The sequence below is a fragment of the Carcharodon carcharias genome, chromosome 7, assembly GCF_017639515.1.
Source record: "Carcharodon carcharias isolate sCarCar2 chromosome 7, sCarCar2.pri, whole genome shotgun sequence".
In the NCBI taxonomy this organism is placed as follows: Eukaryota; Metazoa; Chordata; class Chondrichthyes; order Lamniformes; family Lamnidae; genus Carcharodon; species Carcharodon carcharias.
The window spans coordinates 156908881-157027782 of NC_054473.1; the positions used below are offsets into that span (position 1 = coordinate 156908881).

A 118902-nucleotide genomic window follows, 5' to 3' on the forward strand; every position below is an offset into this window, starting at 1 on the left:
TTAGATCTCCCAGAAGACAGCAGGGTAGCTAGTCAGAACTCCAAGAAGGCAGTGTGAACAAGGCCAGACTGAACAAACCAATTACTGACAGCCTCAGAGGATACCCCAAGGAAAAAGTACTGTGTGGTAAAAATGACTAGACTTCTATAGATTTTAAATCTATAAAAATAGTTGCTGAACAGAAAAGGGAAAGGTTAGCTCTGAGGGTAATTAAGTTAAGATTTGTGGAGCTGTTTTAAAGTACTGTTTACTGTGTAAAGCCATTCTTGTATTTAAGTATAATTGTGTTGTTTTTTACTCTTTTAATAAATGTTTACTTTACTAAAAGATCATCACAAATAGTCGGGTACATCATTTCCTGATTTCAGAACCTCGCCTCACGCTATATAAATTGCGAAAACGGTTTTGGCAGCTGTTTCAATTTTCCCTCTGGGGTTTAAGCAGCCCAGCATTTACCATCCGCCGTGCCATAATAGTAGGATATTGTAAATAGTATTTATTGGAGTCAGAGACTTGGGGAAGATGTATTATAAAGGGTTAATGTTATATATGTAAATGTTTAGCCTGTGTCGTCAGTGACGTAAGATTACATGACAATAGAACATGGAGAGGGAGTTCTGTAGAGCCTCATGCTGAGTCTGTATTGTACATAGTTGGTACATAGGTTCAATAAAAAGTTAGTGTTTACCAACAGCCTTGCCTCCAGCAGTAACTGTGAACTACTCCATCTAAGACCCACAATGACAATAATAGAATTAGCTAGCTCCATATGTATCCAAAATTGCCACTTGCCAAATCTGAAGATTTTTTATCAGGATAATGGAGAAAGGATGATCAGGATGATTTTTAAATAAAGCATAATTACTTATTCCTTCTCTGAGTATTACTTTTATTGCAACAGCCCAGGTCTCAAATATCAATAAGACAGTTGGTTTTTAATTGTTACCAGTCAGCATTTTAAAGGGAATAGTGAGGTTGAAATTATGGTGTACTAAACTATTTCAGTTACACTGCTGCTTGCATTTCTCTGAGCAGAGGGTGCCAGTGTTCTGTGCATGTCTTCTTAAATGTGAGGGCACTAGAGATGTTAAGAGACCTGGTGAACTGTATTATCATTATTGAGCAATCTATGAAAGTGCTCATTCGGTTATTGCAGTTAACTGTGTCCAGTGTAAACATTCTGCTTAATCACTTTTCTATTTTGAAAGTGGGAACATGATAGGGTCAAGCAGGCAAAATTATAATCCTTACTTGTGCGCTAGTAGCAGGTACCATAGCTGAGCACCATGATAGTGTCTATATCTGAGTCAGTCAGCAGATGGAGCTCTTGTATGAAAATGGCTTACTGGCTTTTCAGGTAGAAAATTTCTCTTGGATCTCTATGTTTTTATATTTTAAATATTAAATTCAGATAAAAATCAAAGGGGCTAAGATTTTCAACCCCGCTCCCCACTCTCTAATCAATGTATGATTTCAGCCATCTCAGCCAGACACCTGGAATTCTATCCTTAAACTTCTTATTCCAACATTCACCACTTTCAAAGCCTTCATAAAACCTACCCCTTCAATCATACCTTTGGCCACCACTTCTATTTTCGCTTCTACTCCAGTCTGACCCTAAATGCAAAATACCTGGAGATGCTGGTTTATGTTAAAGGTACTATACGAATGTAAGTTCTTTACTGTCCCCACGTGCTGCTGAAAAAGCAGAGAATTAAATTTAATGAAACATAAAACTCTTGCGATTTCAGGAAATCGAAGTTGATAAACTTGTGAGTAGTCAAATGAACAAAACAAAAATCTGTAAAATGGGCCGCCTTCATGGAAAGGTTAGAGCCAGATGATTCATGGCATTATTTCATTTATATTCATTTATAAAGCTTGTGAAACTTTCACTAGTTAAGTAGATCTCCAATCCTGGCCCCTGTGCTGTAATGGAGTGTGTTGGACTAAGTGCCTCAAAGAGTCAACAGTTGTTATATATTATTGTATTATCTGTAAATATCTATAAATAGCAAGGAATTAATGTGATATGTGTATGTGTTCCAGGGGTCACATGTCACAGCTGCACTAGAGATTGAAGTGATGTGCGTATAGGGAGTTCATTCCGGTTTCCATTTTGATCTGGACAGCATGGGAAAATTAAACATAAAGAGTTTCTGATCTTTACAAACTGAAAGCGTGATTATTAACACCTGGAACCAAAAAACAACAAGAATTCATAGCATGGTGGCAGCAGGGGTCTGTGAGTAACCTTAAAGCACGTTAAATTAATTTAGTGCTGATTTGGAAAATTGACCCACATTAGTGCCAGAAAAAAAACTTAGCGAATTGTGCAAAGACAAGAAATGAAGTGTCGACCAGACAGCAATGAACGCACAGCTACAGCCCACAATGAATTGGGAAGCTTATAATGTCAGACAGCCATTTGCGAAGTTTAATCAAAGGTGCAGAATGATATTTAGTAGTTTTCTAAAAGATACTAGCAATGAAGAGAGGGTCAGCTATATCCTTCTGTGGACAGGGGATATAGAATTAAATTTATATAACAACTGGGAGCTTACTGAAGAGGACAGCAGAGACCCAGACAAAATGTTTGAAAAATTCAGCATCAATCTCCAGCCAAAATCGAATCACTGGATCTACCAATATGAATTTCAAAGCCTCAGACAGGAATTAGGTGAACTGATTGATAACTTTGTAACAAGATTAAAAAATGCAGCTGGAAAATGTAAGTTTAAGGACACAGATGGGAGGCTGATAGATCAACTAATTTGGGGTTCTGCACGCCTTGAAGTGCAGAAAATGCTAATCAGGAAGGATGAGCTCATAATTTTGCAGGGCTGTAGGCACTGCCAGAGCACATGAAGCCACGAGCAGGTAGATGAAGGCAGATTACCCAAATGGCAAGCCTTCAGTTAAGCCAAGCGAAAGACAGCAGTGTTGATGTGGTGCAGCAGCAACAAAAGAAGGTACACCAAACAGAGCAAAGGATGTGCTGGAATAGTGGACAACCACATGAATTCACAGACAGACGGAAATGTCCTGTATATGGATCAATTTGCAGAGCTTGTGGAAAGGCCAATCACTGGGAAAAGATGCGCAGACCAAAAGGAGAAGGCAGTGGATGAGGCATCAGAGCCAAAGCAACGGGGCAAATGGATAGGGAAAGAAACCAAAGCATCCATACCCTGGAAGACGACGATGTGTCTGAGAACACAATAGACTTAGGAAACATACTATTATACGAAATGGCTGGATGCAACAGTTACCAGGGAAAAGAAATTCGCACTACCATTCAGGTCAGGAAGAGGGTGAGAGGAAACTTCTGAAACTAGACACAGAATCTTTGCTGTTGACAATGTTCAACACATCTTTTGGATGGTACAAATTCCTCCGCCTACCTTTTGGCCTTAAAGTGAGCCAGGATGTGTTCCAGCAGAAAGTACAGAGGATGCAAAGGAGCAGTCAGCATAGCAGATGATATCCTGATATGTGCTGTAGATGTTAAAGATCAAGACTACCATCTACTTGAAGCCATGGAACCAGGAAAGCAGCCAAATTCATTGTAAAAGTGACAGAATGCCACTTCTTCGGAATGGTGTGCACACCTGACGGAGTCAGGCTGAGCCCTGAAAGAATCATGGCTAGGTCTGGGATGTAAGCTCCAAGAGATACGAGTTGAGAGGTTTCCTTGGCTCAATCCAATACATGAACTCCTTCGTACCGCATAGAGCATACAGCAAACCTGTGGGAGCTGATGAAAGCAGATGAAGAGTACCAGTGGTCAGAGTCATATAGCAGGAGTTTCAACAAACTTAAGAAAGGTAAAACAAAAACAGAATTACCTGGAAAAACTCAGCAGGTCTGGCAGCATCTGCGGAGAAGAAAAGAGTTGACGTTTCGAGTCCTCATGATCCTTCAACAGAATTAAGAAAGGTAATATGTTATAGTATGACAGAAAGAAATCTGTCACTCTGCAAGTAACGGGCAAAGATTCAGACATTTTAAAAGGTCTTTGTCCAGTTTTATATATTTATATATATTTTATTTATATTTTACATAAATATACAGTGTGAGGTCTGAGTCCCCTCACAGGGGAAAATTCATAGTGGAGAGTGATCATCGTCTACTGTAGCAGATCTCCAAGGAAAATCTGTGTCAAGCACCAACAAGACTGCAGAGGTTACCTTTGAGGCTTCAGAGTTACAATTTCATTCTGAAATACAAGCCAAGAAGAGAAACAGTGCTTGCAGATACCCTATCTCAGTTGTTGCCACAAGAGAAACATGAGATAGAAGATCCAGGTATAAAGAACCATCACCTAGTGAATGTAACACCACCAAAACTGAGTCAAATTAGAGATGAGACCAGCAAAAATGAGGCATTGCAGATGCTCTCTCAGCAAGTGATCCAGGGATGGCCTGATAAGATACAGCAAACACAGCAATATGGCAGTACAGGTCTATCAGAGATGACATCTCAGTGGAAGATGGTGTTCTGCTGGATCCAAAAATAATCAAACCCGAAACAATACAGGAAGGACTTTTCCAGAAGATACATGAAGGCCACATGGGAATGGAGAAGTGTAAGTTCAGAACCAGATCAGCTGGATGTACTGGATAGGCATCTACAAAAGCATTGAAAATATGGTGTCAACATGCAAAGCATGCCAGAAGTACAAAAACACACACCAAAAAGAAGAGAAGATAGCTACTGAAGTACCATTCAGACCATGGCATACTATGGGAGCCAACTTATTCACACACAAGCAAGAATGGTACCTCATAGTCGCAGACTACTGTTCAAGGTTTCCTTTTATCCAGAAGATGAAAGACTTGAGAGCCAAAACAGTCATCTCAGTGGTATGAGTTCTGTTTGCTGAGCAAGGGATTCCTGAAAGATTAACATGTGACAATGGCACCCAGTTCACAGCCAGGGAAGTTAGGGGATTTGCTGAACATTATGGGTTCAACATCATCACCTCAATGGCACATTACCCTTGAGGACGTGACTTTATAGAAAGTCACATCCAGAGGGTCAAAAGAACCCCTGTGAAATGCTGAGAAACAAAGAAAGACCCAAACTTTGCCTTATTGTCACTCCGATTCACACCTCTCAAGGCTGTCATGAAATCACCTGCAGAGTTGTTGAATGGAAGAAAATATAAGACTGCTTTGCCAAGTAAAATACATCCTCCAAATGACCAGGAGGAAATGAGACAACTCACTGAAGCACAGGAAAGCACTTCAACAAACATGCTAAATCCCTGCCTGAGCTGTTGGAAGGACAAAGTGTACATGTACACGATCCGATCATGAAAACATGAAGCCCAGCAAAAGTTGTTGCTGAAGCTGCCACAACAAGGTCATACATAACTGAGACCCAAATTGGTAAGCAAATGAGGAGAAACAACATCCATATTCAGCCTACATCAGAGCTGGAAAAACTGAAAAGATAAGCAACAACATCGGAAACATCACCAGAAAATGAGTCAACATAAGCAACAGCAAGCACGTCTCCTGCAACACCAGGGACAACACACACAACATTGCCTGTGCAGAGTGCGAACACAACACAATACAAATACCAAATCTACAAGTTGGAGGCACTACATCTTATCACCTAAATGATACAGTGATTAATATTTTAGAAAATAATACATGCTATAAAAGACTCTAAGAAGGAGTTCAGTTTATTTCCATAAGTCAATTGATAACTTTTTTAAACAAAAGAATAATGATTGGGACAGCTTCATTGATAGGGGCATTACGTTTTAAAGAAAGAGGGATGTTATATATCATTGTCTTATCTGTAAACATCAATAAATAGCTAGGAACTAATGTGTTATGTGGAAGTTTTCCAGAGGGCCACATTTCACAGCTGTGCTAGAGACCAAAGTGATGTGTACAGTGGAAGTTCAGTTCGGTTTCTCTTTGATCTAGACAGCATGGAAAACTTAAACATAAAGAATTTCTGATCTTTTCAAACTGAAAGTGTGATTATTGACAACACCTGAGAAACAAAAAACAAGAACCAATAGCAATTGCGATGTCATAGAAGGTAGTGACACATACTCATGATCTGAGAGTCTATGAGAAAGCAGCATGAAAAGAAGCTAGTGTAAAGGAGTGTTCTCTAACTGTAAATATGTTACAACAAACGATAAAGCTGAAATGTTTGCTACAGTCTTCAGCCAGAAGTGCCAAGTGGATGATCCATCTCGGCCTCCTCCGCATGTGCCCAAGCATCACAGATGCCAGTCTTCAGCTAATTTGATTCACTCCACGCGATGTCAAGAAATGGCTGAAGGCACTGGATAGTGCAAAGTCTATGGGCCCTGACAATATTCCAGCATTAGTACTGAAGACTTGTGTTCCAGAACTTGCCTAGAGCTAAGCTGTTCCAGAACAGTTACAACTCTGGCATCTGCCCGGCTATGTGGAAAATTGCCCAGGTATGTCTGATACACAAAAAGCAGGACAAATTCAACCCAGCCCCATCAGTATACTCTCGATCATCAGTAAAGTAATGGAAGGGGTCATCAACATTGCTATCAAGCGGCACTTGCTCAGCAATAACCCGCTCACCGATGCCCAGTTTGGGTTCCGCCAGGGCCACTCAGCTCCTGACCTCAGTACAGCCTTTGTTCATACATAAACAAAGGAGCTGAAATCCTGAGGTGAGGTGAGAGTGACTATCCTTGACATTAAAGCTGCTTTGACCAAGTGTGGCATCAAGGAGCCCTAGCAAAACTGGAGTTAATGGGAATCGGAGGTAAAAATCGCTACTGGTTGGAGTCATATGTAGCACAAAGGAAGATGGTTGTGGTTGTTGGAGGTCGGTCATCTCAGCTCCAGGACATCACTGCAGTAGTTACTCAGGGTAGGGTCCTAGGCCCAAACATCTTCAGCTGCTTCATCACTGACCTTTCTTCACTATAAGGTCAGAAGTGGGGATGTTCGCTGATGATTGCACAACATTCAGCACCATTCGCTACTCCTCAGATACTGAAGCAGTCCATGTGCAAATGCACCAAGACTTGGACAATATCCAGGCTTGGGCTGACAAGTGGCAAGTAACATTCACATCACACAATGACCATCTCCAACAAGAGAATCTAACCATTGTCCCTTGACATTCAATGGCATTACCATCACTGAATCCCCCACTATCATATCCTGGGGGCTACCATTGATGAGAAACTGAACTGGACTAGCCTTATAAACACTGTGGCTACAAATGCAGGTCAGAGGCTAGGAATCCTGTGATGAGTAACTCACCTCGTGACTCCCCAAAACCTGTCCACTATCCAGAAGGCACAAGTCAGAAGTGTGATGGAATATTCCCCACTTGCCTGGATAACTTGCAGCTCCCACAACACTCAAGAAGCTTGATACCATCCAGGACAAAGCAACCCACTTGATTGACACCCCATCCACAAACATTCACTCCCTCCAAAACCAATCCACAGTAGCCGCTGTGTATACCATCTACAAGATGTACTGCAGGAATTCACCAAGGATCCTTAGACAGCACCTTCCAAAACCACAACCACTACCATCTAGAAGGACAAGGGCAGCAGATCCATGGGAGCACCATGATCTGGAAGTTCCCCTCCAAGTCACACCATCCTGACTGGGAAATATATCACCGTTCCTTCATTGTCGATGGGTCAAAATCCTGAAACTTCCTAACAGCACTGTGGGTGTACCTACACCACATGGACTGCAGCGGTTCAAGGAGGCAGCTCACCACCACCTTCTCAAGGACAACTAGGGATGGGCAATAAATGCTGGCCTAGCCAGCGATGCCCACACCCTGTATGAATTAAAAAAATAAAGTTAGAGTGTTTGCAGCTGGCAGTCTTTGAGAATGATTGAAACCACTCCAACCCAACAACACAATAATATAGAAGCAAAATACTGCGGATGCTGGAAATCTGAAACAAAAACAGAAAATGCTGAAAAAACTCAGCAGGCCTAACAGCATCTGTGGAGACAGAAACAGAGTTAACGTTTCGAGTCCGTATGATATATCTTCAGCAATTCTTCAGTGGTTTGAAGCATTGCAGCATCTTGTAAAATAGGAGTTTGCAGCATTTTCACCTCCAAGGCCCCTCTTGTGTTATAGAAATTCCAGATCCTCTGTAGCATGTGTTTATTTGTATAAAATGTAGTTGTACAGTTAAGCATATATTTGTTCCTAATTGGATGGGGTTCTTGGAGGTGGCCTCTTAATTGGGCCCCTCCTGTAAAATTACACTGGAAGGCACGCTGCTGCTGCGAATGGGGTTGGCACCCAATAATAGACCTGAGTGCTGGAAATTTTCAATGTCCAAAAGATTCAGCCCAGTTTCCTTTCGAATGTGTCAATTCTTTCATGCTGGGCAAGAAAGGGTTTCTCCCACCTTGTATCGTTAATTCAGCTTATTTATTTCACTGAAATTTGCCAGTGAGGTAATTAGCCAGCCACACATCGTTGAGCATCTGGGCAGATTCAGATTTTTTTTTAATCGACAAAGGAAGTATGTATCACTTCTCTGAAATGAATGGGCAAGTATTCTGCCTCAAGACAGCCATTTCGGTAGAGTTGCAAACTCTGGCTGGACATATTCCTGGAGATGTTGGTGGAAATCACGTCACAGAAAACGAAAGAAGCAATGGAGATATAACTAGCAACTTTTTCGTGTAGCGAGTGGTTAAGATATGGAACACGCTGCCTGAGAGTATGGTGGAGGTAGGATCAATTAGGTCATTCAAGAGGGAATTGGATTATTACCTGGAAAGGAAGCACGTCCAGGGTTATGGCATTAGGCACTTAGGTGCAGTACTCATTTGGAGAGCCGGCGCAGACATGATGGGCTGAATGGTCATCCTCTGTGCTGTAATAGTTCCGTGAATTATTGTCTTGAGTTACTTGTAAAACAAAAAATATTTTATTTCCTCATTCACACAGTGAGCCTAGGCAAGGAAAATGGGAACATTAGAAATGTCAATGGATTCATCAAGTTGTATAGAAAGTCATTGGGCGGAATTTTCCGTACCTGCTGGCGTTGGGCATGCTCGGCGGTGTGAGCAGACAATATAGCGAGAAGACCAGAAATCAGTTTCACAACATCGTGAAACCAGTTTGCAATTGTCCCACTCAGCCCGTCGATGGTGGGCCACGTTTCCTGCATTGGACATCGGGAACCTCATTGTAGTATATCTGCATATCATTATAAGGGTAGCCTGCTGGAATCAGCACCCCCGCACCCCCCAACCACCACCCTGCCCCCCCATCCCCCCCAACCCCACTGGTTTGTCCGCCCATGTCTGTGTGATTGCACACGGATATTTTTCACAACAGCGTATGTAAATTATGCACTTGGCAGGCTGCATTTTGAGGGGAACTCGGAGCTGAGTGCACAGGAATGTTGCACAGCAGTCGTGAGGGTCGCCTGTTGGACCTCAAGGTTGAGGCACGTTGTGGGGGGCAAGGGCTGCCCTGCGGTTGAGGCGTGTTTGAGGGGCTGGGGTCAAGGGCTGCCCCGCGGTTGAAGATGCAGGTTGTAGGGAGTGGGAAGGAAGCAGCCACGCATTAGGGAAACCTTATATAAAGTGACCATTCCTTTGCAGCTGAGACAGTTCAGATGCAGCCACATTGACGTACACGGAGTTGGATCTCTAGCTTATCTGTCCACTCAAGCAATGCAGAGACCTGAAAGTGCCACCAAGTGCTCCAGAGCTTTTCACCCCTCGGGCACAGACTGCAAACTAATGAGCGTTTTAGTGGACTACAGAACAGTTGGATGACTGGGTACGTTGTACAATCTCTTCGCTAGACCTGGCTGTGGAGCAGTCACTGCTGGAGGTGCTCACAGCCCCTTGCAATGTCATCATCCTGGTTTGGACCAGTCTCCCTGCATGGTACAACCTCGCAGGGTAGCCTTGCAGTGCGAGTTAGGAGAATGCCTGCACCTGGGCTGAGAGCACAGCATGTAGTCCAGTGGGGAAAGCTGCCACCAATCAGTCAGGTGGCGTGGGGTGGAGATAGTTGGGGTGTTTGGTAGCCATATAGCGCACCTAACTCTATCCATCCAAGTGGTGGCCAGCACTCTCTGGAATGCATTAAGGGGCCTTCAGACATAACCAAGAGAGGTTCTTAGAACACCCAAAGTAACAAATGTGTCTCTCTCTTTCATCCCACAGAAAGAGTACATCAGGATCATGGAGCCTGGTGAACTAGCTGTATGCCTCGTGGCGTACAGAGAGCGAAGATGACAAAGAGAGGGACTGAGGCACTTTGCTGTGCAGAGGGAGGAGCAGCACCCTCAGGAAGCAGGGGCAGCTGGCGCTCCCGCATATGCCACTGGAGAACCACAGTGAGCCATTGCTGGTCAGCGCCTAGCTAGACCCAAGGTCTATAGATGCTGCCTTTCATTCTTGCAGATGATCAGGAACCAGTATCCCTGAGGTCTGCACATGTCGAGAGAATTGGTTGGTCACATCTGCCAGCTGCTGCAGGATTTGGCACCACGGGGACATGGAGGGCATCCACTGCCTGTGGCCGTGAAAGTGAATGCAGCGCTCAATTTTTACACCAGTGGCTCCTTTTAGGGTTCCTCAGGTGATCTCTGTGGGATATCACAAGCCTCCACCCACAAATGCACCCATGAGGTCACAGACACCATCTCCGTGAGGGCACACAACTTTGTGCACTTCGCCTGGGACCAGGACAGCCAGGATGCAAGAGCAATTGGATATGCCCAGATCTTGATCTTCCCACAGGTGCAGGGTGCCATCGACTACATTCGTGTGTCACTCAGATCTCCATCACAACAAGCAGTCAACTATGTTAACTGAAAGGGCTTCCATTCGCTGAAAGTGCAGCTGGTGTGTGACCACCAAAAATGCATCCTGCAGGTCTGTGCATGGTTTCCAGGGAGTGTCCACCACTCCTACATTCTCAGTTGGTCACAGATCCCTGGCGTCTTCCAGAGTCCACAGAGGCTGCAGGGGTGGCTCCTTGGGGACAAGGCCAACCTACAGAGGATGTGGCTGATGACACCCGTGCAGCGGCCTCAGACTGCAGCAGAGTGAAGGTATAACAAGGCTCATGCTGCACTTTGGTGGAGGGAACCATCGGGATGCTGAAAATTAGGTTTTGGTGCCTGGACCGGTCTGGTGGAGCCCTGAAATATAGTCGGGCCTCACACACCCTCGTCACATTACAAGGGTCTGTACCTTCTCAGTGCTTCTCATTGCTGCCAGAATGTCAAGGGCAGGCGCCACCGAGTTCCATCATTCTCTCCATATGCTCTCTGTGTCTTTAAGGTGGGGCTGGTCCCCCATCTCTTCAGCATTTGTGACCAGTGACTCTGTGCTCCTGAAGGGCTCAGGTGCTGAAGGCGGACAAAGGATTAAATGCTTCTAAAGTTTCATGGCTGCGTCTATACGATATGACTCTGATCACAGAGTGCAAGTGAGCTGCCATAAGCCAGACTGGAGTCAAATATTCATAGATGCAATGCGAGGATCTATGGTGCAGCAGAGTGAAGGTATAACAAGGTGTCGAGCATCGTCATTGCCTGCTGTGCCCATTACAACCTGACTCTGTAATGGGGAGAGTAACTGGCTAAGGAGGAGGTGGAGGAGCTGGAGGCCTACTCCAATGAGGAGGACATCAATGGTGATGAGAGTGAAGAGGTCCTTGTAGGCGCCGACGATGGCGATGAAGCCCTCGCACTGGCCAGATGAGGCAGGAGTGCTTCGGAGGCCCTCATAGCTGCTAGATTTGTGGAGGATGATGATGACATGCAGTGAGGAGACACCATAGATCCTAGCATTGCATCTATGAATATTTAACTCCAGTCTGGCTTATGGCAGCTCACTTGCACTCTGTGATCAGAGTCATATCATATAGACACAGCCATGAAACTTTAGAAGCATTTAATCCTTTGTCCGCCTTCAGCACCTGAGCTCTTCAGGAGCACAGAGTCACAGGTCACAAATGCTGAAGAGATGGGGGACTAGCCCCACCTTAAAGACACAGAGAGCATATGGAGAGAATGATGGAACTCGGTGGCGCCTGCCCTCGACTTTCTGGCAGCAATGAGAAGCACTGAGAAGGTACAGGCCCCTGTAATGTGTCAAGGGTGTGTGAGGCCGGACCATCACTGTGGCCTGAAGGCTACGTGAAGCACAGGAAAGAGGCCCTGGACTAAGACACCTGTCTTTATCTTGCACAGAAAGGTTCCACATCTGAGTGACACGAACATCGCTCATCAGAACAAGCAGCCATAGGCAGGGTGACATTGTTGAGAGTTTATTTACATTAATGAACGTTATGTACAAGTGATTAACACCCATACCCAGGCTGTGTAACTACATCTTCTTAATTTAATTTGGTTTTATTGGTTTTAACTCAAAATTTTTACATCTTCATAATGCCTACGCACACAGGTGGCGACTTTCCGCCTTCAGACCCTGCAGCGATACCTTTATGTCGAGCCTCCTCCAAGATGGTGTGCCCTGACGATGTATTTCTTCCGTCAGGTGCACGGCCTGAACTATGACGTGCAGCTCCTGTTTATAGAGCAGAGGGGCCTCGGTGGCTCCTTGCAGGCGTTGCCCGTCTTTTACCAGGACCTGATCAAAGTCTGGAATATGGTCGCCTCGCGACGCAGCTCTCCCCCATCAGGAGTAGCGGCTATCGTCAGAGAGCCGCTGCTCAGGAATCCGCCCCTCCGTCCCTTTCAGTGGTTGGCGGAGAGGAGGGCTGTGGCCGCAGGGGTGACTAGGATCGGGGACGTGCTGGGTGGCGGAGGACTGGGCTGGATGCTCCCGCAGGAGTTGGCGCGTCGCGCCTCTGTGAGTGTCCAGGTCGCAGCCGATGCCATCCAAGACCTGAGAATGGTTGTGCTCGGACCCGATGTAATTTTAGGTCTTGAGGTGCCCCAGGTGCGCGGTGGTCTTCCGTCTGAGCGATCCCTTGTTCGGACAGAATTCCACATTGGCCCCAAGCCCCGAACCCTCCCTCAGGTGCTGGTGCCCCGCAATATGAGACGCCTCGGGGACATGCCCTCTGTGCCTTTTGGCATGGCAAAGAGGAGCTTTTTGTACGGACTGCTGCTGCACACCTTCCATTTTCTCGCCCTTATCCGCCGCCCGGACACGCCCTGGCGTGCCTTGTTGCCGTTCGGTGGCGGAGGCCCCCGATGGGAGGCCCTCTACGGAGGTATCCTCCCCATTTCTATCGGGGACCTGGGTTGGAGGGTGTTGCATGCAACAGTCCCCTATAATAGGAGAATGCATAGGTTCACGGACTCTCAGGACACATGCCCTTTTTGCGGTCTTGTGGAGTCCGTGGACCATGCATATATAGGGTGTGGCAGGTTGCACTCCCTTTTTAGTTATTTGAAAAACCTTTTATTGATGTTTTGTTTGCACTTCAGCCCCATGCTCCTGATCTATGGGCACCCGGTGCAGAAGGGGGTCGGGAAGGAGGAGGACCTCCTTGTGAACCTGCTCCTGGGCCTGGCCAAGTTGGCTATTAACAGGTCCAGGCAGCGGGCGATCGACGAGGGAGTCCCGCCCGATTGTTTATCCCTCTTCCGCGGCTACGTTCGCGGCCGGATGTCCCTGGAGAAGGAGCACACGGTGTCTGCCGGCACACTCGGGGCCTTCCGTGTTCGGTGGGCACCGCGGGGACTGGGGTGTTTTGTTGACCCCTTTAATCACATTTTGATTTAAAGTTTGTAAGGTTCCTTTAAACTTTGTTCTTGGTTTTACAGCTGACCTGAATTAGGGGCTGTGCCTGATTTATCCCAATTTTGTTGATTTGGTTTAATTGTTTTGATGCTACAAGAGTTACATCTTCTTAATTTAATTTGGTTTTATTGGTTTTAACTCGAAAGAGTTACATCTTCTTAATGCCTATGCACACAGGTGGCGACTCTCTGCCTTCAGACCCTGCAGCGATACCTTTACGTTGAGCCTCCTCCAAGATGGTGTGCCCTGACGACGTATTTCTTCTGTCAGGTGCACGGCCTGAACTATAACGTGCAGCTCCTGTTTATAGAGCAGAGGGGCCTCGATGGCTCCTTGCAGGCATTGCCCGTCTTTTACCAGGACCTGATCAAAGTCTGGAACATGGTCGCCTCGCGACGCAGCTCTCCCCCGTCAGGAGTAGCGGCTATCGTCAGAGAGCAGCTGCTCAGGAATCTGCCCCTCCGTCCTTCACAGTGGTTGGCAGAGAGGAGGGCTGTGGCTGCAGGGGTGACCAGGATCGGGGACGTGCTGGGTGTTGGAGGACTGGGCTGGATGCTCCCACAGGAGTTGGCGCGTCGCGCGTCTGTCAGTGTCCAGGTCGCAGCCGATGCCATCCAAGACCTGAGAACGGTTGTGCTCAGACCTGATGTTATTTTAGGTCTCGAGGTGGCCCAGGTGCGCGGTGGTCTTCCTGCTGAACGTTCCCCTGTTCGGACAGAATTCCACATTGGCCCCAAGCCCCGAACCCTCCCTCGGGTGCTGGTGCCCCGCAATATGAGCCGCCTCGGGGACATGCCCTCTGTGCCTTTTGGCATGGCAAAGAGGAGCTTTTTGTACGGACGCTGCTGCACAACTTCCATTTTCTCGCCCTTGTCCACCGCCCGGACACGCCCTGGCGTGCCTTGTTGCCGTCCGGCGGCGGAGGCCCCTGATGGGAGACTCTCTATGGAGGTGTCCTCCCCCTTTCTATCGGGGACCTGGGTTGGAGGGTGTTGCATGCAGCAGTCCCTTATAACCATTGGATGCATAGGTTTACGGACTCTCAGGACACATGCCCTTTTTGCAGTCTTGTGGAGTCCGTGGACCATGCATATATAGGGTGTGGTCGGTTGCACTCCCTTTTTAGTTACCTGAAAAACCTTTTATTAATGTTTTGTTTGCACTTCAGCCCCACGCTCCTGATCTATGGGCACCCGGTGTGGAAGGGGGTCGGGAAGGAGGAAGTCCTCCTCGTGAACCTGCTCCTGGGCCTGGCCACAGGTCCAGGCAGCGGGTGATCGACGGGGGAGTCCCGCCCGATTGTTTATCCCTCTTCCGCGGCTACGTTAGCGGCCAGATGTCTTTGGAGAGGGGGCACGCGGTGTCTGGGCCTTCCGTGCCTGGTGGGAACTGCAGGGACTGGGGTGATTTATCGACCCCTTTAATCACATTTTGGTTTAAAGTTTGTAAGTTTCCTTTAAACTTTGTTCTTAGTTTTACAGCTGACCTGAATTAGGGGCTGTGCCTGATTTATCCCAATTTTGTTAATTTGGTTTAATTGTTTTGACTCTACAAGAGTTACATCTTCTTAACCTTCCTAATGCTGCCACTACATCTTGGTGCTCCCCGCACATCCAAAATGGAGGTGAAGGCAGCCTGCTGACTGCTACACCCTGTCTGTGATGACCTCGATGGGCGTCCTCTGGAGGGGCGAGACCCGCAGGGCCCTGGCCTGCTTGCAGGGTCCTGCTGTGTGGCCGTGGCACCCTCCTCGGCCTGTGAAGCTGGAGCTGCTGAGGTCACAGGAAGAGGGGATCCGGATGGGCCGGGACACTCCAGGAGTCACCTGAGTGTATGGCCCCGGGGTGTGCGCCTGCTGCTCCTCTTCCCTATGGGTGCCCAAGGGCCCCTGGCTGACTCCATGAGCGGAACGAGTAGCTGGAGTGAGATCTAGCTGCCCTGAACCGCTCTCACGTACACATTGTTGGATTGTTGGAGGCCAACTCTGTCGTCATCGATGAGGTTAAACCCGCGCAGCAGTGCAGGAGCGATGTCCTGGACCAAGGTCTCCTTGGCAGCCGCCATCCTACCAGTGTTGACCTCGGTGCATTAGCATGCTGGCGCTATCACCTCAGCCTGAAGGCAGACGTAGTCCTCCATTGTGCCTTGCAATCTGAGGAGCGTAGCGGACATTCCTTTCCGATGTTCCCAAGCTTGCCTTTGCAGCTGCAGCAACTGAGGCATGACCGAGTCCAGAAACTCGTCATCTGACTCGGACTCAGCAAATTTCTGGCCTCCAGCAGTCCTCCGAGTGCTGGACCTGGGAAATCCCTGCCGCCGCCACTTGCTGTGGATCAGAAAGTGCGATGTGCTCACCAGATTGTGATACCGAGGCTACTCTAAAGCTAGGTCTCACTGAGATCTCTGCACTGGTGGAGGGTGCGGATGAGTGCTGTGATGGGACTTAAGGGAGGGTGCCTTCAGATTCCTCTTCAAAATTTTATTCTGGGCTTGATTAGAGGCCCTGTGTCATGGACTCCATTGGTTGTTTCCCAGATGTGCCTGCGAAAGCAAGGAGAGATAATTAGTGCATGGCAGTGGCCTGTGAAAGAGGACACATCACTCACAGCATGGTTGTCTGATGGATGTTGCACTGCTGAATCCTCACTTGGTAGAGCAGCACCGACCTCCCGGCAGCACAGGACTGGTCCAGATCTTCACCAGCCAGCTGGATGGCTCTGTTTTCAAAGTGCATGAAGACCTTGATTTCAGGCATTCCTCCACCAGTCTGCAAACTCTCCCTCTTACTGTGTGCCGGCTTGTCCTACATGAATAGAGATGGAGAGTGTAAGCAGGATACCTGCCAGGCCAGATGATATGTATTCCTGGCAGGGTGGGTTCTGAATGGTCCCATGGTCAGGATGAGGACAATGAAGGAGTATGTGAGAGTGAATAGTGATGTTCCTTGAACTGGCAGTGAGTGAGGGCCCTGTGGATGTGTGATGGGTTTGTGAGTGTGTGATTTGAGAGTGATGAGAAGAGTGACTTATCCTGGAGGAACAAAGATCATCATTCATCCTCTTATGGCACTGGGTGGCTGTCCTCCTTTGCAGGGCGTGGGCACTGACCACTGCTGCCACGGCTTCCCAAGCCAGATTGGTGACGTTGCTGACCATCCTGCAGTCAGAGCAAGGGTAGAGGACATCACGGTGAGTCTCCATGGCATCCAAAAGGCGCTCAAGGGACACGTCATTAAACCTGAAGGATGCAGTCTTTTTGCCTTTCAGGGTCATGTCTGCCGTGCAGCAGTCCTGGGCTGGAAGCACTGGGAGACATGTGCGTGCATGCATTTTAAATATGGCGCCCAGTGTGATAAAGCGGCAAGGTGATGGCATGGCGGGCTAATGAGAGCCCAACTGCCATCAAAACAGCGCTTTTCCCCACCCACTACCACACTTAGTGCAAATCTGTGACGATTATACCTATTATCATGCAGTCGATCAACAGAATGCAAAACTATGCCTTCCGATGGTAAATCAATATGTTATTGACAGTGTTTTTGATATCAGTATTTTTCTAGTTTCTTAACCTGCTCTCTAAATGTTTCCCTCACGATTTCAATGGTGTATAGCATTGTCAACTCCTCGGTTATCGTGTGACTTTTTTTTGGCTTCTGCAATTTTCTGCACCATCACCACATAGGATGAAACCCAAACTTTTTATTAATGGTAGTTTCAGATTTGATTACTACTCCAGTAGTGATTACTATCCACCAGTTCCTAAGCTTTTTATTCAATAAACGAATGTTGCTTATCCTGACATATTTCTTGCTTGGTAATTAATATTCTCTGTAAATTTGGAAGGTTTCAAAGATTGGACAGTGTTTAAAGGTTAAGGTATATCTCCATTCTTGGTACAAATAAAACCAGAATTCAAGTAGCTGATTTCATATTTCCTTAATGTTAGATGGTTAATGGTGGCTTTGTGTTCACCTCCACCTCCTTGATGTTCTTCAACCCTTATGGGGGTTGAACTTGGTGAAGGATTTTGTATCATTCTCTGTGGGTTGTGTTGTTTAAATTGAAGCTGATGGTCACATTAAAAATTTATTTATACTGGTATTTCCTTATGGCATTTCCTGTTGCCATTTTTCTTGTTCCCCTAAAATAGCTATATTACACCTTGTGTGAAGTAGAATTTATTAAGCCCTAAATTATTCCACTTTTGAAACTGAAGTTACCTCTTATTTCATTATCAAATCCCAACATGGCAGTGAAAGCCAGCAACTTGAATTAACAGCACCAATAATGATGGAAGCAGATGGCACATGAGAGGAATGGAGAAATAACTGGACCCTGAGCAGTTTTACCAACTGAAATTCAGTGCCTTAAATCCTTTAGTGACAGAGACAGCCACAGCTGCCTGCCCCCACTTTTTCCAACTTCCCAAACACTTCACAAATAGCCAACAGCATTGACTCATAGGACACACACACTCAGACGAACCAGGGTGACCAACTCACATGAAATAAGCAACGCTTTGACTAGGGGATCAGGGGTTGGGTGCTGGTCACCATAATGGAGAGGTGGGTGCTGGTGACCATGGGAACAGGGATGGAGGGGTAGCTGGTCATTAGTATGTGTGAGTGTGAGGGTGGGGGGCGGTTCCACATGAGTGAGTGGGGAAGGGGTCTTAAAACCAAGATAGAGAGGGATAAGCCAGATCTAGCCAACTGCAAGTCTCAAACTGATTCCTATTGACTTGGGAGACATGATACAGTTATGATCTTGATAGAGCCCAGTAAATACTTTTTCTTTTTAAAAGAAATCCAAAATACCAGTTATTTACTAAAAGAATGGACCCACAAGACTCCATGTTTAGAACAGAAGAACTTTTACTTTACCAGAGTCAAAGTAATCGTTAAATATCATCTTAGGTAACCTCCTATATTCTAACATACATAATAAGTTAAACATGAATTAACAGGCAAATTACAGTTGATTATAAACTATAAATTACACATTAAATGGCAGATACAATGAAGACAGATATTACAAGTTGGGCCTGGCAGTCTACACAACATATACGTCATCACACTCAGTCACAAAGTCTTTCAAAACTCTGTCTTCCTCACAAGGTGTTTCCACTCTTTTCCTTCCAGGATGTAGTCTTATCTCCAGCCAACAGCAGCGCACAAACAACCCGAGTTCCATGGGCACGGTTTTCACCAAAGTGGCACACATCTACAGAATCTCCTGAACTTGGTCTGGATGGTGTAAATCCACTAATGTTATATTCAAGTAAGAGAAACAGCTGCAGCTTTTGGATCGAGCCTCTGTGATCTTTAGCTTGCCTGTACTGGACCGCTGGACTCATCAACTTCTACTGAGCTCAGGTGGCTCTTTGTCCATTTATATAAGTTCAACCAGTTCCAGTTTGCCCAGAAGTTTTAGTTTCCTGAGAAACTGGGAGTGAGAGTTTTCTTTCTTAGTTTTCCTTTTCATTAAGAGGCTGTCTCAAAAAACACAAGCTTGGCAACCACAGGTTCCATCAAAATACCATCATAGTCTGTTAGTGGCTATGACTTCCTGGTGTTAGGATTAACATTGCGCTCATATTGGAAGATTTCATGGTGACCTTTGATATGTAATTAAAATGTTACACTTACCCACCTGCTGCAATATCCAGACTACAGTTTGCTGTAGACGATGACTTTGAGAATTCTATAGTCAGATTTGTCCACACCTACCTTTCTGACCAAACAGTAATGCACTGTAACTGGAGCACCTCTATACACACAATGGATGTAGACTGAGGAAGGTCTGAATGAATATCATTGCTGTCAGACTCAATTGTTGCATTAGCTTGCCAACTCCATCAAAGGGTCCCTGTTCTACAAACCTTTGGACTGCACTATAAATAGACTATAATGCACTGAGTCTAAACTGAAAGACAGATCTACTTGTAGTGGCATGACATCTCCAATATTACTGAAATACAGTGATTTCTGGATGTTTTGATCGAAAATTTTCATCAATTCTATATTATTAGCACAACACAAAACACTGAAATAATTATAAATATATAGTGTAGGTCAAGTTAATAGTAAGTTACTTTCATTATACCCTTTGGCTTAAATTGTCAACAATGTCCACCTTAATTCCTTAGTACCAATCAGCAGCAGAGTTGTGCTTTACTCTTTCCGCTTACAATTTATAATGGCTCTCCCAGCTCTCAGCTCAGTTCCTGCTGGCACTCTTAGGTCTCCCTTCAGTTTTTGGGGGCACTGTTCTCTTGTACCCACACTCCTCATTTATGGCACCGACTTCCGACCTGCACCCATCTTGTTCATGTCATCTGGCTATCTTTCTTTCCTTCATTAATTATAGCACACTTCCTCTCCATTCCCTCTCAATTAATGGTGGGACTCTCATTTCTTTCCCACTTCAAAGCACTGCCATTAGTTTATGCTCTCTCTACTCTTTCATTTCCCCATCACTCCCAATCCTTTCCTCCTCTCTCTCCTCCCTTCACTGTCATCCATTACTCCCTTTTCATTTCCCATCAGCAACATTCTGAGCAGAAAATAGAAATAAAATGCTGCAGATGCTGGAAATAAGAAATTAAAATGCTGGAAATAGTCAAATGGGTTTTTATAACATTAGAGTTTTAATCCCAGATTTTTTATTGAATTCAAATTTCACCATCTTCCATGGTGGGATATGAACCTAGGTCCCCAGATCATTACCCTAGGTCTCTGGAGTACTAGTCCAGTGACAATACTACTACATCACTGCCTTCCCCATCTTGCTGCTAACTTGAGTGATTCAAGCTGCTGTAGATGAGAATTTCTGTTCTTATGAGAATTCCTGTATGCAGTTACCACGATCGACTCTAGCAGGAATGGCATCAGGGGGATAGGGCCTGACCATGTTGACTTTATTGAGCAGTGACTTGTGGACTAAGGCCTCAAAATCCTGTCAGTGTGAAACTCTGACAGTTGTTTTAAGTGGAATATAAGTGAACAACATTAAACACTGACATTCAGGCCTCTGTCCTCACTTTATATTTCAAAAGAGCCCCTTTATTTGATGTTTATACTGTTTTGAGTACCCATTAATAACCTTCATATCCTATAATGCATGTTTATTTTTTAAAAATATTTACTTTCCTGCTTTTTAAAAAAAATGTTAATAAAAGTTTCCATACTTTACTTGTAATTGCTAATGTTCTGTAGCATCTTGATTGCTAACAGAAACAGGTGCTCAATGAAGTCTCCAATTTTTTGCTTACAACTTTAAGTTACTGAGTATTATTGACCAGAAGTGGCTGGACAGTTTGCACAGTTTTATTTAATCCTGCAGTAAATAGAACTTATATTTACAAAAAATACATATACATACCAAATAAATTTTACATTCCATATTGGACAGCAGGCCCAAACATAAAAGTTTATTTCTTTATTTGCATAATATTATTTTTTAGCATTCTGTTTGACTGAAATCCAGTCATTATACACACAACACACAACCCATTAGCCCAGGGAAGCTGTATTGATAGTCATATTCATTGCTTATACTGAAAACTGTCAGCACTGAACACAAGTTTTATTCTTCATAAATTCCTTTGGTGAGGTGAATTTTTTCACTGCAGTGCAATGTCTTAACCAGAAGCTAACAGCTTTGCCCTATGCATATGCCTGCAGGATTTCTATGACTGTTAGAGTATTGCTTTGAATGGACAGCTGGATGGGGAAACTGCACTCATATGCATGTCTGATGACTTAGTTAGAACTGTTTTACTCCTAGATATGACAGGTCTTCAAATCTAACTTAGCAGCTTTATTGATAATGCAGATCATGCCAGTGCGTTCTATCCTGTGGAGGTGTATCCTTAAAGGTGTGATGTTCTGTTGAGTTTGCTACTGTGCTCTTGGTGGCTCCCCTATAGCTTGCATTGCATCCAGGAGGGTGGCCACAGTAAACCCCAGCAATGTACTTAATCAGGAAGTCTTCGAGCCCTTTAAATGCCTCCCATCATACACTTGTTGTACTGGATCATCTTGGTTAAACATGCAAAAATGCTAATAAGAAACATTATGCCAGAGCAGGATCAATAACACAAATACCAGCTGCGCTAGATCTATACGTTTATACATTCAACAGTACAATAGCAGCTGTACCAAAATTTTCCTAAACAGATTTCATCACAATCAAAGGCACTCTTACAATCTTTATCCAATAATCTGGCCTCTGAAAAGCTCAGCTGCCAGCATCAGGCAACTTCATAAACTGTTAAACATACAGTGTTCCACATTTATTGAAACTGCTTTTTCATGTCTTAATCATTGAAATTTCAATTCAATTCAGTCTGTGGCCTGTTCACTATTTGCTCTTGTTATCTGTCAATAAAAAAGTCAAGTCATGAGAAGGGGGAGCTTTAAAATAGTTCTAGGTTTGCAATAACAACAGCTATGCCTATAATTTGAATGTTTAACTTTCTCCCTAAGTTTGGAGTTCCCATTCTCCATTAGCTGTTTACTTAGATGATTACAGGTGGTGAATATCCTGGCAGAATATTGCAAACATGATAATCATTGCTTTCCATTATGTATGTTGCCTGAATGCGGTAAACACAAGAAAGGCCAAAATGGGGCTCAGCTATGCAGAACGTAAAGTAAAGAAAACAACCAAACCCCAATAGCTGGGGCGCCGTATTACACTGGTACTGTGATTTCTCGAATCAGATGACTTTACAAAAGCACTTGGGAACTTTAGGTTTATGATATCAGTTGAATCTGTCATGTTTTAATTTTGTAACATTCTGTGAGCTAAATAATTTCTATTTATAGCATCACCAGTATTAGTACCCATTCCAAACTACGGTGAAGCTCTGGAATATCAATACAAAAGATCCAGCTAAGTATTGGTAAGATATTCAAGGCAGTTATGACACCTTTTCCATTGTTACTATATCATGTAAGTGCTGCTTTATATAACTCATAACATCAGATACCCCTGATATACGCTTGTCCAAATATATCTGTAGATTTATGAGGCAATTGCTAACATACAAAGACAAAGTGATTTTAGAAGATTCCTTACTACCTTACAATTACAAAGCCCATTAAGTGGAGCGAAAGTGCTACAGCAATATATATATATTTATAATGGGCATTGCAGCCAGTCAGATAACTGCACAAAGGAAAATTAAAATTTTTCTGCTGTTCAATAGGACTGTTAACTCTGGTAACTTAAGTAAGAGGACCAAATATAATATCGCATTTTGAATTCCAACTAACGTTGCTTGATCTCTTTTCAGGTATCATAGGAGTAAAATTCAAAGCTATTTGATTTACAGTATGTTTACAGAGATGCAACACAGCTAGGAATAACAAATCATTTTAGGCTACACTAAAACAAAATGAACTCTTGGTGCTTTTTCTGTTGTGGTGAACCTCATGCAAAATCATGACACAGTACACATAAACGTGACCCCCCAGTGTCTAAGTTAGCAGGTAATGATGATTAAGACAAGGACAGTTATTCGAGAATTACAATAAAACCCACTTAAAGTAAAACCTGTGGTTGAACCCATAGCGTTTAAGAGACATTAGAGTAGTTTTGGATGTGTAACATTGAGAGAATCTTAAAATTTGCACTCAGTGTAGACCATAATAAAGTATCCAATGTATTGGAATTGAAAGATTAGCAGCAGGTGCTTCAGGAGCAAGGAAACATAGAAAACATAGCATAGTGAAGCCCACAGGAGATTGTATAAAGCAAACAAAAGAAAAATAAATATTAATGGAATCATTCAAAATAATGAAAAAATAAATTTAAAATTTTTTGCATTCTAAGCTGACCAAGCCTCTTGCCCCTGTCAAGATGGCTGAGTTTCAAACTCTCAAAATCTGTACATCTCCGCCAATCGCCCTGTCTCAACTTTTAGAGCTGGTTACCAGCAATGGATGAAACTTTCAGGTTTCGCCCACATTTCAAAAGCCAAGCCTCAAAGCCCAAGAACTCATTTGGAGCATCCTCATTTTGCCTTGTTTCTGCAGTAACTGAGAGTCATGCATCAATGCGAAAGCATTTTAACAAGAAAATGTTAATCCTTATGATGTGACCGCCACAAACACCTGACTCTTTTGTGTCCTTAGTCCTCACATTTGTCACGCCTACAGGAGATCAGGTGACATGGGCACTTCTTTGAAGCATTGCATATTGTTCTTTTAGGAACTAACATCAGCACGTGCAGCGTGACTGCCGACAGCTTTGGCTGGCATCATGTGGTGATCATAATACAATTAATTCTTGCTCTTTCTTTCTTCAGGATCTTTTTGAATTTGCATACATAGACTGGGCTTTCCTCATGGGAGTATTATTCAGACGGTCCACACTTTTACGACTTGAATTGATGACGTCGGCAACAAATTTTGCGCACTCAGCACAAACTTCTTTGAAGCTACAGCCGTGTGTGTAAAGGTGAGGAAATTCTTGTTCCACTGACCGGTTACTGAGACTCTTCAGAGATCTGAAACACCAATGGGGCCAAGAAGATCATTTGAAGAGTCAAGTGCCAAACAGTCAGGTAGTCCCTCACTAGCACACTAATTTAAAATACATCATGCTCATACCAAAAGTCTAAAATATATATAAAAGCCAAAGGGGTTTATTTACCAAAATATTGGAGTCCTTTACAACTCATGATAATGTTGCCATACCTAGCTATCAGAATTAAGCTGTATTTTAGTGGCAACTTGAACTTAATCTATTTAATCTTAATTATAAGTTTTTTGAGTTACTTACAGCAGTACAGTGATCTAAGGGTAGAATAGTATCTAGCAACCTATATGTCTAGTATTAATGTCAATGGTACCCCATTCAACTAAAAGAAATAAGTATTGCTAGAGTCCAACAGAAATGACTCTTTTCATAACTTCTTGCAAATTTAGGCTCTTTCCTTTACTTTTTCCTATTCACAAATGTAAGGGCCAGAGAACATCCTAGATCACGAGAAATTATTTTCTCAAGTTTAGCAAATAACTTTTTCCTGCACTTCTAAAAGTAAATCATTCTGAATTAATGCAGTTGTCCACAGGTAGGTCATGATGATGGCATTTGGAAATGGAGATCCAAGTTAAGAAATAACTTTAATACTTCAGAACTCTGCTACACATATCCTATTTTGCACTGTCCGCCATGACTTATATTGACGCCCTGTCCCATGGCCGCAAGTTTAAAATCATTTTTAAATCCTTCCATGATTTTGCCCCATCCACCTTTGCATACTCCCCTAGTCTTATATCCACTCCCCCTTGAACCTACTGTTCCACTGACTCCAGCCTCTTTACCACATAATTGGTAGCAGCATTTTCAATTGCCTGGGTTCTTCCTATTCCTTTCTTAAAACTCTCCGTCTCTCTAAAAAGTTATTCTCCTTTAAAAATACTCCCAGGTTTTTCGTCAGGCCTCTTAAGTTCTTTCCTGGATCAATCTATATTTTCTATATGCCTTCTGGAGAAGTATCCTGGAACATTTTGAAGTTCTAATTGTTTTAGTTTTATTGTTTAGTAGCCTTTCTCCACGTTGCACAATTCAACTATTGGAGAACTCCCAGTTCTAAGACTCTTTCTGTGATAAGGAAACTTTATTAGTGGGCACTGCTGAGCAAGTCTTACAAAACAATTTTACGCAGTTTATCCTATTTCCACTTTTCCCAATGGCAGACTGTTTCACCCAGTGGCCCACTGACAAAACTGCTGGAACATATAATTGCACGCACTTTTCAAAATTGAACCAAAAATAATTAAAATTCTATATACAGCAGTTCCTGTAACATCTTGTATTTTCCAAAAGTTATGCAGATTCTTATAAAGCAATTATTTTCCATTAGCTAACTGTGGTTCAGCATGCCATTAAAATTGCAGCAACTGCATCGTAACCACAGATCCTGTAGCACTGATATGAATGGCATGAAACATACTAACAGTCTGATATTACATGCCACAGTGGCAAGTAAAACCATATACACAAACTGCTTATTCAGTCTTATGCCACTGGTGAACAGCCTCTCCATCCTCTGTGACTCCAAGCTCAATTTCAAATCCCGTATCTAATCCATCATCAAGATTGTCTACTTCTGCTGGCACAACATCATCTGCCTTAGTGCTGGCAACTGTGCTGAATAAATTAAATACATTGTTGCTGCAGTTATATATTTAATACCTCACTAAAATGAAGTTCAATCTAAGGAAAAATTCAACATCCAAGTTTCACAGATAGTCCAGATACTTACTGAGATTGGAAACATCCTTTGGTCTGAGCTGCTTTTGTCTGACTGGTTTCCGGAATAGTTTCAAAACCCACAGTGTAAACCGGTATATGAGCAAGTTTCTTGGAAGGAATCTTGATCTGTAGAAAATATACGTAGTTAATTTTTATAGTTCTGTTATAGGCATGTCACTGTTTCCATTAACCTGCATATACTCAGCATTTATGGCCACGGTGGAAGAAAGGAAAGAAAAATGTTCAGCTGAGATCTTGGTCCTTTGTGCAAGAGTGATTTTATATGAAAATCACAAGTGCAGAATGAAGTTCTGTCTTGTGTAATAAGTAAGGAAGAACAAAGTTGCCTAAACCAATTCAATCTACAACAGCAGCTGCACAAGCACTTTCTGTGTAAGGAGTATATGTGTGGGCAATTATAAGACTTTTCGTATATTAGAACAAGCCAATAAATTGTGCACACATATTGCAAGAGGACTGATACTAATTTAGCTGTCTGATCATAGCAACATGCCCATTAAAAGGCACATCATGTACAAAATTGTTAGTCTGCTGCGCCAATAACCCTGGTGTACTTCACACTGCTATGAATAATTTCAATTTATAAATGCAAATTCTTTTTGTAAGGACATTATAAAAAAAGCCTCTCAAATCTAGAAGTATATTTCAATTCAAATAAGCCTCAGCCAAAAACTGAATAAGACAACCCACTAAATTTTATTCCCTTTTATTTCATCTGCCCAACAAAACCAATGACTCTTCCTTTCTACTATTTGCATTTGCAAACCTTTTATAAATATTGTCCAAAATGTCAAACCTGTACTTTCTAATGGTAATTATTGATTATGAATCAGTCTACCACTCTCAACCAATCAAATGCACTATTTATGAATATCAACATATTGAGGGATGTCAGGAATCTAATTGCCCCCCTGTTATAGCCAGTTGCATAAGGATGTCCTTTAGCTGGAGAGGGAGTTATCCTGGGTAAATAAAGATGCAAATACAAATTAAAATACCATTGCATAAGCACCAGATAATCAGCCAGTCAACTTGAAGAATTTTGTTTATTGCTAGAAGCAGTAGCTCTACAATAGCTGGAATGAATACCATCTTAGATGAGTTAAATCAGGCTTGTCCAACCTTTGGTGGGTCGGGGGCACATCTCACTCTAGGGGCTGATGAGCAAATTTCAAAGGATAAACTTTGACACAACAATAAACATGAATTTCAAAATAAAACTGAGATATGAAAAGAAATACCTTGCTGATAAAAAAAAACAATGAGTAATAATAGGGTGAGTGTGTGTTTGTGTGTGTCCGGCTCACTCCCAGTCTCAGGGTGCTCACTCACTCACTGTGAGAGAGTGTATGAGAGTGCATGTTGGTGTGTCAGTGACGGTGAATAAGAACCCTGATACTGGGAGTGAGACAGACTTATGGACAGACTGTGCCTGCACACTCTCCCCCACACTCTCTCCCTCCCCACACTCTTTCACAGCCCCCCACACCCGCCTCACAGAACCCCACACACCCGCCTCACAGAACCCCACACACCCGCCTCACACAACCCCACACACCCGCCTCACACAATCCCCACACACCCGCCTCACACAATCCCCACACACCCGCCTCACACAATCCCCACACACCCGCCTCACACAATCCCCACACCCGCCTCACACAACACCCCAAACCCGCCTCACACAACCCCACACACCCGCCTCACACAACCCCCCACACTGACTCACACAACCCCCTACACTGACTCACACAACACCCCACACAGCCCCCCACACTGACACACACAACCCCCCACACTGACTCATACAACCCCACCGCACACACTCCATAACAACCCTCTCAACACCCCACCTCACACTCTCTAACACCCCGCCTCACACTCTCTCTCAACACCCCGCCTCACACTCTCTCTCAACACCCCGCCTCACACTCTCTCTCAACACCCCGCCTCACCCTCTCTCTCAACACCCCACCTCACCCTCTCTCTCCAACACCCCGCCTCACCCTCTCTCTCCAACACCCCGCCTCACCCTCTCTCTCCAACACCCCGCCTCACCTTCTCTCTCCAACACCCCGCCTCACACTCTCTCTCAACACCCCGCCTCACACTCTCTCTCAACACCCCGCCTCACCCTCTCTCTCAACACCCCGCCTCACCCTCTCTCTCAACACCCCGCCTCACACTCTCTCTCAACACCCCGCCTCACCCTCTCTCTCAACACCCCGCCTCACCCTCTCTCTCAACACCCCGCCTCACCCTCTCTCTCAACACCCCGCCTCACACTCTCTCTCAACACCCCGCCTCACACTCTCTCTCAACACCCCGCCTCACACTCTCTCTCAACACCCCGCCTCACACTCTATCTCAACACCCCGCCTCACACTCTCTCTCAACACCCCGCCTCACACTCTCTAACACCCCGCCTCACACTCCCTAACACCCTGCCTCACCCTCTCTCTCAACACCCCGCCCTCACCCTCTCTCTCAACACCCCGCCTCACCCTCTCTCTCAACACCCCGCCTCACACTCTCTCTCAACACCCCGCCTCACACTCTCTCTCAACACCCCGCCTCACACTCTCTCTCAACACCCCGCCTCACACTCTCTCTCAACACCCCGCCTCACACTCTCTCTCAACACCCCGCCTCACACTCTCTCTCAACACCCCGCCTCACACTCTCTCTCAACACCCCGCCTCACACTCTATCTCAACACCCCGCCTCACCCTCTCTCTCAACACCCCGCCTCACCCTCTCTCTCAACACCCCGCCTCACCCTCTCTCTCAACACCCCGCCTCACCCTCTCTCTCAACACCCCGCCTCACCCTCTCTCTCAACACCCCGCCTCACACTCTCTCTCAACACCCCGCCTCACACTCTCTCTCAACACCCCGCCTCACCCTCTCTCTCAACACCCCGCCTCACACTCTCTCTAACACCCCGCCTCACACTCTCTCTCAACACCCCGCCACACACTCTCTAACACCCCGCCTCACACTCTCTAACACCCCGCCTCACACTCTCTCTCAACACCCCGCCTCACACTCTCTCTCAACACCCCGCCTCACACTCTCTCTCAACACCCCGCCTCACACTCTCTCTCAACACCCCGCCTCACACTCTCTCTCAACACCCTGCCTCACACTCTCTCTCAACACCCCGCCTCACACTCTCTCTCAACACCCCGCCTCACACTCTCTCTCACACCCCGCCTCACCCTCTCTCTCAACACCCCGCCTCACCCTCTCTCTCAACACCCCGCTTCACCCTCTCTCTCAACACCCCGCCTCACCCTCTCTCTCAACACCCCGCCTCACCCTCTCTCTCAACACCCCGCCTCACCCTCTCTCTCCAACACCCCGCCTCACCCTCTCTCTCCAACACCCCGCCTCACCTTCTCTCTCTAACACCCCGCCTCACAGTCTCTCTCTAACACCCCGCCTCACAGTCTCTCTCAACACCCCGCCTCACAGTCTCTCTCAACACCCCGCCTCACCCTCTCTCTCAACACCCCGCCTCACCCTCTCTCTCCAACACCCCGCCTCACCCTCTCTCTCCAACACCCCGCCTCACCTTCTCTCTCCAACACCCCGCCTCACAGTCTCTCTCTAACACCCCGCCTCACAGTCTCTCTCAACACCCCGCCTCACAGTCTCTCTCAACACCCCGCCTCACACTCTCTCTCAACACCCCGCCTCACACTCTCTCTCAACACCCCGCCTCACACTCTCTCTCAACACCCCGCCTCACACTCTCTCTCAACACCCCGCCTCACACTCTCTCTCAACACCCCGCCTCACACTCTCTCTCAACACCCCGCCTCACACTCTCTCTCAACACCCCGCCTCACACTCTCTCTCAACACCCCGCCTCACCCTCTCTCTCAACACCCCGCCTCACCCTCTCTCTCAACACCCCGCCTCACACTCTCTCTCAACACCCCGCCTCACCCTCTCTCTCAACACCCCGCCTCACCCTCTCTCTCAACACCCCGCCTCACCCTCTCTCTCAACACCCCGCCTCACCCTCTCTCTCAACACCCCGCCTCACCCTCTCTCTCAACACCCCGCCTCACCCTCTCTCTCAACACCCCGCCTCACCCTCTCTCTCAACACCCCGCCTCACCCTCTCTCTCAACACCCCGCCTCACCCTCTCTCTCAACACCCCGCCTCACCCTCTCTCTCAACACCCCGCCTCACACTCTCTCTCACACCCCGCCTCACCCTCTCTCTCAACACCCCGCCTCACACTCTCTCTCAACACCCCGCCTCACACTCTCTCTCAACACCCCGCCTCACCCTCTCTCTCAACACCCCGCCTCACCCTCTCTCTCAACACCCCGCCTCACCCTCTCTCTCAACACCCCGCCTCACACTCTCTCTCAACACCCCGCCTCACACTCTCTCTCAACACCCCGCCTCACACTCTCTCTCAACACCCCGCCTCACACTCTCTCTCAACACCCCGCCTCACACTCTCTCTCAACACCCCGCCTCACACTCTCTCTCAACACCCCGCCTCACACTCTCTCTCAACACCCCGCCTCACACTCTCTCTCAACACCCCGCCTCACACTCTCTCTCAACACCCCGCCTCACACTCTCTCTCAACACCCCGCCTCACACTCTCTCTCAACACCCCGCCTCACACTCTCTCTCAACACCCCGCCTCACACTCTCTCTCAACACCCCGCCTCACACTCTCTCTCAACACCCCGCCTCACACTCTCTCTCAACACCCCGCCTCACACTCTCTCTCAACACCCCGCCTCACACTCTCTCTCAACACCCCGCCTCACACTCTCTCTCAACACCCCGCCTCACCCTCTCTCTCAACACCCCGCCTCACCCTCTCTCTCAACACCCCGCCTCACCCTCTCTCTCAACACCCCGCCTCACACTCTCTCTCAACACCCCGCCTCACCCTCTCTCTCAACACCCCGCCTCACCCTCTCTCTCAACACCCCGCCTCACCCTCTCTCTCAACACCCCGCCTCACCCTCTCTCTCAACACCCCGCCTCACCCTCTCTCTCAACACCCCGCCTCACCCTCTCTCTCAACACCCCGCCTCACCCTCTCTCTCAACACCCCGCCTCACCCTCTCTCTCAACACCCCGCCTCACCCTCTCTCTCAACACCCCGCCTCACACTCTCTCTCAACACCCCGCCTCACACTCTCTCTCAACACCCCGCCTCACACTCTCTCTCAACACCCCGCCTCACACTCTCTAACACCCCGCCTCACACTCTCTCTCAACACCCCGCCTCACCCTCTCTCTCAACACCCCGCCTCACCCTCTCTCTCAACACCCCGCCTCACCCTCTCTCTCAACACCCCACCTCACACTCTCTCTCAACACCCCGCCTCACCCTCTCTCTCAACACCCCACCTCACACTCTCTAACACCCCGCCTCACACTCTCTCTCAACACCCCGCCTCACACTCTCTAACACCCCGCCTCACACTCTCTAACACCCCGCCGCACACTCTCCCTCAACACCCCGCCTCACACTCTCCCTCAACACCCCGCCTCACACTCTCTCTCAACACCCCGCCTCATACTCTCTCTCAACACCCCGCCTCACACTCTCTCTCAACACCCCGCCTCACACTCTCTCTCAACACCCCGCCTCACACTCTCTCTCAACACCCCGCCTCACACTCTCTCTCACACCCCGCCTCACCCTCTCTCTCAACACCCCGCCTCACCCTCTCTCTCAACACCCCGCCTCACCCTCTCTCTCCAACACCCCGCCTCACCTTCTCTCTCCAACACCCCGCCTCACACTCTCTCTCCAACACCCCGCCTCACCCTCTCTCTCCAACACCCCGCCTCACCTTCTCTCTCCAACACCCCGCCTCACACTCTCTCTCAACACCCCGCCTCACCCTCTCTCTCTAACACCCCGCCTCACCCTCTCTCTCTAACACCCCGCCTCACCCTCTCTCTCAACACCCCGCCTCACCCTCTCTCTCAACACCCCGCCTCACCCTCTCTCTCAACACCCCGCCTCACCCTCTCTCTCAACACCCCGCCTCACCCTCTCTCTCAACACCCCGCCTCACCCTCTCTCTCAACACCCCGCCTCACACTCTCTCTCAACACCCCGCCTCACACTCTCTCTCAACACCCCGCCTCACACTCTCTCTCAACACCCCGCCTCACACTCTCTCTCAACACCCCGCCTCACACTCTCTCTCACACCCCGCCTCACCCTCTCTAACACCCCGCCTCACACTCTCTCTCAACACCCCGCCTCACACTCTCTAACACCCCGCCTTACACTCTCTAACACCCCGCCTTACACTCTCTAACACCCCGCCTTACACTCTCTCTCAACACCCCGCCTCACACTCTCTAACACCCTGCCTCACCCTCTCTCTCAACACCCCGCCTCACCCTCTCTCTCAACACCCCGCCTCACACTCTCTCTCAACACCCCGCCTCACACTCTCCAACACCCCGCCTCACACTCTCCAACACCCCGCCTCACACTCTCTCTCAACACCCCGCCTCACACTCTCTCTCAACACCCCGCCTCACACTCTCTCTCAACACCCCGCCTCACCCTCTCTCTCCAACACCCCGCCTCACCCTCTCTCTCCAACACCCCGCCTCACCTTCTCTCTCTAACACCCCGCCTCACAGTCTCTCTCTAACACCCCGCCTCACAGTCTCTCAACACCCCGCCTCACAGTCTCTCTCAACACCCCGCCTCACACTCTCTCTCAACACCCCGCCTCACACTCTCTCTCAACACCCCGCCTCACACTCTCTCTCAACACCCCGCCTCACACTCTCTCTCAACACCCCGCCTCACACTCTCTCTCAACACCCCGCCTCACACTCTCTAACACCCCACCTCACACTCTCTAACACCCCGCCTCACACTCTCTCTCAACACCCCACCTCACACTCTCTCTCAACACCCCACCTCACACTCTCTAACACCCCGCCTCACACTCTCTAACACCCCGCCTCACACTCTCTAACACCCCGCCTCACACTCTCTAACACCCCGCCTCACACTCTCTCTCAACACCCTGCCTCACACTCTCTCTCAACACCCTGCCTCACACTCTCTCTCAACACCCCTCCTCACACTCTCTCTCAACACCCCGCCTCACACTCTCTCTCTAACACCCTGCCTCACACTCTCTCTCAACACCCCGCCTCACACTCTCTCTCAACACCCCGCCTCACCCTCTCTATCTAACACCCCGCCTCACCCTCTCTCTAACACCCCGCCTCACACTCTCTAACACCCCGCCTCACACTCTCTAACACTCCGCCTCACACTCTCTAACACCCCGCCTCACACTCTCTAACACCCCGCCTCACACTCTCTCTCAACACCCCACCTCACACTCTCTCCCAACACCCCGCCTCACACTCTCTCTAACACCCCGCCTCACACTCTCTCTAACACCCCGCCTCACACTCTCTCTAACACCCCGCCTCACACTCTCTCTAACACCCCGCCTCACACTCTCTAACACCCCGCCTCACACTCTCTAACACTCCGCCTCACACTCTCTAACACCCCGCCTCACACTCTCTCTCAACACCCCGCCTCACACTCTCTCTCAACACCCCGCCTCACACACTCTAACACCCCGCCTCACACACTCTAACACCCCGCCTCACACACTCTAACACCCCGCCTCACACTCTCTCTCAACACCCCGCCTCACACTCTCTCCCAACACCCCGCCTCACACTCTCTCCCAACACCCCGCCTCACACTCTCTCTCATACAGTCTCCAGTTACTCATTTTCTCAGATGCCATTCGACACTGCTCCTGCTCTCGCCTGGCCCCCACTCAACCTTGCCTGAGCCCCACTCCAGCTGCCTCACCACCTGGGTCCCGCACTGGATGCCTCAGCCCCGCTCTGGGCCACCTAGGTCCCGCTCCCCAGGACGCCTGAACTTCACTCCGGCTCGTCTGAGCCCCGCTCTGGCGGACACCTAGACCCCACTCCCTTATCCATGCTCTCCGGCACGTCTGCTCCTTTTTCCACACTCCCCAGCACCTCCGCTCCCTTGTCTACGCTCTTCGAAACCTCCGTTCCCTGGGTCATGCTCCCTAGGTCCCGACCTCACCACCTATCAGCAACAAACGCAAGAGAGAATTGGCCTGTGATTGGAGGAGCAACTCCATGTAGAATCTTCCATCCATCTTCCTGTTTTACTCGCATTTTGAAAACTACTCTAGAGGGGCTTTGCAGGCCGTGTTTGGCCCATGGGCCGTACACTGGACAAGTCTGTATTAGATCAACTCATACCTTTGTCCATGTTACTTTGAAATTAATTGTTGATTCTTTATGAAGTTTCAAGGCTGCCTAGGCCTCCACACTCTCATTACTGGCAAAAATCATGAATTGTCACTTACTTCCTAATCAGGTCTATTGTTCAGGAAAATTGAGGTTGCAACACACATGTGCATGAGCAAACATTTACTGCCCCAGGATTCACATAAAGATGATCAGATAACCAAGTGATGACTGAGTCAGGAGACATTCTTCTCCTGTTTTAAGGGTACACTGTTTATTCTATTTTCCCAGTAGTTTTAGGGCTTTTAGTCTCTCTAGATATTGCAGTGTTAACAACCAATCTGCAAAGTGTCACACATTGTTGAGCCAGAAGGATTTCATTGGAAAATATGTGGATTAAGATTTCATGGATCAGATTACTGTGGTAAAGTGTTTATGGAATTCTTTATCAAGTAACTTTTGCAACAGCTCTTACCTTTAAATTGCAAAATCCACAAACTGATCTGAAGAGAAAGAAAGTAGGTGCGTTTTTAAAATCACAGGAAGAGTACAAGAAAGTAAATTATTCTAAACTAACAATATTTATTAATATGGCAAAGGCCTTTGGGCTATTTTTCATGTATTTATTTTAATAACCTTGTCAAATTTGCTGTAAGTCTGGGATCAACATACTCAAGTGCCCAGCGTTGTAACTAAAAGACAACATCTTTACACTGCAGTTGTTTGACATATATTTGGCAAGTTCTAGCATTGGATCTTTAGGCTGTATTTAAAAATAATGTAATCTACAAATATACATTAATTTAATATCTTGACGTATTAGATAAACTGTAATCAAATTTTATAAAAACAATTAGCATTTATTTAACATAAAGAAACTTCTTAATGTGCCAAAGATGGCTAAATCTAGAAAAAAAATAAAGCATGCATCTAGCATTTGAGGTTTGTAATTTTTTTTTAAAGATGTTTTGCAGAAAGCAAAAATCTTTCTGGAATGTAATTGTGCTCTTATTTTGTGTGACCCAGAAAGTCTCCCATAAAATACACTGCTCAGTGTGTTTCCATATATAAAGGAGGGGAATCTGAGTCTCGTCTGTTCCTTTATAGCTTTACAATACTCCATTCTTTCCAGGATAGTCCTGGTCCTGACTGAATTGGTGGATTAACTGGAACAGACAGCATATTCAGGCATTTTGATGTAATTGTTAACTAGCACATTTTCAGTTTAAAAAAATACAGATAAAGGGAAAACTGTTTTTGTTAACCAAGTTACCTTTTACAAAATAAACATGCCAAGGGCCATGAGAACAAGGGGAACTTCACTTTACAACAGCAACACACCTGCAAGGCAAAGAGCAAAGGTAAGATGATAGAACCCCCTAAAACCAAAAGGATGTAACATAAGATTCCATTTTACAAAATACATCTATAAAATGCAATGCATGAAACATTTCAGCATTGTTGACCATCTTCATTTGTGACCCTAAAGCACAAAGCAGATAAACCGGGACTGCAGGAGAACCCAAGGGGGAAAAGAGAAGAAAGAGCTCATAGTGTAAAGTATTCATTTCTTCATGTTTTCATAACCCTAGCTACAAATAAACTCATGCCAAGTAACTACTCTGGAATATTTTAAGAGCTGGGGGCATATTTTCCAGTGTATGTAAAGATGAATTCTATTCAATTGCAGTACTGTCATTATAAATTTACCCAGGAAAATAATTTTATACAAAGATGAAAATATATTCCCAGATGTGTATAGGTAATGTCCTCACTGGATGTGAAGATTGGAAACATCTGCATGGAAAACAATGGCATTTTGCATCTTGTTTGGACATGCAAATCGGGACTATGTTTTAAAAGTTAAACGAGATAAAAACACGGAAATCTAGGATAACCTATTTAAAATTCACATCCAAACGAATAGAATCCTCACTATTTGTAATGGATATACTTTCCGATATTTTCTAACACTCCCACTCTGAGTGGGGGTATTAGTCCAGTTTGCTGGAAATTGCAAAGTAGTTGTTTAGCACAAGATCTTTGTTCACGGGTGGGAAAATGCAAAGGACAAAGGTTCTGAAGTCAGTTTAAGATTCCCCCTCCTCATTTTCAGTAACAATTGCAGTTTCAACCTCAGCAATGAATGTTGCTCCAGTGTACATGTTAGCTGGGTTTCCAACTAGTACCGTACTTCAGCCTGAGGAAATGCTGGCATGGTGCCTTTCTCACTTGTGATTGAGATGTGTATCACTCTTTAATTAAGACAAGACAGAATTGATGTGTGAAGCTAAAAGCCACCGGCCCCTGCTCCTAAATCGCTGGAGATGACATGGTGCTGATTGAATAGTTGGGAGAATGGTTTGACAGAAATGAGAGACCGAGAGAGAGAAAAAAAGCAAGTAGGAATCGAACAATAAACAACATGATTACAGAACTGCGAAAAGTGCACAAGACATGTACCTTTCCCTTTTTCAGGTTGTTGTACAGATCCTTGTTTTGCAGAAACTTTTCCATTTCAGCTTTAACTAAGACTTTCCGAACATTGATAACTTCCTCCACAGTTAGCGTCAGGCTTGCCACTGGGTGACTGAATTCCTCCTGCAAAAGAAAAACATTCCATACTTCCTGCACTGACCTGTCTTGAATTTATAAAGAGGATACACCATGGTTTACAGAACAGAAAGCACTAAGCAATGTCGGGTGCACAAATCCCAAGGCTGAATGGTTTGAGAGCTATTGGGACCATGTCAACCAAAGGTTTTTTTTAAAAATTGAATCTCATGGTGCTTCTGGTTCCCTCATTTTATGGGCTTACACAAATAACCTCTAAAATGAGAAAAATAATAGCTTTATTCTGACAAGACCTGAAATGACGTGGACAGGCATGTGCTCTCAATGCACACTAGCCATACCATGAGGCCGTGATGTAGCATTGGGCCAGCTCAATATGAAGTGATGGGTAGAAAAGCTTAAAAGTAAACAGAAATTTTCAAACAAGTGGGCCTTATAGAAAAATGTAAATAGTTGCACAGCAGAAAATGGTGGTAAAAGACTGACATCATTCTGATGTGCGGCTGCAGGTGGCAAACAGTATCTGAAGAGACCGATGGCAGCCTGTACTGTGTTGAAACAGGAAATGAAAAGAAATATCTACCCTGTAGTAATGGAAAATTGAAACAACTGAAGATCGACATAATTCTACAAATGCACCTCATGATAAATGATTATGGGAATAAAAACGTGTCATTTTCAGAAATAATTCATGGATATTCAGTCTGCTCCTGGGGTATATCAGTATACTGAATCTTGCCTTTTACAAACTGCAACTTATATGAAAATCATATATCTCCATCCTCTGTGACCCTTGTGTTCGCTACCTACTTTTCTCTCTATGTATCAACTTTAAAATCCTCGTATTAATGCACAAATCTCTGCTTTCCACATCCTTCAACCTCATTCAGTCCTATTATTCTGTTCCTATGATTCTGGATTCCTGTGAGTAATCTATTCTTTTCACTAATTTGGCCTGCAGCATCTTCTGTTGCATTGAGCCTACGTTGTGTCTAAGTCCTTTCATCTTACTAGCTCTCTCCTCTCCTTAAAGGCTTTGATCTTTGCTCTTAATTATCACTCTTAATCCTTCTTTCTTAACTTATTTTAATGTTTCATTTTTGCTGTTTAACAGTGGTAAATTTTCTTATATTGAAGCCGCCAGGTACAGCAGGTGATTAGGAAAGCTAATAGAATGTTATTATTTATCGCGAGGGGAATTGATTACAAAAGTAGGGAGGTTATGCTTCAGTTGTACAGGGCACTGGTGAGACCACATCTGGAGTATAGTGTAAAGTACTAGTCTCCTTATTTAAAGAAAGATGTAAATAAGTTAGAAGCAGTTCAGAGAGTGTTTACTAGACTAAAAATGGGAATAGGCAGGTTGTCTCATGAGGAAAGGCTGGACAGGTTAGGCTTGTATTCACTGGAATTCAGAAGAATAAGAGGCGACTTGATTGAAACCTTTAGGATCCTGAGGGTCTTGCCAGGGTGGATGTGGAGAAGATGTTTCCTCTTGTGGGAGAATCTAGAACTAGGGGTCACTGTTTAAAAATAAGGGATCGCTCGTTTAAGACAGAGATGAAGAGAAATCTTTTCTATGAGAGGGTTGGGAGTCTTTGGAAGTCTTTTCCTCAAAAGGCGGTGGAAGGAGAGCCTTTGAGTATTTTTAAGGCAGAGCTAGACAGATTCTTGATTAACAAGGGGATGAAAGGTTATCGGGGGTAGGCAGGAACGTGGGGTTGAGGTTACATTCAGATCAGTCTCGTAATCTATTTGAATGGTGGAGCAGGTTTGAGGGGCTGAGTAGCTTACTCCTGCTACTAATTTGTATGTTGCTATGCACCATATTAAGTGCAAGTTGTTGTTGTAATATATTTTTTGGATATTCAGATCTGCAATAGTGGCCTCAGGTTCAGACTTACAGCAAGTTCCCTTGGCTGCATTGACAGAGCATTTCACGAGTCTTATTGTGCCAGAAGAGTGGTCCTTCACAGAAATGTCCTGCCCAACAGCCACAGTATGGCTTGAGTGGGCATAGCTTAAGATGGCCCATCCCACTAAGTGACAGATGTGGGCAGAACCTATCAACCACCAAAGCGTTGAATATTGGAGTAAGTAGCTGCAGGAGCATTTCATAATCCAGCATAAAGTAGTATAGGACATATCAATCCCAGACCAACCAACAGCCAGCCAGAAATGCCTGGATAAGCTCAGAAAGACACAGATCATACATTGTCATCAAAAGAAAGCACTGGGGTAAAACACACTAGGCATTTATATCGATCACTTATAGGGCAATATGTTGATTTCACTTATTTAATGTTTGTCCAGAGTTTACATCTATCTAATGGTGGTGAATCAGGAGATCAAAAGATTAATTGTAGTTGGAGTAATGCTGAGGATAATATTGGTGTAAGTATATATTGCACATGTTATTAGCTAAATCGATGGATCAAGCCCTTAGTTGAATGTCTTCTCTATGGCAGCCTTGCACACTACTCTTACAGATTGCTAAGGTTTTTCAGCAACATAATTCTCTTGGCTGTTGTTAGTGCACTGATCTAGCCTTGTTTGTGGATGGACCTCCGCTCTACTCAGGCCTTTTCAAATAATAAGGTTATAGAGCACACAGAACCTAAAAACCCTAAACAAGTCTGTACTGCAAATGCCTCCTAAGATGTCCATGCATGGGACACTGCTTCAGGATCCCAATATTTGATTTCAACAGAAATTAAAATCGGGAGAAGTGTATAACGGCAGTGATGAAAGATTGTCCCATTTACACCATCACCAAAAGTTAAAATGAACCCATTACAAATCAAGCCCTGCCATTAATAATCAATCAGTACAGGCAACATATCTCATGCAGTGGACTGTCTGAAAATAGGCACATATTTTGCACCTTTAAAATGTGAAAACTAGTCACAAAGGTTGCCTAATAGTGAGAATAGGTACTCACCAGCCACTGACATTTGGAAAAGGTTGAAACAGTCTCTGGAATACCCTTCGCAGACTGACGGTTGTCTCCCATTACCGAACAAGAACGAGCGCTTTGAGCTGCCTGGAAATTCATAGGCTGCATCTCTGCATTTTCTCCAACTGAAAGTATAAGCAAGTGTTTGTGGGAATTTGGTACAGTGAAAAAGCAAGATCAAAGCCTTATTTTTATCATCAATTTTCTCCTCTCCCTCCTCCTTTGAATGTGTTGATATCTTTGTGGACGGCCTCTGATATCTATTGTACATGGTCATTCTTCACATTTGAACCCAGAGTCAGAAGACAATTCAACCAAAAAGGACTAACAGCCAAGTAAGTAAGGATGGGAATCTTGGTGAATTTTCTCCTTCTTTACCCAGGGTCCCAAGGTTTGGATTAGAAGGTGAAAGCTGAGAATATTCTTAAACTCTTTTGCTCAGCTACTCAAACTATTAACCAGCCAAGCAATCAGAGGAAAGAAAGAAGCCACTGAATCTTACAGATTTTACGACCTACTCAATTGTTACATAATTTTAGGTACCAATATATGGAAACCCCCACAAAACTATGCTGTAGCCTGAGCGCTCAATTTTCTGGGCATTTTTTTTAAAACATAAAGGTTCTCTCATCATTCACAGAAGGTGAATCATTATTCAGGTTGAAAGAGATCCAGCTCCTTAGACTCTACACTTAAAAGTTTCTTCATTGGCTGTAAAATGCTTTGGGGCATGCTGAGGATGTGAAAGGCACAATCTAAATGCAAATTTCTCCTTCTTTATATGTACTTATGATGAAATGGATGAAAATTTGCAGCTGTGCCTTCAGTTGCCAAGGCTGTAAGTTCTGGAGCTCCTTCCTAAACCTCTCCACCTCTCTTTCCTCCTTTAATATGCTCCTTAAAACCTGTTTCTTTGATTGTGTTTTTGGCCACCTGTCCTAATATTTCCTGTGGTTCAGTGTCAAATTTTGTTTGACAAAGCTTCTGTGAAGAGCCTTAGGACATTTTACTCAGTTAGATGTGCTATATACATATGAGTTGTTGTCGCTGCTGAAATTCAAGAAGGACAACCTCTACAGTTAAAAAAAACACACACACACAACCAAAATAGTATACTCACTGTATCAGGAAAGTTTCTTGAAGACATACAATAGCTTATTTTCATGAACATGCAATGAATAATAAAATGTTTAAAGGCAGAATGCGGACAAAGAAAGAAAATGCACCCCAAAAGAATCAGCTCAAGTCCTAGGCATTCCAGTTTTAATTTCTCTATAACAGCGCTGCCCACGAGTATGAAACACTTCATCAATTGCTACTATTACTCTTTGAGGGCTATGCAAGTATTGAAATCAAAACTAGAGTGCTAAAGTCAAAGAATTGTTACATGGCACTGTGAACTTTCAGTTAGGAGCTGAGTGCTTATGTTACCTGAGTGTCTGGTTAAACCTATGACCCCCAACATCCTCTCCCTATTCCATGGCAACTCCTCAGGCAAGTGCAGGATATGTAACATTTGCTTTTTGACCCGCTCCCTTCCAAATTGTATTGGCTGCTTACAATGTGGACTCCTCTACATCGCGGAGACCAGATTGGGTGATAACTTTGAGCATAAACCTCTATTCACTTCATGAGCTTCCAGTCACTTGTCATTTTAATTCCCCACTTAGACCTCTCTGCCTTTGGCCACTGACACTGTTCTAATGAAGCTCAATGAACAGCACCTCGCCTTTCGATTAGACATCTTACAGCCTTCTGAACTCAACATTGAGTTCAACATTTTCATATCACAAACACTGCTCCTATTTCTTTCAGATAGCCATTGCCAGCAATGATTATGCTTTTGTCATATACAGCTCCTCTCAATCCATCAATTGTTTCTTTTATTGTTCCATTAATACTCCATTTTGCCATTTATTCTCTTGTGTCCTTCACCCTATCACAGACCTTCGCTTTTGCTCTTGCCAGTGCACCACTCTCCCTCTCAGTTTGCTTAAAACCTGTTATATCTCTAACTTGTCCAGTTCTGATGAAAGGTTTCTCTCTCCACAGATGCTGCCTGACCAGCTGAAGATTTCCAGAATTTTCTGTTATTATGTCAGATTTCCAGCATCTGTAGTATTTTATTTTTATAATAACTCTTTTTAAGAACAGCCAATTGACAGAATACAGGATCCACAGGCATTAAAATTACATCAATGTAAAAGCTTCGAAAGAAAAGCAGTGCTTCATTTGTTCACAGGTAAAGTATATTTAACAACTCAGACCCCTACTTGCTCTATCTCCTGTCAATAAGTATTGAAGTACTAAAATTTATTCAATACTCTTACACAGCTGTGTGATCATTTAGCACTTTTATCAGAAAGTCATGAGTTTGAGACTCAGACTGGTTATCAGGAATTCCTGAGTCTTGGTTATCAGCCAGGACATTTCACTGAACATTAAACAGTAAATGTTGGGGTGGGGAAGGTCTCAGACTGAATTGCTTTATGAGCAGTCACAGAACACCAGTCATGGAAAGGCCTCAGCACTGACTATAAGCTCTCTCAGCTAAAGGCAACATTGCATAATAATGAGCAGTTTCTCCATGGGAAAAGGAAGAAATCACATTAACTTACCTTTGTGCAGAGGCATAGCTCCAGTTACAGTCTCAGTCTCTGAATACAGTCTCGCATCTGAACTCTTTGATGAGAGAGAAGCCGATTCAGATCGTGACAGAGCTAACTCAGTCTGTAACTGGATGAGATCATGTTCTGAGAATGAGCGATCACGTTTTAAAGGAACTGGGGAGCTCATAACCCTTCGCATCTCTCCACTTGGTGACTCTTCCTCCTTTTAAAAATAAATATTGTAGCTAGAATAACATTTCTGAGTTTGTGCATTACTCAAATCTGCTCAAGAGCTGCTTCTAATTACAAACAACATTACCCCCAATTGGTAGAAAGTTATAATGAAAGTGATTGGTCTAATATGAGAAAAAGTCACACAAGTGTTTATATCCTAGTGTCCCAAATCTTGGTGGATTAAATTGTGATCTCTGACATCAACAGCTTTGCTCTCATGTACATTTGACGTTACAAAAATGATCAGTGACTCTTCAGCTTGCTCACAATCATGGGTAAGATGATACTATCATTTAAAAGGTTAGATACGGAGAAGGCATCTCTAAGGTCAGGCATGTACGATATTATAGGCCTATGGAACTTTTATTTAACACAGCACTTTCATAAGCGGTCAATAAATGAAATTGACTGCCAAGGCTGTGATTATCGCTCAATCATAGTTGTCAAAGTGGCTTACTAGTCCAATACAGAGGGCAGTTAGGAGTTAACTGTGTTGTTTTAGGACTAGAGTCATCGTTAGAGCAGACTAGGTAAATATGTCCATCCCTAAAAGACATTAGTGAATCAGTTGTTTTTTTTTTAATAATCTGGCAGCTTCTTGATTGCTTTGACTACTAGCGTTTTTTTTTCCAGAATTTTTAAGCTGAGTTCAAATTCCCTAAACTGCCATTGTGAGATCTGGATTCACATTCTCTGGCAAAATGACCAGCAACTGGTCTTCCTACAAATCAGGCCAAATGCATGTTGGTCAATTCCTATTAGGAATAATGAAGATTCCCATCATTTCAAGAGCAACCTATCAGTGTATAATATATAATGATTTCTCAGTAATCTGGTGCAAAATAAAAAGTAATAGTAATTGATACTGCTGCAGTACCATAAAGCTGTAAAATTTCATCAACAAACTGGTGTCAATTGCTATTGCAGTCCTCAGTGAAATTTGCTATCTCAGCCTAACCTGAGACAACAACCTAGGACCTTTTGGGATACAGTAATTTGGTGATTATGTTACTCGTCACCTTATTTAAGGAAGGATGTAAACGCATGGGAGGTGGTTCAGAGGAAGTTTACTAGATTGATATCTGGAAAGAGCAGGTTGTCTTATGAGGAAAGGTTGGACAGACTGTGCTTGTTTCCACTGGAGTTTAGAAGAGTGAGGGGTGACTTGACTGAAGTATATAAGATCCTGAACGGTATTGACACGGTGGACGTGGAAAGGATGTTTCCTCTTGTGGGTGAGTCCAGAACTAAAGGGCACTGTTTTAAAATGAGGGGTTGCCCTTTTAGGACAGAGATGAGGAGAATTTTTTCCCCTCAGAGGGTTGTGTGACTTTAGAATTCTCCGCCTCAGAAGGGGGTGGAGGCGGGGTCATTGAATATTTTTAAGGCGGAGGTAAGTAGATTCTTGTTAGGCAAGGGAATCAAAGGTTATCGGGGGTAAGTGGGAATGCAGAATTCAAAACACAAAAGATCAGCCATGATCTTAATGAATGGTGGAGCAGGCTCGAGGGGCCGAATGGCCTACTTCTGCTCCTATTTCGTATGTTTGTAATCCAGGGACATGGACTACTAATCCATGGCACTTTGAGAATTTGAGAATTCAGCTTAAAAATTCTGGAAATTAAAATAAAACAGCTATCACTAAAAGTGACCCCAAAGCTGCCAGATTATTGGAAAACCAAACTGGTTCACTGATGTCTTTTCAGAGTGGACATCCTTACCTGATCTGCTCTATATGTGATTCTAGTTTCACAGCAATGTGAGTAACTAGTAACTGCATTCTGAAATGGGCTAGTCAGCCACTTGGGAAACTATGGATGGTCAATAATGGTAGCCTTGCCAGTGATGTCCATTTCTGAAGAATGAGATGGAAACCTTCCAGGTCTATTTTACTCAGCTACAGAATGCACAATAACTTAACAGCAGATGAATCTTAATGTTCACTGTTCTAGGGGAAGTCAAGTTTTACTCTTGTATTTATGCCATCAGGAATGTACCTTGTTGTAATACAAGCTTTAACTTTCTTCAAAGATCTATCAATCTTCACATTGGTTAGAAATATTTCAGTTCTCATTGTGTTGTAGTAGATTAGGTTATATTCCTACCTCTGAAATGTTCATTTCATCCATTTCAGCCAGTGTTGGGGCTTTAAGTAGTACCCTAGGTCTAGGCCGCTGTGTACTTCCCATAGACTCAGGATTGGAGAGATCTATGCATGAAGTAGACTTGAGTTCATCAGCACAGGCGTGCACAAGACATGGCAGTGATCCAAAGGTTACTTCTGCAAAGGCAATGAATTTATAACACGCAGATAAACAAGCTAGTTAGCTTAAGCTTGCACTAACCATCGCTAAGCGTAGGACTGATCTTCCATCATTTATTTTGCTCTTTGGAGAAAATGTGCATTGACCTAAACAAAATTTAGGATTCTCATTTATATTTACGATGACTGAGCAGGTGAGAGCTACTTAAACTTAATAGTAGGACAATTACATTAAGTAGAGGTGAGCGACTTTTAAATATGAATACGTAGTGGGGATATGTTTGCGACTTGATTGCAGCTGCACATGGACATTTGAGATTTTAAAAAAACAAGCAAATTATAATTTGGACAGAACAAATAAGATCTGACTGTTTGATCAAGTCCCCCAAATTCTGATTTAATTCATAAACCTTACTCATTTCATAATTTGCTTAGTGATAGAAGTAATTGATTTGGCACAAGCTGGGGCTTGATAAAAATTTCAAGCTGATTGTACTTACCCCTGTAGCATTATGTTCCCTGCTATTCTACAAGACTAACAACTTCAATTTATAGTATTGGATATCAGGGTGTCTGACATCATCACTACAAGCACTGGGCCAGCATCATCCTGCTGGCTCCAGGCGAGCACCATCCTGCCCACTCCAGACTAGCACCATTCGGCTCTTGCTATGTTCTTGTCCTCTTTCTCACAGGGAGTTCCTGACCAAGCCACACGCTGTTATGACTTGGGATTTTTTCACTATTCCTGTACTGTCGCTGGGACAAAATCTGGAACTTTCTTCCTAACAGCAAAGTTGGTGTGGACTGCAGTGATTTAAGAAAGCAGCTCACCACAACATCTCAAAGGTAGTTAGGGATGAGCGACAAATGCTGGCCCTGCCAGCGACGCTTACATCCCATGAACACATTTTAAAAAGGCATACGTATAACCGTGAAAAGCTCATCAACAATCTTGCAAACACAAATTGAAGGTAAGTCTTGGAGACAACATCTGAACAGGTGTTCTTCTTGTGACTGTCAGCCAGGAAGAGAGGCCTGACTGCACTGACATTGTGCAGTGTCTCACAGTACCTCACCAATGTTTTCCGGTACAAGTATAACTACACACCCGGTCCTGAGGTTGCCGACACTGGGTTTGAGGAGAAAACATCAGGTGAATCAGCACACAGCTGAGGCGGAGTAAGTAATGGTGATAGAAAAGGAGCAGGAACCTGCTGCCCATACGGCTGCCATCAATCACATCTGCACTTTGAGAAATGCAACAAGGGCAGGGAATTGGGCAGCTATGTCGCGCTAAACTGTAAAGCATAAGAATAGTATTACCCCCGTCACCCCTGGTGAGCTGCCTTCTTGAATCATTGCATCCATAGTACACCCACAGTGCTGTCAGGAAGAAAGTTCCGGGGTTTGACCCAGCGACATTGAAGGAACAGTGATACATTTCCAAGTCAGGATAGTGTGTGGCTTGGACAGGAACTCTGTGTGTCTCAGTGAGTGAGAAAGAGGACAAGAACATAATAAAAGCAGGATGGCACTGGTCCGGGGCCGGCGGGGGCGGCGCTGGCGCTGGTCCGGGGCCAGCGGGGGCGGCGCTGGTCCAGGGCCGGCGCTGGTCCGGGGGCGGTGGGGCCAGTGCTGGTCCAGGGGCGGTGGGGGCGGCGCTGGTCCGGGGCCGGCGCTGGTCCAGGAGCGGTGGGGGCGGCGCTGGTCCGGGGCCGGCGGGGGTGGCGCTGGTCCGGGGCCGACGCTGGTCCAGGGGAGGTGGGGCCGGCGCTGGTCCAGGAGTGGTGGGGGCGGCGCTGGTCCGGGAGCGGCGCTGGTCCGGGGGCGGTGGGGGCGGCGCTGGTCCGGGGGCGGTGGGGGCGGCGCTGGTCCGGGGGCGGTGGGGGCGGCACTGGTCCGGGGGCGGCGCTGGTCCGGGGGCGGTGGGGGCGGCGCTGGTCCGGGGGCGGTGGGGGCGGCGCTGGTCCGGGGGCGGTGGGGGCGGCGCTGGTCCGGGGGCGGTGGGGGCGGCGCTGGTCCGGGGGCGGTGGGGGCGGCGCTGGTCCGGGGGCGGTGGAGGCGGCGCTGGTCTGGGGGCGGCGCTGGTCCGGGGGCGGTGGGGGCGGCGCTGGTCCGGGGGCGGTGGGGGCGGCGCTGGTCCGGGGGTGATGGAGGCGGCGCTGGTCCGGGGGCGGTGCTGGTCCGGGGGTGGTGGGGGCGGCGCTGGTCCTGCATTTGCAGGAAGACATCCTGTTGTCACAGTTTCCATGTTAGGGTAAGTCTCCCACTTCACTTTTCCTTAACTTCCTGATGCTTGCGAGTGGGAAATAACTAAAGTGCTGACTGTTCAACAACATGTGAGCCATTATATAAATACATCTTTGGGAAAGAAAATGGCTAATACTGCTGATGAATCCCAATTAACCTGGAAGGAGGTGAAATTGGAATAGTTGAAGAGGATGTTGGTGATGTAATCTTTATGGCAGGGGTTCTTTCAGCAGAGATGTGGCCTCAGGGCTAAGACAAGTCTTGTAGAGGCTATTCACCTCCATCATTGCTGGGTGGGCTGCCACGGCATAACAGTGGGTGAGGGCACTCCATCTCTGGTGTCATTTAATCTTCTTAGCATGCTTTCTTTGGTAACCTTCCTTGGCATGAAATTCTAGAATAGAGAGGGTTTTGTAAGCAATCTTCATTTTGTGCCTGAGGATAGCAGGAATGAAATCAGAATGTACTTTTTGTACACAAGTACAGTGGAAATGTATAATTCTCTGCCCCAAAAGGCTGCGGATGCTGGGTCTGTTGAAATTTAAGGTTGAGAGTGAAAGATTTTTTTTTGTTAGGTAAGAGTTCTGTGATTCTGATTCTGTGAGTATCATGGAGTATGGTTCAAAGGTGGGTAAGCAACGTTGAGGTACATGTCAGCCATGATCTAACTAAATGGTGAAACAAGTTCAAGAGACCCAATAGTTTACTCCTGTAACCTTTAAAATAACAACTATAACTCACCATTGTCCTTGTTTCGACCAGCTGTCTGCACTGGTCGAAGCTTTCTCTTCGACTTGATCTCTTCCAGAATTCGCTCATGCAGACTGCGTGGCTTCTGAGGCTTTGGTCCAAGATTCCTTTCAGAAACCTGAGAATAATTAGTCAGTGGCTTTAATTGTACCAAGAAGGAACACTGGCTAAAGCACAGTAAGGACAAGAAAATGAAAGTCAAATTTGAGTACTATATAAGATTGTAACCTACGATTCATATGTAATTTTCAGAGTCTTTTTATTCGTTCATGTCCCACAAAATATGTATGTACTGTATCCTGTGTAGTGCCTGTGCACACCCAAATACACATTAAAAGAAACGACAGCACACAGTCTGCATAATCCTACCAAGCATCTACTTATCAGCTGAAGCCTAGCAGGGCAAAAAGCTGAATATCTTGATAAACAGGTGCAGGAAAAAGAAAGCCACCAGAAAACCAAATGTACACAGATACACAGCTAGGCAGATCTAACCTTATTTTTTTGTTTGTACAGATAAGGAATTTGAGGAAACTGCATATATTGGTACAGACTTTATTAGACAAGGCATCTGCAGTTTTGAGTGCCAACGTTAAACTCGAGGAGGGTTTTTGGCTCCATTAAAGAATGGATATTGGATAAGAGGTTTTACTGGTGTTTGTACAGATGTTACACAAAAGTGGAGCATGATTTTAGAATTATATACTGTGCAGCAGAGATAATTAACTGTAGCAAGTGGATAAATAAAAACAGCAATGAAGAAGGATCAGTATTCAGAACCCGCCCAAATACTGATCAATGCTCATGGTGCCTGAAATCCAGCGCCCAACTTGGATAAGGCATTTGAACAAGTCTTTTTAAGTAAGGTAAGTAAATTGCACCTTAGCAGTTGGCAGGTTTTGAACAAGCATAGTTGGATGCTTTCAAGGAGGAGATGTTCCAAAAGATGATTTCTACAAGGTTCTTTAATGGGTAGAGGAGAGAAACAAGTGCTTTAAATTGATTGTGCTTCTTCCCAGAGCAAATTGGCACAGATTTTAGCAGTAAAAATAAATGGTGAGGTTATTAGCTAAGCAGACAGCAACTTTTGGCTTACGCACAAATGTGGAAATCCGCAAGCTGACGTCTGAGTTACACAGTTTCTCCAGAAGCTGTTCCTCCAGAGTCTTCACCATAACAATGTCTCACTGAAAATTGCAAAACTTTGTCACTAGATTCCAACTAAATGTGCCAGAAAAACTACAGCTCTATAAGCAAACTTTTAATGGTGTTACAAGACCTAACCATTGCTAAACTCTCTTGCACAAAAAGTATATATTTTTTTACAAATATGGAATCTCACTCCTTCAGGTTTTAATTATTGTTAGAGATTTTTTAAAAAAAACTTTGTGTCTCTGTCTCTTTTATCCCTCACTGAATCCCATCTTTCCTTCCCTTTTTTTTTTTACAAGATTTGATGTTGAATTCAATATTACTACAAGATTGGCTAGGCCTAGACCAAAGACTGCTTTAGTCTCTGCATGTCTCAGTAAGGATTCTTTCTTCAATTTGATTGGTTCAAGAGACACATTATGGGCAGAATTTTGCCCTTGGTGGGGGTGCTTGGCAGGGGCAGGCGGGGGCGGTCAGGATACCCACTGCTGCCCGCAATCGGCTCTACACTGCGGTTTCACGCGGGCGGGCCAATTAAGGGCCCCGCCCAGCATGGAATGGGGGGGGGGGGGGGGGGGGGGGGGGGGGGGAGGAAAGGAGGAGGAGGGAGAGCCGGGCCTAGCGCGAACTTTGTGCATGCGCATGAAAGAGCGCTTCAATCTCCCTCAGCTCCGTGCCTCAGGGAGATGAAGTGCTGTTTAAAAAAAAAATAAAGAAAATAAAAACGTCATAAAACATGTTCCCTCATGTGACTCTTGTCACCTGAGCTGGGACATGTTTTTAATTCAAAAATAAAATTTTTATTTGATGTTTACTTGTTTTAGGAAACCTCATCCTGCCCATGGATGAGGTTTCCTAAAAAATGTAAAGGCTGCTTGGTGTTTTCACCTGTCCGCCAACCATTAGGTTGGATGGACAGTGTAAATTTGACTTAATAAGCTTCTTAATGGCCTTATTAGGCCTTCTAATTGTCAGCGGGCATGCAGCTGACTCCAGCACGTGCCCGCTGAATGAAATATCGCGAGACTGTGCGATGATGTCGGGATGCTCACCCGATGTCATTGCGCGTCATTTTATGCTCGGGCATGTCAGTGTGCGCCCGCACACCAAGCACAATATTCTGCCCTATGACTTGCCCTATTCACACAAGTTCCAGATGCCCTGGAGAGGGTGCTGTGCTTTTTCTTCTGCCTGACAATAACAAGCATAAGTGAAAACGCCCAGAATAAGTGAGAAAGTCTGTGGACAATTTAAGTGCAATGAACTGACTGCAAAACCCGAGCATTACAAACAGAGAACAAGAAGGTTTATGGGAAACAGTAGTGAGGTCTTAGAACACTGCTATAATGATAATGCATGGTCTACCTGAGCACGCAATTAAGTTTCTCCTAAAATGTAACACATGATACTTTTCTGCAAAATAATTCCTTTAAATGTCAAAGCTTCAAAATATGAAATTCATGGAAATTAAACATCTAAAATGACTGACAAATCTCACCCTAGTCTTAGTCATGGGCAACATTTTCCCCCCGTTTGGGGGGGATGTGCGGGAGTGGGCGAGCAGCCTTCCGATCAGTACCCCCGGTCGGGGGGGGGCGCTGCCATTTTACGTGGGCGGGCCAATCAAGCCCCACCCAGCGTGACACCCACCAGGAAGTGCTGTGCGCTCCCTGTGCAGGAGGTGGGGTGGAGAAGGGGGGAGGGGGGGGGCAGGGATTCCCTCAGCCAGGAGCACACTCTATCACGCATGCGCAGATTTCCCTGAGGCAAGGCTCCGATTGAAAACTTCAAATAAAGGTGATTTAAAAATTTCCCTGCCATGTCTCCTCATGTGACACTGTCACATAAATTGGGACACGTACATAACCTTTATTGAAACATTTCATAATAATTTAAAAACCCTCATGGATGAGGTTTCGTGTTTTTTGCGAAGCCCGCCAGGGCTCCCGGCCTGCCCATCTTAAGGCTGGATGGGCAGGTCCATTAATCATCTTAATTAGTTTTTTTAATGGCCTTAATAGGTCTTTGACAGCTCGGCGGGCGTGCAGAACTGCAAATCTAAATGATGCGGGATGAAGTCAGGATGCACGCCCGACATATCCCCGCGTCATCTGACATGTCAGCTAGCGGGCCCCGTCCCCATTTGCCAACCAGAAGATGCTTCCCCATGTGATCAGCCTGAGCTGCAGATACAAGGGTAAGAAGGGATTTGTCGTGCAGTGCTGGAATCTTAATTGATACCCCATTAAAAATAACTCATTTAAAAATGACATCTATTCAGACGCGGACTAATGACCATGTTTTTCAGTTGTTTCATAAATACCTAGTTCATGGTTCATAGTACTATTTTAAGAGGTCATTTTTAGTTCTGGGAAGATTAAAGTTTAACTGTAAAAAATGGGATAAATACAATTAAAGCAGCTTGAAGACTAATAAAGTTAGAAAGTTGGGACCATGTTGTCCTAAGGGGCTGACAGCTAGCAAGGCAAGATCATGAAACAGCAGGTGGACTTACTTAGCTGTGAAGAAATGCAGTCCAGAGGGTTGTTTCATTTTTGTAGTTAAGCTGCAATTGGTTTAAAAGCATTCAGTGAGCCCTGGAAGGCTGCGTAGTCATGGAGATGGATGGAGCTTGACAAAGTTCTACAGTTTCAGTTTGTCTGTCTGTTTGCTGTGGGAGTGAGTGTTCTGCAGCAGGGGTAAAGCCCACACCGAAAGGTGCTGCTGTTAGCTGGCTCTGTGTAGTTGGGGCTCAGAAATATCAGGAGCTGTTTGATAGCTCTGTGCAGTTAGGGCTCAGAAGAAGCCCTGGAGCCATTGGATGCTGCTGGGGTGATTGGAGCTTAGTGAAATCCAGAGGAAGTGTCAGCTATGAGAGAGCTGAAATTGCGCCAGTAAGTGGAGGCTGAATTGAAGACTCAGAAATCAGTGGAATGGAGTCTTGGGAGGAGAGACTGAAGCCCTGGGAGGTGTGCTGTCATTGAGGTGCCTGAGTTGGAGCAGTTTTGAGCGAATTCAGAGGCTAGACCTTTGAAAATGAAAAGTTTCGAGTCCCTCATGAGGGAGACAAGAGTTTCAATGAGATTGGTTGACTCACACTGTTAACTGATACCTGGGTTGGCTGCTGAGAAAATCGATGGAATCTACCACATTTGCTATTTTTTGTGCAGTGTGGTGTGTTCGACCACAGTTTGCCTGTTAATTCACATGTACCTCATTTTAACTTTGAATGTTAGGCATAAGATAGATATAATAAATGTTTTTATTGCATTGTAAATTGAGTTCTGAAGAAAAGCCATATGGACATGAAAAGCTAAATCTGCTTCTCTCTCCGCAGATGCTACCAGACCTGCTGAGTTTTTCCAGCGTTTTTTGTTTTTATTTCCGATCGCCAGCATCCACAGTATTTTGCTCTTATTATTGTAAATTGTTTTATCTTTTTGACCTTGTATAGTTAAGTTTATTTTTGGTTATTCAAAATCCATTGAATCTTGTGGCTTTATTTCCTTAGTAAGTGTCTTGAATCTCAAACCTTGTCTACTTTAAACAAAAGGTTATTGGTCCCTAACCAGAGCGTACCAAAAACTTGGGGGTCTGGTCAAGGATCATAACAGTGGGGAATGAAAGCTAATACACAGATAACATTTAGATTGGGATGATCAACAATTGACAAAAGAAAACTCTTACCTAAACTTACAATGTCCTAAGAAGGCCTTGCCAATCCCCTGATAACAACATAGGAAGCAGCAAAGTAGAGAAAACAGAAGTCGAAAGCAGGTGGAAACTGAAAGTGATCTGGGAGAGCCAGCTCAGAGGTCCTCACTAACAGCAATCAGAGGGGATGAGAAAAGAAATATGAGGAAGAAACAAAATCTACGGAGAGAAATAAAAAGTACAAATGGAAATGTCTGATGGCAATAGAGCAGTTTGGGACTAAGAGAAGTTCTTACCGGCTTTAAAGGTGGCCGTGATCTTATAAACTCAAGAATGAGTTCATGAGCACTTTTCTTCACACATGGCGGGATGTCACCATCAATCTGCAACAGAAATGCAATTCTCCTTGTGTTAATCAAATACTCGACTTACAAATTAGCTCCAATGCAAAAATAATATAAATAGATACACTGAAACAAATCAGCAATGTTGGCTGTTCTTTAGCAATCTTGTACAGTTGCTCAGTTCTTCTCAGAACTATAAGAACAATAAGATAGTAAGCACCATGCCCCAGCATCCTACCCCTTCAGGACAAGGTTAGAGAAAAGGGGAGTCATTTATTTTAACATTGTATTTGGTTCTCATCATACTCTGAAGTGTGAATCTATACTATTATATTCTAGTATATTATATTATATTCTAGTTGGTGAAAAATAGCTGGAGCCAATCTTTACTCAGTCTAACATTTATTTACATTACAAGCATATATCTCCTAATTCAACTACACCCCAATTTCGGCAAGTTTCTTTTTGTATCTGCTCAAGTGAAATCCCAATTAATACCCTCCACCTGCCAATAATTAAACACCATTGATATACACTTAACAGATATTTTACCTATTTGCCTAAAATAGACTACAGCATACAAAAATGGGGAAAATATTGCATAATTACTATATATCCTCAAAACGGGTGCTTTTCAAATTTGAGACTCAGTGGAGAGAGTAACTCACAGTGTGCATAGAATTCCATATTCTATTACATGAAAACAATATATAAGCCCTCTCCAGGATTTGTTTGCTTTGAGCTGACGTACATTAAAATGGTGAATCTACAGAATTAATGTACAATAATCTTAAGGTAAGAACATATTGTTGAAGGGAGAGCTGAATCACATAGTATCCATTCCCTCTGCACTGTACTCATTATAAAAAACATGCAAACGTAGATAAATATTGTTCAACAAATTAAACTAAACTAAAGAACACACATTCACTAGTTAAATATATGTCCACCTTTTATTCTGGTTATTTCAAATTATTTGACCTATCAGCTATAAAATATCTGCATCAGTGATAATCTGAAGTAAATGCATCTGTCCACACTTATCAAATCCCCTCCCAGATACTTTGCTCAACAGAGCTAACTTGAAGTCTGTGTAGCTTAGCTGCACAAAGGAAAATGCAAACGCGCCCACAGAAATAACAACAAAAGATGAAGAAAAAGTAAAGGTTAACTGAAGGAGTATGTTAGTCAACTTTGTTTTTGAGGAACTGAAAAATTAAGATATTACACGTAGTACTAATTTCATAACAGATACAGATGTTTGCTTGCAGAAAACAAGTTACAAAGTGAAGTCTTGTAAAGGATGGGATGGTATTTTGAACAAGGCAATTTTAATGGCAGCACTCACTGAAAATGCAAATTCGCTGAGTGCATCTTAGAAAATTATTGTTGCAACAGAAGATGTGATCAAGTATATGTGGGAGGGGCTCAACAGACTCCTCAGCATTATTGTATAGTTCATTTATTTCACTTCAGACACAAAAGTTGGAATAAAAGAAAATTAGCTTTCAAGATGATTTCTCAATACTAACTCGGATTTTGTCAGAAAATGAACATTAATTAACATGCAAGGTTTCTAAATAAACTTTAAATCCCCAGGGATTCAAGGTAGAACACAACATTGGATAAAAAATTGTGTAAATTATTAAGAAATGGAGAGGTATAAGATCAAATGGCAGGAGTGCAGGGAACCATAGGGGTCAGTGCATGGATCCTTGTTGTATCTAACCTACATTATTTACCTAGATCTCAAAATCACATGCAAGCTGTCAAATTTGATTATACAAAAATAGGGATGGCAACTGAAATTTGCAGAAGGAGTTGCACTGGTCAAGGAATTAACATTCCAAGTACACACAGAATGAAAAAAAACTCAGAAGCATACAAAAGTGCTTTACATACAATTAAGCCCTTTGAAATGTGGTGACTGTTGTGTAGATAATTATAACAGTCATTTTTGTACACAGCAGAATGCTCAAGTAGCAATGAGATTAACGAGCGTGAATTCCCATTTTAGGCAGTGTTAGTTGAGGACACTGACACTGATAGTTGGGTAGGACACAGAAAAAGCTCAATGCTCTTCTTCATAATGGAGCAGATAGACCGAACCTTGGTTTAACCTCTCTTCCAAAGGACCACATCGTCAACAATGTAGATCTTCCCTTGGTAAGGCACTGGAATGTCAGCCTAGATTGAGGTTTGAAACCATGACCTTCTGACTCGGAGGCAAGAGTTACGCTCAGTGAATCAAGCAGACAAAGTGGAATTGAAAAGATGAAGAGCTAAAATGGAACTTTAATGATGTTCACTCATCACATTCAGCATCCAGATAACACAAGAACTCAGATTTTAAAAAATAAACATAATGTGCCATTTCTTGACAGAATTATAGGGTACGAACCTAAAGACATTAATTAAGCATTACAAAGCACTGGCAGGAACTGTATTACATTTAGGATCTCATGCTACAGAAAATAGGTGTATGCATTAGTCTGTGGGGGAACACCAAAAGTGATATTAAGCAAAAGGTGTGGGGGGTGGTGGTGGCAGGGTGGTGAACAATGAGGGAAAAAAACTCAAAAATCTGGGAATAAGCAATTCAGATGAGCCCTTGAGGTATCTGAGCTATGACCTGAGATTAAAAAGCACAGGCTTGTGAGAAGGCTCCCAGAGTTGCTATTCAAGGTTTTTAAGGGAACAGATGAATTGAACCCTAATACTTTGCTCCACATCGTCACAAACCAAGAACCAAGGCATAGGTTCAAGCTCAGAAAAGGGAAGGTTCACAAACAATTCAGATTGAAATACTTTACTCAGAGGATGGTAAATGTTTGCAATGGACTGCTAAAGGAAGTAGTATAGGTGGAATCACTTAAAGATGTGTATGATTAAAAGGCATTTGTCTTAGGGACCAACTAAAAAAACTAAAGAAGCAACAAATACATTTAAAATATTAAACGTTATGTTGTGCATGAGATAAACTACAATACATCAATTTATCGAGAAGAACATTTTTACCCAAATAATTTTAACTGTTTTGTCCAGTGGGTTAGTAAAATCAGAAATGGTTTTGAGACTTTCAAAATGCAGATGGACACGATAATAGGAGAGTCTGGATGTTAGGCGGATGAGATTCAACATGGTGGATAATCTTGACTCTCAAGTTCCTATGATTTGTTGCTTCCCTACATGGGAGCAGTCATATGACAGGACAGAAATTGATTAGATCTAAATAGGAATAAAAACAAGACACTTACCATAACTTTGCGCAGTTTATATTTGCGTGCTCTAATGTCCTGCATTAACATCTCAAATGGAGTAAGGTGATATTCTGTTGGCAGGGGATTATACTGCTTTTCCTGAACTTTTTTTAGTTTTACACCATGACGGAGATCTCGCATTAGCTGCACCCACAGTCGAGCCTGCAAGCACAAAGGAAATCATTCGCAAACATATTGCAACTTTGGAATAGGCGGAATCAATAGCAACAACAAAGGTTACAATGGGGTTGAATAAAATTTATTAAGCGGGCATAAAAAACACGAGGAGGGCACTCAGTAGAGCACATACCTCCGCCATGCTGTGTTAACTCAACATTATTACAATTTCACAGCTCTTCCTTGAGGATCTGTAACTACAAAACTGAAAAAAGAAATCTTTTAATTAAGAGCTTCCATCCCACATAGCAGGCTTCAGGTCGATTCATAACCAACAAGCTGCTCTGAAAACTCTGCTCACATTTTGACAGCTGTGACAAATTGCACCACAGCTGAGATAATCACAAATTTAACACAATCAACAATATTCTAAATAAAACAACCTATAAAATTCTAATAAAAATCAATTCACCCACTCTCCCATTGTTAACAGATTCTTTTTAAAATTCCAGGATTCAGATCTGCATCTTCACCAAAAACAAATCAGTTCTTCCTTGGGCCAACTTTCCTTGAAATCCACCCATTAGTATTTTGAGATATATTGTTTATATACAGAGAGCAACAAATAGAATGAAAACATTGGGGAGAACTTTTCCTATGGTGGGTGAGCTGTGCGGGAACAGGTACGGAGCTGATTGCCACCCACAATCGGGCTGCGCACAGCCATTTTACGCAGGTGGGCTCAGCGCTACCTGTGCGGGCAGGGGGAGGAGGGAGAGTCGGGGCCTGCGCTCTTTTGCACATGAGTGCAATAAAGCACAGCAATCTCCCTAAGGCACGGAGTTGCCTCAGGGAGATTGAATAGGTTTATAAAACTTCTTAATAAATGAAGTGAAAATTTATTTAAATATGTCCCCTCATGAGCTGGGACATGCTTGTGAAGTTTGGAAGATTTATTTATTTATTTTATAAAAGCTTCAGGAAACCTCATCCCACCCGTAGATGAGGTTTCCTGAAAAGCGTGAAGACCGCTTGGGCTCTTCGCCTGCCCGCCAACCTTAAGGTTGGACAGGCAGAGTTCTTAACTAGTTTAATTACTTTCTTAATGGCCTTAATAGGCTGTTGACATTCAAGCAGGTGCGCAGCCACCTCCGGCGCGTGCTCGCCGAACGAAATATCGAGATGATGCACGATGACGTTGGGACGCACGCCTGACATCATCGCGCGTCATGTTACATGTTGGGCCTGCCCCCGCATGCTGACTGGAAGATTCAGCCCATTATCTCCATCCACCTTCAATAGTAGAAGTAATCAGTATGAAGGTGACAACGTAATGGAGAAGGTCAATGCTGGTGCTGAATTCATCTTCTACTCCTGGGTGTGCAAGGCTGGCACACGGAGAAAACATTCTATAGTAGGGCATGGCCCACATACACCTAGTCCAACTTAATGGGTCTTACAGCATTTTCAAATAATCTTGACCATATGAACTGTTAATAGCTATAGGGAAGAGTGAGTTGACTCAAGTTTAAATATTGATTATACCTTTTTTTCTTAAATCTGTTGCTTTTGTTTCTCCAGGTGATATTTCTCCAAATGCAAATACAAAGTCTAAGCCAGTCACGGACATACCCTTAAGATGAAATCTCATTAATCCAGATGTCTACCACTGATAGCAGACCACACCTGGAGTACTGCTCTCCTTACCTAAGGAAGTGCATACTTGCCTTAGAGGGGGTGCAACAAAGATTCACTAAATTGATTCCTGGAAAAGGAGGATTGTCCTATGAGGAGAGATTGAGTTAAATGAGATTTGGTCTCTAGAGTTTAGATGAATGAGAGATGATCTCATTGAAATGTACACAATATTTTAAAGAATAAGTGACATGGTAGGTGCTGAGACTTTTTCTCCTGGCTGGAGAGTCCTGAATTAATGGCCATAGTCTCAGGATAAGGGGTCAGCCATTTAGGGCTGAGATGAGGAGAAATTTATTCACTCAGCAGGTTAAAAATCTTTGAAATTCTCTTCCTCAAGGAGCTTACACACTCAGTCATTGAACATATCCAAGGGTGAGATAGACAGGTTTTGGAAACTAAGGGATGTAGGAAAATGGAGTCAAGATAGATCAGTGATGATCTTACTGAGTGCTGGAGTAGACACAAAAGCCCTTATCACCTACTGTTGCTCCTATTTTGTATGTTCTTATAGTAAGGATTAAAGTTCATGTCTCTCCGCCTCAGCCATGTCTTTCCAGTTGTATTAAATCTGACACTGTTTTGTTATTCATTCATGGGATGTAAATGTCACTGGCATGGCCAGCATTTGTTGCCCAGCCCTAAATGCACTTGGGAAGGTGGTGGTGAGCTGTTTTCTTGAGCCACAGTAGTCCACAAGGTGCATCGGTACACCCACATTGTTCCAGATTTGCGACACAGTGACAGCAAAAGAACAATGATGTAGTTCCAAGTCAAGATCAAATATAGCTTGGAGGGGAATTTGGAGGCAGTGGTGTTTCCAAGTATCTGCTAGCTTTGCCCATCTAGGTGGGGTTGGAAGGTGCTGTTGAAGAAGGCGTGGTTAGTTGCTGCAGTGTATTTTGTAGAGGGTAAGTACTGCTGCCCCTATGTGCCAATGGTGGTGGGAGTGCCGATCAAGCATACTGCTTTATCCTGTTGAGCTGCTTGAGTGTTGTTGGAGCTGCACTCATCCAGACAAGTGGAGAGTATTCCAATACACTCCTGACTTGTGCATTGTAGGTGGTGGACAGGTGTTGGGGCATCAGGAACTGAGCTACTTGCCACAAAATTCCAAGCCTCTTAACCACTCTTGTAGCCACAGTATTTATGTAGCTGATCTAATCCAGTTTCTGGTCAATAATAACCCTCAGGATGTTAATGGTGTTGGATTCAGCAATGGTAATGCTGTTGAATGTCAAGGAGATGTGGTTAGATTCTCTTTTGTTGAAGGTGGTCATTGCCTGGCACTTTTGTGGCACGAGTTACTTGCCACGTATCAGCCCAAGCCTGAATGTTGTCCAGGCCTTGCTGCATATGGACATCGGCTGCTTCAGTATCTGAGGAATTATGAATGCTGCCCATCCCTCTGATTCCCACCAACTTCAATTTTGGGGATGGGAAGGGGAGGGATTTTTATCTTGACAGGTAAGAAACCCAAAAGATTTGGTGCAATGCTGGTTTTATACAACACCTGACTTTACTCTCAATGGAGAGTAATATTGGGTGGGGCATAAAATCAGCACTCCACCTGATCCAATTAGGTTCTCAATGGCTGGAATAAGTTAACCTTTCCCGCTGGGTGTCAAAGTTACAAAAGCCGTTAAAAATCAAGTTGCTTCACCAATTTAAATCTACACATTTATAAACAATATTTTCAATTATGAAACAATAATAAAATCACAGAAATGTGCTATCAGGATTTTGTACATGTACACATTGTGTTGGGAAAGCCCTCAGATATCTTCATCTCCTAATTGTATAAGTGCACAGTGCAAATTCTGTTTAAATACAGCTGTAAGTTCAGAGCTTATTCAAGGTTGCAGTAATGTTTGTGCACATATGATTTGTTTTTGCACTTGATGGAGGAGAATGTAGTCACTGATCAAATTTTGGAAACTCAGGGCATCACGGAATAAATTTCAAAAATATAACAGGGTCCATACGTTATTCCATTTTCATTTCTTTATCGATAATTTTTTTGTGTATGCGTAATAAAACACTTCTCCCTTGCGCTGCTTTTCCAACAGCTTTTATTACCAAACGCGATAGAAGCTATTTAAGTACGGCAAACTTCCAGGAGGCAGTCTGGTGGATTAGAACAGCTTTGTTCACTGTAACTCCAATGTAGATCTGTCTGATTTTGCAGGATGAGGAGAACGTCTAGCAACATAGATCTATTACATCTAATATAAACTTTCAGAAAGTTTTTGGTTCCCACATAATAGGGGAACTTTGCAAAGTAGTTCCCAAGGAGACAAAGTCTCATGTGAAAGCACATTATACTCAGTCCAAATGAGATGAAAATTAACCTCTTGAAATTCTCTCATGAATGCACATATTATCAATCAATCATAAATATACGCTCCTCACCCAGTCTGTACGGTTCAGGTTGTCCAATTCTACTAGTGGAATCTGCTGTGCCTGTGGTTCTCCAACCTGCATCTTCTTCAGCATCTGGAACACAATAGGAATTAGAACACTGTATTATGACAGAAGAATGAAATTCAGAATGAAACTGAAGCACCTTGTTAAAGATTTTGGACTGCTGGTAAGCTCATAGCATTAGACATACATTTGCATTGTAAAGGAAATGAAAATGCAGTGAATACTCAAAAAATTAGCTGGCAGGTTACCTAAATCTTCCAAAGCATCTCCATCTAATGTGGATCAGTTTTGTTTCACAATGGGAAAACGTGAATTAACACCAGATCCTCCACTTGCCCAAACTGGTGCTAAATTAACAAATCCAACCCAATTTTGAAATGAAAGTTCTGGATTACCAAGATAGCTCAATGTCACATTTGTTAGAGACTGAAAGGCTTTGATTGCAACCTTCATTACAGCCTAGAGGAGCATCTGAAGTCCAGTAAGGATTAGCACTAAGCTAATCTGGACTCTGCAAATATTTTACTTCCCTCATTTTAAAATCTAGAGAAATGGGTTGGGGGAAATAATAAAAAGTATCAGGAAAATGAAAATTTTGTCCCCAAAATCATTCGCCCCCAATAATACTGATTGGAATAACTGTTCCTATATAATTTACTTCCAGTACTGGAATAGTTAACAGGGTTAAAGGCTTTACTCCTGTGTTTCGTTCGCTCCTATTCCCCTGAAGAGCAGGGTGTTTTCTGTATGAGAAAAATCAAAAATAATTCAGCAAGTTTCCAAGAGTTTCCCCTCAAGATATAAAAAACTCCAGGTCTATTCTTAGCATTCACAATTTCACAAAGAAAAGAATGTTGAGATTATCAGATCTTATTTTAAATAATATGAAGAAAGCCTGGAAAGATTACTTGTGACAAATGTGATCTTATTGGATAGTCCTCTACTACACCAGGATAAATGGAACTTATAAAAAAAACTAGTGCTATTTGCTGATGGAATCTTCAGGTTACATTATATTCCTCCCTCCAAAGAATTACAGAATCACCTTTTATAATCAATGATTTAATCTTTAACAGTAAAAAAGGTGGGAGTTATTACAAAGAAAGTAATAACAGTGCCCCAGTTTACCTGGTACATACCATCATTCGTCATTGTTTTTCAGTGAAGTAATGCTCATCAGGATATTATAAGTATAGGCAAGAACTGTCCACTGGCAGAAAATAACCTAGAAGGATTTTTTGCTCTGTATAAGGCTGACTAAAAGAGTTTGAAAGCAAATATTTATTGCTGTCATGCCCACATATCCATCCTTGGCTTGCTGCATTGTTCCAGTGAAGCTCAACGCAAACTGGAGGAACAGCACCTCATCTTCCGACTAGGCACTTTACAGCCTTCCGGACTGAATATTGAGTTCAACAATTTTAGATCATGAACTCTCTCCTCCATCCCTACCCCATTTCCGATTTTTCCCCTTGTTTTTGTTTTTTCCAGTAATTTATATAGATATTTTTCCCCACCTATTTCCATTATTTTTAAATGTATTTCCATCCATTGTTTTATCTCTACCTTTTAGCCTTTTTCGATTCCTTCACCCCACCCCAGCCCCCACTAGGGCTATCTGTACCTTGCTCGTCTTGCTTTGTACCCTTAATAAGCACATTCCTTTAGATAATATCACCACCTTCAACACCTTTTTGTCCTTTTGTCTGTGACATCTTTTGGTTATCTCCACCTATCACTGGCCCTCTTCTTGTCCCATCCACCCCTTAAACCAGCTTATATTTCACCTCTTTTCTATTTTTCCTTAGTTCTATTGAAGAGTCATATAGACTCGAAACGTTAACTGTGTTCCTCTCCGCAGATGCTGCCAGACCTGCAAGTTTTTCCAGGTATTTTTGTTTTTGCTTTGGATTTCCAGCATCCACAGTTTTTTGCTTTTATTTTATTGCAAGTGATTGCTTGAAGACTTCAAAAATTAATATCTAAGTATCATGGGATTTAAATTAATAAAACACATTTCGGCATACAGATTTTTTCCCCTTGATAATGATTTTAAAACGTCAGTGTTAGGCTAATAATTAATTCAACATTTTGAAGAGCTGGAAATATTCTGGCATTTGATTTTAATTTACATTAGTTTTCAAATATTCTACACCTTATTGTATAGACACACTTTCAAAAAGGAAAGAAACCTGACAGACCACCTGGCATCGATCTAGGCACCGGAAACCACAGCAGCAAACTCAGCTCTGTCGGCCCTGCAAAGTCCTCCTTACTAACATCTGGAGGCTAGTGTCAAAATTGGGAGAGCTGACTCACAGACTAGTCAACCAACAGCCTGACATAGTCATCCTCATGGAGTCAAACTTTACAGATAATGTCCCAGATACCACCATCACCATTCCTGGGTATGTCCCTGTCCCACCAGCAGGACAGACCCAGCAGAGGTGGCTGCACAGTCATTACAGTCAGGAGGGAGTTGTCCTGGGAGTCCTCAACATTGACTCCAGACCCCATGAAGTCTCATGCATCAGATCAAAAATGGGCAAGGAAACCTGCTGATTACCACCCTCCCTCAGCTGATGAATCAGTGTTCCTCCATGTTGAACACCACTTGGAGGAAGCACTGAGGGTGGCAAGGCGCAAAATGTGCTCTGGTTGAGGGACTTCAATATCCATCACCAAGAGCACCATTGCTGACCGAGCTGGCCGAGTCCTAAAGGACATAGCTGCCAGATAGGGAAAAAACATACTTGACCACATGCTCACCAACCTGTCTGCTGCAGATGCAACTCTCCATGACAGTATCGGTAGGATGACCACCGCACAGTCCTTGTGGAAGCAAAGTCCCGCCTTCACTTTGAGGATACCCTCCATCGTGTTGTGTGGCAGTACCACCATGCTAAATGGCACAGAGTTTTCGAACAGTTCTGGCAACTCAGGTTGGGCATCCATGAGGCGCTATGGGCCATCAGCAATAGAAGAATTGTACTCAAGCACAATCTGTAACCTCATGGCCCTGCATATCCCCCAATCTACTATTATCAAGCCAGGGGATCAATCCTGGTTCAATGAAAAGTGCAGGAGGGCATATCAGGAACAGCACCAGGCATACCTAAAAATGAGCTGTCAACCTGGTGAAGCTGCAACACAGTACTACTTGTGTGCCAAACAGCATAAACAGCAAGTGACAGACAGAACTAAGTGATCCCACAACCAACGGATCAGATCTAAGCTCTGCAGTCCTTCCACATCTAGTTGTGAATAGTGGTGGAAAATTAAACAACTCATTGGAAGAGGAGATTCCTCAAATATCCCTATCCTCAATGATTGGGGGGGGGGGGGGGGGGGGGGGGTGTGTGTGTGTGTGTGTGTGTGTGTGTGCCAACAGTACATCAGTGCAAAAAATAAGGCTGCAGCATTTGCTACAATCTTCAGCCAGAAGTGCCGAATAAATGATCCATCTCAGCCTCCTCTGGAGGTCCCCAGCATCACAGATGCCAGTCTTCATGCTAATTTGATTCACTGCACATGATATGAAGAAATAGCTGAAGACACTGGAAAGTGCAAAGGCTATGAGCCCTGACAATATTCCTTGTGCTTCAGAACTTGCCACGCCCCTAGGCCCCTAGCCAAGCTGTTCCAGTACAGCTACACCACTGGCATCTACCTGGCTATGTGGAAAATTGCCCAGGCATGTCCTGTACACAAAAAGCAGGACAAATCCAATCCGTCCAATTACTGCCGCATCAGTCTACTCTCGATCATCAGTAAAGTAATGAAAAGGGTCATCAACAGGGTTATCAAGCGGCACTTGTTTAGCAATAACCTGCTCACTGATGCCCAGTTTGGGTTCCACCAGGGTCACTCATCTCCGGACCTCATTACAGCCTTGGTTCAAACATGGATAAAAGAGCTGAACTCCCAAGGTGAGGGGAGTGACTGCCCTTGATATCAAGGCTGCTTTAACCCTGTGTGGCATCAAGGAGCCCAGCAAAACTGGACTCAATGGGAATCAGGGGGGAAGCTCTCCACTGGTTGGAATCATACCTAGCACAAAGGAAAATGGTTGTGGTTGTTGGAGGTCAGTCATCTCAGCTCCAGGACATCACTGCAGGAGTTCCTCAGGGTAGTGTCCTCGGCCCAGCCATCTTCAGCTGCTTCACCAATGACCCTCCTTCCATCATAAGGTCAGAAGTGGGGATGTTTGTTGATGATTGCACAATGTTCAGCACCATTCGTGACTCCTCAGATACTAAAGCAGTCCATGTCCAAATGCAGCAAGATCTGGGCAATATCCAGGCTTGAGCTGACAAGCGGCAAGTAACATTCACGCCACACAAGTGCCAGGCAATGATCATCTTCAACAAGAGAGAATTTAACCATCATCCCTTGACGTTCAATGGCATTACCATCACTGAATTCCCCACTAATCAACATCTTGGGGGGGTTACCATTGACCAGAAACTGAACTGGACTAGCCATATAAATACTGTGGCTGAGAGAGGTCAGAGGCTAGGAATCCTGCGATGTGTGACTCACTTTCTGACTCCCAAAAGCCTGACCACCATCTACAAGGCACAAGTCAGGAGTGTAATGGTATAGTCCCCACTTGCCTGGATGAATGCAGTTCTCACAACATTCAAGAAGCTGGACACTGTCCATGACAAAGTAGCCTGCTTGATTGGCACCACATCCTCAAACATTCACTTCCTCCACCACCGTCGCACAGTATCAGCAGTGTGTACCATATACAAGATACATTGCAGGAATTCACCAAGGCTCCTTCGACAACACCTTCCAAACCCATGACCACTACCATCTAGAAGGACAAGGGCAGCAGGTAGATGGGAACACCACCACCTGGAAGTTCCTCTCCAAGTCACTCACCATCCTGACTTGGAAGTATATCACCGTTCCTTCACTGTCACTAGATCAAGATCCTGGAACTCCCTCCCTAACAGCACTGTGGGTATGCCCACCACATGAGCTGCAGCAGTTCAAGAAGGTAGCGCACCACCACCTTCTCAAGGGCAAATAGGGATGGGCAATAAATGCTGGCCTAGCCTGCGAAGCCCACATGCCGTGAATGAATAAAAATTTTTTAAAAATTTTAATTGTAATGACAAGAAATTAACAGCCCAAAGACCCCACACCATGTGATCACAAACTGTAAAAGTTAAAGAGCTACTCTATAAAAATGCTTCTGATACATGTTTAACATTCAATTTTCAATGAAGACCATGAGCAGATCCTCACTATATTTATCTTGCAATATTGTTCTTTGCACTCAGAGTCAGAAAGAACACTGTCTTTGGTCTCATTCAAAAGAACCCCACGCCAGGGTTTTCCTAAGATTAAACCTATGAACAGACTTTGTGTAAAAGAGCAATCTGTCCACTCTACAACTGGGGCACGTTTTCACCACATGGTCCCACCCAAACCTGAATCCTAATCATTTCTAAATGAGACATGAGCTTCAAATTATGGACTTGGGATGTATACAAATGTGATATGTACAGAAAGCAGCTTCATTACTATTCTGACCTTTAAGATCAAGATAACCTTCACAAATTTTCTCACTCTGCAATATATAGGAGTTGTTAGGTGAAAAGAAGACAGGTCCATCGAGTTTGCCTTCTCCCATTCTTTAGACTCATGAGGTAGTGACAGTGAAGTTTTTGCATCAATTTGACACAAAAGTGCTGTGGCTAATGAGCAGTTTATTGGCAATCCTAAAGGCCAGAAGATAACATAAATCTTGCTTTCACAATAAGTTGTTCTCATCTGGAGATAACGCTTGTGCTGTTATCCAAGATGGTCAGATCCCTGAGAACCATTACAAAGTAATAAATAACCAAAGAAAAAGTATCTCATGGGTCTGCAAGTGTTTTTACGTTCTGTTTGTTGAATGGTCAGCAGGGTAGGCAGAGTTCGACAGCAACATAAGTGAGCTTGTAGGTAAAAATATATTGTTACCTCTTCTTGAATATTTTAAATCGAAACTTTTGAAAGTGAATGGTTCAAAGTGCTGTGGAAACAATCGAGCAGTTCATGAGTCATCTGAATCCTACAATTTGATTACAATTAAAAACCACCCTAAATGTGTGATTACTATGTTACTGTAGGTGATTATGTGGACCTTGACTTCTGGATGTGTTCCATGCTTGCAATCTTCAAGGGTGTTTATGCAAAAAGAGCAATGTGATCATTGTTGGAGTATTGAAAAATCATCTGCTTGTAAGTCATTTTGATTTTCTGGCTGTGTAATGTGACTTTCCTGCACTATTAGATATTTTATAACCTACATTACACTGTAAATAGAAATTCTGATTGCAATGGAAGTGCTGTTCCAGAAAACAGTTAACAGCTCATATCAAGGAGCAATTAATCTGAGATAAAACTTAAGATGGCTGCAGACAAAATGCTGTAAATAACTGGCAAACAAAAATCACAGGATCTTAAGTGTTGTGGCTAATAGGCAGTTTATTGGCAATCATAAAAGTAGAAAATAACATAAATCTTGTCTTTTCCATTTCAGTGCCCACTGTACCCCATAAAATACATCAGATTATTGTTCTATTTTAATTGGTTTCTGTGAATCTGCAACATGGAGTCAGAGAGTCTGTGCTTTTCTTAAGCACACAGGCAACATGGCAAGATGTTTGAAAGCTCTTCTGTTCTTTTTTACTATTTTACTTAATGATTAGATGCAGAACTGAGCATTTTATTCATAAACCTGAAATTCATTACAGTAGACTCTTTTAGAGTTAGCACATTTTTAGGAATCTCATTACAGATCCATGTGAAACACTCACCCTGTCCAAAGTTTTTTCAATGACTCCCAAAGATGGTCTTCTCAATGAGTGTACTTGATGATAAATGCTTTTAACCTGCAGCTTACATCACTGTTAAATGATGGCTGGACTGTTTTTCAAATTGAGCAGATGATATATAACATAATACACATACACCAACATAAAAAGATGCTTTCCTGGGGTTATTTCAGTGCTTGTGAGAGAGAAATTCAAACTTAGTTCCGCAGTTTTTTTGGGGGCGTAATCTGAAAGATGGGGTTGAATTTCGGGTCAGGAACTCTTGTGCCTGATCTGCTCTATTAGATCACTGGCTGCCACTGGAAACAGCTGCATTTTCAAGTGCCCAGGGTGCATGAAACAAGTGTTGGAAGCCTTTTATAGGCACATTGTACCCCTAAAGCCAGTTGTAGGATCGTAATGCAGAATTTGGGTATATATGGATGGAGATTTGACCATCCAATCTCTGCCTAGTTTTACCAGGTCTTGAGGAGGGTTACCAGGATCCTTACTGGTGGTTGCTCAAAGAATGCCCATGAAATTACATTCCTGCAGAGCTAGGAAGAATGAGGGTGGGGAGCACAGGGGGCGTGTTAAATGTCCTTTCATAACTTTGAAAAATACCAATGTAAGGGCAAAAGGTTAAAAAGCTGGAAGGTTGAACATTCTTAGACATCAAGCAAATTTGTACAGCAATATACAATGAATGGACCTAGCTTATAGCTCACTCATCAGCAGAATCAGCAAACTCTCTGTCCTGGTAGTTTCTGGAGGGCTCATTTCCCTCAGCGTCAGTGCTCAGCTCAATCCAGAGATCCTGACTCAAATTCTGGGAACAACAACTTCTACAATACAGGTTGGCCTGAAAGTGTGCATCAGCGGTGGCCACCCTAGCCTGAGCCAATCCACATTTCTAAGGTGCAGTGGAGCTATGGCCCACTGATGCGACTTCAACTAGAGAAGATAATCAATACCATCCAACCCACACCGCACCTTCCCCCACCCCAACCCACACTCTTCCTCCAGGAACCATTAGCCTGCTCTAGTGAAGGTTGCGGTCTTTAAAAAGCCTCAAGGGACCCACATCAACTCTCAATTGATGCAAGTTCTACTGAGGCGGTTCAAGGATGTGGGGGAGGAATTTCCGAGGGCAGCCTGGAAATACCCCTTGACATAGCTCAGCTCACATAGCACCTGTCCTCCTCCCCCGAACCCACTGCTGACTAGAATTTAGATATCCAGGAACAGAATCTGTCCCATATTCATCCCTCCGCCCTGAATGTAAATGATGCTTTCACAATCTCCAACACAAGAATTTCTATATTTAAAAACCTTTACCTCATTTTCTCCATTACATTTAAGGTGAGGAAAGGGAGAAATAAATACTTATAATCTGCATAGTGCAATTCCTTTACATAATGCATGTACGATCTGGCTATAATTTCAGTCACGCGATGAATGTGCACAAAAAAAAACCTGAAGGATGTTTCCACAATGTGATTCGCTAACACTTGAGCTAGTGTCCCTTTTCAGCACTAGTTTCAAGGGTTGGATGTCGCTGTTGTGCCTTACAGATCAGAAATGAACTGCCAGTTAGTGGACTGACCAACAGACAGGTCACTTTGCTGTTCTGCAGTTCATTTAGGCGGCGAAGATTTCAAAACTGGGTTGCATACTACCCGACTCCGTTTATTGATATTTCAACAGCAGAAAGTGAGCTTTTGCTCGTCAGAGAAACAGTGGTTCTCTCGATATTACAGGCTGCAAGCTAAGATACAACAGAATCATAGACTGGATAACGTGTGTAGGGAAACCTACCGAATGGAAATTGTGAGACCTAGTAGAACTGTAATGTCAGATGGATCGTATGTAGGACAAACACTTCTAAGTTAATATAGGTAAATTTCTTATTTAGGATTAATGATTTCTTTGCGATTTTTAATGCAATTTTTAGCCTTTATTTCACGGCCAGGATTTTGGTCTCAGCAGTGAACGAACAGCATCAGCTGTTCATTATACTTGTGCTTGCCCATAGACTCGCTCTGAGATTTTACATTGAAACTTATTGTAGCTTTGAAATCCAAAACAGCAGAATGCCATTTACATAGAACTGGGGCCTGAACAAGGCAAGCAACTGTGTAGCGCCATAGCCAATCAGATTACAGAATTGTTAACAAGCAAGGCCAAGTCTAAACCAGGAAATGTCAGTTAGAATATTTAATGCAATGTAAAATCAAGTACAGAAAGCAGAGGGAAAGAAAGATGGGATTAAGAAAGAGGTAAAAGTGACAGAAAGCAAAAATGAAGAAATAAATAACAGCTTTTTAGCTTCTTTAAATCTCCAACAATAAATGAAAAGTTGTTAAAGTTAGTTTTCAGTGCCAGAAAGGTTGTTTGGCAATAATTAAACCTCATCATACCCCCATTATCAAGCAGCTTTTGGAGGAGCAGGGCCCTTGGACAGTAATTTATGAATTTCTGCATTTAACTGTCCGAGTGCAGTCACCAAAAGTTGTCTGATTACCACTTAAGTAACAGTGAGCCCTATAGGCATCACCATTATTTCTACAGCAAAATCCAGGCCATTATTTTGGCTACTTTGGACCATCCACTAAACTGGGTTATTTTCCTTTGGAGGTGCCCCCAACTGACTTTTGGCTACTCTTCAAATTTTCATATCCCACCACTAATTAGAGTACTAGGTGCATCAAGAAACTCAATCAGGAGATGCAGTAACAATCCATTAGCAGAAAGCTTTCCTATCTTTCTTCAAAACAAGCCTAAAAATGATCCAGTTCCCCCATCCAGTCCCCAGTTTGCAGGGGTCTCAGAATGCGAGTTCGGCATAATGGAAACACTGCTTCTCTATTTCAAGGCCAACAGACACCAGGGGGTCATTGGGAGGGGCATGAACACATAGCAAGAGAGTTAGGGGAATGTTCAGGAGGCATAATTAAAACTTATGTTACCCTTAAAGCATCCATTAGTTGTTCATCAAAAGGGTTTCAGAATTGTTACAGCGCAGGAGGAGGCCATTCGACCCATCGTGTCTGCACCAGCTCACCGAATGAGCAATTCCTTAGTGCCTTTCTCCCACCTTCTCCCCGTAACCCTGCACATTCTCTCTTTTGGGATAACAGTCTAATTCCCTCTTGAATGTTTCAATTGAATCTGCCTCACCACACTCTCAGGCAGTGCATTCCAGTCCTTAACCACTTGCCCCTTTGTTCTTTTGGGTTAAAATCCACCAGTGAGTCCAAGTCAGGTTGGGGAAATTCCATTTAACTGAAGCAAAACCTCACTGAGAATGTTTTTGAATGTGGAAGGAGACATAGCCAAAGTATGGGAAGAGAATTGTAGATGCAGGTTGTGATGAGTCAATGCTCTGATACTAGTGTTGAAGCGGAGGGAGGAGTGTGGCACACAGTGGGGTTGCAGGGAGACAGTGACACGGGAGGTAAACCTGAGCAATGCTAGTGGTATAGTGTTTGGCAAGGTCATGAAGGAATTTGTAAACAAGAAAGAGAAATTCAAAATCATTGCCTTAGAGAGCCAGTGGAAGTAGGTGAGGACAGGGGTGCTGGATAACTTTGATTTAGTAAAGAAAGACTTGCATGTTATAGAGTCTTTCACAACCACCTGTTGTCTCAAAGCTTTACAGCCAATGAAGTGCAGTCATTGTCGAATTGTAGGAAACACGGTAGCCAATGTACACAACAGCAATGTGATAACGACCAGATAATTTGTTTGTTTTGGTGATGTTGATTGAGGGCAAATATCATCAGAACACTACAGACAAATCTAGTTCTTCTTCAAAATATTGCCATGGGATCTTTTACATCTACCTGGGCAGGCTGACAAGGCCTTGGTTTAATGTCTCATCTGAAAGACTGCACATCCAACGCTGCTGTGTTCCTACTGAACTTGAGTGTAAGCCACGATCTTGTGCTCAAGCCCTCGACTGGGTCTTGATCTCAGAACTTTGTGACTCAGAGGCAAGAGCGCTACCAAATGAGCCGTAGCTGTCACTCAAAACCTATGGGATGGAATCCAGGTTCTCACAGTTTGCTGGAAAAACTCAGCAGGTCTGGCAGCATTGGCGGGTCATGAGGACTCGAAACGTCAACTCTTTTCTTCTCCGCCGATGCTGCCAGACCTGCTGAGTTTTTCCAGGTAATTCTGTTTTTGTTTTGGATTTCCAGCATCCGCAGTTTTTTTGTTTTTATCTCACAGTTTGGGTGTGTTCAAGTTTGTGCAGGGTGGAGCTCAGGCAGGTACCCACTATCATTTTTGCCTTCAATATATGCTTTATGATTAAAGCCAACCCCTGTGATCTCAGAGGAATTTGTAAACAAGCATTGCTGAAATTTTATTCACGCAATGTTTAAATAATTTCACTGATCCAAAAAGCTTTTGATTTTTAATACTAGTCAAAAAACTTTGGTTTTATCTGGTTCAAGTAGCAATAAAACAAATGCAAGTCACATTGTTTGTTTCCAGTGATGTTGACCTGCCCTGGAAAAGCTCCACTTCACATTTATGGTTTGGATAATATGGGCTCGGTGGACATGAATGTAATTAAGTTAGTTAACATTCTATGCGGTTTATGCAGGACTGCCCCTACAGTTTCTGGCAAATGAAATAATTGATCATGCTTTCTGTTTTTATGCAACCTAGGTAAATTCGTTCGGTTACTTTGACCTGTATCTGCTAACATAAATCACTTATAATGCCAACCGAGTTTCCTATAAGTTTAACAGTCATAAGATTTTTTTCACATTATAAATGCCATTATAAAAATGTAAGGGCAATGATGGAAGATGCAGCATTGTGTGGAGACGTTATATTCTGTGCAAGGCTGATGCAACGGAGGTGATGGGTGGTGAGGGGACCGGGTGGGTGGTTCGGCATTAGAGAAAATTGAATTTGCATGAAGGGTAATATTGAGATATCCAGTAAGTTTGTTGAGCTGTTCGGATCAGATACTTCATCTTTTATGTCACCTCTTGCCTAAGAGCCTTTAACTTTCCTGGCCCCAAGCTCTACAAGTGACACCATAAGAATTCTTATTGCTGTCCTTCTGTCAAAAGCCTTCTTAAAACCTTTTTTATTATAGAACAGAACAGTCACTTTCCCATCACAGCTCAGCATCTGTTTTCATCTCTGTGAAGTGCCCCAAAACATTCATTACATTATGTGTGTTATATAAATGGAAGTTAAATAGCACAAAAGATTACACCTTTCTGTAGACTCAATGCTGCATCACTTATGAGCACAGTGCCCTCATGTTTGTTTTCCTGATGTTTACTGTGCTATCCTTTACATTGCTTTAATGCTCTCTGGTTTGTTCCTGCACTTAAATTGAACATTGAAAATAAAGTCTTTTACACAAAAAAGTTAATTAACCAGAGTAGTGTATGTTTTAAATCAAATATTGACATTTTGTGCTCCATTTTTGTTGAATATTTGATCAGTGAGACATTTCCTGACAGCTCACACAGGTAACCAGCAAAAAATGCCAGTTGTTTATATTATTGATCTTCAAAAGCTTTAGTGTTTCTGGATTATCTATTCACATTAGCAGGTGCTCCATAATCAGAATCCTTTTTTTTAATTCATTCACAGGATGTGGGGTTCGCTGGCTGGGCTAACATTTATTGCCCATCCCTAATTGCCCTCGAGAAAATGGTGGTGAACTACCTTCTTGAACTGCTGCAGTCCAAGTGATGTAGGTACACCCACATTGCTATAAGGAAGGGACTTTCAGGATTTTGATCCAGCGACAGTGAAGGAACGGCGATATATACCCAAGACAGGATGATGAGTGTTTTGGATGGGAACTTCCAGGCGGTGGTGTTCCCATCTATCTGCTGCCCTTGTCCTTCTAGATGGTAGTGTCATTCTCAAAAGAACCTTGGTGAATTCCTGCAGTGCATCTTGTAGATGTACACACTGCTGTTACTATGTGTTGGTAGTGGAAGGAGTGAATATTTGTGGATGTGGTGCCAATCAAGTGGACTGTGTCCTGGGTGGTGTCAAGCTTCTTGAGTGTTGTGGGAGCTGAATTAATCCAGGCAAGTGGGGAGTATACCATCACACTCCTGACTTGTGCCTTGTAGATGGTGGACAGGCTTTTGGGAGTCAGGTGAGTTACTCATTGCAGGATTCCTAGCCTCTGACCTCCTGTTGTAGCCATAGCATTTATATGGCTAGTCCAGTTCAGTTTCTGGTCAATGGTAACCCCCAGGATGTTGATAGTGGGGGATTCAGTGATGGCAATGCCATTGAATGTCAAGGGGTGATGGTTAGATTCTCTTTTGTTGGAGATGGTCATTGCCTGGCACTTGTGCAGCACGAATGTTACTTGCCACTTGTCAGCTCAAGCCTGGATATTGTCCAGCTCTTGCTGCATTTGGACATGGACTGCTTTAGTATCTGAGGTGTTACGAATGGTACTGAACATTGTGCAATCATCAGCAATTATCCCCGCTTCTGGCCTATGATGGAAGGAGGGTCATTGACAAAACAGCTGAAGATGGTTGGGCCGAGGACACTACCCTGAGGAACTCCTGCAGTGATGTCCTGGAGCCGAGATGACTGACCTCCAACAACCACAACCATCTTCCTGGGTGCTATGTACGGCTCCAACCAGTGGAGAGATTCCCCCTCACCGATTCCCATTGACTCCAATTTTGCTGGGGCTCCTTGATGCCACACTCGGTCGAATGCGGCCTTGATATCAAGGGCAGTCACTCTCACTGCACCTCTGGAGTTAAGCTGTTTTATCCTTGTTTGAACCACACCCAACAAATAAACAGCTTTTAAAGGTGTGATGTGTGTACATTAATGAGCTTATTACAGAGAGGTTGTGTCAACAGAGCAGGTGCACTGAATACTGAAGCTTGAAGGCCTCAAAAGAAAGGTAGAATGGTAGAAATTGTGGCATTCTGATCAAGACAACATAAATGCGGGAAATGTTGGGCAGGTATATATATGTTGAGGCCATTTGGAGCCAGGCTGGTTATGGGTGACTGAATGAACACCATCCAAATAGAACACAATAAAAGCAGCTTTGGCTTATAAAAAGCAGTAAACCAGTGAGGTGTAAAAGACAAGTGCCTTTTATATGTACAGAAATGAAAAGTATGCAAGTAGTCAAGAAGGAGCTTTATGGGTGTGGTACATGCTAGTGTAATAGATCTACCACTGGTACTAATGTAACATTAGATAATCATCAGTAATAGAAACAAAATCAAGTAGTGAAGCTTTAAAGTAGACTTAGAAATGTGTCATAAGTACAGCGTGCTGAATCACCACATGAACATTTGCTATTTGCACAGAGCAGTACCTAATTTTGTTCCCGCTGTTCTGGTTTGATCAGTCTGTTTATCTATTAAACTATAAACACAATGGTGAATATTTTTAAACATCTGCTCTGAGTATGTTGAAGGGTCATGAGGACTCGAAACGTCAACTCTTTTCTTCTCCGCCGATGCTGCCAGACCAGCTGAGTTTTTCCAGGTAATTCTGTTTTTGTTTTGGATTTCCAGCATCCGCAGTTTTTTGTTTTTATATTTATTTTTGCTCTGAGTATGCCCTGCCCAAATTCTTGAGCAGCAAATCGGAGGCAAAATGGCTACCTGTTCAAATGATTTTCTTGGTTAAATTCTCCCACGAATAAAATCTGATATTTTTGGATAGCGACCAAACATTTCACTTCCTTGAAGGATTTCAAGCATGTTTGATATGTGTGATCACGGCAGGGCAGGACCAGGGATTCAGCATATTACAGCAAGGAGTGCCAGGATGTGTGTTCAAACCATACCTCCAGCCGATAATCTTAATGACGCCCATTTGGTGGGTGGTACTTGGGTGGAACTGAGTGAATGCTATGTTCTTAGGGTAGGGTGGGTGGAAATGGGTGATTGGGTCAGACCTCACAGGCTACCAATAGGTGAGAAAAAACAGACTAAAAGTAGTAGTGCCACTGGCAAAGGAGTGAGACACCTGGTGGTCACATGTATGGACTTTGCCTACAACTCAAGAAATACCAGGCAATCCAGAACCATTCCTGTTAATCCATCAGGCCCAGGCAGCTCCCACATAAATCTTGATCACCCTGGTAAAAGGTAAAGTGAAACATCCCCTTCCTGACTTGACCAGGTCAATCAGCATATATGCAAATTCCTTATCAAACAAAATACTGGGAACTAGTGTCAAATTATGTGCATTGTTCTCAGCACACTCCAATGTATGAATCATAGGATTGTTACAGTGCAGAAGGTGTCCATTCGGCCCACTGTGTCTGCACCAGCTCTCCAAATGAGCAACTCACTTTGTGCTATCCGCCTACCTTCTCCCCGTAATCCAACACATTCTTCCTTTGCAAGTAACAGTCCAATTCCCTTTTGAATGCATCGATCGAACCCAGCTCCACCACACAACATATCCCACTCTACGTATCATGCGAAAATGTAATATTTGTGCTCTTATCTTAATGAAATTGTTTTCTTAAACTATTTAATTAAAAAATGAAGGAGTTGCACCAGCAGGAAGTCCTTGCAAAACAGATCAGTGAACTATGATTAACAGCCTTTACTTTGGTTCGTACATTTATGAATGTTGTTGTTTAAAACAGCAAACCTTTAAGTGCTTTAGATATTTTTATGGGTTTGGGCTTGCTGAAGTACAAGAAAGCTGATGATTACCACTTCCTGCTGAATCATCCATCAGTTTATGACAGTCTCCATCAACATTAATACAATTCCCAGTCAGCCTCAGTGATGAGACAGGTCTCATCACCACTTGGTATTTAACAGGGGAAGGGAATTTTGAACAGAAATCTAAAACAAAGCTCTTAATTATAATTCCTTGTTAGCCATCTTTTTTTTTTAAAAGGGACCTCTGATAGTTAGGCTCCTTCTTTGGGGGGACTGTGCAATGCTCTGCTCTAGTTGATTACGATACTGCTCCTTCACCTTGAGGACCTGACTGACGAAATGCAAACCTTTCTCCTTCTACTAGTCATAAATGATGATGTGATTATCAGTAGCACGAATCTTGACAGCAAATACATGAGGGTTCTGCAGTCAGCACAGAAACTCTGCAGTACAAAAGTGCTGTGGGTGAAGTAATGTGTTGAATTTTCTGAGGAGCAGCGATCACCAACGGATTGCCACTCTGTTCCTATATTTCTTTTTACACAGTGCCAGAGTTTTGCATTTCTGGACCAGGTTTCCAAACCGGGCCTCTTCAGAAATGCAGGATGCACTTGTTCAGGACGTTTTTCGTCGTATTGCAGTATCGTCAGGGGAAGCCAAACCACACCCTGTCTTTATGGCACCAGCTTCTGTATTTTGGCAAGTCTTCATTCACTAACATGGTGGAAAACTTCGAGACATTTAAATAGCTTTTCAGTCTGTTAGTTAACGAGTGTGTGAAGGTGGCTGGTGGCAGCATGGGTAAGGGGTCGGGTGGCAGGGTGAGTAGGGGTCAGGTCAGGGGGGATTTGGAGGGTTGAGGCGGGGAGTTGGAGAGAAGTCAGAGGGGAGTCAGCAGGTCGAGAGGGGTAGTCAGACGGTCAGTGGGGAAGGCAGAGGGTTGGGGGCAATCAAAAGGAGAGTTGGAAAGTCGGGGGGGGGGTGTAGTTGGAGGGGGTCAGTGGGAAGTTGAGGGGGAGGGGTGAGGGGTGGTTAGTTATACAGTTATCTAGGAGTTAGACATGTATTTTTTTTTCCTATCTAGCATTTCCTGAGTAACTATCCAGTTAAGCGAGTCAGGACCCTCTGAGGTCTCCGAATCTTTTTTGGAGGACGCAGGGGAATTGCCCATCGGAAGCTGAAACTTCTCAGGCAATTCCTGAAAAATCATTGTGTTGGGACTTCCAAAGGGTCCTCCAGCACATTTTCCAGGGTATGTGCAGGTTATGACCATCCAGAGGCCAGGAGATCTGGGCCAATATTTAATAATCATGTAACTTGTTTTCACTTCTTAATTTAAGTGAAGAGAAAATTCTCTAACGTGAATGTGAAGTAGTTCTGCTGTATAGTCCAATCCAATAATGGAGCAGGTTCACCCATAAGCTAATGAGCTTGTGCAGTGTGCCAAAAGTGCCATTCAACACCAGGAAACCCAGTAGCCAGACTAAGTCAATATCTGCAAGGGCTCTCATCTCATGCCACTTGCCTTACTGCAGAACCTGATGGCAAATATACCACTGTACTGAAAGAAATGACAGTTCTGTTCCTGTGTGAAGCAGCCTGGCCTCCTAAAACAGTAATTTAAAAACGATCTAAATCATCTACTGTTCTCCAGCGCTTAAGAGAACTTTGATCTTACCTCTTTAGCATCTTTGATTTTCATCAGGAAAGTCTTTAACTCCAAGGTTTCCACAAACAATGCCCTACAGACTGCTTGAAAATGTGCATCTGCTTCGTTACGATTCAATAAATGTGCAGCACATGCCTTCATTACATGTTCGAAAGTCTTCACTGAACGGGGTGCCCCATCACCCTCCTCCTCATCATCCTGCCCACTGTACCCCTCGTCAGCTGTCCCATTGCTACCTTCAGAGTCATTGTTTGCCATCTGGTCAATAAGCTGCTCCAACTGCTGACTCAACTCCCGTTCCTCATTCTCATCCAAACCCCAGTCTAGTGCTCGGTAAATAGCAAATCCCAAGGACTGCACCACCTGGAAGGAAAAAGGAAAAAAAATTTAGCCAAAAGAATACATGGAATTCAATTTTATAATAAAACCCCTCCCCCATGCCAAAGATTTTAGAACACAATATAACAGCAGAGAAGCAGGTGTCTTATGTCAAAAAAAAATTGTGATCTTTTGTTGGTTATGCTCCTGTGAAGCATCTTGAGATGGGCAATAAATACTTGTTGCGGCTCAGCATTGTGCTTTTCAAATTAGTCATGATTGACTGGAGTAATGTAATTTATTTTACCGTTTGCTAGAGTGTACTTGTTCTCTTTTCTTCATTTGATGTGAACAGTTATTGTTTCGGAAGTCAGATTTACAATCATGCCATTTTTTTTTTCATTTCTGTTTTCAACACACTGATATTTTAGAGTTATGGCCATTTCACAGTTATAGACAATCTTTTCAATTCTCAAGTGTCTGGCTCACTCAATAATTTACTGAGGTGGTTTGCATGTAATATGTCCATGAAGCTGACTGCTCTAAATACAATGGAATGATAGAAAAGTTATTTATTAAAATTGTTTTAACAGCAACATTCCAGATCAGACCAATAACAAGTATAGAAAAGAGATCACTTTGAAAAGGCTACTTTGCTTTCATACATGTGAGCAAGATGCAAGAACACAGGAATCTGCTTATAATGGGCAGGAAAGAATTTGCAAATATTCCTGGAAACGATCACCAACAAGAAAAGATAACCCCAAAACATAAAAATAAAAGTAGAGTGACGTTTGATATATAGGCCGAGAGTGAGAGTGCTTTCTGCTCTTGAGTATACAATTTTCTTAACTTGCTGCCCTCTAAATCAGCTCGTATTATACACTCCTCGTGTTGTTGAGATGGTAAGTATGTGATCTGCCAAGGCTGACATTAGATCCATAAAAGAATGGTTTCCTCTCTTTGTACAGTTGCAACTCATCTCATGTCTCCACATTCCCCATTTCACAGGCCAGCATGACTGAGACTAGGAATCTACCATGTGGACAACTGGGAGCCCTTTGAGTGGATTAATGTTAATCCTGTCTACCTGGCAAAAGCCAGACAGGTAGCAATGCGCAAGTCACTTAACTGTTCAGAGCTTGACCAATATCTTTTCCAATTCTAACCTGCAGAACTGTGCAAGCAGACTGAATGGCCACCTAAAGAAGGAAGGAGCCTCATGAATTGATGCAAATCAGGGTTCTGCAATGCCAATAGACGCTTCATAGCATTTTAAGCAAGGCCAGTGAGAAAGCTGCCATGGTTGCTGGGCAGTCCAAAAGGGGTTGGCAGCTGTTGGGTAGAATTAAGATCATTGCCAGATAAGTTAAATTTTTCCATAGTGAGACAAGAAAGAGGAGGAATGTCCCTCCAGGTTCCCTTTCCCTCTCGATTCCTGCAGTCCCTCCTGAATCCTGTTTCGCCACCGCTTTTCTGCCAGCCAGTAGATAGCCCAGGTGTAATGACTAGACAGAGCAGACAGGTTTCAACAAGAAACAGATAAACTTTATTACAGAGAGCCTTTCAGGTGCTACATGCTCAGTCAGGACTCTCATCAGGAAGCCCCCGCCCCCCCAGGATTGCCTGCGCTTAGGGCTCATTGGCCGGAGCCTCCAAGGACATCTTGTGACCCCTGATAGACAGCAGGTGAGGCTATACCTTTAGTTACTACATTTCCTCCCCCTTTAGTTTTTTTTAACAGTTTCTATTTACAGGGAGCATTTGAATATCCAACAGCATACACATATATACAACTTCAGGTGATTAAAGATTAAATCTCAGATGTTTTCCTTATACAGCTAGAGCTACCACTTGAGATTCTTCAACAGAATCGACATGATCAGGAACAGCTGCACGAGACACATTATTAGAAAGTGGCAGTTCTGGGTTTGGCAACTCGACAGAGACATCGGGCATGTCTATTCTAGGTCGATCTTTCACCTTAGGAATTGATAGTTTGATGTTAATTTGATTGCTGGAATGGGGATCTCTCTATCATAAATATTGCCCACCTATTTTATGAACAAATCTATCTTCCACTTGCACTTGGAAAGATAAGGGACCAGTCTCTGAGACAATGGTTCCAGTAGCCCAACAAGGTCCACTTCCAAAATTTTGCACAAATACTGTGTCACCTACATTGAATGTGCAAGCTTTGCTGTGAATATCATGATTCAATTTTTGATTACTCTGATTCCTCTCAACTATGCCCTTTAAATTTGGAAACACTTGACTTAACCTTGTATGTAGGTGGCAGTTCATCAGTAATTCAAACGGTGTTGAACCCATAATCGAATGTGGCGTTGCATGATAACTGAGAAGAAAGTGGGAAAGTCGAGATTCTAGAGTACCTTCTGATAACCCCTTCATACCAGACTTGAAAGTTTGTACAGTTCCCTCGGCTAAAACATTCAATGAGGGATGGTAAAGGTGCTGTTTTAATACGTCTGATTCCATTCAGATTCATGACTCTCTGAAACCCTATACATTTAAAGACTGTACCGCTATCAGAAACAACAATTTCCAGTAGGACATGTATGCTAAAACAGTGACGCAGCTTCTCGATAGTTGCGCTCGATGTTGGCGATTTGACTTTGTATACATCCATCCATTTAGAATGTGCACCTACAGTCAACAAAAACATAGTATCTAAGAATGGTGCTACATAATTGATATGTAGTCTAACCCAGGGTTGACCAGGCCACTCACATGGATTCAGGGGAGCTGAAACAGGCAACCTTTGTTGTTGCTGACAGTGGAGACAGTGCTTGACCATGCTTTCAATGTCATTGTCAATGCCTGGCCACCAGGCATAGCTTCGCGCAAGCATTTTCATCTTTGATATTCCTGGATGCGCACTGTGAAGCTCTGTCAAGAGTGATTCTCTACCTTGTGAAGGGATGACAACTCTTGATCCCCACGACAAAATTCCATCTTGACAGTTTAACAGTGTTTCCGGCATGGAATGGTCTCAAATCTTCAGATACAGACAAATTTGACCATCCCTGCAAAACAAGGTCTCTGACTTACGACAATATTGGATCTCTGTTTGTCCAGTTCCTAATCTGCTTCACGCACACAGGTGAAGAATCCAAGAAATTCAGTAATAGCACAACTTCTTGTGGCACAGGAACATGTACAATGCTATCTGGTAACAAGAGACGAATGAGTGTGTCTGCATTTGCAACGTGTAAGCCAGGACAGTAAATAAACCTATATTCATACGCATATAATATCAAAGACCAACATTTTATTCTTGCTGATGCTATTGGCGGAATGGCCTTATCCTCACTGAATAAAACCCATTAATAGTTTATGGTCTGACACGATGGTGAAAAGTCATATATCTAGGTACTGCTGAAATTTCTTCACTCCGAATATCACCGATAAGCCTTCCATTTCTAGTTGAAAATAACTCTTCACAGCTGTCGAGTGTTCGCAAGGCATAGCCAATGGGTGCTTCTGATCCATTTCCCATTCTGTCTGATAACATGGCTCCTACACCATAAGGAGAGGCATCACATGTTAATACCAATTCTTTTGATGGGTCGTAGTTTACCAATAAAAACAACAAATGCAACAGTTTCTTTATTTTCACAAAGGCTTCTTCCTGCTGTGAATTCCATGACCAACAGTGATTCTTTTTTAACAAGTGTGATGGTGCCAACACAATTGGTAAGTTAGGCAAGAAGTGGCTATAGTAGTTGATCATACCCAGGAAGGATTTGAGTTTGATTACATTGGACAGTGAGGGTGCATCTTTTATTGCCCGAACCTTCTCTTCTAACGGATGCAAACCCATGGTGTCCACCCTGTGACCCAGGTAAGTAACTTCTGGCGCTTGAAACATGCATTTTTCCTTCTTTAACCATATACCGGCTTCCGTGAACCTTCTTAGCACCTCCTCCAGGTTGGCCCAAGTGTTCGGTCTCGGTTGACCCTGTGATCAGTACATCATCTAGATATCCTACCTCTCAGGGAAGTCCTTGCAAAGGTCTCTCCATTGCTCTCTGGAAGATAGCGCATGGAGACAATACTCCAAAGGGTAGGCGAATGTACTGATAAAGACCCTTGTGTGTGTTAAGAGTCATGTATTCTCTCCATGTGCGATCCATTTCTAATTGTTGGTAGGGATGGCTCATATCCAATTTTGTATAGGATTTGCCTCCAGCCAGCTTTGCATTGAAGTTGTCTCTCCTTGGAATAGGGTACTTGTCTAGTTTTGCTGCCTTGTTTAGGTCAATTTATAGTCCCCACAAATGCATATGGTTTGGTCAGGTTTAACCACTAGAACTATGGGTGCTGCCCATTCTGAGAATTGGACAGGTTGGATGATGCCCAGCATTTCTAACCAGCACAGTTTGGCATCCACCTTCTCCTTCAGCACAATAGGCACAGGTCTGGCCTTAAAGATATATGTAGATCGTTTCAGGATCCACATATATTTTTGCTTGCAAGCCTTTTAACTTCCCTAATTCATCCCAAAATACACTGTCGTATTTCCTTAGCAGTTCAGGAACTCCTCCTGTTTTCAGGTGAAATATCTCAGGCCACTTAAACTTGATTTTCTGTAACCAGTCTCAGCCCAGAAGACTAGGCCCTTCTCCTTTCACCATTATTCCTCCTTTCAGTATTATCATTGGCAGCTGGGCTGTCAGTTGCCTATAAGGCACTGGTACTATCGCAATGCCTTTGAACCGAATAGATTCTCCAGTGTATGTCTTTAATTTAGACCATAAGACATAGGAACAGAAGTAGGCCATTCGGCCCATCAAGTCTGCTCCACCATTCAATGAGATCATGGCTGATCTGATAATCCTCAATTCCGCTTTTCTACCTTTTCCACATAACCCTTGATTCCCTTACTGTTTAAAAATCTGTCCATCTCAGCCCTGAATATACTTGACAACCCAGCCTCTACACCCCTCTGCGGTAAAGAGATCCATTGATTCACTACCCTCTGAGAGAAGAAATTCTTCCTCATCTCTGTCTTAAATGGGTGACCCCTTACTCTGAAATTATGCTCTCTGGTCCTAGACTCTCCCATGTGAGGAAACAACCTCTCAGCATCCACCCTATCAAGCCCCCTAAGAATCTTATATGTTTCAATAAGGTCATCTCTCATTCTTCTAAACTCCAATGAATACAGACCCAACCTACTCAACCTCTTCTCATAAGAAAATTCCTCTATATCCGGGATCAACATAATGAACCTTCTCTGGTCTGCCTCCAATGCCAGTATATCTTTCCTTAGATAAGAGATCAAAACTGTTCACAGTGTTCTAGGTGTAGTCTAACCAGTGCCTTATATAGTTTTAGCAAGACTCATGCATAAGGACCCCCAAATCCCTCTGTGCTGCAGCTTTCTGCATTCTTTCTCCACTTGAATAATATTCAGCTCTTCTATTCTTCCTGCCAAAGTGCATAACCTCACATTTGCACACATTATATTCCACCTGCCAAGTTTCTGGCCACTCACTTAGTCTGTCTATAACCCTCTGTAAACTCTTTGTGTCATCCTCACCACTTGCCCTCCTGCCTATTTTTGTGTCATCCACAAATTTGGCAATAGTACATTCACTGCCCTCATCCAAGTGTCATTAGTACAATGTTATTTAAATCGGACCTGTAGTTGCTGGGGATGTGTGTGTGTGTGTGTGTGTGTGTGTGTGTGTGCGCGCGCGCGCGCGCGCGTGCGTACCTTAATTGGATTAAAGCCAGATAGTCTGGGTGCTTTGATGTAAAGTAGTTTTAAGATGTTAAGTGGGTGAATAGCAAGTTAAAAGGCAAAGAGTATATTTGCATTTGTTGAGTAAATCATTCAAAAGAGGGAGTAAATTCTTGCACCTAGCTAGGAGACACCAAGCAATATATTACTAATAAACTTGGTGCTAATGAAAGGGTTAGAAGAGGTAGAGTTAAAAGACCTAGTGATACCGTGAGAATTTGCATTTAAAGGGAAGGCTAGGTATAAGCCAAGAGGAGTATATATGTGCAGGCCAGAGGCATGTAAGGTCTAAGCAGCCTGTAAGCCCTACAATTGTCTGCAAAAGGACCTCATTTTGAATTTGTGAGATAAAATGTGCTTTGTCTGGTGTCTGTTTAAAGCCTAAGAGTTGTTGTTACCTTGGTGAAGATTTACCTGGGAGTGATTAATTTGGGGTTTTGTTTAAAAGTTATTATGGTAATAATTTGTAGACATGTGTATGTGTTTAATTCCTTGTTAAATTAATAAATATTTAATTTAAATGTATTTTAAAAATTTCTTGAGGCTTGGTGGTTTTTATTCCTGAATGTAGAGCTGCATCTCAAACATACCAGTTGAAAATATAGGTTAAGACAGTTGTTTAAAGTTTCCCTCTGGGAATTAAATAACTCAGCTTTACCAACTGATGTGTCATAACAATTGGGGGCTCTTGGTGGGATAATATTTGTAATTCCTTGATTGGTTTGGAATTGGTGAATCTTAAGATTATGAGTATGAGAAGCACTTTGAATTCAGGAGTTGGTGAGGTGTTTTTATAAGTGGTGAGACTGCATGACGGCTTTGGCAATTTCTAGGACTTGTCTGGGAGTAGAAGATGTAACTCTGATTGGGTTACAAAAAATATCCAAGGATAAGTTAACAGAGTTGGCAGACAAGTTAAAATTGGGGTTACCTGTGGGGGCTAGGATATCAGATACAACTGAAGTGATAGCACAGCATTTGAAGTTGGAAATGATACCTGATACTAGTGAGCCATAGCTGGAAGTTGTGAGGCTTAAGTTTGAAATGAAGTTTGAATTTGAACAAGCAAAGGAAGTGAAAAAAAACTGAATCTAGAGGCAGCTGAAAAAGTAATGCAAAAAGAAAGATTATTTCAAAAAGAAATGGAAATGTGAAAACTTGATCTCCAGAGGGAGAAGTTAGCAATGGAAGAGATAATTAAGGAAAGAGACAGAGAATATCTGCTTAAGAGGCTGGAAGTTAAAGAAGGGACCTCAGATTCTGAGGAGAGCTCTGATCATGAAAAAGCCTTTAACCTAAAACCCAGTGGGGAGATGTTTAAATTTGTACAAGCTCTTCTAAAGTTTGAGGAAAAAGATATTGAAGCATTCTTTATTTCATTTGAGAAGCTAACTAAACAGATGGAATGGCCACAGGAAAACTAGACATTATTGTTACAGTCTAAGTCAGTGTGTAGAGCGCATGATATATGCTCCACTGTCTGAAGAGGTATTGGTGAATTATGGTGTGGTGAACAAGACTATTTTGAGTGCATATGAGTTGGATCCTGAAGCATACAGGCAGAAATTTTGGAATATGAGAAAACAACCTGGGCAAACTTATATTGAGTTTAAGGGAGTAAAACAAAGTAATTTTGATCAGTGGATACAGGCGTTAAAAATAAAGACAACCTACGCAGCTCTTAGGGAAGTCATTCTTTTGGAAAAATTTAAAGATTCAATCCCTCCGGTAATGAGAACACTTGTGGAGGAAAAGAGGATTCAAACTGTAAGGCAAGCAGCAGAGATATCTGATGATTATGAGTTAGTTCATAGAGCTAAACCTTTCTTTTGTCACCCTTTTAAATCAGAAAATGATATAAAGTGGGAAGGTGAAATGAAGGTAGGTAGTCAGGGAAGAGAAGGAGTGGCTGGAAATTCCCAGCAAGTTTTTTCTCAAAATAGAAAGGAAGGTGCTGAGGGTAGGAGTGACATTCAGAAAATGAGGTGGTTTCATTGTAATAAAGTGGGGCACACGAAGTCTGCATGTTGGAAATTGCAGGGAAAATCTGTAGGAATTATTGTGGTAACAGAAAAGCTCTGGAAGTATAAGTACTGTGGGTTCTGAGTTTCAGGTACAGGAGAAATCAGTGGTTTGTGTACAGGTAAAACAGGAAGAATCAGTGATAGTTAAAGAAGTGGGAATGTGTTCACAATTTACCCAAGAGAACTCTGAGGAGCAGGTTGCAGAAATGTTTAAAGACTTTGTATGTGAAGGGAAAGTCTTTTCATGTGTACAGGTTGGAATAGGTAAAGATGTTAAAATGTTAAGAGACAGAGGGGCTAGTCAATCTTTAATGTTGTGGGATTGTGATATTTGTTGTTCAGCAGGAATATTGCAGAAGCAGGTGATAATAAGTGGGGCTCATGGAGATCTAAATCTATTCCATTGTGGAAGTTAAATTTAAAGAGCAAATGGAGGATGGGTGAAGTTATTGTTGGGGTGGTGGAAAATTGCCCATTACAGGGGTTCAATTCATTCTGGGTAATGATATAGCTGGGTCACAAATGTGGATTATTCCACTGGTAGTTGAGCAGCCTATAGAAGTGTTTTCAACACAGGTGTTACAGAAGGAGCATCCTGGATTGTTTCCAGATTGTGTGGTAACAAGATCTCAGGCTCATACATTGAAACGAGGAAAACAAGAAGGACAGACAGTTCAAAGGCAAGAAGAAGGTGTCAAAATCCTGTTAGCTGGCACTGTGTTTGATAACATTGTTCAGGAGGAAAGAATACAGGGCAATTCAGCTGAAGTGTTTAACTCAAGGAGGTTAGCGGAGTTACAGAAAAATGAGTTGCAATTAAAGCAGTTATATCAGAAAGCTTATTCAGAAACAGAAGCAAAATGTATTCCAGTATGTTATTACCTTAAGGGAGATATATTAATGCAAAAATAGAGGCAGGATCATGTCTCAACAAATGAAAGCTAGAGTGAGGTGCATCAGATTGTTATCCCATTTGGGTATAGAAATAAGATTCTGAGGATTGATCATGAAATTCCAATGGGGAGACATTTAGGAATTAGGAAAACACAAGAAAAGATAGAGGTATTTTTTGGCCAGGATTGCATAGGGTGGTAGTCAAATTCTGTTGAACCTGCCATATATGTCAAGTAACAGGAAACCCATAAGCAGTGGTTAAGTCGGCGCCTTTACTTTCAATACCAGCATTTGAAGAATCTTTTACTAGGGTCATGATTGATTGTGTAGGACCCCTCCCTAAGACTAAAAGTAGAAATCAATGCTTACTAACAATAATGGATGTCTCTACCAGGTTTCCTGAAGCGATACTTTCAAGAAATATTACAACTAAGAAGATTGTGGAGCAGTGAATTAAATTTTTTTTTATAAGATATGGTTAACCTAAGGAAATACAATCAGATCAGGGTTCAAATTTCATGTCACAGCTGTTTAAGGGAGTAATGAACAGTTTGGGGATAAAACAATTTAAGTTACCAGCCTATCATCTGGAATCACAAGGAGCTTTGGAAAGATGGCATCAAACTTTAAAAACCATGATAAGACCATATTTGTCAGGATTATCCACAGAATTGGGATAAGGGAATTCTTGTTATTTGCTATTAGAGACACTCCTAATGCATCTACTGGTTTTAACCCTTTTGAGCTAATTCATGGTCAAGAGGTGAGGGGACCACTGAAATTGATTCATGAGAAATTGGTGGATCAAAATTCAGAAATTATTCTCCTGGATTACATAACAAATTTCAGGAAAAGATTGAACAGAGCACGTGAGTTGGTGCTACACGCTTGATCAGGACTCTCATCAGGAAGCCCCACCCCCAGATTGCCCACACTTAGGGCTCACTGGTTGAAGCCTCCAAGAACATCACGTGATCTCTGATGGACAGCAGGAGAGGCTATAACTTCAGTTACTACACCAGGACAGTTTGCCCTTTCCCTGCCAACAGCCACTCTGTCCCCTTTCCCCACTGGGAATGGGCAGGAAGTGGACCGGACATATTTAAATGAGGTCCAGATGTTAAAATACACCAGGTCTGAAACTTTGGCCAACAAGTGATGTTTTAGTCCATGCTCACCAACAACTCTACCCAGGGTTAACGTTGGTACACTGAAGTCCTCCACCAGAAGTTCACATATTGTTTTCTCAGTTTTCTACTTTTTAGTATTTTTCTTTTATATTTTAGTTTCTTACAGTTAACGCTTTTGCTAACTTTTGGGTTTTTAATAAGTTCAAGTTTGCTTGGCTGAAAACTGAATACTTATGAAAGATCACAAACAAAAAAGCAGTTCAGATTTTATTCCCCATTTGATCATCCAAAGTGTCCTCGCATCTGGTTTTTAGTGCAAAAGTGGCAAGAAATGGGCAAGATTCTTAAATGTTTAGGAACATAAAATTCAAATATCACCACATAATACTGGTGAACATAAACCAGTATTTCTCCACATACTCCTTTTCCCATTTCCAGGTCACTTGAAAGAAATATCTGTGTTTACATATGTCGGGCCTAAGAGTGAAAGGTTTCATCCTGGATTTTCCAGTCAGCAGTGAAGCAGTGGAGTTTGTCATGCACTGATCTTGAAGAAAGCAGTCCACAAAGATCTAGCAATCTCTGTGTTGTGGATTTCCCCTTTCCTGACATCAGTTTAAACCTGGCGCGAAGTCTATTGGATCTCCATGCATCCAGCAACAGTAATGCCATCATGCAGGTAAGTAGCCTATCACATTGAAGTAGTGTCACAGACCACAAACCATTGCATCCCTTCACTTATAATCTTTTAATTTCACAGTTGTCAAAATAAGTGATTGGGATATACACATGGGATTAAAATATCATAAGCAAACACTTAAAAAAAATGTAAAATGTGGAATTTATCACAGATGGAGAAATTTGGCATTCAACAAATATAAAATTACTCTTTCAGGACCCGTGAGGCTATTTGGTAGTAATTATGAACAGCATTAAAAACCCAGTTACACTTCATTCAGCAAGGTGTAACTTTTTCCAAATGGTTTTACAGTGAGACTAAGAACAGAACAACAGCCTATATTTATAAAAACAAAAAAACTGCGGATGCTGGAAATCCAAAACAAAAACGGAATTACCTGGAAAAACTCAGCAGGTCTGGCAGCATCGGCGGAGAAGAAAAGAGTTGACGTTTCGAGTCCTCATGACCCTTCGACAGAACTTGAGTTCGAGTCCAAGAAAGAGTTGAAATATAAGCTGGTTTAAGGTGTGTGTGTGGGGGGCGGAGAGATAGAGAGACAGAGAGGTGTGGGGGGGGGGGGCGGTGTGGTTGTAGGGACAAACAAGCAGTGATAGAAGCAGATCATCAAAAGATGTCAACGACAATAGTACAATAGAACACATAGGTGTTAAAGTTAAAGTTGGTGATATTATCTAAACGAATGTGCTAATTAAGAATAGATAGTAGGGCACTCAAGGTATAGCTCTAGTGGGTTTTTTTTTTTATTATACAATGGAAATAGGTGGGAAAAGGAAAATCTTTATAATTTATTGGAAAAAAAAGGGAAGGGGGAAACAGAAAGGGGGTGGGGATGGGGGAGGGAGCTCACGACCTAAAGTTGTTGAATTCAATATTCAGTCCGGAAGGCTGTAAAGTCCCTAGTCGGAAGATGAGGTGTTGTTCCTCCAGTTTGCGTTGGGCTTCACTGGAACAATGCAGCAAGCCAAGGACAGACATGTGGGCAAGAGAGCAGGGTGGAGTGTTAAAATGGCAAGCGACAGGGAGGTTTGGGTCATTCTTGCGGACAGACCGCAGGTGTTCTGCAAAGCGGTCGCCCAGTTTACGTTTGGTCTCTCCAATGTAGAGGAGACCACATTGGGAGCAACGAATGCAGTAGACTAAGTTGGGGGAAATGCAAGTGAAATGCTGCTTCACTTGAAAGGAGTGTTTGGGTCCTTGGACGGTGAGGAGAGAGGAAGAGTCGCCTCAATTTCTCTGCTCCTCTCACCCATTCTAACCTGTCTCTCTCTGAACTTACTGCACTCCATTCTCTCAGGTCCAACCTTGACATTGTTATCAAACCCGCTGACAAGGGTGGTGCTGTTGTTGTCTGGCGCACTGACCTCTACCTCGCGGAGGCTGAGCGTCAACTCGCAGACACTTCCTCCTACCTCTCCCTGGACCATGACCCCACCACTGAACATCAAGCCATTGTTTCCAGGACTGTCACTGACCTCATCTCCTCTGAGGATCTCCCTCCCACAGCTTCCAACCTGATAGTCGCCCAACCTCGGACGGCCCGCTTCTATCTCCTACCCAAAATTCACAAACAGAACTGCCCCGGTAGACTGATCGTCTCAGCTTGCTCCTGCCCCACAGAACTCATTTCTCGTTATCTTGACTCCCTTCTCTCTCACCTTGTCCAGTCCCTTCCCACCTACATCCGTGATTCCCCTGACACCTTACGTCACATCAACAATTTCCAGTTCCCTGGCCCCAACCGCTTCCTCTTCACCATGGACGTCCAATCCCTCTACACCTCCATCCCCCACCAGGATGGTCTGAGGGCCCTTAGCTTCTTCCTCGAACAGAGGCCCGAACAATCCCCATCCACCACTACTCTCCTCCGTCTGGCTGAACTTGTTCTCACGCTGAACAATTTCTCCTTCAACTCCTCTCACTTCCTCCAAATAAAAGGTGTGACTATGGGTACCCGCATGGGCCCCAGCTATGCCTGTCTCTTTATGGGGTATGTGGAACATTCCTTGTTCCAGTCCTACTCCGGCCCCCTTCCACAACTCTTTCTCCGGTACATCGATGATTACTTCGGTGCCGCTTCATGCTCTCGTCGGGACTTGGAAAAATGTATTAATTTTGCTTCCAATCTCCACCCCTCCATCATTTTCACGTGGTCCATCTCTGACACTTCCCTTCCCTTCCTTGACCTCTCTGTCTCAATCTCTGGTGATAGACTGTCCACCAATATCCACTACAAACCCACCGACTCCCACAGCTATCTCGACTACAGCTCCTCACACCCCGCTTCCTGTAAGGACTCCATCCCATTCTCTCAGTTCCTTCGCCTCCGTCGCATCTGTTCCGATGATGCTACATTCAAAAACAGTTCCTCTGACATGTCCTCCTTCTTCCTTAACCGAGGTTTTCCACCCACGGTCATTGACAGGGCCCTCAACCGTGTCCGGCCCATCTCCCGCACATCCGCCTTCACGCCTTCTCCTCCCTCCCAGAAACATGATAGGGTCCCCCTTGTCCTCACTTATCATCCCACCAGCCTCCTCATTCAAAGGATCATCCTCCGCCATTTCCGCCAACTCCAGCATGATGCCACCACCAAACGCATCTTCCCTTCACCCCCCTTATCGGCATTCCGTAGGGATCGCTCCCTCCGGGACACCCTGGTCCACTCCTCCATCACCCCCTACTCCTCAACCCCCTCCTATGGCACCACCCCATGCCCACGCAAAAGATGCAACACCTGCCCCTTCACTTCCTCTCTCCTCACCGTCCAAGGACCCAAACATTCTTTTCAAGTGAAGCAGCATTTCACTTGCATTTCCCCCAACTTAGTCTACTGCATTCGTTGCTCCCAATGTGGTCTCCTCTACATTGGAGAGACCAAACGTAAACTGGGTGACCGCTTTGCAGAACACCTGCAGTCTGTCCGCAAGAATGACCCAAACCTCCCTGTCGCTTGCCATTTTAACACTCCACCCTGCTCTCTTGCCCACATGTCTGTCCTTGGCTTGCTGCATTGTTCCAGTGAAGCCCAACGCAAACTGGAGGAACAACACCTCATCTTCCGACTAGGGACTTTACAGCCTTCCGGACTGAATATTGAATTCAACAACTTTAGGTCGTGAGCTCCCTCCCCCATCCCCACCCCCTTTCTGTTTCCCCCTTCACTTTTTTTTTCCAATAAATTATAAAGATCTTCCTTTTCCCACCTATTTCCATTATATAATAAAAAAAAAACCCACTAGAGCTATACCTTGAGTGCCCTACCATCCATTCTTAATTAGCACATTCGTTTAGATAATATCACCAACTTTAACTTTAACACCTATGTGTACTATTGTCGTTGACATCTTTTGATGATCTGCTTCTATCACTGCGTGTTTGTCCCTACAACCACACCCCCCCCCTCCCCCGCCACCTCTCTGTCTCTCTATCTCTCCGCCCCCCACACACACACCTTAAAGCAGCTTATATTTCAACTCTTTCTTGGACTCGAACTCAAGTTCTGTCGAAGGGTCATGAGGACTCGAAACGTCAACTCTTTTCTTCTCCGCCGATGCTGCCAGACCTGCTGAGTTTTTCCAGGTAAGCCTATATTTATACACTACCTTTGGCATAATAAACGACCCAAGGCACAGCATAGGAGTGTTTTCAAACAAGACATGACACCGAACCACATAAGAAGGTAGAAGGGAGGATTACAAAACACTTGGTCAAAGAGGTAAGTTTTAAGGTGTGCCTTTAAGGAAGAAAGTGAGGTAGAGAAGTGGAGAGGTGGAGGGAGGGTATTCCACAGCTTGAGCCTGGCTAGCCAAAGACATGCCCACCAATGGTGGAGCAATTAAAATTGGGGATGCTCAAGAGACCAGAATTAGATGAACACAGATATCTTGGAGGATTGTGGGACTGAAAGATTACTGTACAAACATAGGCAGAGACAAATCCATGGAGGGATTTGAAAATGAGGATGAGAATTTTAGCAATCAGGTGTTACTTAACAAGAAGCCAGTTTATGTCAGCAAGCACAGGGGTGATCGTTGAACGGGATTTGGTGCGAGTAAGGACAAGGGCAACAGAGTTTTGGATTACCTCAAATTTATAGAGGGAAGAATTTGGGAGACCAGCCAGGAATGCATTGGAATAATCAAGTCTAAAGGCACTTGACTTGAATGAAGGATGAGGCATAGAAGAGGGTTTAGCAGCAGATGAGCTGTGGCAGGGACAAAGTCGAGCGATGGTATGGAGGTGGATATAGGCAGTCTTAGTGATGGTGTAGATATGGAAGCTCATCTTGGCATCAAATATGACACCAAGGTTGTGATTAGTCTGGTTCAGTCTCAGACAGATGCCAGGGAAAGGGCTGAATTCACTAGCTAGGGAACAGAGTTTGGAATTTGAACACAATGGCCTCAGTCTTCCCAATATTTAATTGGAGGAAATTTCTGCTCATCCAGTACTGGAAGTCGGATAAGCAGTCTGATAACTTAGTAACAGTGAAGGAGTCAAGAAAGGTGATGATGAGGTAGAATGGGTCTCGTCAGCATAAACTAATGCTGTGCTTTTTAAAGATGTCGCTGAGGGACATCAGGTAGACAGGAGGGGCCCCAAGGATCGATACATGGGGGGCACCAGAAATAACATTGTGGCAGCAGAAAGAGAACCAATTGCAACTGATACTGTGATTATGATTAAGTACTATAGATAAGGATAGAACCAGGAAAGAGCAGTGTTACCCAGCTGGATGAGAGTGGAGAGATGCTGCAGAATGCTGAAGGGGTCAAGTATGTCAAAGGCTGCAGGCAGGTCGAGAAAGATGAGGAGGAAAAGTTTATCTTTGTCACAGTGAAGCAAGGGAGAAAGCTCTGGTCAGTTCAGTTATATTTAATTGATTGCACTCTGGGGGTCCTCAACAGTCCACCCTTGGAAAAGCACAGAGTCAATGACAACAATTTCTGGATTTCTGTGTTATTCTCCTCACGTGTGGACACCAGCTGTCAGTTTCAGTAGAATAACAATGACTGACAATTTTTCACCATCGTTACTAAAGCACAATTCGGGCCTGTTTGTGAAGGGAGGCTCTGGACAGGTACCACTCATACTGACATCAGCACTGCCAGAAAATAACAATCCAATTACACTGTTGTGGAAACTTAGTAACAATACAGAGCACAGACACTCCCGCAGAAAACCTATGCAAATTTTCCTATAAATAAACATAACTGCCTAGATGAAGCAAGTAAGACTGTATGAAAAAGCACAGATTAGTTCAACTGTTCCAGTAAGAATTTCTGACATGTTGTTTGCATTTTGCAATAAATTGAAATGAGATAAATATGTCACACTTGTGGAATGTTTGTGGATCTTTATCTCTTGATAGCCAAACCTAATAAAAATCATAAAATATCAATATCAGTATTGAAACTTCAATTAACCCAGCATCTCAAACCTTTTGGGGAATAGTAAACCAGATTTCCACTGTTTATGTGTGAAAATGTTCCTCCTTGGATGGCCTAGCTCCAACTTTGAAATTGTGTCCCCTCCCCACCAGAGGAAATAGTTTCACTGCATCTAGCCTATCAAATTCCTTTATCATTTTAAACACTTCAATTAGAATGCACTGAGTAAGACTAACACATGCTCAACTGCAGGCAGCCATTATTAAACAACTTTATTTACACTTCCCCAACAGAGAGGGCAGCAGAGAGGACAGGCTAAAATGCTCAGCTCTAAAAACAACACACTCCCTCCGCACTTAAAAAAAAGGAACTTGTACATTAAAATGTAAAATGGTGCATGTATTTAAGTTCCCAGAATACAATATGATTAAACCAACATCAAATATACCTGAAAATTTAACAGTTTGGGTTATATACTTGTTTTACTGTAATCACAACCAAAAACATATATGACAGTTTTTGTCAGAGTAATTCACACACACCAGTATGTGTTTAACAAAAACATCATAATTTGACAAGAAATAATGAAAGGAACAACATTTTCTTCTCCCTTCCAACATAATTTCAATTAACCTATCTAACTCCTTTCTCTTTCTGCCGGGTATCGCCTGCCATTTCCATTAGCTTGACTCTGGCCTCTCAACTTCTCTGATTGTGTCAGATCTGAATATTGATGACCAACTCAACTTGATGGTTGGAACTGTGACATTAATTCATTTGTCTTAACCAAAGACCATTGTTCACTTCGCTCTATCAGTGAACTCTGTAATACCAGCAATTTTTCATTTTCTTTTTGATTTTTACTTTCTGGCATTATTTATGGCTATAGGAGGAATTTGGACTATAGAAGATTTCTCCTGCTCTACCTTTGTCAAATTTCCTCTTTTAAGCAAATGATCTACATGACACTGATGCAGTCTCTCTCCAATCTTCACTAGATATGTGAATATACCTACTCCAGTATAATAACTCCAATCACATACTTCTCCTCATCACCTCAGTGGTTTCTCAACATGACCTTCTGACCAGCACTGAAATCTCGAAGTTTCATGCTTCATATCATGACACAGATTCACTTTGACTTGCTTTTCTCTTACTTTGCCACTGATGCCAGGCTTAAACAAACTAAACCTTGACCTAGGAGCATTTTTAAATACTAACTCATAAGATGAGCAACCTGTTGTAGGCTGTGGTGTTACTCTGTAAGAGAACAGAAAATTGTCTAGTCTATGTCGAAGAGAAACATGGGGATTACTGCCTAGCCTGTCACCTAGCAAATATTTCTGCAGAGATGTCTTCACAGTCTGCGCACTTCTTTCTGCGGCACCATTCGATGCTGGATGATATGGTAATGTTAGAGCGTTTGACTCGATTCTTACTCAGGAATATTTCAAACTCTTCTGACGCAAACTGTGGACCATTATCTGATACCACCACCTCTGGCAAAACATAAATTGCAAACCAACTTCTCAAAACCTTAATAGTTTTGCCACTTGTGGTATTGGACATGGAACAATTGTCCATTTGCTACAGCCATCAACCAAAACGGGACAATCTTTTACTTCCACCTCAAAGAAATTGACATGTACTCATTCCATTGTTTTCTTGTGTTTGACCATGGGATGAAAGGGACCTTAGTTGGATCATTTCTCATTCTGAGACACACTTCACAACTTTTCACCAACTCTTCACTATCTACCTCAGTAATGCTTCTAACTGTGCAAATGGCACTGGTCTAGCCTTGCAAAACTTCAGCTGCACACTGTCCTTTATCGTGACTTCAGCCTTGTGAAGCCTCATTTTACCAGTTGGTGTTCCTTGCTCAAAGGTTATTTTATGCTTGCTTAGCACTTCCTCAATGTCAGACATACTCTTGCCAATTCCTACTGTAAATAACTTGGACCAGTTTAACTGTATCTTAAGCCAATTTCTTCTTATCAGGGAGATTTTGTTTCCTCCTTTTATTACAATTGGGAAATAATACGATGCATATCATATTCCACCCTAACACTAACCTAACCTAACACAGGTCATTTTTGGAATAACTAGTCCAATTTTGTTTTGCACAGTGAATGTGACTTAGAGACTTCTTGTACTCTCCTTCCGTGATAACAAACTTGACTGAAGCTGCGTCAATGATCAAAGTGAGTTGTGAATCTCCTACTCTTATTTCTACTGTAGGCACTAGAATTATATTTCCATCTCTATTACTCTCATCTTCCATGTCCTGTTTTTCTTGCTCTATGATCGAGTACAACTCTTGATCTTCCTACTCAATAACATCAACTTCTATTTCCACATCTATCAAATATGCATTTGAGGATTTCCAGACTTCTGAAGGCACTTTAAAACTACCACAACCTCGACCTTGAGCTTTACCATGACCTGGGGCATTACATTTCCTCCACTCCTGCATGCTGTCTTAATATAACCAACTTCCCAAACAGCAATAGCACTTTGACTGGAAATGGGGGCAAAAATGGTTCATGATTACCATGGTAACGGTAGAATCTAAATTTCTGACTCAGACTGCGAACTTGGTTTCTGTGGCCTGGATGCCACTGAAATCCACTGGACCTGCCGTGCCAACTCAGGAACAGAACTCCCTTGTAATTTGCAACTATTTCTTTCTGCCACTTCCAAGCTGTGGCTTGGCAAGCCTCCTTCCACATCAGCTTATTGACTTTGTTCAAACACTTGGCCCTGAGTTTATTGTTCTTTAGGCCTCCTACTAATGTGTCTGTAAGATTCATTTCTATGTTCACGCCATAACCACAGTGACGAGAGAGTTTCTTTCATTCGAGAAAGCAATCTGCAACTGTCACACTTGGCAACTGCTTCCTCTCCCAGGATGCAACTCTCTGTGCCATCTCATTCTTAGTCATGCCATAATATTAGCTCAGGATCTGATTAATTTCAGAATAGTTCATAGCACTGGGATCTTATGGGCAACACTGGCTAGATACCACCTCAAAAGTATCTAGCCCCATCATGGTGAGGAAAACATATCCTTGATCTTCTGCTCCTATTTTATTCACTTTCAGCCAAATATGCAACCTTCGTTCATAGATATACCAGTCCTCTTTGTTAGGGTTGAATTTCCTCCATGGTCCCAAAGCTCAATGCCATTTTTTTCAATTATGTACCATGCTGACTCACTAGCCAAAACTGAACATAATGTGCACATGGAACTGCTCAAACTTCCCCAAAATCAACTTAGGAGTTCCAAATATGTGTTCTTCAGTCCTCCATATCTCAAATGAAATGTAAAAGAAAATTCCATCCTATGCTTGTATATCTTTCTGTTTGTATTGCACTGGGTAAGCCTAACACATGCTCAACTGCAGACAGCCATTATTGAACAACTTTATTTACCCCTCTGCAAAAGACAGGGCTGCAAAGAGGGCAGTATAACAAAATGCTCAGCTCTTAAATAGACTACATAGATCATCTCTCAACTTACTACAGTCAAGGAAATACAAGCTGTTCTCATAATTAAACTCCAGTAAAATTCTGGTGAATCTGGACTACACCCTCTCCAAGGCAATATATCCTGCCTGAGGTACTGAACGCGGTACACCAAATGGGGCCTGGCCAAGGCTCCGTATGACTGATGTACTGAATACAACCGTCATACTGTAATCCTGCCTCATTAGCCTTTTTGATTACATTTTGTATCTGTGCACTAGTTTTTAGCAATTTGTGTGCAAGACCCAAATCCCATTGCTCCTCCACAGTCCCTGTCTTGCCATTAAGAAAATGTTTGTCTTTCTTTGATCCAAAACCTCAGACTTCTGCACATTGAACTCTACCTGCCACAATTTTCCCAACTCACTTTATCTATGTCCCATTCTAGCTTGCTGCTTCAATCCATACAGTTTACTGTGGCTTCTAATTTAAATGGACCATATTTGTGAAAGTGAATTGTAAGTCATTATCAAAACTCAAAGTTCAGCTAATAATTTGATACATCATCCTAAATCAATCCCTTTTTTTATAAAATGTACTCTGTGTGTGTTCTTTTCCCCTGTTCTTGCAAGGATGTACGAATGGCACAAACAATTACCTGACAAATGGCGCTGCAAGCGGGCTGCTTACTGTTATTATCTCTTCTAATTCCCAGATGTTCGAAATAATCACACTTTTGGATCCTGGTTACTAATTTAGTTGTACTAATAGATCTGGGTTGCACACTTGTTTCAGGATGACAGAGTTGATACCATAGACATAGCACATCAGTAGACAGTTCTTATGCAGAACACACTCTATTTACTTACAAAGGGACCCAGCAGCGGCACCGCTTATAACTAAAACCCTGTCTCTACATTACAGCCTCATAGGGCAGAATTTTGCCCTCGGCGTGCAGGATCGCGATCGGCAGCGCACCGCGATTTTACGTCGGAAGGCCAATTAAGGCCTACCCAGCATAAGATGTGGCTGAGGAATAAGTGCGAAGGGACGGGCGGGGGTGGGTGCTCAATATCCGCCGGCTCCAATGGCGGCCTAGCAGCCAATTCAAATGCGGCCTCGGCAGCCCTTGGAAGGCTGCCACCGAAGGATTCGGAAGTCGTGATGGAGAGCATTGCGGGTGGACATGGCAAGTGGGAGGGCAGGTTGATGGGACATTCGGCCCCACGTTTCTCCGATGAGTGCCTCACTGCCCTCCTGGAGGAGGTGGCAGTGCGGAGAGAAACGCTTGTCTCCAGGGATGGGAGGAAGAGGCCCCTTGACCTCACCAAAAAGGCCTGGGAGGAGGTGGCATCCAGGATCAGCAGCCACAATGTGGTGAGGCGCACATGGGTGCAGTGCCAGAAACACTTCAACGATCTCCTGAGATCAGGAAAGGTGAGTACCTTGTTGGCATGGGTCACTTTGCACAGCAGTTAAGAGCTTCCCATCCCTGTAGACCTCAGAGTTGTTAGAGTGTGAGTGGAAAATGTCAATGAGGCAGGAGCTGGCCAAGAGGGTGAGCCTTGGCTGCTTGGACTGAGTGCCTTGTGGCTCCTGGGTCATGAATCGGCTGAGCTCTGTGAGGTGTTGCTCAGGTGGGATTGGCCAGGCTGCAATGGCGCTGCAGGTAGAGAGTGGACTCATCAATGCTCCTCTGTTCTTTCAGGAGAAAATATCCCATAACAATGCTGAGAGGTCGCGTGCTAGGGGGACCCTCACAGCTCCTAATCCTCACTCATTACGAGCAGGAGGCCCTGGAACTGGAGAGGTGCCATGCGCCTAGGTCAAGCGGCTGCAGTGAGGTTGGGGTGCCAGGGGGAGGTAAGAGTGCAGTGCACTGAGTTGAGAATGTCAGTAATTGCAAGCATTCCAGTGTAGTATTTTGAACCTGTAATCCCCATTGATAGCGGAGAGCCGAGGGCACCACGTTGCATATCTCTATCTCATGAGGCTGCCAGGCATGTAACAATGTGATGGTTTCAACTAATGACATATCCTTGTTCTAACCTTTTAGGCTCAGCACCGGGATGAGGAGCCGGAAGGCCCACCCCTGACCCCCGAGGACCACAATGATCAGAATGCATCTGCATTGCACTGCTCTTTCAAGCAGGCATCAGCGCAGATACCAGCACCTCGGTGGGCATTAGATCGCTGGTTACTATCTTGGTGCACATTGGTGAGGGCACTTCACACTCGCTTGATGTGCAGGTGGAGGCAGAGAATGGTCAGGGCGCCAGCAGCAGGAGGACAGCTGGGGACCAGGACAAGTTACTAGTTTATGATGTGCCTCTGGAGTCGTCCATGAGGCAGCAGATGCTGGAAGTCCAGCAGGGAGTGCGGGAGGACTGGCGGAGATACACAAGGGAATGCGTGCCATGGTGTCTGTTGTGGAGGAGTCCTTGCAGAACGTGAGCAATGTGTTGACCCTCTAGGTCAAGCACACTGCCTCCTCCATGGACAGAGTGTTGACTCTCAGGGAGAGGCTCCTCCAGGAACTCAATCAGGGGTTCATGGGGATGCGCTCGGACCTACGAGCCTTCACACCAACAATTACCTCAGGTGGTCACTGCCAGTGTGGGAGATGGATTGGGCACCCGGTATCCCAGCTGGGTGCCTGTCCATCAATGGTGAGCAGGGAGGTCCAGAGCAATCTCACGTTGGCGCATGAGCTGCCTGTTGTTTCTGCAGGCTCCTCTCAGGGCGCTCTGGATGAGGGTAGCAGCTCCACCGTCCCCTGTCAGTGACTGTGGCATCCAGTGAGGCTGCTGCGACTGGGGAGATGCCAGCCGTGCCACTGGCTGCTCCCTCCCAGGCGGGGCCAGCACAGTCTCCACGGGACAGAGGATGCCCGCCAAGGTCATTAAGGCCAACAAGCCAGCAGAGTCAGCAGGTTGTCTCCAATGCCAGTGCCAGCGAGGGGGGAGCACCTAGACATAGCACCCACAAGCAAAAACTTAAAGTGCCTTAAGCACAACATGACAACATGGCCTGATCACAGGTGATATTTGGTTTCCCCATTTCAGTGTTTATTGGTGTGATGGAAAACACCTGTCAATGTTAATTTGTAGAATGTTTGCCAGGCACCAGTTAATTAAATGTGTTTTTGTGCAACTGGCCTCTGGATGCTTCATTTGTTCTGCAGGTGAAGGGTAAGCCATGATGTTACGATGGACGTGTTTCTCCTTAAACCTTCATGAAATGAAACAGAGTGTATGTTGCTGACCAAGGAACTGGTCCTGTCAGTCAGTGATCGAATATGGAGCCTGCAGTCCTGGCATGTAGTGGTGGCTCTTATTCGGGAAGCTAGCTGAAATAGCATTGGATCAAAGCGTCCCAAGTGTCCCTGACTCCCTGGTGGTTGCCCAGGTCAGCATCTATGCCCTCAGAGTTCTCCTGACCATGCTCGTCCTCGGACTCACCACTGGACTCATTGTCTGTTGCCTGTGCAGCTGCGACAAGATCTTCTTCCTCCACTGTGCCCCTCCCTTGCCAGTGCCAGATTGTAGAGAGTGCAACATGCAACCACTATCAGTGAAACATGATCTGGGGGGTACTGGAGTGCACCCCATGAACGGTCCAGTCATTGGAAGCGCATCTTGAGAAGCCCTATGGTTCTCTCTACCACCGCCCTTGTGGAGGTGTGGCTCCTGTTGTACCGCTTCTCGGCCTCTGTTCTTGGATGGCGGAGAGGCGTCATAAGCCACCTTTTGAGGGAATAGTCCATCCATTTGGGCTGGAGCACTAAAGAGCTTCAGCACCTGGGAGTGCCTCTGGATGTAAACATCGTGGGAACTGCCTGGGTACCTTGCACACACTTGTAGAATCTGCATCTTGTGATCTTACACTTTCATGGAGTGGAATCCCTTCCTGTTGACAAAGACACCCGGCTCACCTGCTGGCGCATTGTTGGCCACATGTGTGCAGTCGATTGCAACCTGGACACGGGGGAACCCAGTAATTGCTGAAAAGCCTCTGGCTCGCTCTGCCTGGCTGGCCTCATCCATTCAGCAGTGCATAAAAGTCAATGTACGCCTGAACAGAGCGTCTGTCACCAGCGTGACGCAACTGTGGACAGCTGACTGGGAGACTCCACAAAGATCCCCCACTGACTCCAGGAAATAGCTGGAGGAATAGAAGTTGAGGGCCACCGTAACCTTCAGAACCACTGGCATGGGGTGTCCACCCACAGTCGGAGCTGATCTCAGGCCGATCCTCTGACAAATGGAAGTCACTGTCTCCCTTGAGAGACGGAGCCTCCTTCGCCATTCCACCTCAGACATATTGAGGTAGCTGCATCGCCGCCTGTAAACCCTGGCAGCAGGATAGTGGCATCTGCTGCGGCCCCTTCTGCCTTGGACTTCCTGTTGGCCCTGCGCCTCTCCTCCCACAGGTCACTCCCCTGGAGGCTGAATAGGGACACCTGGCCAATGTCAACGTGCTTTATTTCACAGTCGGGCATGTTGGGCGTGCAGCCGCACACTGAGCTAAAAATTCTGGCCATGCTTTAGACTACTCACAACTAACTACAGACTACTAAGGTAGCCCATGCTATCCTATCATTGGATAATAAAATCATGCAGTCTTCTATTATAACATTCTTCTTAAAGATATATTACACATCAGATTACCACATATACTTTCAGATTCAAAATGCTGGAGCTTCAAGTGTATTTCTTGCAGTTCTCCATGTGTGGATTGATACATTGTTGCTTGACACCTGACTGCTGAAAATGTCTGTACAGTATTTCTCCCAGAAAGCACAGCCAAGTTCTGGAATTTACCATGTAGAAAGCTGCAGTAGAAAAAGTGCAATATACTGCTGTGACAGTGTAGTGAAAGCACACCTTACAATGTACTTCACGCATATACCACCTCACTGTGACACAGCATACTTGTGCACCACACTGTTCCACTAGACTGCGTGGCTATACTTAAAATATTCTGAACCTTACTTAACCGGACAGCTTTAGCTTTCAGTGGATGAGCCATGACTTATTACATTAGCTTTGTGGTTTGCATTCAGAACGCAGGACACCGTAGGGTAAAATTCCTCAGGGCTTTACTTGCTTTGCTGCTGTAATTTGAATGGAAACCTCATTTATCTGTTTAAATGGGGCGTTCTTGAAACCTTCACCAATGTTACAGTGGGGGGAACAGAAAAAGCCCCAAGGAAACTCTGCTGCATCCTTACGCAGAACCGCATCCAAGCCACCTTGTATGTTGTGAAACTAAGACTCGATGGGCTGCAATGTATTAGAATCATGCATCTCCTAACTGACGTTTTCTTCTTAATTGCCCATATTAAAATAGGAATAGTCAAGCAGATCTGTTTGAAACTGACTTTAAAGAGGAAATGTAGTAATCTGAGTGGCAGCAGGAGTTCAGATTGATAAAACTGCACCAGTGAAGTGATGAGATTTCATTTTGACTGTAGTATCTAAAGCAATTATTAAACTCTCTACTCACCACTCTTCACTAGACATTGTCAGCAGATCTTAATTTAAGAGAACATTGAACAGGAGCTGATTGATTTTAGGCAATTTCACTCATTATGAACTGTGTAATTCACATGACTGGGCCCTAATAGTCAACTGCTTGCTACATGCTAAGTGAGTCTGCAGTGCAAACATAGATTAAGAAGAGTACTGACATGGCATCAGCTGAAACTTGAGCAAATTAAAACACAGGTTATTGAATACAGACAGTCCATCAATGGTTCTTAAATGTTAGCTTAGACAATTCACTGGAGTGACTTTTGTGAAAAAATGAAAATTAACACAAATTTATTTGAAGGAATGTTAGTAGCAGATTCAGACCAGAGAATTGGATCAAATTGTCACAATTAATGGAACTGGATTCCCTGAAAGATGGGTCACACTCCTTACTCTGTTGAGCAGGACTCTCTCTCTGCTAAGACAACAAATCTCATGTCTAGTATAATTTCAGTCCACATTTGTCCAGGGAAAAATCTGTGTGTGCCACATCAACAGTCCAAGCTGAATAAGGTTCCCTTTCTCTTAGGTTTTTTAAAACATTTCTTCAATTTTCTATCACTTGAGGGAATTTACCAAATGAATCTCTCTCTCCCTGTTGGGAACTGACTACCCAATGGACAGTAGAACTCAGCAGATGAAATAGGCAAAAATAAATCCAACATGTGATTTCATTTGTGCTCTTTTTAAGGTAACAAGAGCAAACCTTGTTTGCTAGTCAAAGTTTGACGACTTAAATCTTGTTCTGTACTAGATTCTCCTCCACCAGTCACAGGAGTTGTACTACACTACTAATGAAGATGGGACTAACCTACTACTTCATTTCTCCCTCAGTTCCCCATCACAAAAATTCTTCAAAGCAATGCGGGATCCCTCATCCATTTTTACTGCCTCCTATTCTTTGCAGCCTCACGGTCTATGCCATTTTGTGTTTTGATCCTTCATCTAGGTTCTACTATACAAATAATATAGGTCTAGGCCCAGCACACCAGATCACGGTACCAGTACTTGTAGTCATTGATCAGTGCCTTTATTACTCCCCATGAATCAGCCAATGCAAACCACTCTACACTAACAGCACCAAAGGCTTTTAAATTCCAATTGTATTTATATTTTCCAACCTTACAATGAATGTGTTATTCACGTCAAAAATTCTAGTAGAAAAATGCTAAAATGTTACAAAATGTCATCAATATCTAGAGTGATTTTTGAATACTATGCACCTTGCATGTAGCTGTTAACAGAATACCACAGCAAAGCTGTGAGAACAAGACTGGGACAAGCAGTAGTCATTGATTCAACTCTCTGGCTCCTTACAAACTGTAAAGTGTTGTCTATATGCAAAGACACCATTAGTAAGAGCTGAATGAAGGGGGATGGGCTGATCTCCACTTACTGAAAGGAAACCTTCAGTGGAAGTGCTGACAGAGTGTTATTTGATATGCTTTCTCTTTATCAATAGCACATAGCTTCTGTCCGTTTAGAAAGCTGCACAGTTCAATAGTAACTCTGTTAAAAAAAACTCTAGTTCTTGCTGAATGGTCTTTTAAAAAAAATTTATAACTGTTGAAATGATCAGCAAAATAGAATGACAAAAAGGGGCTGATTTTTTCTTCAGGCTTATGAATAGAAACCTGGTGTCATTTTTTTTAAAAGAGGGTTGTCAGGCATGTTAAGTTGGATAGTCTTGAGGGTGCAGTTTTACCCAACATCTGAGTTAATAAAAAAGACAATTCTGAATTCTAATTAATGCAAAAAGTAATTGTAGGGATGACCTCTTGATTTAAGTGCTATAAAATCTCCCCTACAGGTGGTACAATCCGGTTAAAAGTTACATCCTAAAGATACTTCAGCAGCCCATGCACCTGCTTCTCAAAACTTTAAACATTTTATATTGTTTCTAATATTGGAACAAAATAGATCTCCTGCCACTTCACCTAATATTTAAAATTGGCTGCCAGTGAAAGCTGAACTCCACGTGTGACGCACTCATAATTGCAGGAATGCCGTCATTACACCTTGATATTTTCAGTATAACTCCAGTCCATAGATTCCATTGCAGATGATAGGTACTGAGCCAGATTGGTGTCTCCAGCTTAACTGCAACTCACATTCCATTGTCTTTGATAGCTGCAGTGCAAGATGGCTAAGCACTAATTAGAAACATAGAAACTAGGAGCAGGAGTAGACCATTCAGCCCTTTGAGCCTGTTCCACCATTCATTATGATCATGGCTGATCATCCGACTCAAAAGCCTGCTCCCACTTTCTTCCCATATCCTTTGATCCCTTTCGCTCCAAGAGCTATATCTAACTCCTTCTTGAAAACATACAATGTTTTGGTCTCAACTACTTTCTGTGGTAACGAATTCCACAGGCTCACCACTCTCTGGGTGAAGAAATTTCTTCTCATCCCAGTTCTAAATGGTCTACCCCATATCCTCAGACTGTGACCCCTGGTTCTGGACTCCCCACCATCGGGAATATCCTTCCTGCATCTACCCTGTCTAGTCCTGTTAGAATTTTATAGGTTTCTATGAGATCCCCCCTCATTCTTCTGAACTCCAGCGAATATAATCCTAATCGACTCAGTCTCTCCTCATATGTCAGTCCCGCCATCCCAGGAATCAGTCGGGTAAACCTTCGCTGCACTCCCTCTATAGCAAGTACATCCTTCCTCAGATAAGGAGACCAAAACTGCACACAGTATTCCAGGTGTGGTCTCACCAAGGCCCTGTACAATTGCAGCAAGACATCCCTGTTCCTGTACTCGAATCCTCTGGCTATGAAGGCCAACATACCATTTGCCTTCTTTACCGCCTGCTGTATCCGCATGCTTACCTTCAGCATTATTCAGTAATTATTGCAAACAAAAGCAGAAATAATGGAAATATCCACAATGGCTGTCAACCTCCGAGAAAGGAAGGTAGCTAAACATTTCAGGTGGGCCCTTTCACTAATTCCCACTTGAAATGATGGCCTACACTTTCTCTTGGCAGGTGATATGTGCCTAGACTGCATTTCCAACACTTTTAGTTCTTATTTCAGATTCATATTATTCAATAATTTTTCTGTTAATCTTTACCATCCGATAAAAACTTTGACAATGTTTTCTTAAAACATTTTTAATAAAGGTTGACCAGGCCAACAGAAATATAACCAATGATGATCTGATGACATTACGTTTCATTCCATGTTTCTGGCACATGGTAACAAAGTGCTACTTTGGGATTTGTACACAGAGGTGGTCACATACTGATCAGTAATAAGAGTGCTGAATTTGTAAACATTTACCTTCCCACAGCCACTGGCCCCTTTAAAATGGTTAGAGTGAAGTCAACTTAAAAAAGCTGATGCCTTTCTATGATAGGATAGTCACATTGTTCATTGTGATCACTTCAAAAGGGACACATTTAACTCTAGATTAAGATTCAGTAGTTTGCTACAGTTGGCTCTGGACAACAATCAAGTTGAACCATGAATTCTGTGCAATAACACTCATTGGGAATGACCACTTGGAATATTATGCTTTATTGAGGTTTTATTTATTTGGACTGGCTTTGCATTCTTGCCAGAGAACCATTCAATATCACAACGTCACTCATGCCATTAATGGAAACCACTTATAAGCACTATCCCTGACTAAAGAACGAAGTGAATGAAACGTTTATCAATCAATTTATCTGGTTAACTATTTAAAGTCCACAGTAACAGCCAATCATTTTGATCTGAATCTGGAACTGTCACAAACTAAAGCTCTGTTAACAGCAGTAACCTTAACAGTCAACCTTATCTTTCCAGAAAAATAGAATCCCTGGAATAAAGGGCTCATTTTTGAGAAAAGTCAATAGCAACTGGGATCTTTAAGAAAATGTAATTCCCTCAGGCTAGATCGAGGGTTTGATTGGTCAGGTACAATGACTTGTTCTAATTCTAGAAAATTGTTTACAAAATACTGAAACAAAAACAGTACAAGAGAGAAAGAAACTCAAAAAGTTAAAGATAATGCTATGTTCACACACAAAATTTGGGCACCAACTGAGAGTTTCACTGGAATTTCACTAGATATCCAAGGGCTTTATGATCAGACTGCTATGTGGAACAGAGAACAATGGCTGAAACTTTGAGTGATATTGATCAGTACACAGTCAGAAGTATTTCATGTTCCTGACCAATTTTTCCATCAAAATATTTACACAGCAAATTTGCATCCAAAAGAATGAAAACTGAATCTATATTTGATTCACAGTTTAGTGAATTTTTCAAATCCTCTCATTTCCGAATGTTGCTAGATGGTCATATATAGGTTGTCTGCTTGGATAATGTTTTGGTTCATCAACATACTATGGAAAACAGCAGCAGAGTACATGTTTGTTCCAACCCAACAAGTTCTTAACCTCTGGTTGGCCTGTAAGGATCAACTGCAAGGGCAAGGCTATGCATCTCTATGGAAGGCAGGATGTCAGGAAAATCACCCAGTGCTCATCCTGTCTAGTTCTACAAGCTGCTTATAAAGCAGCAATGGGCTCACAGGAGGCTGCCTGCCTCAGTTAGGAAAGTGTATGGAGATAGGAAAATCTAATGGAGGAAGGGCAAAAAGTAACTTTTGAACATGAAGGGGCGGTTTCTAAAAAAGAAAACTGCGCTGTTTGGAGAATATTAAAAAAAAATTCCATACTGAATTCCCACAAGGTCAACACAATGATTTTCTCAACAAGGTTCAAACAGAAAATCTGTTTGTTTTAATGTCCTAAGATATTATGCATGAAAAAGGCAGTAATAGCCAGTCACTGGCGCCAATGTTCTGATCCAAGCAATTGGATCAAAGGACAGAGAGAGGAGAGAAGGGAAAAAGACAAATGGCATGGCCCAAAGATTCTAGAAACACAAACTAGCTTCAGAGTTGGGGATAGTTTTTAATCACTATTCTACCTGAATTATGATAAGTTAACCTGATGTGGCCCACTCATTACTTTTTGTCATTAGAATGTATTTCACTGATCCAAAAGGTGAACGCCACTGATCATACCCATCAGATATGATAGGCTATGGTTGTTACAATCATCCCTGTAAGCTGGTGTTGTGAAGTATGGGCCTGGCTAAGTTGCCACAGAAAGCTCCATTTACTTGCACCATGCTGTACTACTAATCTCTCGCGGCAAAGTTAATGCAGAAAAATACTTTTGCCCACAAGTCCATCAGATGGTGGTCTGCACATAAGATCCTCGAGGCCATGCGGGAAAAGGTGGTAGACCATGTCAGATGGTTCCCTGAGCAGACTGTCAAAGTCATTTGGCAGAATGTCTCATCACCAGAACTTTCAAACAAGCAACAAGGCGTAGCTTGGCTGGTTGTGAGAAGGGCCTTCCCTGTCAGATCCTTCCTGAACCCAGAGTCTAAACCTCTCTGCATGTTGCCCTCGAAGTGACTGTGATGGGGAAGGGACAGTTGTCCACCTCCTTCTGGAATTTGCCTTAACAAAGCAGGTCTGGAAAAAGATGCAGTGGTTTTTGTCAGGGTTCATCCTGTGCAGCTCCATGGGCTGTGCTCTATGGGCTGTTCACAGGGATACACATCGAGACAAACATCAACTACAGCTGGAGGACCAGCAACTTGATGGGAAGATGCTCTTTGGTCTGAAAGTTGTTGGTCTTCCAATGCAAAGAGTTGCCCTTGATAAGTGTTGCAGACTGGCACCTTCCAAGGTCCAGGATTATGTACTGAGGGATGCACTAAAGCTTGGGGCAGCTGCCACAAGGGAGCAATGGGGAAAGGCCACTGTCTAAGATCCTGCATCCATAGTACAATGAGGGGCTGGAAACTGTGAAAAACCCCTCAGGCTGTATATTGACATGTAATGATCATTGTAAATTTTGATTGTAATTTTAAATGTAGTAACACACAGTATTGGAAGGAACTTAATTGTTTTGTACTTTGAGTAATATCAATGTTAAATGGTCATATAATATACTTGCATAAATTTTATGACCAAAATATACTTTTGGAAAAAAAATCCCAGTAAGCTGAGCATCTTAATACATAACGAGTAAACATTCTGTTTCATATTGTGCATTCACACCCAAGCATATTGACTGAAGGGAGGGGAATTCAACAATCTATTATACTGCCTTTGTGTGACACAGTAGGTGTGGCAATGAGTAGTAATGAGGCTAACTATATAATCAGAGCAAAAATAATTACAAAGTTCTCTATCCAATGAGTTTAACTGACAAATGCTGTTGCACAAGCCCAGATGGTGTTTTACTATATCCAGAAAACTGCTTTAAGTTCCAACACTTTGTTGTAATGATAACATTTTTAAATTCTACTCTAGCAAGCAATGTAAGAAATCAGATCGATGTGCCACTGTACAAAGGTTGCAATATTCCTCTATGTTGCAATAGCATTCCAACACATAATAGAAAGTCACTTCATGAGCAGCCCTTGGCCAATTATCATAATGAAACAATCACTTATAACCATTGCCTTCCAATTATGACTAAATCATTGTTTGTGCACTACTTGCGTTACAGGTATTCACAGATTAGTGAAATAGTATCCAACTACTATGCGGGGACAAATTGTTATTTCAGAATGACCTTGAATTATATTTCACCCATATATAAATGCTTTAGGACATAATAAACAAACTGCTGACTTGGCACATTTTGTCTAAATATTACATGTATATTATTTACAACGCTGAAATAGGTGTTAGAATTTGAAATGACACTGAGTTTATTCTAAGCATTAATGCTCTACCTTATCTAACTGGGAACTTAATTTGTTCTGGAGAAAACAAAAATATACAAATCTTTGAACAGTATTTCTGTTTTTTCTGAACAGTGGAATTGCATCTTGGAGTGTGCGGTATTAATTCCCAGAATTAGACTCTTTAAGGTAGCAAATTATCAACCAGTGCACTGTCCAACATTTAGAACCCAGTAGCTTGGCACAGTTCAAGATACCAACTTCAGTGTTAAGGAAAAAAAATGGCAAAACATTGCCAACAAAATTTGCAGACTGTCTGCTTGCTATTCATAATTGGTCTCTTTTAAAGTCTCTATACTAATTCATACTGTTCTCTCCAGAGCTCATATAATGATGTTAAATTACCAGCTATTTCAAGGAGTTGTTTTATCGATTTTATATACTCTTCACAAATTTGAATGTTGCACTGGTGCAGAGGTCAGTACATTTCACAATCAGGCAAAGAACTTGATGGTGACACAAAGAAGAAAATAGAGCCACCCTCCTCTCAACCAACTCAAGCAGCATCACATCCACATCAGCAGTCATCAAAAAGGAGGCAATGTTTTGGCTTACAATTATCTGCAGACTCATGGTTGCAAATTAGGATTCCTCACTCTTCATGGTTGCTTGTCACTTCTGAGCCTCTCCCCCTTCAGCCTTGGAAAGTCTGCAAGTCAGATGAGTTAGCTCTGAACCTTTCCAAAGGCTGTTAAGAATTGTTTCCCTATTCTACAATGTCCCTTTCAGTTTTACCTGAAGCGTTGAATATTTATGCAAATAACCCGAACCATGGAAACTGAGAGCTGTTAACTCATTACCACTCTGGCAAGATTTTATTTTGGTTTTTGACTTAAAGAAAAAAAGAATGAATTAATTATATACTGGTTTTTAAGACATCCCTAAGCACTACATGCCAATGAAAGACTTCTTTGTTATGTTGAAAGCATGGAAGTCAGTTTGCACACTGCCAGATCGCACAATAAGAAAAACAAACTGTAGATCTGTTCCGATTAATTTTGATTGAGGAGTGAGTGTAGCCTAGGAGACTCTGAGAACTCTCATGTTTTTCCTTGAATGGGATCTTATACTGAAAGGGCAACTGGGTCCTTGGTTTAGTGTCTTATCCAAAAGATGTCATCTCTGACAGTGGAGTGTTCCCTCTCAGTTTAGATGGGGAGTTCAAATTTCTGGCTTAAATCCATTACTCCCTAGGCTCAGAGGGAAAAGTGTTAGTATTACACCATGACTGACAGTTACTGATCTCGCTTATATCAACAGACAGAAATTAGTGCCAATAGTTCTGATCCATATACACAAGTTGACTGAGGTTCTGCTATGGTGATTGGCAGTAGGAGTGTGACAATTCATTATCCAACAACTTATGTTGGAAAATGCGCTTGTGTGGCTATCAGGAGAGTACAGAATTGGCCTGCTACATGATACCTTCATCCACATGCCTGAATAATCGTATAAAAATACACTTTCAGGTTCACTTGTGAACACTGGCTACTTGGGTGAGATACTGGAGACTGCCCAGTGCTGACAGTACTCACGTGGAGTCAGTGATTTCAGGAGGTAAGCAGTAGAGCATAGAGCAAAAACAAGAAATACACAAGTGAGATTTCCCAAGCCGCTGAAGGTCCTAGTGACTTTTAAGACATCTATTCTGCTTGAAAGATGTGCCTAATAAGTATGTCTTAAATTATTTATCAGTAGCAGTTATCAAACTATATGGTTCAGTTTCAATTGCAATCTATTCTAAATCAATGATTCTCAAACTTTCTTGTCCATGGATCACTTGGATGGGGCAAAAGGCCCTGCCGATCACCTATCGACCTTACCTCACCTACCTCTGCTTGCTAGCACAAAGAAACTCAATCAGGATTAATGTGGAGAATGGTGTTGCTTTTGATGAGACACCAGTGACATGATGTTTGGTCCCAAGCTGGATAGCTTCAGCTTTAGGTCGGGCTCCACATCCAGCCAGTTTCTCTTCTTTGTTTCCAGCCCCACAAATGTTGAGAATCCGATTGCACAGTTTTATGTTGTTGGGAAAGGCAACAGGGGCTTCAGAGCTGTGTCAGTGAGTCCCAGGATAGTTGGACCATACATGGAGCTACAGGTCTGTCGAACTTTTCTCACCCATTGAATTCGGTGATCTCACCGATTACCAGCTTCAGCAACCTGTATCTTGAACCAGCTTGCAGAACATCTGGAGGAACTCATGGACTGGAGCACGCTTTGAGAACCACTGTTCTAAGTGACTGATCCATGAAACTGAATATTTATCAAATGAACAAAATACAATATGAATCATTTGAATTATTATAATTGACAGACACATACCTGTCCTTCTGTACATAATCGAGGGGACATCTTCACCTTCAAGTCTAAAATGAGAAAATAAATAGGTTACCAAGACCAACAATTCTTAGGGGATAGATTTACCTCAAGTCAAATGAAGTTATACTTTTAATGTTTTTATCAACTTTTTACTAGATCTACAACTTTGCCTTGAGCAGGCAAGATGTTCTATTTAACTCTAGGATACATAACATTCTCAAATCTGTGCCAATCATACTCTCCTTAACCTACTGCTTTCCTGTTCTTTAAACATCTTAATGGTTGTCAAGAGTATTTGTCCTGCTCAAGCAGGAACATTTGAGGAAAATTTTAGTCCGTAATGGTTCAAATTAAGCAGAAGAGCCAAAATATGCCAGCTTTTAATTTAAAAACTGTGGTAATAAAGTAAAAAATAACAGGTTTAATTTATCTTTGTGGAAAATTTGCATTAAAAGCACAAAATCTACAAGTGTTCAAGTTGAGCACCTGTGCTGGCAATGGTTAGGAGCAAATGATTGAAATTCCAGCCAGGACATCAGCTAGATGGTTTATATCAGTTCTTAGTCAGATTTCACCTAGGGGCATTTTCGAAATAAATGGCTGCGTCCATACTTCAGGTGGAATACACTGAATATTTCAAGGTTTTACAGGTGGCAATTTAAAGAAAAATCAATTGAAATCAACAGACACAGTCTTAAACCTGTTTATCAATGTGACCCCTAAATTGCAATTAATATTTAATTTTTAGCATTTTGTAGTATGAACAGATTATGTGAAGGACTATGGAATATGATTTACATTCAACTTCTTACTCTGATTATATGCCCAGATAATAAGAAACAATCTGGTTGCAAAACATATGTTCCACAGCCCCTCTTCATATTTTCCTTATGCAGAAATAGTGGAGGATAAGGCTGGTTAAAGCACTTACTCCCAGGGCATCCTACTAATTCTCCTAATTCAAAAGTGGTCAATGACAAATACTTGCTAACTTTGAACATGTGACTGCATTTGGCCAACCACATGCAAGATTTAAGATAAGGATTTAATAATTGTTCTGAGGAGATTCAGTAGTCCAACCGCATTGACATAAGATATATTTTAAGCACTCTATTCATTAAGTTTGTGAAACATTGTAATTAGCACAGGACCAATATTTATTACTATGCAATGAATAAACATCACAATGTTTTTCCTAATGTAAAATAATGTTCCTAAGAATGTGTGATGTATTGTAGAAAACAGGTTTTGCTGGAATTAAAAATTAAAGTTGCTGACTCACATTACAATAACTGTTCCAAGTGCTTGTCAATCCAAGTATACTAACTTGGTCCAAACAAAGATTGGTTTTCACAATATTGTGATTGAATATAAAGCTGCTGTTTTAAACAGGTCCATTTAAACAAATCTAGGTGAAGGATAACTAGTAGTCAAGTGTGAGATACAGAGTTTATACATGAGAAAGCTATTTTGGCTGCAGGGTGACAGTAATGAGGTCTTCCTTACAAGTGAAATAGACTCTTCTCTTCATTTTTCTACAGTGATTACCCTAATAATTTTGTTGAAAATAAGTTTGTTTCTTATATCATTTTAATTCAGATTACAAGTACAATGTAATTCAGCATCTCATACAAGTTGTTTTTCTAAAGTCTAAACATTGTTACTTTCAAAGATGAATCATACAATTACTATAATTATTTAGAAGATTCTCCTAAATTAACTGGTAGCCACTGCGCAGAAAGATCTAGGACTCTGGCGATACCAATGCTGAACAACAGGTTAGAAGTTTGGAGTAACTGTTGCAAAGCAAGAGAAAACTGCTGATTTATGGAGGAAATTCCCTTTGCAATGCATCCTGCTCTTTTGATGTCAGGAACAGCATAGAAATCAGCCACACTTAAATCTGCTGTCTTACAATTACAATTATATTATTTGAAGACATGATCATAATTTTAAAAAATTTTAAAACCCAACTGGTTCAATAATATTATTTAGGGAAGGTACCTGCTATCTCTACCCAATCTGACCTAATTGTGACCCCATTCTCACGGTGATATTGTTGACTCCTATGTGCCCTCTGAAGTGGCCCAGGAAGTCACCTAGTCATATCATGCTGCTAGAGGTTCAAGAAGGTGGCTCACCACCACCTTCTCAGGGCAAACAGGCGCGGGCAATAATAAATGTTGTCTTTGCTAGAAATACCCCATCATGGCAATGAATTTGAGGACAAAGCTTTTAGTCATTTTACTTAATCATTAATTTACAAAAACATATCAAGACTTACACATGAATAAAGCTAAAAAAAGTTTAATCAAATTAGTTCAACCCATTACAACCTTTTATAATTGATGGACTTCATTAATACTGTCTATTAAACACAATTAAGTCATCGACAAAATTTTAACCTTACTGTGAAGAGATGGACATCCAAATGCAAACTTTTGACTGATTGTTGCTTGATCTGTTCATATACAGTGAACTGCCATCTTTAGAGAGAGACTTTATTGTGATAATTTTTCTGCTCCTGGCAAAATTTTCATTATTATAGTTTCATAGAACAGTTAAGCCCCATTTAAGTTCACAAAACAGCTCAAAGCCTGATAAACAGTCCTCTGCTAGTCTCCGCCAATTTCGTATGTGCTTGAAAATATTTCTTTGCATGTAATTTACCTTAATAGATAAGCTCTGTGCATATATGTAAATCTTTAATTAAATAAGGTGGACAGTTTGTTATTATGGTGGTGGATGTCCTCCAATGTAATTTGATATCTTTGCATGATTTACTAAATCAAACACCCCACATAAGCTATAAACAATTGATGGCAACAGCTTGTGTACAAAATAGGAATTTTTCCTGATTATAGACACCTCCCAGGTGAACTTGAAAAATGGGTGGACAATGAACTCTGACTGAGATAAAGAAGCAAGAAGCTGACTGGCTATGGTATCCATTCCTAAAGAGGATGTAGATTAATGAATTGTGGGTGAACTGGTTTTGTCACTTATGTTTCATTAAAAAAACTTCTATGTTCATACTGCAACCTTGATAATTTTACAGAATCTCTTTGTATATCTTGTTTATTCGAAGTACATGAAGTCCATATACGATTTTAAAAGAAAATACTAATTTATAAAATACAAATTATATAGACAGACACGATCAGAGGAAAGCCAAATAATATCGTTCCATTGTAAATGAACTTCTCCTTCCCCCTTAAGGTGACTAGGCAGAAATGTGAAAATCCCTTTAAGTATTAAATTCACCATGGTTAAAGCTAATTCCAACTAATACTCAATATATTCATGAGTACTGGATTCAATATTTGGCTCTGCACCACATGATAAACAATATAACTTTATTTTGTTTTAAATTCATTATCAGGAGGTGAGTGGAACAAAAACTGCTCTTAGTGCAAGCCCATGCAGCACGTGGCAGGGTAGGGATGAGTGCTGTATGATAACAACATAAATTATATTTAGAGTTCTATGCAAAATTACATTTTGATTTGTAAAGTTGCAAGGGCATAAATTGGCTGATTTTCCTCACACATTTTCAAACAATGCACCAGGTTAGCATCCAACTCGATACTTATCCGCCATTAGTACTTGAACTGGCTGCAACAGGGGTATGGCAGTGTGCCAGGCATTTTCTTTACACCCATGAATTGTTTCTACTTGGACAGAACAGTTGAGACTGGGAACTCAGCAGATCGGCAAACTCTTTAAGGTTTTGTGTGTGTGTGTGTGTGTGTGTGTGTGTGTGTGTGTGTGTGTGTGTGTGTGTGTGTGTGTGTGTGTGTGTGTGTTGGGGGGGGGGCCTTTAGAAACAAGTACAAAATTTAGAAGCCAAGTTAACTGTGCCATTCCTTCTCAGCGGTTGTCTCCTGTATGGTAATGGCAAAGACCTCAAAACAAATCATTTTAGTGCTATAAAAGCACAAAGTGCTGGAAATACTCCGCAGGTCAGGCAGCAGCTGTGGAGAGAAACAGAGTTAATGTTTCAGCCGGAGATGTCCTTTCATCAGATGCTGCCAGGCCTGCAGGGTATTCATAAGAACACAAGAAATAGGAGCAGGAGTGGACCATATGGCCCATCGAGCCTGCTCCGCCATTCAACACGATCATGGCTGATCTTGGGCTTCAACTCCATTTTCCCACCTACTCCCCATATCCCTTAATTCACTGGGACACCAAAAATCTGTCTATCCCAGCCTTAAATGTATTCACTGATGGAGCATCAACAACCCAAAGATTCACATTCGAGTGAAATAATTTCTCATCAGTCCTGATTGAGCCTTATCCTGAGATTGTGCTTTAGATTGCCCGAGTAGCAGAAACAATCTCTCAGCATCCACCCTATCAAGCCCCTTCAGAACTTTGTAGGTTTCCATGAGATTGCCTTATTCTTCTAAACTCCAGAGAATACAGGCCCAATTTACTCAGCTGCTCTTCATAGGACAACCCCCTCATCCTGGGGATCAATTTAGTGAACCTTCACTGTACCACCTCCAGTGCAAGTATATCCTTTCTTAAACGTAGATACCAAACCTGCACACAGTATTTCAGATGTGGTCTCATCAAAAATCCTGTACAATCAACTGTAGCAAGACTTCTTTATTCTTGTACTTCACTTCCCTATATGCTATTTGCTTTCCTAATTGCTTGCTGCACCTGCATGCTAACTTTCCAGCATCTTTGTTTTACTTTCAGATTTTCAGCATCAGCAGTATTTTGTATTTGTTTCATTATTAGTGTAATTTGTGAATAACTAAGCCAACAAGCTGCATTTGGCAGCAAAGAATTCTTCTGCTAAAATACTAAGTCTATCCACAACCATTTAAGTATTAGACCCATTAGTTTATGCTCACAGCCTGAAGTCCAAAACTATGCTTTATCAAGATTAACAAATAAATGAAAGGGAGCTGCAGTCCCTTTAAGGAGCTCAGGTGGTACTCAAAAATACTACAAGGACCCTATGACTAGACAATTGCTTCACAATTCCCTTCAAGACACCAAGTCCTTGTCTGGATCACAGCTTACTTCAGAACAAGTGCTAGTCTGGACAATGACTCTTCTAAAAAGCATCACTTAAAGCATTAAACCAATAACCTACATTGATGAGATTGAAACAATTTATTTCAAACATTCATGTACTACATTTTTATTGCAAAAATACTGTAGGCTAATTAAGGAAATGGTTTGTAAAACTTGACTTTTCATAAATTCACTGTCTGAAATTTGAAGAATCTATAGTTTCAAAAATTGAAACATTCTAAATAAAGCAACAACATCTGAACCGTTTGGGAATGTGGACGGCACATCCACATATTAATAGTTTATCTGTATTTAGATATCCTGAAATCTGTCATATTATAATCATTCTAGGATTGCACTAGTCTCCATGAAAATACAGGAGATTTACAATTGCAATGTTTATTAGATATTTGCGTATATATGGATAGCATTAAGAACAATGTTTTATTTTCACATGCCAGTATACATGGAGAATGGTGAGGAATTTCTGTTTCATATACAGTGGATGCATTTACTCTAACCCTGCTATAGTGCAGTGTCTCCATAAGTCACTAATTACTTACAGCCGGCCAACTGCTAGTGAAAGTATAACCCGAGCTATGCTGGAAGTTGGCCAGCTCCTCCCGAGTTGCCGGGAGTTGGCTAACTATAGTCATGGTATGGCTAGCCTTTTTGTAATTGTGGTTCTATGGGACAAGGCTAGGAATTAAATGATAAGGACTGGAAAGTTGTGGGTCGGTGTTATGTGGTTACCTGATGCTGGAAGTGGTAAAGTTAGCGGGCTGCCTCCTACCTGTAAGCGATGGCCTCTTCTCCTCCCCGCACAGGGACACGGTGCCATCCCGATGCAGTAGGATGGCTGCCAGCTCCCTGACGCGGCCAATGCGCACCTGCTCCCGGGGCCAGTCTCTGTGTAAGGAGCGGCAGCATTGGTAACAGACCGCCCAGGCTTGCTCTTCATTGATCGGCTGCTCGTAGGCTCGCAGCACCTCATCCAGGGATAAAATCTGCGGCTCCAGCGCATCGCCGGAGCCGGTTACTTGCTGCTGTGGTTCTCCTTCACTGCCCGACCTGGCCATTTCTCCTTCGGTTTCTCATTTCTACTGCCCAACGTTTCCCCAGGTTTCCATAACAGCGAATGCCAGCCCGAGTCCGCAGCTCCGGTGTCAATCAGCCGGTACCATGTGATCCAGCCCAGCCCAGCCTCCTAAAACATACAGCCAAACAGGAGGAGACATGGTCAAAGGACAATAGCAAAACAGAGAGAAACCGGGACCGCAGCTCAGATTGAAATAAAGCGCAGTTTTTGGAAAGTATCCCGCACCCTGGCTGATGGACTGGCCACAATGTTTCTTTGTTCGCCCACAGCGTTTCCGTGTGTGCCTTGCCGATATATAACTCTGTAAACAGAAGCGGCAGCATCTTTACACTGCACGGCAAAATACATTGCAACACCCAAGCAGTGAACGTGAAAAGTCTCTGTATTGCACTTGGCGAGAATGACCCCACACTGCTAAGATCAGACTCCCTCCATTCCAGCAGCCTTTCTCCGCAGCCTGCGTATCTATTACACCTACATCTGCAGGATATACCTCTTATCTTCAGTTCCTAAACAAGGATGATTAATATGGCACAATAGACAAAATACGACCTAATTATTTGATAGTTCTGTTTGGCTCATTTATTATTTTGTATTTTGGGTCGTGAAAGACTTTTTTGTAATTTCTAATCTTGTAATTTGAGAGGTTCGGGCAAATTGTAGAACACTGTACCCATTGCTTCTGGAAA

At 43.2% G+C, this 118902-nt stretch overlaps 1 protein-coding gene across 3 annotated transcripts; it reads right to left on the minus strand.

Annotated features, from left to right (window-relative positions):
* Positions 1 to 21065: 21065 nt before the first annotated feature.
* On the minus strand, positions 21066 to 118297 carry spire2 (spire-type actin nucleation factor 2). Of its 3 annotated transcripts, none has more exons than XM_041192704.1 (15): positions 117908 to 118297; positions 112084 to 112127; positions 77767 to 78120; positions 60599 to 60682; positions 56372 to 56536; positions 53067 to 53153; positions 47956 to 48082; positions 44804 to 44979; positions 42474 to 42687; positions 39841 to 39980; positions 36789 to 36926; positions 35599 to 35666; positions 34801 to 34828; positions 26034 to 26149; positions 21066 to 22134 (listed from the first exon to the last, which is right to left on the minus strand). In XM_041192704.1, exons 1-15 carry the CDS (start codon positions 118191 to 118193, stop codon positions 22131 to 22133), a joined length of 2031 nt encoding a protein of 676 aa, XP_041048638.1. In that variant the 5' UTR covers positions 118194 to 118297; the 3' UTR covers positions 21066 to 22130. The 3 variants fall into 3 exon arrangements, with proteins under 3 accessions (XP_041048638.1, XP_041048637.1, XP_041048639.1); XM_041192703.1 differs by having other exon boundaries at positions 21066 to 24269; XM_041192705.1 differs by lacking the exons at positions 112084 to 112127; positions 117908 to 118297 and adding an exon at positions 110311 to 110426 and having other exon boundaries at positions 21066 to 24269.
* Between the last annotated feature and the right edge of the window lie 605 nt (positions 118298 to 118902).

What these genes read in the sequence shown, in the direction of transcription:
- spire2 (XM_041192703.1), bottom strand. Translation starts at nt 118,193, where the DNA reads ATGGCCAGGTCGGGCAGTGAAGGAGAACCACAGCAGCAAGTAACCGGC. An exon ending in ATAAACTGCGCAAAGTTATG is followed by an intron (nt 53,154 to 56,371) that starts GTAAGTGTCTTG and finishes TTTCTGTTGCAG; the next exon opens with ATTGATGGTGACATCCCGCC. An exon ending in CACGGCCACCTTTAAAGCCG is followed by an intron (nt 48,083 to 53,066) that starts GTAAGAACTTCT and finishes AATTATTCTCAG; the next exon opens with GTTTCTGAAAGGAATCTTGG.